The following is a 101,760-nucleotide window of genomic DNA, read 5'->3' as shown; positions in this document are numbered from 1 at the left end:
ATCATCTAATAGGCACCCTGGAGCAGAAGTGGTTGTATTAGATGTTCTAACAACTTAACAAGGAGTCTAATATGCCCCAGAGGTTTAGAAATACAGCTTTTAAAAACAATGTGTTCCTATTACTCCTGGCAGTTTTAATCAGGTAATCTTACTGGTGATTTTTAAGAACATTAAACATTAGCACTGCTCATGAAATGGCATAAAAACATACAAAACTCCATTCAAACTCCCTTATAATATGGCTTTAAAATACATTTAGAAAATATTGCCATTACCCATACAAAACCTGCAGAGCAAGCCTATTCTCACTTGGTCCTTGCTGGGTAAGGTGCCATACTTGGATGATCAAGATTGCAACCAGGGATAGTCTTTTTCAATGTCTTTTAATCAAGGGGGAAAAACATCTGTCTTCTTTTTGTTGAATTGTAGACCCGAAATACTACCAGTGGCTCCTTTAGGGCTGGTCAAGGCATCTTCAGCCTTTGGCCTCTCTTTGGACCAGCCATGATTCACAGCCTCTTCCTGATAAACTCGTCGGGAGACATCTTTCTGGAGAAGCACTGGAAAAGCGTCGTCAGCCGCTCAGTTTGCGACTACTTTTTCGAGGCTCAAGAGCTGGCTTCGGAGGCGGAAAACGTGCCCCCCGTGATCCCTACCCCACACCACTATCTCTTAAGCGTTTACCGACACAAGATCTTCTTTGTGGCTGTGATCCAAACAGAGGTGCCCCCTCTTTTTGTCATCGAATTTCTCCACCGGGTTGTGGATACGTTTCAGGTGGGTAAATGGTGGGGCCGTTATGGATCCGTTCATTCAGTTTATTCTTTAAGAAATGAACTGCTGGCTTCCACACCTTCTATGGTCTGACAACATGGTCCCATTTGAAGGAAAGGGGCGAATAAACATTTAAAGCTTACAGATTATGCTGGTTCACGTATTGAAACAATGATAGGCAACTGTTAAGAGCAGCACTGGCTGGGAAACATGAGAGCCATTTTAGGCTGATCCGTTCGACTACTCCACAAGGCACTTACTTCTTATACTGCTTGGGACTGATGGTAAGGAGAATCCAGATTTTCCACCCAATGCACTAAAAGGTTTTTGGTTAGCACAGGGAGGAGACAGTGAGGGGGGAATACCAGTTTGTGCGACAGTCTTCAAAGGGCTGGGCTGATCATGGGACTGAGAGTTTCCCTTCTGGCGATGGGTCAGACTCCATGTGATGCTCAATGTGTCTTTGAATCCTATGGTTGGAATTCTCCCCTCTTTTTCTCCTTATCTTAAAAAACCCACAAAGCAAAATAAAAAAGAATAAGAGCCAAGGCTGGGGAGGACAATCCACTTTGGTCGGCCGGAGAATGTTGTTATGTATTTTTAAAAACAGCCCATTTTCCAGGCGCTGTCCAAGAGGCCCCCCAGACTCCCCTTGGAGCAAAACTTTCTAGCTCCAGTCCAGCTGGAGTTGTAAGAAACAATGCTGGAATTTGAGCCGGTAACCTGAGGAGCGGCAAAACGTCAGAGTTGCTTACCTGGGAGTTCTTTATTCTAGATGTGTCCAGTTCCCTCCTTCAGTTCCCTCTGCAGCTTCTTGACAGCTAGAAGTCCAAGACTGTTCTTTTTGTTCTTTGGCAGGTGAGGGGGGAGGGAACCCAACTTAACATGGCACATAATTCACGGCCAAACGGAAATGAAATAAAAAGGTTCAGGTACTCTTTTGTTTTCTAACATTTATCACCCCGCCTTTATTTCCAAACATAATATTCTTCTCTCATCTTCATCCTCAAAACAACTCTGTCAGGCAAGTTAGGGTGAAAGAGAGTGGCTGGTCTTAGATTACCTAAGCGGGATTCATGGCTACATGTGTGGATCTGAATTTGGATCTCCCTGATGTTTATCCAACCAAGCATAGCCAAAGCTGGTGCACTCCAGATGTGTTGAACTGTGACCTCCCAAATCTTGGGAATTCTGGCAGTCCAACACACCTGGAAGGCAGCAGATCGGGGCAGGCTGCAGTGACCACTACTCCACAACAAACCTGTCTGTTTCCAGGTGACATGTGCCAGTGGCCACAGTGGTCATTCACCAGCTTCCTAGTCATTTTGTCTGAGCTTGTGTAGAGGAATGCCCACTCGAATTGGCTCAGGACTGTCTGTTTCTCACCACTTCAGTGGTGTCTCAGACCCACTACCTGATAAAGCCACCTCAGGCTTTTATTTCCCCATATTTCTGGGAGCATGTTTCAACTCACTCTGTGACTAGGCTGGTTCATCTTGCTGTCCCTCTCCCAGGATTATTTTGGCGTCTGCTCAGAGGTGGTCATCAAGGACAATGTGGTGGTGGTCTATGAAGTGCTGGAAGAGATGCTGGACAATGGATTCCCACTGGCTACTGAATCCAACATCCTGAAGGAGCTGATCAAGCCACCTACTATCCTAAGGACAGTTGTCAACACCATTACAGGTCAGAGAGAGACTGTGTGCGTGTGTATGTGTTTGCAATAGAGTTAGCTTTTTCAGCTATAGCACTCACTCTTAGCTCAGATTTGCATGTTAAATTCTTACTGCTCACTTTTATCACACTTTGAATATATATATATATATATATATATATATATGGACTACTGTGGGAGTCTGAGAGTTCTAGTCAGAAAAGGATATATATGTGGCAATGCTGCTGTTCTGAGCTCCTAAGTAAAATAGGAGCAAAAGGTATTCCCAGCATCTGGTATTCAGTGGTAGAATGGCTCTCTTTGTGGAAGTTCCACTTAGCAACTGTTGCTGATAACCATTGTTCTATTTCCGATATCAATTTGTCAAATTTGACGCAGGCAAACTGGAGATGTAAGCTTCCACTGCCCCTTGGCCTCATTTGAAAAACCCTCTGTACATGATCAGAGCAGACAGTCAGTGAGGGTGAGCATTTTCTCCCCAGGCAACCTTCTAAGTGAGAAAGGATTGAGAAGAAAGAGAGAGAAAGAAGGGAATGGGCCTGGGCATTTTTTGCCCTGACCCTGCCTGCCTCTGACCTCGGGCCCCTGAAGATAATCCCCAAGGGAATGCAGGTCTCAACAGAAAAGAACATTTTCCTGTCCCTGGTTTAATCCCTTTTTTGAAAGCTATCTAAATCGTTGGCCATTTTTAATTACTTGACATAGACTTTGAATTGAATGTGCAGGATATACATTCATCTGCTCACAACTCTTTGTTTATGGTGCTTTTAAATTCCGCACTAACAAAAAGTTATCTGGGTGATGTATGAAACATCAGAAATACAAACTATATAGTTTCCAGAGGGTAGTCATTCCTGTCTGTTGCAGCAGAAATTATTTATCTGTTGCCGCAAGAACCCTGAGGCACCTTAACATCTAACTGGTTTCTATTTTTCACAAGCTTTACATTAGTGATGAGCAGACTGTGCCCTGCAGGCGACATGCAACCCCCGAACCCCACTTTTGTGACTCTTGAAGCCTCCTACCAGTCTCCCAAAGACCCCCAGCCCCCCAAATTTAAATAAATTGCTGTGAGTTTTGCACAGTTTTTGCCTCAAACCAAGCAGAAAGTCCCCCATGTGTGCAAACATTCTGGACTCACATCTCCACAAACACCCCAGAGCCCCATACTGCTCTCAGATACCTCCACCTTCCATTGTAGTCCCTCTAAAAATGGCAACTAGTAGTGATGGGATGTCATTCCCTACCACCATTTTGAGATGAACTGCAGAGGGAAATGGAGGGATTTGGAATTGCTGTGACAGTTATGGCTGGTGGAAGGAAGGCTGTCTGGAAGTAAATTTGGCACCAGGCCTCTGCCCAGTTGCCCACTTTTGCTTTACATGGATGGATTGCAGCCTAGTTCAGAGGCATCCAGGTGGCGGTCCGTGAACATGTAGATCAACTAAATTTGTTATCCTTTAAGGTACTATAACATTTGAAGTAAACAGAGACGGCACACAATAAAACTAGCAGCAAAATGAAAAATGCTGAACCATGGAAAACCAGAGTAAAACCAGCTCGAAAGTAGAAGAGTGCTACGATTAAAAACATTTCTTAGAATGCCTGGGGGAGTCTAAGCTGGCAATGAAAAGTCAGTTTTCTATCTTCAAGGTTTTCATCTCTTCTTCTCTGAGAAAAGAAGATTTCTCAGACACCCAAGATGCCATCTCCATGACTCTGTGGCCACAAGCGATCTTGCTAGACTTGCCGCATCAGGCCCCCACACGGCTGCACCCAAATCCAAACTTGGAAGACTGCTGGAGCCTGAAACAGCAAAGATTGCTGTGTTAACACAACAGAGGCCTAGAGCCCGGTGGGCAGCTGTAGCCCTCTGGGATGTTTTTGTACTGCAGACTCCCATAATCCCTCAATATCGGCTGTACTGTCAAGGGCTGATGCAAGTTGTCAGCCAAGCAAAACACCCAGAAGGCTGAGTTGCTCATTTTAGAAGCTCCCTGTTTCCTGGCTGTCAAAAGGGCTGGCAGTGCCCATCTCTCTTCCCTTTTGTGCCCAAGGAGGGCTCTGGGGCAAGATCAGACAGAGTCCCTTGTACCTCACTAAATAGGGCTCCTCGCCTCAGCCCTTGCAGCTCCTAACTTTAAACCCCAGGCTTTCTGGCCCATATTTCTTTAATATTGTATTCCAGAGATGGAGTTAAGGGCTGAACTGAGTGGAAATTGGTGTAAGAGGCTAATTTCACTTAAGCTGCAATCCCATGCATGCTTGCTCTGACCTCAGTGGGATTTAACAACTCAGGATAGAGAAAGTTCAGAATGTCCATGCTGCTGAGGGATTCTGGAAGTTATAGTCCACAAAAATAATTTCCACCAAACTTTGTACTGAATGCAGCCTGTAAATCCCACAGTATGTAGTACTATACTGTTGTAGTTAAGGGGGCTAGGTTTGTGGGGCTTGGCCTGGCTTCCCCCTTGTCTTACTCACTGCCCCCTTCATCTTTCAGGGAGCACCAACGTGGGAGAACAGCTTCCCACAGGGCAACTCTCCGTAGTCCCTTGGCGGCGAACGGGGGTCAAGTACACCAACAACGAGGCCTATTTTGATGTGATTGAGGAGATAGATGCCATCATCGAGAAATCAGGTACAAGGTGCTGTGTTCTCAGGGCACCTCCTCTAGGAGACGGCACTCTTGGATAAATGGAATAGAAGCCTTAATGTTTTAGCTCCCTTCCCATCAAATCTCATTATATTTTCCTTTTTGTGCACCTTCTTTAGCATACCCTTCAACTGTTACGGTTTGACATAAAGAGCCCTGCTTGGTCTTCTGCTGTTCCACTTTCTTAGCTGCCTTTAAAATGTCCCAGTTTCCTTTTCCTTCTTCCACTTTCCCCCCTTCATCCTCGTCTTACTTCACTTGATGCAAAAGTAATTTGCACTCAGTTAAGTCACCAGGAGGAACAGGAGAGGAGGGGACAGTGTCTTGTTTTTTTAAAATCAATATATAAATTCTAGGGCTTCCTTGTTTAAAATAGTATTGTGTGTTCTTCCTCATTGACAATTTTACCTCTTGCTGTGTGGTCACACCCTTTTCACCACTCTCTGAAGTGGCTCAGCCACATCTGTCCTGGTTTTCATCTATGAAATGTTGAAAGGCATGTAGTAGTCCCCTCCCAACTTCTCTTTGTCATTTTGTTTAGTCATTCAGTGGCAGCATTTGAATATCACTCTTCAAACATCACTGATAAAGCAGTTTCTAGATTTAAAAACAACAGCCACAATTAAGAGACGCTCAGCCAAGGCTAGCCTTGATTTCCTTTGTAACCCAAATGGCTTTTGTTTGCTGTGTTGCAGGTTCTACAATTACTGCTGAAATTCAAGGGGTGATCGATGCCTGTGTGAAACTAACCGGGATGCCAGACCTTACCCTCTCTTTCATGGTAAAGATAGGAAGGAGAACTTGGGGAGATTCCTTGTTTGGATTATAGTTCTCAGAATCTTTGGCCATTCTGTAGTCTTTAAAAAAAAGCAATGTCTCTAACTCTGGGAAGGACTGCATGTTTGTTTGGAAGTTTTGAAAACGTCTATACTGTTCATGAGTTTAAAGTTCTCAGAGTGTCATATAACAAATGATAAAATAATTAACATATCAAAAATTAATGGAGCCTGGTGATGGTAGAAGTAGAGTAGTGACATTCAGGATATATGTGCAATGTGCTGGAATCAATGAGCTGATTTTTAAAAAGTCTTGGCCTGATATAAATATGGCCTCAGATGTGGATTTATCTGGGGGCAGGGAGCATGCCATAGATAGGATGCCACCACCAAGAAATCTTTTCCTACTTAAAGTCAGGAGTTAACAGGGAAGATCTGAGAGACATGGCAGATGATCTCATTGTCCTTGCAAATCAAAAAGTTCCAGCTCTTTAGCCTTGCAAGCCCTGGTCCCACTATAGCACTGGAAACAGAAGAGAGGGTTTAAAGCTTTGAAATGGGGATTAGGACCCGTGAAGAGGAGGCAACAATGAAAAAAGATTCAGTAGCATCAGAGCCACCTGCTTAGCTGCAGGGGTGCCAGACACCAAAAAGGTGCTGTCTACTAAGAGCTCTCCTTTGTCTTTCTCCTGTTTATTCCAGAACCCCAGATTGCTGGATGATGTCAGCTTCCACCCCTGTGTGCGCTTCAAGCGCTGGGAGTCCGAACGCATCCTCTCCTTCATTCCTCCAGATGGGAACTTCCGCTTGCTCTCTTATCACGTCAGTGCTCAGAAGTAAGGATAAGGGTTAGGAATTGCTGCTCCTGAGATCTTTGATCTGTTCTATTAATTAAAAACTAGGAGTCTGTCAACGTGACATCCTTCTTGTAGTCCTATGTCAGCTCCATTCTTTCCTTGTGTTCCCTTTGCTAGAATAGTGCAACACAAAATCTTCCCAGACCTAGTGCCCCTGCAGAGGGGCTGAGCTCCATCATTCCCTGCCAGTATGACCCTACAGGTTATCATTGGAGTCATAACCCAACAGCAGAGATGTTCTAATGTAACTTGTCTCACCCTAGCCAGCACTAGGCTAAGGAAAGGACATAAGGGTGTGTATGGCTGTTCTTGAGTATAGGGACAACAATGAAGTATAGGGCCTCTCCTAGTCTGGTGCCCTCCAGAGGGTCAGATAGTGAGTTCTGTCACTGGGATGAGAGAGAATTAACCAGACCTGTCCCTGCTGAAGAGGTACAGTTGGAGTTGGTGGTATGGCTGTGCTGGCTGGCGATGGTGGGAGTCATAGTTCCACACCAGAGGTGTTTTAATGCAACTCCCATCACCTTCAGCCAGCAATAGTTTGGGGGAAAGCATCAGATTGAGGAAGGCTGCTGTTAATAGTTTGCGTCACATGTGTTTATCTGCTTTTCTGTGCCCAGCTGAACAAGAAGAGACAGAATAGGTTGTACTTTACTCCTCTTGCAATAATTTGTCTTCCATTCCAGCTTGGTGGCCATCCCTGTCTACGTGAAGCACAACATCAGTTTCCGAGACAGCAGCTCACTGGGCCGCTTCGAGATCACAGTGGGGCCGAAGCAAACCATGGGGAAGACTGTAGAGGGAGTGATGGTTACCAGCCAGATGCCAAAAGGCGTCCTGAACATGACCCTCACACCTTCTCAGGGGACGCACACCTTTGATCCTGTCACAAAGGTGAGAGGAAAGTGGGGGATGGACCACAAAGGTGGGTGCTCCTGCCTAGTTTCAAGAGTCACAGCAATGGTTGGGTGTTTCTTCAAGAAGCATTGGCTACTTTCAAGGATAAGGGATCTGTAATTGTCAGCTAAGAAGAGGAGATAGGATAGCCACTTCTGAAAAAGAGTGGAAGAAGTAGGAGCAGCCTGGGAGCTGATATCACAGAATAGCCCCCAACGACTTTGCTTTGAAATGGAGAGCCTGCAAGGAGCTATAGGGCAAAGAGCACTTGCTAGCCAGCCTCCTTCCTCCATCAGAAGAGACAAGGGAGATGCCATAAGGACTGAGAAGGAGATGGTGACTGTGATTGAATGGCAAAGCAAGCCAAGGAACCATGGCTCATTAGTTATGAGAAGCATACTGGTATGTACAGCCAAACAGTCCCTGGCATTTTGTTGGTTTATTGAGTTATCCAAAAACAGCACTCTCTTCTTTCTGGTTTCTTTTTATCTCAGCAAGCCAGAGAGCGAATTCCAAGCATGTTCTGCTGGTTTGTTCCTCTGGTTCGTTGAGCGAGAAGCAAACTCAGGAGGAAAACACCCACATTTAAACACCAACACAGCCAACAACAGAGCAAAACTCCAGTGATTTGTTTAGCTGCTCCTGCCTCGATCCCCAAAAAGGAAGAGGCAGGATATAAATAAACATTTTATTATTATTAGCATTATTATTATTATTATTATTATTATTATTATTATTATTATTAGGACTGTGGGGTGTGCTGCACATACATCACAAGCCAGAGTTCCCATGAGTCCCTTCCTTGTCACATCTTCTGACCTCACCCAGTGGCTAAGGGCTCTTTACCCCCCTTCTCTATCCCTCCTTGCAGTGTGGTTATGAAGCTTGATGTCTTGCTTGTCAAGGCATCATCTGATAATTTTAATTCCTGGGCTTTGGGGAGAGAAGGCCCTGTGATTCCAGGCCTCAAACTTCACAGCATCCAGTTGTACTGATTTGCTCCTGGCTGTTGCACAACGTCTAGATTACTCTGATCTGTCCTTGTTGTCTCCTCCGCCCGCCTCCCCATCTCTTGCTCTCTCCCTCCTCCACGTTGAAGATGCTGACTTGGGATGTGGGGAAGATCAACCCTCAAAAGCTGCCAAGTTTAAAGGGGACGATGAGCCTCCAAGCAGGAGCCTCCAAGCCGGACGAGAACCCCACCATCAACCTGCAGTTCAAAATCCAGCAGCTGGCCATTTCAGGTTTGTGGGATATTTCTTTTTCCCTTACGTGTTTATAATGTTCTCTACCAAAGGAGAAAGCAGAGCAGATACCAGCACATCATGACAGAATCACAAGACAATGAATACGTGAATGGTTATCCTGATCAAAGCTGGGAAATAATGTGTCACAAGTAGCAGTGTTACATGTACTGTAACATGTTACTTTGGGAGGTAATGAAGGGGCAACATTATCATTCTGAAAAGTAATATAATAAGTAGTTACATTGTTAGTACTATAATGTTTATACTAATTACTTCAAAATGTTTGGGGAGGTTCATTCTAGGGCATTTGGGGGAATTCTTTGTTTTTTAAAGTTACATTTAAAACTAAAAAATATATAACACATTAGTAACTTGTCACCGACAAGTAATGTTTCTGGTACAGGTTGAGTCCAAAACACCAGACGTGTTTGGGATTTGGGGGAATTTGGGGTTTTGTTCTTTGTATTATTTTGGAATATCTGTGTTTGCATATATGTGCATAATGTGAGATCTTGGAGATGGGTAATCCCTGGGGAATCTGAGTGCTGCGGGAAAACACCTAGGAATAAGAGTTGCAATGCTTGAGGGCAGGAATTCAGATACATCGAATTCTTTGTTCCATCTCAGACCTCCCATATCCAGATTACTTGTGATGCAAATGAAGCTAATATGCCTAGGCTGGGCTGGGGCAGCTCTGGTTCTGAAGCTCCCAGTATGCCAGGGCCTGTGCCTTGGCAGTAATGGACTGCGTCTCCCATAGTGGTACACCTCCAGCTTCTCTCCTTGCCTTTTTTGTCCTCCTAGGTCTGAAAGTGAATCGCCTCGACATGTATGGAGAGAAATACAAACCTTTCAAGGGAATCAAGTACATGACCAAGGCTGGGAAGTTCCAAGTCCGGACCTAAGGGTTCCTCTGCCCAAGGGAAGACTTGCGTATGCCCTCACTGTCTGACCTGTCTCTGCTCTTGTCATTTTCTGGGGCATCTCCCTGCTGTAGCTCACCTGGATTTGGCCCGGGCAGGTATCTCTTTTCTGCACTGGGCGAGCCACCACCTTTTGTTACATTTTGAGGCTCTTGGACAGAATGGAAGAGTGCATGAGAGAGTATAGTGAGAGGTTCACCAATCAGTTCTTCAGCAAATGCAGATGCTGTGCCCTCCTTCCTTTTGTGATTGGCATTTCCTTGTATCTTGGCCAACTGGAGTCCAATGCCCTGAGTGACAGGACCAGAGGAGGAGATGTGTGGGGGCCAGGGACAGTGATACATTGAGTCTTGGACAGTCTTCATATACATATGTTTTTGTTAGTTTCAAAGACTGACTGGAAGAGAGCTCCATCCAACTCCTGTGCATCTTCAAAAACCTTAGATGGAGGAAGCATTGTCTTGGCATCTGTATTCATTCAGTCGCTCAGCCAGATTTATGGGTCCAGGAAAAGGCTGAATAAAGGTAGTAATTTGCTTAGAGAGATGAAGGTGGTATGAAAGAGGCTTTAGCCCATTGCAAATTAGATCATTTCAGATGTTGTCTAGGCTGAACAGGTTTTGCAGCGTTGCGGGTAATGCTTTGAAAACCTGCCAGGCCTGTTTGCCCAAGGATGGCAATGGAGCAAAAGACTGGAGCATGTACACCTCTGGCAACACCATCCTCTATGATGCCATCTTCAGCTCTCTGAAAAACTCTTGTCTGCCAAGGTTTCTTTGGGAGGGAGGTGTGGTAAGAAGCTTATGTACAAATCTGTGTTTCATGTTTGTAAAAAGAACCATCTGGCTAAAAGAAGGGAGTGGCAAAATTTGGGGTTTTTAGAGGCTTGTAATTTTTATTACTGTACTACAGCTCCTCCTTCTGCATGTATGTTGCACTGTTGGTTCTCCTTTCTTGCATGTGTTGCTTCGGTATAAATAGAATGTAGCTCTATCCAGGCACATGCGTGTGTAGTAGTAGTAGTGTGTACATGCATTCTGATCTGAGTTTGTACCAATTTTGCATGGCCATAGTTTGTTTTGGTTCTGAATTTTTGCCTCCCATCAACATGGTAGATCCAACTTAATTTCTTTGGCATGGGAACTGTCTTTAGAATGCCCTGGAATAGTGCTGAGACGCAGCAAGTTGTGTCAGAGAATCCACAAAACATATTACTGGGCCAAAATAGCCCATGTACATGAGACATTGCTACCTTTACAATGGCAGTGTAAATGTGTTTGCTTTTGCAAGACGGCAGGGAGTGAAAGCAGCTATTATGACACACCCAGTCAAATGAAATATATTTTTGTTACTTCACTGTAGCTATAAAGACAGGCATAATCGTCTCAACAATAATTGTGTTGAACTGTTCACCTTTAAAACTTGACTTCTAAATGTGTGCATCTTACAAGTCAATCCTCTAGCTCTGCTCTGACCTAGCTGTCCTTCTATGCTTTCTGTTTTTTAAGACTTCTGTCTTTTAATGACTTATAGCATATATAAAAGTACAGTTGTCCATTGTAACAAACTAAGTCTAGTCACAAAGACGTTTAAAACTGCTCTGAGAAGGAGTACATTGGCAATATCATAATTGCTGGCCAATAGCCCACTGACCATACCTAACTTTTCATGGTTATTGGGAGATGCTTTTCTCCAGAAGAGAAAAACATTGTTGTTGTTTTTCAGGACACAAAGGTCCATTCATATCACCACCACCAAAACCAAGATTTTATGTTTACATCTTACTTCGCCCAGACGGACCTGAGAAGTTAACAGTATCTCATAACCGTAATGCACTGTGACAGTAAAAGGTATTATTGAACTGTAGGAAGAAGTTGCAGGGGTAAGCACTTGTAACCCTATGGACGTTGTTGGGCTCCAGATCCCATTACCCCAGCCATTGGCTAGATAATGGGAGTGGTAGTCCATTGACTTCTGGGGGCCCCAAAGCCACCCATGCCTGTGTTGATACTACCTCCTTTCGGGGCTTTGGGTTGGTCTCCCACCTGGTTAAACGGTGCCCTACTAGTAAAAACATTCATGCAGTTGCTGCAAGGCCTAGATAACAATGTCTGATTTGTTGACTATTCATTTGGCACACAGTCCTATCACAACAGATAGTGGGGAAGGGAGTTGTACCTGCGGCTTATGCGCAGTAGGTGGGGTTGCAGCCTAAAGAATGGCCATTTTTTCCTCCTGGTTTAACCAGAAGCCAGACACTTCTCAGGTGGTAAGGTTCAGTGTGACAGTGTTTGGAACAGTGGTGTTTTCCTCTCTCTTTCATCCTGAAATATCTTGCCTTCCAGTTGGTCCTGGATTATGTTATCTGTGTTTTTATGAGTTACATTAATATCTCATCTTTCCTCCAGTGAGCTCCAGGCAGCTCCTTTGCCCCATTTTTATCTTCACAACAATCCTGTGCAAGAAAGAGATCAGGGTGGAACAGAGTGGCCCAAAAACACTGGGTGAGTTTTACGGCTCATTGTGGACAGGAATGTGGTTGTTCTAAGTCTCAGTCCAGCACCCCAATAAATGCAGTCCAACACACCAACAACATGGTGTGTAGAGGTCATTTTAAAAAGGTGTGCACAACCCTTTCTGTTGTGTTGTATGAAAATTAATGATGGGAGTGGAAGAGGTCCCTTTTTGGGAGCTTCAAGAGAGGATGGCACTTTTTCTTGTGCTCCTGTAATTTGTTGGGAGCAGTTGGAAATAGGATGCTGGACAAAATAGGCCTTTGGTCTGAACCAGCAGAGCTACTCTTAGTCCAGTTAGGTTTCCACCTGAGGTCTTCAACTATCTTCTAAGAGTTTATTCTGCAAGCATTCTAAACCTTTTGCTTGGCCTTTCTCCTCTCTTTCCATTTCTGTTTGTTGTTTATCCATACATCCGATCTTAAAATATTTATATACAACCTTTTGTCAATGGATGGTCTGAATCCAAATCTTCTAATATATAGTATTCCTGGAGACCAAAAGGTGTACATGTACAAAAACAGTGTTTCATTAACTTAAGCTGAACATAGCAAAGGATTATTTATTTAATACCTTTAGAACACAACTCACACACTCTCCCATATTCTTGCAGGGACCAGTAGTGGCTGTCTCTCCCAGGTTACAAGAGCTAGCAATCTGGCACCCTTCACAGCCACATAAAAAGCATATCACATCCTGGCCCTTCTTCCCATGTTAGTTACCTGTGGCCCATGGAAAGTGTGAACAGAGTTGTTTGTGGCAGATTGAGATTGTAAAAAATAAAAATGAAACTACTTATTTATTAAAGGTTTCTGAGCCTGTGTTCTTTATCATTTTATTTATTAAAATATCTCCATCCCACTCTCTCTTGTGAGATCTCAGAGCATCAGACAGTCAAAACAATGCTAACAAGTTAAAACAATGTGAGTAGGATAAAAGCATATTAAACAAATTCAGCATCAGAAAAGACTACAAAACCATGTACAGATACGCTACGGACAAGAATATAAGGATGGTGGTGATGGTGAAGATGGAGGTGATGATGTCCCAAAGGCTTTAATAGAAAGCCGTGTCTTTCTATTCTTGGCACCTAAGAGAAACCAACATTGGCATCAACTTCTCCAAGAGAAGCCATTCTATGATTTCCATTGCCAGTTGGACCAGTGTTATTCAGCCACAAACACACATAGGACAACATTAAACCAGACTATTCAAGCAGCATCAGAAGATGCCTGTCGTTCACACACACATCAGAAAATGTTAACGTCCTTGTTTTTATTTCTAGAGAAAATGTTGACTAGTCAGACAGTATAAAAATAATCTCTCTAAATAGAGGGAACTGTCAAAAATGGTCCCTTTGGGGGGGAAAAAGGTTTAAACAGCAGCTTGGCTGGGTGAAACTTTGGACTCAAGCGTGGTCCCCAATTAAAAAATAAAAAATAACATTTCTTAGCGATGCAATTTATTTCACATAACCTTGCAAGAAATCTCTTCAGTGCCCGCAAACTTTTTCTGCAGGGGGGGATCCTGGGAGGTGTAGTCCAAAAAAGAACACATCCAAGCTCTGACCCTCTCTATCAATGTACCCAGTGTCTTCTGGCAATGCATTTGCAGCACAATCCTATACATATCTACTCAGAAGTAAGTTCCACTCCGTCCACTAGGCTGTTCTTCCTGGTACATGTATACAACGCTTTTAACCTAAGCCATGCCTGGTCTTCTTCCAACCACTTTCTTGAATGCCTTGGTGAGGAGAGATTGTAGGACTGTTGAAGTGGCACAGAAAGCAAACCAACAACCCCAACGGTAGCTGAAGGAGGGGAGAGGATGGTCCTGTGTGAAATACAGAGCTGGGAAAGGTTACCTATTGGATCGTATCATCCAGAATCCCCCAGCCAGCAGGACTACAACTTTTGTGATCATGGCCACTTGCGATGTTGGCTTGGTGATTCTGGGAGACGTAGTCCATAAAACAAACTTCTCTAAACTTTGGCCAGGTGTGTTCCCTTTCCGACAAATGCCATGGGTCAGTCCATTCCCATGAGACCAGCTTTTCACACTGGCGTCCCCTCCATTGCCTCTCCCTGATGCAAGGAGATCCTGGAGTACGTGAAACACAACAAGGCTCAGACCTTCATGTTCTCCTCAATCCAGTCCAGGTAGCGAACCACGTTGGTGTAGACGCCTGGCGTATCTTTCTTCCCGCAGCCCACACCCCAGCTGACTATCCCGAGGAGGGTCATCCGGCCATCTTTCGGACAAACCAGGGGTCCTCCAGAATCGCCCTGCGGCAGAGGAAAAACCAAACCAAGTCAGCAACAACAGCTCATCATTTGTATAATTCACTGAGGTCATGTCCTTAACGTCTGAAGTGAGGCCAGACAGATCGTTTCTGGTTCCAAAATGTGTCAAAAACACCTAACTGCCAAAGCAGATGTGTGATGATGACACCATTGCTATAAGTGCATGCGTTAGCAATAATAACCTGCACAAGGCTGTGATCCGGAGCAAGCCCCAGGAGGTTTTAACTCTTTGCTGCAGTACTGATTTGGATTAGGAACCCCACCCCTGCTTAGTTGGTTTTTGGAAGGAGGAATGGGAACTTTCTTCCCGGTGCAAAAAGTTGATGCCGAGGCTTGGACTGAGACTAGCGCTGCAGCCAGGGGCCAAAGAGTAATGCGCTCACATTCCCTGTCAAGATCCCAATCTAAATTCCCCAATTCCTGCAGGGCTGGATTTAAACTGCAAAATAATAGCAGTTCATCCAAACTGCTGACTGCATGGATCATGGTATGCCTTAGGGCAGGGGGAGCTCTTGGGATCCCAAAGTGAGGTACCAGAAGCATCCCAAAGCTTAAATATACACACAGATTTTTTTGGGCAATCTTTTCACTTGAAAATCTTCCAAGGACACAAACCTCCAAGGAATATGCTCAACCCTAAAAATTAACAGCTTCCCAAAGGGATGTGAGCGGATGCTGATGGCAAGAGGACACTGAGCCTGAGGTGCAGTCCTCAAAGGTGGGGACTAAAACACACAACTAAAACTAAAATCTTTTCTCCACCTTTTTTTAAAAAAACAAATAGTGTCCCATAATCATGCTCATTTTTTTTAATTTTGGGGGAATGGGAATTGGTGGGGTGACAAAGGGTGTGTCTAAATGCCGCACATAGCCCACAGGCCACTCTGTCCACCTGAGTCCTTAAGGGGACCCTTAATGTTGCTGGATGTGGGGTTACCTTGCAAGCGTCATCCAGCTGCCTGGTGTCTCCTGCACACAACATGTTCTCAGTGACGGTCCTGTTTTCGAGGCGTTGGGGTTTGCACAGGCTGTCTGGATACAGCCTCACGTGTCCTTCTTTCAGACGCTCCGAGTAGAAAGGAGAAACTGTCGGAAGAAATTCAAAAGATACAGCCATGTTAGTCTGTAGAATTAGTATGTAGAGAGATTTTGTAGCACCTTTGAGACTAACTGAAAGAAAGAAGTTGGCAGCAGAAGATTTCATAAACTTAAGTCTCCTTCCTCAAATGCATTACGCTTATGTTGCCAACTTCTTCAGGTGTATTATGCTTAGCTGCCAGCATAAGTCTGATCTCACTGTTCAGGACTAAAACAGTGGGACCTTGGTATCCGCTGGGGTTTGGTTTGCCTTTTTGAACTTATATTTTTAAAAATATTTTCAAGCCATGGATGCTTGAATCCATGGACAGAGAGAACCGATTGAACTATGTTAACATTAACCCTAGTTTATCAATGTGCAGAGAGATCTTGTAGCCCCTTTGAGACTCACTGAAAGAAAGAGGTTGGCAGCATGAGCTTTCGTAGACTTAAATCTACTTCCTCAGAAGTAGAGAGAAAGGGAAGGGCACAGATCTGTCCTTCTTAGAAACATGTATTGAAGGAACTCAGGACAAAAGGGGTGAGTTATTGAGGAATGCTTTGGCTCAGAGGTGACTTTCTGAAGTCTGAGGACCCTTCTCTCTCTTCATTGCACTTTATATTAAAAAAAAACCCACTGGATGACCTTTAGCAAGTCATACTGTCTCAGCTTTAAAGCAAGGCAAGGGTGCAAACCCACTCTGAACAAAACTCTGTGATAGGTTTGCCTTATGTATGAGTATATATAGAGTAGTCCTATGAGCCACCCATCGCCACTCTCCTTAGTTGCTGTTTTCAGCTTGGCAGGATTTCTTTGTTTAGTTTTGAAAACTGTGGCGCAGATGTTTGAAAAAGAGAAGGGGAATTTTCAGAATACTTAAGATGAGAATGGAAGAGGGGGAAAGTGTCATGACTTTGGGGGAATCTTAACTTGCTCCAATGGAAGCCAGATGCTCTTCTGGTGTAAACACAGCTTAGTTACATTCGCCAATTAATAACCAGATAGGAATCTAGCTCACAGACGTTTTCTTTTGCATTAAATCCAGGCCTGGAGAGATGTTTATTTAAGGAGCTGCTATCACCAAGGCCATTTTTTCAGAAGCAAATTCTAATCCAAGGAACTTTAAAGCCAAGAAGTACGAAAGCCATACTAAAACTGCCCTCGTCCCAAAGCCTTGCTGTTGTGTGCCTTCAAGTCATTTCCAACTTATGGCGACACTGAGGTGATCCCATTATGGGGTTTTCTTGGCAGGTTTCTTCAAAGGGGGGTTGCCATTGCCATTGGGGTGAGATAGTGTGACTTGCCCAAGGTCACTCAGTGCAAGCCATACCCTTCAATTTTCAAAACCATACATCATATCCTGTTTTGAGGCTACTTCAGGTCCCCAAAGGTATGCAGAGGAAGCCTGAAATGGCTTAAAAGGAAGAATCATGCCTATGTACCAATGTAATTCAGACTAAAATCTGGAACAGATTTACTGCCCTGCTGAAATGGAAGCCACCAATGAACAGATATTTTAGGTGGGAGGACCACTGTGCTTACATTCCTCATGCTTGCCATAGCCAGAGACCTCACATTCTGTCCAGTCGGGCAGCTTGACCCCAGGTTCGGGGAGGCAGGCTGGACGGACAGAGTCGGTTTCTTCGGCACACTCATCGGAAACGGACTTCAGCTTCAGCAGTGCTGACAAAAGCAAGAGAAAGGGAAAGAAGAAAAGACACACAGGATTATAAAGTGGGAAAAGACCACCAGGGCGATCCAGTCCAGCCCCATTCTACCATGTGCCAACACCTATCAAAGCACCCTTAACAGATGGCCATCCAGCCTCTGCTTAAAAACCTCCAAAGAAAGAGACTCCATCAAACTCTGAGGCAGCATCTTCCTGGGGCTGTCAGGAAGTTCCTCCTGAGATTAAGGTGGAATCTCTTTTCCTGTACTTTGAATCCATTGCTCCTTGTCCTAGTCTCTGAAGCCATCAAAAACAAGCCAATTCCTTCTTTGATATGACATCCCTTCAAATGTTTAAACATGATTATCATGTTCCCCTCTTAACTTTCTTTTCATCAGGCTAAACATTCCCAGCTCCCTAAGTCTTTCCTCATAAGGCATGCTTTCCAGACCATTTTGGTTGCACTCCTTTGGACACGCTCCAGTTTCTCAACATCTTTTCTGAACTGAGGTGTCCAGAACTGGACACACTATTCTAGGTGAGACCTGACCAAAGCAGAATAGAGTGGTACTATTACCTCCCTTGATCTAGACACTATACTCCTGTTGATGCAACCCAGAATCATGTTGGTTTCCTTGGCATTCACATCCCACTCCAGACTCATGTTCAGCCTGTGATCTACTTAGACTTCTAGATCCCTTGCACTCGAAGACCAAGAAGCTGCAGCTGGTTGCCCCAAGCCTCCAAGCAGACAAGGTGGAAAAGCCTTACCAATATCATTGTCAAAGGTTGAGTGGACAAACTCTTTATGCAGGATGTATTTCTCTACTTGGAACACCTGTTCGGTCCTTTCAGGATTCACCCGGGATGTCCTGCCCAAAACAACTTTGAGGCGCCTGAGTACAGGACTGTATAAAGGGAGAGAAACTTTGGTGACTGCCTCTGAAACAAGAATCCCAGCTATCACAATTCACATAAGGCTGTGAGGGGGATCCTATGGGGAAAAATGATATTACCTAGAGGCTAGTCTCTGATAGGTTCACCTTTTGTCGTTGCTGTGTGCCTTCAAGTCATTTCCTACTTATGGCAACCCATGGGGTTTTCTTGGCAATAATTGTTCAGAGGTTTGCCATTATCATTCTCTGAGGCTGAGAAAGTGTGACATGCCCAAAGTCACCCAGTAGGTTTCATGGCCAAGCTGGGATCCAAACCCTGGTCTTCAGAGTCGTAGTCCAACACTTAAACCATTACACCACTCTGGGTCTCAGATTCTCTTTAGGGTCACCATATGTTATCTTTATTTATACTCTATCTTTCCTCCAAAGCTGCTTACAGATTAAAACAAATACAACATTTAAACTCATGTCTAAATCTAGACATTTTAGTTAAAAAATTGAATCCCAAAAACTTGAGTCGATTTATTAACAGGTCAGTGTAAGTATTGAACTTTAACTCTTATCAAAAATGGAAGAATCCCCTGGTGACAGGCAAGAGCATAACCTGTCCTGGAAGTACTGACTCACCTCTGCTCTCTCATCCTATTTCTGGGACCTATACTCCAAAAAAGTAATCTTTCCAAAGTCTGATCCAAATCAGGTAGTTGCCAATGCTGCTGTCAAAGGTGATACGTCACGTTTAACTCTCAATGACCAGAAGAACAGGTTGCCTTTGCTTTCCAAGGACTTTCATGGCTAGCAAGAAGTCCAAAAAACAAAGCAGATAGACAGACAGGGCAGTCTCTTACCTGTCTGCCAAGCAGTGGGCGGCTGAGAGGACCCAACAGGAACTGATCAGAATCCCACCACAGACAAAACTATCGGCTCGTGGGTACCTGGCGAAAATGGCTGCCTGCCACGGGTGGGACTGGATATGGGAATAGAGGCCTCCTTTGATCCGGAACTGGGCCACCCTTTGTCTCCGCAATCCACAGGAGGCTGCAGGTTGCAAAGAGAGAAGAGGCAGAAGAGGAAAGAATACAGAGATAAGACGGTGATCTGGTGGCCATTGCTGGCATCCTGTTAGTGAGCTATACAAACTTAATTTTTGCTGGTGCACATGTGGACTATTGTGTTTGCATCAGAACATTAAAGCAATACTACTCAAAGGGACAGTCCTTGGACCAGTCCTGGCCTCTGCAAGTGGTTGCTATACATGGCAAGAAAAAGAAAGCATCACTTACAACAGATTGGTACGTCACAGTATTCCCATTTGAGCTTCCTGCCCTTGAGAACGTGGCACCATGGCTGGGTATCATTGTCAGGATTCCTGCAAGACATAAGAGAAACTGGTCAATGTAAATACTGTATTTTGGAAGCTGATTCTTGACTATGCGGGCTATTATTTTTGATTCTGGAAAAGATCTTGTGGGGCCTTCCAAAGGGACGAGCATCGCATAGCATGAGGCGCTGGGAGATTTTATTACAGCAGAGTGGTGTCGGCGACCACCAAGCCTCTTTTTAAAAAACAAAAAGATCTCCAAGGAGAAAGAAGGGAATCTCCTTACCGGCAGAAGTTGTGGCTGCCAAGACCTAGCTGTTGAGCATTAACCTTCGAGGCAGTGTAGACTTTGCTGGCAATGATCTGGGAGTCCCATCTTAGGCAAGTGGCACCGGCGCGTGTCTGGCTATAGCTGCCTCTGTAGTCTGTGCCCCTTCCGGAGTAACAACTGTGCTTTTCTGTGGCAAGGTTGAGAAAAAAATACAATTGTCAGGTTTGCTTCTGAGTCATCGAGTCCCATATCAGTTCTATGAGGCATTTGTACTGGTGCATCTGTTCCAGATTTTAGTCTAAACTTTATAGGAATTATCTAAGATGCCGAAGTTTATCCCCCAAATAGGTTCAAGTCTCTTGGATAGCACCTTTGGAGTTCAGATTCATGCTCGAAATGGATTCACTCTCCCGCTGATATGGGAGCAAGTAGACACTCCTGTTAAAATAAATTCAGGAACAGCTCTGAAATGAACACTGTTCCCTCATCTTCCTTCCCAGCTGACAAATTAAAACATAAAATTAAAAATTGGTGGCAGGACACAAGCCCATTTACCTGTTGAACCCCATTACATCCAAGGACAAACCTACATAAGAGAAAAGATTTTAACAGGAGTGGCTACTTGCTGTCAGTAAATCCATTTCAAGTGTGAATCTGAACTCCAAAAGTGCTATACAAGGGGTTTTAACCTATTTGGGGGATAAAGTCTTGATGGACTTGATAGCCCTTGAGGTCTTTTCCAGCTCTGTGATTCAATTAAATTCTATCCATTTTACAGTTTGGCAACACTGAGGCTCAAATTTTGTATGACAGTAATAGGGGCAAGAGGCTGAATTTCACTTCAACATGAACACTGGATTTACAGAAATCTGCCCCAACCCACGCTTTTCATAATGCAAGCTGGTCTTTGAACTTACTGTTAGAGCAGGAAGGAATGCTGCAGTGCTCCCAGGTATATTTTCCCTCTTTGTAAATGTGGCACCAGGGTTTGTAGTCCATATCTGGGTTTCTAGAGAGGATGAGAAAGAAAAAGACAATGGTGATCATTCTTGTATCATTATTCTTTTGGCAGACTCACCTATTTAAAAACAAAAGAAGAAACTCAGCATCAGGAATGCCCAAATAAATGTATTATGCTATAAAATAATTCACAGACATACTGTAGGTCCAAAACACACCGTTGAAACAATCCAGTTTGAGACCGCTTTAACTGCCCTGGCTCAATGCTAAGTAATCCTGGGGATTGCAGTTTATTATGGCACCAGAGCTCTCCGACAGAGAAGGCTAAATGTCTCACAAAACTAGATTTTCCAGAACTTCCTTAGCATTGAGCCAAGGCAGTTAAAGTGGTCTCAAACTGGATTGTTTCTGCAGTGTGTTTGGGACCATAGTTAGACAAAGCATTTCAAATCTTCTTGAAATGGAAAAGCTGAGCGGAAGAACTCTCTTGGCCTTTTTTCTAGGTATGTAAGCCATGCCGAGAGCCTTCCCGTTTGTACAGTAAGGTATAAATGCTATGAATTAAACAAATAAAGGTAAATAGGGATACAAGGAAATATTCTGGGACAAGAAAGTGGGTCAGGACAGTCTAAGCAGTCCGTTTTCTCACCGGCAATAGTTGTGGTTGCCAATCCCCAGCAACATGGCATTAGACCGACGTGCGTTGTGCCGCTTATTTACTAAGGCACTGTTGTTCCAGTTTAAGCATTCAGCTCCAGTCTCAGTGATGTTCCATGTCCCTCTGTATGTTTCTCCCATGTCCTGGTAACACATTGCTTTAATATCTGAATAGAAGGAAGCAAACAAGTTAATTCAGTCCTCTTCTCTCAACCTTACAGTGGCATTAATCTTTACCTTAATTTTTGTTTAAATAACCTTCTGAAACAATGGAGTTTATCACACAAGAAGGATCTCATGCAGAAACTTGAATTAAAGTGAAAAAAACTCGCAAAAGTGGGTTGCTTTTCACACAGCGTTCGGGGTGAACAGAAATTAGAAATTACCTGCAAAAGCAGGTACTTTTTCAGACGACGTTTGCATCAATGAGACATAATGCGACATTATGCAAAAGTCAACAAAACCCATTCCTTTTTACTTTCAGGAACTTCCCAAAATTGAAAAGGAGGGTGTTTTGTCAACTTTGCGTTCAGATCAATATTGCGTCTGAAAAACAACCCGCAAAAGTGGATTTTTAAAATCCCGTTTTTGCATGGGATTTGAACAATTTGCCTTCGATTTGCCTCCATGTGATAAAGTCCAATAAGAAAGTGGCCTAAATTGGGAGGAAATCAAAATATGCACCAGACTTTTTGTATCTACAAAAGTAATAAGTAAAACAGATATGCAAACAGAGAGCTCTGCGATTCTCACTCCTGCTGTAAACCAAAGACACACTTTCTCCCGGTGTTGCACCCATTACTAAGTCTTGACAGTGTTGCATGCCAACAACTCACCGATCTCACAGTGTTTCCCAGCAAAGCCTGGGGGGCACAAACAGATGAAGAGGCTGGGTGAGTACAACGGCTGTTGGCAGCGGCCTCCATTGAAGCACCGCGGCCTCATGCAGGCTGTGAGAGAAAGAATGAGATTATTTATGGGGTGTTTTCCCCACTTCCCATGTTCTTTAGCATCCTTTTCCCCATATCCCCCAACCTCTTGGACCCACCTTCCACAGGCACCGCATGGCAGAAGATGCCACTGTTCTCACAGCGACAATATTCGATGCGCCTGTTCGCTTGCCGTAGCCAACTCTCCCTCTGCGGGTATATCTGCTGGGTTGTCTGGTCTTTGCATATGACTGTGATTGAAGGCAAGAGATAATAAAATAATAGAATAATAGGATAATAAAAATAGTAAAAAAAAAAGGAAGCTCTTCTTAGAACACAGACCTTACAGCATCACTTTCCATCCCCTAAGTACCAGAGTGATTAAAGCGCTTTGAAAGCAAAAATGGTGAGCAATTGCACAAATGATTATCACACGCCATTGAGCAAATAAAGCGATATTGGGAATGCATTGTCGCTGAAATCACGACAGTAAAAAGGTGCGCATTAATGCTTCTCTGTGATCATTTTAATGGCGGGTTTTGTGAGACGTTGTGTGAAACTGTTTCACGTAATTATGCCATTTTTTCCGGGACATTTATGGGATAAACTCCCAATCTCCTTCAGGTTATAAACTCCTCAGCTTCTTACCTCTTTGTACTCGCGATGTTCCTCGTGTCCCCCGTTTACTGCGAGGAGAAAGTTCCTGCCAAGAGTAAACATTTTTTAAAAATTAAAAGAAATGTCCCATCAGAGAAAAGCAAGAGGTGTGGCAACCTCATGGATTTACTGCCATTGCAAAATCAACGATGGGGGCTTTGGCTTCTCAAACGTAATCCACTTGTAGTTTTTCTGTGCCTCCAAGTTGACTCTGGTTTATGGTGACCCTGTCCTAAGGTTGTCCTAGCAAGATCTGCTCAATGGGGATTTGCCATGACTTTTCTCTAAGGCCGAGAGACTGTGGCTCACCCAGTGAATTTCCATGGCTGAGTGAGGATCCAAGCCCTGTCCTTCCACAGTCCCATGTCCAACACTCAAACCACACTCTTTAATCTACTTGTTTGTTACTTAAAACTAAAAGAGAGAGCATAGATTTACAGTACTGTACATCTACTCAAGCATTGCAAACGCGTGAATTCTCACGTGGCGAACAGACACAGCCCTGAAAAAACAAGGGTCCCTGAGAGTTTAAGGGTAAAACAGAAACATCAGTGCAAACATAGAGCTAACCTAGAGCTTAAGGGGCCTAAATACTCTAAAGGCACCGGATCCTGTCTGATCTTGGAAGCTAAGCAGGGTCAGCCCAGGTTGGTATGAGGCGCTGCAAGGTATAGTTCAGAGGAAGGAACTGGCCAAACCGCCCCTGAGTATTCCTCGCCCAAGAAAACCCTATGAAACCCATGGGATTGCCATAAATCAACCAACAACTTGAAGAGACATATACACTGCTCAGAGCTTGGAAATTTTACAACATTCACTAGTGGAGTCTCCTTCCTTAGAGGTCTTTAAACAGAGGCTAGATGGCCATCTGTTGGGGATGCTTTGATGGTGAGTTCCTGCATGGCAGGGCTGGACTAGGTGACCCTTGGGGTCTCTTCCAACTCTAGGATTCTATGACTCTTGAGCACAGAATTTGAAGTCCCTCTCCAGACTCCAAAGAGCCCATAAGATGAAGGCATGACATTTAAAATGGGATCATACTGGTATAAATTTGTAGTGGCAATATACTGAAAGACTCTAGTGGCTAGGTTTGCTTTTGTCCCCCCTGCTCTTAATCTCTTTTTGCTTTCTCTTGTGTCTTTTAGTCTCCTAGGAGTCTCAGGCTGTCTCTCCGTCCCTTGTGTCTTAGGAACGTGGCAAAAAGTACTGTAAGTAATTAGATTTAATAGATTCGGATCTAGATAGCAAATGGCATCTTCCTTCTGAGATGCCAGTGGCTAATAGGAAAAGTCAAGGTAAACACACAAATATACACACACCACTGATCTCTTACCTTGCATTGAAGTATGGCAATTGCTCCCAAAAGCAAAACCAGGAGGAACTGCTGCCCCATTCTCATCTTAATGTCTTCCTTTTTAAACTTATTCCTTTAAGGCTGAATGACGGATGTCTTCGAGCAACGGAGAACCTTAAAAGAAAAACAGAGGAGAGACTTGGGAAATGGAAGAAGACTGCTAATGGAAATCTGCTACAATATCCTAAGTCCTCCCTTTGGAGGAGCTGGGCACTAGCACAAATGCTTGCCTGCAAATTGACCCGGCTTCTTCAAGGAGCTTTGCAAGCTTTGGCAGACGGGTGAAGCACAACAGATGGCAGAGGAGGACAGATCTGTCCCTTTGTGTGAGCTGAATGCAGAGCAGCAGCTGCTACAGCCCAGCAATGTTTACTGGTGGATTTAAAGCTAAGTTTCAGTCTGCTCAAGTAGTTTAACCCCGTCTCCGAGTGTCGCCCCTGGCTTGCCGTTTCCATCCCGGTCCCTCCCTCTGGCTGGCTGCTGAAAGTAGGTTAGTTGGCCTGGGAATGGGGCTTGTGGTCTTTGGCTCCTTCTGCTTGTCTCGGTCACTGATGCTTTCACCTCCTTGACTCACTTCCCCAGAGCCACAACAGCCTCCCTTGGCCTCTAAGTCAACCCTAAAGGGCAGACCCATTCCAGATCCTTTGGCTCAGCGGCTCCCAAACTCTGCTCCTCCAGGTGTTTTGGATTTCAACTCCTGAAGCCCCAGCCAGCTTGGCCAATAGTCTGGAATCCTGGGAGCTGAAGACCCAAGCATCTGAAAGACCAAATGCTTTGGGTGCTTACTCTTGGGTATCTACTTCTTGTTGTGTGCCTTCAAGTCGTTTCCAACTTATGGTAACTTATGGGGTTTTCTTGGCAAGATTTGTTCAGGAAAGGTTGCCATTGCCATCCTTTGAGGCTGAGAGAGTGTGGTTTTCCCAAGGTCACCCAGTGGGTTTCAAGCTTGGATTCGAAGCCTGGTCTCCAGAGTCATAGTTTGATGCTCAAACTGCCACACCACATTGGCTCTGGTGGTATCTACCACCCTGCCATATATTATTTCCCATCCCTTGCCTCCAAAACAGAGGAAGCATGGATGTGGTTGCCAGAGGATCCTATGCCTTTCTGCCTAGGACAGATTTTTAGGTTTGCACCCTTATCGTCAGCATAAATATTAAGAATATTAAGAAGCACTTATAAATTGTAAAAAAACAGTTTGACAGTGGAGTGGACTGCCTTGAAAGTTGGTGAGTTCTCCCTCTCTGAAGGTCTTTAAACAGAGGATGGATGCCCATCTCCAAAGCATGCTTTCGCTGTGCATTTCTACATGGCATGGGGTTCAACTAGATTTCCCTTGTGGTCCTTTCTGCCTCCATGGTTCTATGATTGCATCCTAAGTGAGATCACTGACATCTTTTATAAATAGATAGCTCTTTTTGGCTCCAGGTTCTGCACCAGCAGCTGAATATGAATGTTAGATAAGGCACACTGCTGCTTATATAATCTCTGCCAGGGATCCTTGACAGACCACAGCTGAAAAGATTTGTTATTTTAAAAAAAAGATCTTTCATCCAGAGACAGGAATTTAGTCACTGCAATTTAATGGAAAGCTGATGAGAGCAGCAAAGATAATGCTGTTGCGATGGGAGCATGGCAAAAACGGATGAGTCAGCTGCTCAGAAACAAAAGCAGGATTGAGACTGGAAGAAACATCAACCAAGGTACATTCTGAACAAAAGTTTAAGATTCAGGCTGCGTCCACACTGGAGGAATAACCCGGTTTGGCACCACTTTAATTGCCTTGGCTCAAGGCTATGGAATTCTGGGAGTTGGAGTATGTTGTGGGTCCAGAGCGGAGCAGATCAAGCTATGGTATATGATGATGGTTGTCCCCTTTTTAAAAATCCTCACTACAACCCTATAAAGTGGATTAGGTACTAACTGGCCCAAAGTGACCCTGCAGAGCCATCTCCAAAACCGATAATGCAAGGCTATCTCATTCGTCTGCCATTGGCCCATTTGACTCACTGAACATTGTGGCCGGATTTCAAGTAGTGTTGTCCACATGGACCTGACCCATCTTTTAACTTCCCACAGTGACCCAGAATGATGCTAGGTCAGGGGCATTGTGAAGAAAAAAACAGTGTGGCATAGTGGTTTGAGTGTTGAACTACAACTCTAGAGACCAGGGTTCAATTCCCAGTTTGATCATGGAAACCCACTGGGTGACCTTAGGCATGTTGCATGCTCTCAACCTCAGAGGAAAGCAATGATGGCAAAGTGCCTTTGAACAAATCTTGCCAAGAAAACCCCATGGCAGGTTTGCTTTAGGGTCACCATAAGTCGGAAATGACTTGAAGGCACACAACAACAACAATGGAGTAATGTCACAGTATTAGACAGTTTCCTTCTGACGCAGGAGCCAGTTGTGCAGGAGACAGAGAGTCAACAGCTTTTAGTGTTACTGAACTGAAAAGTGTTTGCTTCCCATGGTGTGCGTTTGTCCCAGCATTGCCTCTGGGCAAACAAATTTTGGAACCCATCCGAAAATCTTTTTTGGGCACAACAGCTGTCAGATCCCTTGTCTCCCATCAAAGCTGTTCCCTGCTTCTATATAGGTCAAGTTTTGTTTAAGTTTGAAAGAAGCCAATCTCTTGGGATGCTTCTTGGAATTTTAGAAGTGAGTTCAAGGACTTTGTAGGACTACAATTTTAAAAGACTTTTGTTGCTTTGTTCCACTGTCTCCATCTCACTGTCTACAAAGGAACTGTGGTTACTGGTTAATCAGATTATCCAAAACCTCATAGCTTTGGGGGCATTTTATTTTAAAGAGAGATCTTATTGTGTCCTCTTTGGCTGTAAGCATTGGATAAATGTATAGACATATATACACACAACCATCACTTAAGGATGCCATTTTCACTTTTATATTCACCTGGCTTCTTTTTGTTTTGCAGGGAAGAAGCAGAGGAAGTAAAATGCCAAATTCATTCCCAGTTAGGGGTACGTTTGACCAGATCCCTCAGCTGAAGGCATTTATTATGCTGACGAATTAAAATCAATAATATATTGTAATATACATGAAATTTACTTGATAGAGATACAACAATGGCCTGTTACAGACTGCCAAAATAAAGCTGCTTCGGGTCTCTTTGGAGGTATGCTGTTTAAATGATGCATGCACCCTAAGAATCTGGAAGCTGCACCAAAGCTGCACTCCAGTGCTTAGGAATGGAGTGTGGCTTTGGCGCGACCTCCGGACTCTTAGGACCCATGCATCATTTATATAGCATACCTCCAAAGAGACCCGAAGCAGCTTTATTTTGGCAGTCTGTAACAGGCCAATATTAAAATATATCAGCAGTAACATTATTCACTAAGAATTCAAAGATATAGCCATGTCAGTCTGGGAAACCAGTACGCAATCAGATCTTGTAGCACCCTTGAGACTAACTGAAAGAAAGAAGTGGGAAGCATGAGGTTTCCTAGACAAGTCTACTTCCTCAGATGCACCTGGCAGATACTCCAATTCAGTCTCAAAGGTGCTACAAGATCTCTCTATGTAATTATTCACTAAGAAAACTCACCCACTTTTACCTGGGCATTTCACTCAGGTGGCATTGCAACTCCACCACATCCCTGATAGGTTGTTTAACTATGGAAACAGCTTTTTCATAGTTATGAGGACTGTTTGGCTTTGAATAGCGGAGGCCCAGCATCTCGCAGGAATGCTGCCTCCTACACAACCTTTTGTCTCCTTTAGGTTTTGCTTTAAAATGCTGTGCCATGGATTTCTCCTCTGGAATGTCCCCCTGGAAGTCTGCATCACCTCCTCCTCCCCGGCCTTCAAGGGCATTTCAAAGACTTATTCTATTCCAGACTGCATTTTGATTAATTTGGAATACACTCTCATGCTTTCAACTGCTGCCATCTCATTTGCTATTGTAATGATTCATTCGGTGAACATGGTCGGTTTTTGCGGTCTGACTCGAATGTAAATGTAAATGAAAATAAAGCATCTTGCGGCTAATTTAGTGAGGGCTTGCAACTGCAAATCAGACTAAAACTCAGTTAAACAGGGCTTAGTAAGCAAAGGGCCAGTGTGCAGAGTTGGACGGGGAATCACTTCATTTCAGCAGTCTAATTCCAGTAAAGGGGGGAAATCATTTTGCTATGCAACTGTGCAAGGGTCAGTGTAGCATAGTGTTTATTTGTTCATTCAATTAACTTGTATGCTGCCCTTAGGCCAATGCTGGGTCCTCCAGCACCATCTTCTAGGTTCGCCCCTCCAGGAATGTCTGGAACCAATTCAAACTGGTGCCCCCAGTCCCATCCCAGAAAGGCAACCCACAAAGATACAATGGTCAAGACTGAAAGGTCCATCAGAACCAACAGGGACACATTCCCTCTGTCCAGTTCCCTGTGTAGTCCATCCACCAAAGGGACCAAAGCTATCTTTGTCCCATAACCAGGCTTGAATCAACAATGTAATGGATCGATCAGTTTCATCCAAGAATCTCTGGATCTGAGAAGCCAAATTATGTTCTAGGATGTTCTGGATGAACCACATGTTCTAGGATGTTCTGAATGTTCAATTCAGTCTTAGGGAGACCAGCGTTCAAATCAACTATGGAAACCCATTAGGCAGCCTTAGACAAGTCACAATCTCTCAGCTTCAGACAAAGACAATGGCAAACTTTCAATGACTGAACCTCGCCAAGAAAGCCCTAGGATGGGAACACCAGATGCCAAAGTCACCTTGAAGTCATATAACAATAGCAAAGTAGGCAGAAGAATCAGCAAAAGTGTAAATAAAATGCTGTTTTTTGCAAGGAGCGCAAAAAAGCTGTGCCAGATTTGGAATTTGCTTCCCAAGGAATTTCACCAAGATGTCAGCATTAAACAGAGAGAAAGAGAAGCTGTCCATGTTTACATGTGGATGTTGGTCTGCACTAAAATACACATATTTTAATTGTCATTGGGTTTGTGCAACTTGTTTGAAAACACTTGTACATTTCCTTGACTCCTTGAAGCATAAAGAACAGGGCAGAAGGCATGAAGCCCTCCAGCTGTTGCTGAACTACAGCACCCATCATCCCTAGACAGCAAAACTAATGGCGAACAATGCTGGGCACTGCATCTGGAGGGCCATATGATGCTCACCTTGGTGGAAGAATATCAAATATTATTCCAAGGGACTAATGTGCTATGGATCACTTCCAATATTCTTCCAGGGTGCCAACATTCACTAGTTACCAAAAAGATACTTTGCCTGGTTCCCAGCGAACAACAAGCATGTGCAAAGGAGATAAGCTATCGAATTGGATCCACATGGTGAGAAATACACAAATGTGTTTACGGGGTTAGAAACCCAGTTTGGGAGCTGCATCTCCAGTTCATAGAGGGTTGGAAGAGACCAAAGGGTTGGAAGAAGCTGATCCGAAGCCTCTGCGAAGCCCCAAAAGAAATAAACTCACTTGCAACTTCCAAAGCCGCAGCCCTAAGAGCAGGGCACACACGGCCAAGTGACTTTAAAATGTGGTCAACATGACAAAAGATTTCAATTACAGAAATCTGGCAAGCTAGGAGAGAGTGCAGCAGTTTGCTTTTAGCGGAGTCTACAGGGAAGGGAAAGACTCTTCAGTCTTCTCTCTTTCCAATGAGTTAATGGTGCAAAGTACTTGAAGTCAGCTAAGGACAATAAGGGAAAGTGGAAGGAGGAGAGAGAGCTGGGATGTTGTAAGAGTAGCTGACAAAACTGGGTTGACAAGAGGATTAATGGGAAAGTTCCTACCAAACTGGGATGGTCTGGGTCATAAAGACAAAACTATCATACGATAGGTAGATCCTAGGTAGATCCTCCATGGTCTGACTACAATCCCCATTATCCCCATGGAGTGTGGGAGGGAAGAATGGAAGGGGACTTAATTAAAATTAATTAAAAGCTTTTGTTATACACACACACACACACACACATATTGTCAATCTTATAAGTAAGCTTATTGTCCTCAGCTTACTTCAAGTACTTTGGCTTCCCCTTCCAATAAACAGAAGGCCACTTTAATTTGCTCACTTTTAAATGCTTTTTGTGTGAATGGCACTTACAAAAAACTATTGTTATCAAACGCAAAGTAACCCATGACCTGCGATGCTCCTTCTCTATGTTTTAATCTTCCTAAAACCGTTATCAGAGAAGCTGGAGGTTGGGATCTGCTGCGTCTGCGCTTTGTCTTCCACAGTTCATTAATTCTCCAAAATGCGTCAGGCGGTTAATAAGCCGGATTTTGTATCTTTGTCTTGCATTCTGGATGGCTTCTTCAAGGTTGTAAAATAGCTAGGAACAGAGCGTATTTTGTGATACGCTCAGATTTAGGAACAAGAGAGTCCTCTGGCCTCTGAAGGACTAGCAACTTGAATAAAACATGCATAGTCCACTCCATGAAAGCGCATGTTTGGAAAGCGATACAGAACCCTTGCTGTTTTTGCTGCAGCAGATTAGCCCCTTCTTTAGAAATTGTTACTGAGGTTTAGATGCTTTCCTATATTTATTTATTTATTTTTATTAAAAAAATTTGGCGACAGTAAATATATATAAACATCTTTGTCACATTTCAATTATATATCATTCATAGTTTTTTGGTGGGTTTTTCGGGCGATGTGGCCATGTTCTAGGAGAGTTTATTCCTGACGTTTCGCCAGCATCTGTGGCTGGCATCTTCAGAGAATCATTATATCATTCAACTATATATCATTCAACTGTTCTTATTTACATGAAATAAATTGTTGTCTATCCAGCTTTCAGTTTTTAGACTTAAACTTACAGTTTTCTAATGCAACGGCTCCCGGGTCTTTGGTTCTCCAGGTGTCTTGGGCTTTCCAAAGGGATTCAGGGAGTCGAAGTCAAAATGATCCAAAGGTTGAGAACCACCGTTCTATGGATGAAAGCCAAAAAGTGCAAGGTGTTATCGTATTACTTTTGGGAACGATGGCTACCTTTCCATGCTCTTCCAAGCCATTTCCAGGGAAGGTTTCCAGGAAAGGAAAGAAACAATTCTAGCTAATGCGCACAAATATTGTGCGGCTTGTGGCAACCCTTCCATGGGGTTTTCTTGGCAAGTCTCTTCAGAGGGGCTTTGCCTTTGCCATCCTCTGAGGCTGAGAGAGTATGACTTGCCCATAGTCACCCATTGGATTTCCACAGTCTAGCCAGGAATCGATTGTAAAGGGAGCTGACAGAAAATGTTCTGGGAGAAGCAAAAGGTGTGTAGATCTCCAAAATGAAATCTGACCGAACAGGAGCAAAATCTGGGACTTTCCAATCTTTTTCTATAATCCCTCTGTTCTTCCTTTTCTAGGCACCAAATTCTTGCATTTAGCACTAATCCAGATTTAGTGGGTGAGAAAATGCCAGCAGACTGATGAATAGCTCAGGTTGAAATGCCTTTGTAATCCTTCCTGCAGTCTCTGGCCACTACTGACCACTAAGGAAGGCTCTTAAAACTATACTCTTAGACCATAGTTCTTGGGTTTAGAGAATACAATGGAGCTGCCTGGAAAGAGACCCCCCCCTTTTTTTTGGCAGGGGGGATGCCATAAACTCCAAGTGTTTAAAACAGCATCAAACAATCAGAAAATTGCAAACCCCCATGCTCCAAACTACAAAAAACCCTTGCTCCAAACTGCAAATCCCACACTGCAAACCCCAGATGCTCCAAACTATAAAACCCTCATGCTTCAAACTGTAAATCCCAGACTGCAAAACCCCCATGATCCAAACTACAAGGTCCTCATGCTCCAAACTGCAAACCCCTCGTGTTCCAAACTACAAAACCCCCATGCTCCAAACTGTAAATCCCACATTGAAAAAACCCCATGCACCAACTACAAACCCCATGCTCCAAGTTGCAAATCCCACACTGCAACCCCCCATGCTCCAAAGTGCAGATCTCACACTACAAATGCCCCCCATGCCCCAGCATTGTGCACTGCTACAGAAGGAGCCCCAGTTACCTGCTTCTGAAGTGTGAGTTGTGGTTGTGATGCCCTGCAGGCAGCCTGCCTCCTTCCCTTGTGATGATGCTCCCAGCCTGGGATCCCACTTAAAGGGAGGCCTGGGAGGCGGTGCTCTGGCTTATTCTCCTCCTTGTCCTCCTCTCCTCCTCTTTCTGTGCAGGAGGAGGGATGATTGACCAGCCGTCCTCCTTTCCCCGGACGCGTCCTCCATCTCAGCCTCCTGCCCTGGAGGGCTTCCCAAAGGTCCTCCTTGGAAGCATCACTCGGAGCTGCAGGGATCTGCATCCCCAGGGATGCTTTTTTAGCCTTGGCTTATTTTTGCCTGAGTGCAGATGGGGCAAGATATAAATAATAATAATAATAATAATAATAATAATAATAATAATAATAATAATAATAATTTTATTTAAATAATTATTTATTTAAATAATTATTATTTTCAAATGCTTTTCCATTTGATTGGAAGTTGGTCCTTGTGGCTCCAGAGCTCTTCGACAGAGAAGGCTGAATAGCTCACAAAACTAGAGATCCCAGAATTGCATAGCCCTGAGCCTATGGCACTTCAAGTGGGGTCAAACTGGATCATTGCTGCAATGTGGATGCAACCCATATCTCGCTGCAGGATTGGGAAATAGGTACCAAAGTCTCTGAAGCACAACATAGCCACTTGTAACAAGCCAGTGTGGCATAGTGTGGGCACCATATAAAGCGATGCAATTGGTTTCCGATAGCAGATTTGTATTATATATGTATATATAATTTTTTACTTTTTCAGACTACATCGAGGGCTAACTCAAAGACTGCAACACCGGCCACACAAGAAGTCAAACACTGGCCTTTGCCAGCCTTGATGGGTTATTGCCATTTACTTCCATTTGCTGCACAAAGTCCTTGGCCAGTTTATAGACAGTTTATGGAGCAAGTACTTGGAAGTTATTGTTGTTACAGCCGGAAAGAGAGAGAAAGTTTCCAGGCAGCTTTCCAGTGACTGTATTTCTTTGTGGACTTGCTTCAGCCTCAAAATAGAGGAACACCAATAGTCAAAATCCCCCTCAAGGGTTTCCAAATGCTACCTTCACGGCAGTCTTTGTATTTGATGGATCCGGCAGATGGGATTTATGGGGAAAAAGCTCTCTCCAGGTTGGAAAATGTGCCTCTTGGAACTTGTTGGGTTGTTAATAAGTGTTGGAAATGAAGCACCAAAGGCATGCAACAAGTAGCTGATGTCCAGTAAAGTAGATTTTGGGGGGTAACAATAATGGCAATAGTCATGATCAAGTCTCAGTTGTGAATACAAAACAGATATGGATGAATAAACTGAATAAATGAGTAAATCTAGGTAATCATTTCGTATTCACAGTCATACTGAGTCATGCTTGAGGTTACTAGGGCTGCATCTACATTGCAGAATTAATGGCTCAATGCTGCGCAATCCTGGGATCTGTAGTTTTGTGAGATATCTTTGCCTTCTCTGTTAGAGAGTTCTGGTGCCACAACAAACTACAAATCCCAGGATTCCATAGGATGAAACCATGACAGCTAAAGCAGTGTCAAACTGCATTAATTCTGTAGCTTTTAGTTAAGTGTATTTAGTAGCCAATACAGGATTCTAGCCTGAATGTGGCAATTTACTTGTATAAAACAGGACACACAGCTACCCTTCATGTAAAGGGCCTGCTTTCTTAGGATGTGGCCAAAGACATTAATTATATGATGGCAGACAATGACAACATCAACAACAACATATTATTATAATATATATTATAATATATATTATACACACACATATACATATACACTCTCCATGTATATTGCGCAATGATCAGCTGTCCAAACATACAGATTCTTTATCCATGGATTCAACCATCCAATATTTTGACAATACTGTAGAGAGAGAGAGACTATATATTCAATATTCTATATAGCTATATCTATTTATCTATATATTATTCCAAAAACCAAACCTTGATTTTGCTATTTTATATAAGGGACACTATTTTACTCTGTCATTATATTTAATGGGACTTGAGTATCTATGGATTTTGTTATCTATGGGGGATCCTGGAACCAAACCTCAGCAGATAACAAGGGTCCACTGTGTATATGTATGTATGTGTGTGTGTGTATATATATGTCACCAAATTAGATTTGAGAGAGAGAGAGAGAATATTGAATATATATTCTCTTTCTCTCTCTACAATATTGTCAAAATATTGGATATTTAAAGCCATGGATAAAGAATCTGTGGACAGGGACAGCTGTCTGTAGTGCAATACACTTGGGCAGAGCTCAGTGTGCAATGTGAAAATACAATGCACCAGTGCACACTGCTCTCTGAATACCACATGAGCAGCAATTCCACTTGCAGACTTCCATTTTCACCACCAGCATGTGCGGTGTATCATGTATATGACCACTGTGCATTGTTCAAAAAACAAAGCAAACCCACTCCATGTGCCTAGTGCAACTTACGCCTGCATAAAAGCCCAAGAACAACATCTTCAGAAGTGGCTTAACTTGAGTTGGTTGAACTCCATATCCTCATATTATGATTTGGGTGGGACAACCAGCGCTGTATTGTGGTTGTCCCCCTCTGCCTTGGCCTCACTTGGCTTTTGAGGAGACTCATTGAAATAAAAGCCTGGGAAACTTTAGACCAACAGCGACACATGAATGCTAGGAAGTGGCAACCAGGAAACATGTGGCGCATTGACCCTTGAGCTTTGCGCCTTTCCTTAAAGGCGGGTGGAGGAGCCCTTTCACACAATGCATGGCATGGAGACACAATTCAGGCCAGATCCCTAGTAGATGCACCTGGATGTTGTGCATGTTGTAGGCATATCGTGTGGCAGGACACATTAATTATTAATGAGAAGATGCCAGCCACAGATGCTGGCAAAATGTCAGGAATAAACTCTTCTAGAACATGGCCACAGAGCCCCAAAAACCCACAAAAAACTATACAAATACAAATGCTAATTGTAAACAAATCAAACAAACAACCAAAAATGCAACCTTTCATACTTATAACTCAATTAATTTATTTTTATCGTTACCAGTTATTACCTTCCACACTCTTTCAGTTCTTTACTTCTTCACCTGTCTACTTATTCCTTCACTTCTCAGTCTTCTACCTTTCTTTTACGCTCTTCCCTTCCCTTTCTCTTCTCCTTCCTCCTCCTCTCTTCCATAAACCATCCTTATCTCTTCCATATCTACCATCCTCCCGAGTCCACTTCTATTTCTGAAATCAAAATAAATAAATAAATAAATATGCATTAATATTAAAGAATATGGAGAGAGGGAAGGTCCTAAAACCTGCTGAAAAGATTTCCGGGATTGAGGCCTGAGTGTCATACCAATCTTGGATCAGATCCTTATTGATAAAACATATCCTGGTTGTGTTGGCCATTTGGAAAAGTACTGCATCCTCCATTAACCAAATGCATCTAAGGAAGTAGAGTTTAGTCTACAAAAGCTCATGCTGCCAACTTTTCTTTCAATGAGTCCCAAAGGTGCTACAAGATCTCTCTGTGTACTGATTCTGCAAACTGACACGGCTATATCTTTGAATCCTTAACTAAGTAGCTGATATAGGATTCCAGCCCTAACTACTGGAGATAAACTTCCTGATAGCTAATCTTCTAACATGTTTTAGTTTTGTTCTTCAAACTCAAAAGATGTGGATTACTGTACCGTCCAAACACAACATTTGTAATAAACACAAATAAATAAAACGAGTACAGCCTGTTTTCGGAAATCCGGATTGACGTCAAAGTCAACCGCAGTTTACTGATGACCCGAGAGAGGCTGTTTAATATAATACATGACAAGAAACAAGATATTGTGTTTATCTTCCTCTTGTAAGTTCAGTGCATTCATTTGATATATTCCTTCCTCCGCTATTTTCCAACCTGGCGACTCCTAAATGCAACAGAGTTCACCTGGTTGCATAAAATATTGCTTCCATTTAGATAAGTCATGCAAATCAAATGTAAATTGGTTAATGCCATCACAATGATTTGTTATCTATATTAAGCGTAAGTCATATATATATATATATATATATATACACACACACACACATGTATATGCGTATATATACAAATGGATGACAATATAGTGTCATGCTGCCTTAATTTCACAATTTGTAGCAGTCGTTTCCCCAAGTTTTTTACAATAATGGTCCAAAACACATTGCAGAAATAATCCAGTTTGAGACCACTTTAACTGCCCCAGCTCAGTATTAAGAATAGGCAACAGTAATACCAGATTAAAAGACTCATGGTCTGCTGTGTTTTCATCATGACACTCCAAATGTGCAGATATCTCCCATAGATATCTCTGAGAGTAGAGCTTGGCCCTGGGCTTTTGCTCCATGCTTTGCTTTCAAAATGGATGCTCCTAGATGCATTTACACTGTAGAAACAAATGCAGTTTGACACCAATTTTAACAGACAGTGCAGCAGTTTGGTTTTGCCTGAGATTACTGGGAAGGACAGGAATCCGCTGCTTCCTCTCTTCTGAGTTTATTCAGTGCTAACTACTTTTGCATTTTTGAATTTAGTTTGCTGCAACTGAAATAAGACAAAAGGGGGAAAGTAGGAGGAGAAGAAAGAAACCGGAGTATTTTAAAAGCAACGGAAAAGTTGTGGCAAGAGAGAGGATGCCAAAATTGGGGCAGTTGGAAGATATGCTACTTTCTCCCTCCCTCCCTCTCTCTCTCTCTCTATATATATATATATACAGCTCTTAATATACAGAATACAGTATATCCTGCCCAACTGTTTACTAAGAAAGGGACCAGCTCCTACGGGATTCTGGGATTTGTTGTTTTGCAAGCTTTCTCTGCCAAAGAGTGTGGGTTCCTCCGCAAACTAAAAATCCCAGGATCCTGTAGGATGGAGCCATGGCAGATAAAGTGGCATCAAACTGCATTATTTCCACAGTGTAGATGCAACCTAAAGAAACAAATAACCGAACCCACATTGCACAGTTCTATCCGTTTTATACCACTTTAAATCTCACGACTCTGTAGTCCAAAATCCAGGGATTTGTAGTTGGAGGTGGGACTCGGCGTGTCTCGGAGGGAGTGCCAATGATGCCTTCATCTGTATTTCCATCTTCCATGGAAATGTCATCCTTAGATAACATGTGGCATGACAGATTAAAAAGGTCTTGATGTCATCCATTGGCTTCAAGGAACAGCGTCTTCTGGAAACATTACCAACAAGATTAGATTATGTGGCTCTCAGATATTTTGTCTAGATGGGGAAGAAAACAAAATTAAGTCCTGGAAACTGTATTTTGTCATGATGAAACTCATTGCTAGAAAGTGACTAATGTGCATTTGCAAAAAGGATTACTCTCTCTTGTTTTATGGAAATATTACTGCAGAAGTGCAGCCAGAAAATGCAGTAATGATGATCATGAAATGCTGAGAAAACACACCCAGGAGAGTAAATGCAAAAATACCCTAAATATTAAACAGCTCAATGTGTTTAAAGTTAGGCAATTGTTGTAAATTTACAGCCCTATATAAATAAAGCATTGTTATTATTATTATTATTATTAAGCGATTACAGTAGAATTCAAAGATATAGCCATGTTAATCTGTAAAATCTCTTGGCATACCGGCTAGGCGATTGCATTATGAATAAAAGACTATAATCCAAAGTAAAATATAATCTTTTAAAACACACACACAAATATCTACTATAACTGAGAACGCAGTTAACAAATATGTTAACCGTTCTATACTACTTAATGCTATTTTTCCCCTGATATCACATGCTATTGTATGTATATATATATGTACTGTTATGCTTAGGTTGGAGATTTGGGCTGCGAATGGTGACGAAACTATCTGGTACTTGAGATTTTATTTTGCTGTTTTATATGCTAATAAAAATAATATGTTTTAAAAAGGACTCGCGCAAGGAAATATTCTCCAGTGTCTCTTTGTATTATTGAATGAAATCCCAAAATGTGAATAACTGGGCTGAATAGGCTGTATCCTGTATATAAAGAGCTGTATATAAAGAGAGAGGTTAGCATATCTTCCAACTACCCCAATTTGGCATATTATTATTCTTAATAATAATAATAATAATGGTCAATCCTGCTTCAGCCATTTTTATTTGCATTTCTAAAAAGGTTTTACATTTTTAATCTAACGGAAAGAGTCTGTTTTAACTCTTCACTGTTTTCTAAAGCATTATTAAAAGTAAGAGGAAATGGAAATATCTCTCTCTTTCTCTGTTTGCGGCTGTCCCTTTATGTCAGCAACATTTTGGGTTTTTCCTACACAATTTCCCCTTTGCAAAAAGACTGTCCAGTTACAATTCTGGTGGACTCCAGAAGTTACATTACTCTCCATTGGATTTTCCATAGCTGGGTTCTGCAACACTGTCTGTTTCCCCAAAGCATTGCTTTATGACTCTTAAATGGCGATGTTGTGATAAGGCCTAGAAGTGACGCGGGTAACAAACTTTGGAGAGGCGCACATGAAAGGAAAACTCTATTGGCTTTGGAGGTCCTCCAAGGTTTCTTCCTGGCCAAAGCCAAATGGCTGGCATTCTCATCTCTGGACATTACAGCTTTTTCCTGATGACAAGGGTTTCTCTTTCCCTGGCTTCCTTGGATGAGCAACTGATCGGCTTTTGGGAGGTTTATTTTTGCATGAAAATTGCTGTTCAGATAATAACAAAAAAGATCTAGAATGAATCAGGTTTCCTGTCATTCCGGTGAGGCGATGGCTAGGGCAATGAGGAGGAGAGACTTGGGTTTCCATGGCTGAGGATTCGAACCCTGGTTTCCCAGAGTCCAATACCTGCCTCGATCCACAGGGAGAGGTGGGCTAATAATAATAATAATAATAATAATAATAATAAATACTCAAACCAATACATCAAGCTGGCCCCAGTATTGTGAACCTAGTGTCTTCTTGGCAAGATTTCTTCAGAGGAAGTTTGCCATTGCCTCTCTCTAAGTCCCAGGAATGGTTTGATGCTGGAGCATTCCTGGATCTTCATGGGATAAGTCCTGGATGAATGTGACATTGTCTGAAAATTTTCTGCACGATCGCGCATTTATGTCAGGATTATGCCTTTTACTCCCAGCTTTTTCGCCTTCTCTGATCATCTCCATTATTTAATAAGTCTGAGAGGGTGCATTTGGACAAGGTTCACCATTGGCTTTCCGTACCTGAACAGAGGGATTTGGAGCCCGATCTTCTGAAATACGAGTCCAATACTCAACCCACTGCACTATCCTGGCACCTGTATTTACAAATACGTATATCTTCTGGGTGATGCCAGGTGAACTGGATCTTGACTAGCTCTTGACTTCAGCTTCTTCTGGTATATTTTTGAAGGGGTCTTGGGATACTCTCCATTCGGGGCTACAGCTGAGCTCTTCATTGTTGTTGGCTCACACTGCAATAGAGATGGTTCCCACAATAAAGCGATTGCCTAATTGTTCAACACTGAAGAGAATGAACAAAAATCACAGCTGGAAACAAGGTGGGAGCCTTCCTGCTCTTGTGAAAGCAAAGACTGCTCTGGAGCGATAAGACCGCAGACACTTGTGCTTTCCCACTGACTGCTGCTTGTTCAAGCCATCAAAGAGAAAAACCTTCTCATGGTTAATGCAAGCCTTTTGACACAATATAGGTCCGCAAGGACCAAACAACATGCGTCGCAAGTGTTGTGTAGTCAGGTCTCCCGACATTTTGTTCTTATCTGAAAGCAGGTAGATGGGACTCCAACTGTGATTGGAAAAGGGCAACTAGGGGAGAGAACTTGATGTCTTGATCCATTTTTCCAACCTAAGTTGGCCTCTAAGCTGTTATTACACACTCAGTGGAAATATTTAATTTATATCCTGCCTTTCTCCCAATATGGGTCTCAAGGCAACTTAGGATATGTCAAAACAAACTACATTAATCCCTTGGGATCTGCTGGGGTTTGGTTCCAGGACCTCTCCAATGGATACCAGAATCCATGGATACTCAAGTCCCTTTAGATACAGATCCAACCATCCATGGCTTGGACATATTCACACACAATAAATTCCAAAAAGCATACCTTGATTTTGCCATAAGGGACACCAGTTTATTATCCCACTGCCTATAATGGGACTTAGCATCCACGGATTTTGGTATCTACAGTGGATCCTGAAAACAAACCCTATCAGGTATCAAGGGTTCACTGTATAGACAGCCAGCCCTCCACATTTGCGGCTTTGACTTCTGTGGATCACGTATTTGATTAATATGTTCTTGCTAGGAATCTCTAGGTCCTCCAGCATGACTCTGTGGTCAACTGCCACCAAAAGTCACACTGAAGGGCCTTGAGATTCCTAGAGAGAACACTTGCCTAGGCATTTGTAGGTCCTCCAGTGCAATTCTATGGTCAGCTTCTGGCAGATGCTGACCACAGAGTTGCCCTGGAAGACCTAGAGTTTTCTAGAGTCTCTCAAGTAATAAATAATTAAATAAATAATGTTGTATTATTTGTAGTTTTTCCACTTTCATGGGGGTTCTGTGTCCCTAACCCCAGCGAGCGTGAAGAGTCCATTGTAGTCTGGTCTGTAGATTCATCCACCAGCAATTCAGAAATTCTTATCCATGTCGTGTGTTATAGTCCTAAACTATTCTAGTTTTATGATGAGCTCAGACAAAGCATTGTGATTTCACCTAGAGGAAGATAAAACCTTGTACAGGCAAGTGACATTCCTACAGCAGAACATTTGGAGACAGGGGCCATGAGTTGCCATGCGTTGTCGAAGTATCACAAAGTCAGTGCAATCATTTGAACTGGGTTAGGAGGGAAGGAACTAGGGATGGCGGCGGAGTTTCCTGAGGGCACAGCTGTTGGCGTAACCTTTGTGCCATCTCAGCGAACGCAGCTCTGGACATCCTAAAATACTGATGCAATTGGATGGGTCATCTTTCTTATCGGCAGGCTTCTTGTCCCACCCTGCTTGCAGATGGCCTTCCGCCCCAATTAAGTTACTACTCACCCATAACCAAAGAGACGCCCATGACGTACGGGGTTACTAACCACAGAAATATGCCACTCTTTTCATTCTGCATCTCACATTCCTTCCTTCTTAGGGAGGTATCGAAAATATGCTGGGTATGGTGGAAGTGATTTCCCAGGAAGACACCTTTCCCCTTCTTCGCTTCATGCTTCTGCCAGGTTTCAGAGGCATTTCAGTATCACCCTTGTGGAGATCTTGCCAACACCTGCTGGAGCCAAAGGTCATATTTTTTCTTTTCAGGTTGTCATCAACTCAGCTCTTTAGAGAAATTCCTGAGATTCCTGGGGGAGAGAGGTGGAAGTCAAGCCGTGTTCGTTGACCTGCCTGGACATGCCTATTGGATGATGTAACAGAGGCATCTGTGGTTTTGTAACCCCTTCCCAAGAATGTAGATATGCTAGGAAGATGGACAGAGAACAAGACCAAAAGGATACCAAAGGGATAGCAGCCCATCCATTTGGGAGAAGGGCTACAGTGGGGCTCAGGGACCTTCTCCCAGGATGACCATGAAGGACCACATTATTTCAGGGGTAACTGGATGAAAGGCTGTATGCCACGAGCGGAGGATCTGGAGCCAAAAGTGGAATGGATGGGAGCCATCTCACACTTTCATCCATCCATCCATCCATCCATCCATCCATCCACACATATATGCATGCATGCATACATACACAGAATCATAGAATTCTACAGTGCTATATAAATCTACAGCACTATATAAATAAAGCATAATAACAACAACAACAACAACAACAACAATAATAATAATAATTGGAAGAGACCCCAAGGGCTTGTTTTCTGCTGCTCCAGAGGCTAGGACCCAGAACAATGGATGCAAGCTACAGGAAAAGAGATTCCACCTCAGCATTAGGAGGAACTTCCTGACAGTAAAGGCTGTTTGACAGTGGAACATACCCTTTTGGAGATTTTGGTGGGGTCTCCTTCCTTGGAGGTCTTTAAGCAGAGGCTGGATGGCCATTGTCAGGTATGCTTTGAGAGTTCCTGCATGGCAGAATGGGGTTGGACAAGATGGCCTTTGTGTTCTCTTCCAGCTCTATGATTCTGTTTATTGGGTTTATAAGGGAGCATCACAAATCCCTTTAGGAATAACTGATGTGCGGAGCTGTGTGATTGTAGTTAACTACTGTCAAGTCGGCTTCAACTTATAGCAAACCTATGAATGAGAGACTTCCAAGGCACCTTGTCATCGACTGCCCTGCTCAAGTCTTGCAAACTGAGGGCAGCCATGGCTTCCTTGATGTAATTGATCCATCTGGAATGAGGTCTTCTTCTTTTCCTACTGCCTTCTTCTTTTCATCAAGCATTATTGTCTTTTCTAGGAAGCCCTTTCTTCTCATGATCTGTCCAAAGTATGACCATCTCAGCTTAGTCATCTTGGCTTCTAGGGAGAGCTCAGGCTTGGTTTGCTCTAGGACCCACTGGCTTGTCTTTCCTAAAGAAAAAGATAGGAAAATAAATTCTTCAAAGACATTTCTGAGAAAGAAATTCTGAAGAAAATAGGGAATGCACATGGCCAACTTATTATGTCTCCCAAGAGTTAGAGGCTGGATTTCCAGGGAAGTTTAATAGCCCATGAGTCACATGCCATCTCTGGCAAACATTGCCAAATATGATTTAATTAAGTTATTATTATTGCAAGATCCGTGCCCCAGTATCTAGAAAAGAGACAATAGACCTACAGCATGGAATGGCATATAAAGCCATGCGACGGTTGATTTATTAGGCTTTGGAAATGGCAAAACTCACTGACGGTTGCTCTGGGTTTCAGTAGCCTTCTTGAGTCTAATTCCTGGGGAAAAGTGATTTATAGGTTTTGTAGGCAATGCCAATGCAACAACCAGACTCTTTGTCTGCCTAGCACATTATTAGGGCATGGAAAGGGATATTTTACCAAGTGTGAAGGAGTGGGTGAGGCTGAAGAAAGCTGTGATTCCCCCTCTGGACATCTGTTTGGTTTTACATTGGAAAATCCAGAACACAGGATAGCCATGCGAAGGCATCTGCTTTCCAGAGGATGTTTTATGCATCTGTGTAGTGAATTTGGAAACGTTGAGACGTCCAGCTGTGTTTAATCCATTACAGCAAAAAACACCCAAAGGCTCAATGTTTTGAAGTCAGAATGGGCAACAGGCAGCGCAAAGGCAGCCTCTGGTCCATTTTGGCATCCTATACCTGGCCAATGATGGATCTTTGGTTCTTCGGTCTCGTTTTCGGTTCTGTAAAGATGGAAGGAAGAATAGGAGAAAGGAAGAGGAGGAGAAGGAGAAGAAATATTATTTTTTGGTCTCAAGCCAAAGGATTTTAAAACAAATCCCAAACAGCCAGTCTACGCATCTATAAAATGGAGAGAGAAGATGCTGCCCTCGCATGGCTAGATCATGCCATGGTTATCATGCGATTCATTGAGAAGCATTGAGAACAACAATAAAATATAAACAAATAAATAATAAAATCTAAATAAATAATATAATATAAATACTATAATATAATATAAATTTAATAAATTATAAATATAATAAATATTAATATTAATATTATAATATAAATATAATAAATTATAAATATAATAAATATTAATACTATAATATAAATATAATAGATACAAATATAATAAATATTAATGTAAATACTATAATATAAATATAATAAATATTAATACTATAATATAAATATAATAAATGTAACACAATATAATATATTAAATATTAATAAGATAATAGAAATATTAATATGATAATAGAAATATAATATATAAATATTAATATTAATAATCTAAATATAATATATATATATATATATATATATATATGATATAAATATAACAAATAGAAATATAATATAATATAAATAATAATGCTCTAATATAAATAAATAATATATAAATAATAAAATATAAACCTCAAAAGGGCTGGTCTCGACTTGTGAAAAACGTGTATGCTTTTAATGACACCTGGATGTATACATTTTAATATCTATATCTATATCTATATATAGATATAGATATAGATATAGTAGAATAATAGATAGATAGATGATAGATAGATAGATAGATAGATAGATAGATTACCCATATATAATAATTTTTGTATAGTTTTAAGCGAAAATAAACGTCTCAGGAGGACGAACAACCACTTTAAAAAGAAACCAGTTTTAATCCTTTTTGTAATTCCGACCATTTATTGTCTGTGATGAAGAGGCTCCTCCTTTAAGGGCCTCCTCCGCCATTTCCCTCCCTCAGGCCCTCCTTCTTCTCTCTCGAAACACGGAAGTAGCCTGGCCTATAACCCTGAGGAGAAAGAAACTACCATTTATAAGTATTACTCCTACTAGTAGTAACAGTGGCAGTAGCTGGCGTTCTCCTGAGGAGAAGCGCGGGAGGGACGGCGGTGGCCGCGGCCTAGTTCCCTCCGCGAAGCCGGGGCCTGGCGTAGTCAGGGATGCCGCCTCCGCCTCCTCCTCCGCCAGCGCCGGCGCCACTCCAGTCCCAGGGCTGCTGCGGGCCTTGGGAGATGAAGGAGCGCCTCGGGACCGGGGGCTTCGGCAATGTCATCCGCTGGCAGCACCGGGTGAGAAGAGGAGGAGGAGGCCCCGCCGCGTTTGGATTTGCATTTTTATGTTTATTCCTTTTATTTATTTATTTTGCCCTCATTTTACTCGTAAATCATAAATCCCCATAGAGCACTGAAAGCAAGGCTGATAGTTGTGAGTGAGATAAGTTTTGTAGTTTAGTTTCAGGCTCTTCCTCTGGCCTTCCATAAACTTTCAGGGGCCACTAGTCTCCACTTCATTAAAAATGCATCAAATATAATAATAATAATGATAGCAACAACAACAATAGTAATAATATATTTATTTCCCACTCCTCCGAACGATCGAAGCGGCTTACGTTAAAACGAATCAATAAAATACAATGTCAGTACAATACAATATAATTACATTATAACCCTGTCCTTCCATAACTCTCCTATCAGTAATAATATACAATTAAATTATCGATTATTAAAACAACCATTAATAATTAAATAATTAATAATTAACATCTGGATATGTGTGTGTATTTTATATATATATGTGTGTGTGTGTGTGTGTATAATATGTTTGTGTGTATATATATATATATATATATAATATTATGTCATAATATATTTTATATTAACAATTGTTAACAATTATCCTTTTTTTTGGAGGGGGGATTTTTATTCTACAAAATAATAATAATAAATACAACAAAGGATGTCTTTAAACCCGCCAAAACGTTACTATTATAAAATAAAATTGAAGAAGCATCATATGTATATATATATATATATATATATATAGAGAGAGAGAGAGAGAGAGAGAGTCCTAAACAGTTTAAGTCATTTGAAATGGATCGGACCGTAGCGACCGCTGGCAAATTGGAGGGTGGACAAATGATTGAATTTGTATTCACCAAAACAATAAAAGGAAGCCATTTATTTTTCATGGAAGGGTTCTTGGTTTTTATTGTTTGAATAGTTTAGGTTTCATTTTGCCTAATAGCTTCTCCGTTCGCCGTTGGTCCCAGACTCTTTTGCACCAGTTATTTAGGGACACAAGCCCTGTCTTTCCAGGATTTGGTCGCTTGCAAGTCTAGCTGCCGTCAAAAGAAAAACAATCAGCGTTCTGCGTCTTAAAATTTTATTGCCCTTGGTGTAACTGGAAAGTAACAAAAGAGCTGGGCAGAAGTTGATTATTACGATTATTATTGTAACTGGAACAATCTGATCAAGCACTTTATGCCCAAAGTAATTAATTTGGGGGCAGTCGATCCTCATACGGATATTTGTCCCTGGAACTGGGCATCCTCTCCAGCATAAAGGTGACATGGACTTTATCATCCGTGATCGTCTAATAGGGTTCATGTACCATTTGTGGACCAGCTTTAAAATGTCTGGTCAGGGTTGATCTTGATTTCAGCAAGGGAGATGGCCAGATAGAAGCCCAAATATGATCCTTCGTTACATCAGACTCTGATACAATGGACACAAGAAGCAATAAGGCCAGAAAAGTAGGGTTGATCTCAAACACGGCTTTCCCTTTGCCAGCATGGTTTTCTTCTTAAAGCCCTGTAAGAACCGCAAAATCTGTGGCTACACTTAAGGCACTTGTCAAGTTATGTGCAGAGTTTGAGAACCAATGTTCATATTGCCGGAATCTCTTTTTCAAACAGGAAACCGGGGAGCAGATTGCTATCAAACAATGCCGTCAGGAGCTCAGCCCACGCAACAGAGAAAGATGGTGTTTGGAAATACAGATCATGAAACGGTGAGCAAGACTGGGAAACCTGGGGCTTTTGAAAGTGGCCTTTGGTGTTGAGCAAACGCATTTACAGTAAGGATTTTGACTTGGGTATCCAGGTTATACAGATAGCTATCTCAGGTCCAAGGTAATATTGGTGACACTGCTCCGAAGCCTTTTAAACATGGCCATTGCCTGCAGCTAGTTAAGAAGCGGCTTGTCTGTATACTAAAATATCTTACTTTGATACCTCTTAGCTGTTACAGCCATGAATAGCTGAACCATTCACCCAAGCTAAATAGTTACACATCTACTATGTAACAAGCCTACTAGCATTTAAATTTCCTGCAATGTGAAGAGAACACACTCCTGTTTTGCAATTCAAGATATAGCTGTGTTAGTCTGTAAAATCAGTATGTGGAAAGACCTTGTAGCACCTTACAGACTAACTAAAGAAAGAAGTTGGCAGCGTGAGGTTTTGTAGACTTCAGTCTCCTTCCTCAGATGCATTTGGATGTAGACTGAAGTCTTCGAAAGCTCATGCTGCCAACATCTTTCTTTAGTTCATCTCAAAGGTGCTACAAGGTCTCTCTGCATACCTGTTTTACAATGTTTAATGTTTCCATGACAGGGGAACTTGCATAGCAAGATGCGGTCAGCGTAGGAAGTATTCCCCCGAACCTGAAAGTGTGAAAAGCATTTCTTGAAACTAAAGTGCCTCCTGAAATCTTAACATGCTTTCTTTTCCCTGTTTCTTTTTTTCTCAGTCTAAATCATCCCAACGTAGTGGCTGCCCGGGACGTCCCAGATGGCATGCAAAGTCTGGCACAGAATGACTTGCCCCTGTTGTCCATGGAATTTTGCCAGGGAGGAGATCTCAGAAGAGTGAGTATTTGGGGTGTACTGCAAATGTTAAGGTATACTATACATCAGAGATATATACACTGGCATGGTATAGTCGTTTCAGTGTTGGAGTAGGACACTTGGTGGGCAGGGTTCAGATCCCCACCCAGCAATGAAAACCCACTGGGTCACCTTGAGCAAGTCACACTCTGTCATCCTAAGAGGAAGTGAATAGCAAACCTCCCCTGAATAATAATCTTTGCCCAGGGATACTCCAGAATACAGTCACTATAAGTCAGAGTCTTCTTGAAGGCACAGAAGAACCACAACAGCTCTATAGAAGTGGAAAGACTAAAGAATCTGATGAAGCATAATCAGATGGCTGCTGTGCATTCCTGCAGAGTCCTTAGTTCTAGTAAAGGTTTTGCCTTAAGTCCTGGCCTGAGCTTACGTGGTTTCCTCCTCTGAAATGGTGCAGTGTTCTTTATATAGTGGTTGTTAAGAAACACTCGTTGAGTTGGACCTAGACTTATCACTCTCAGACTAGAACCACTGAAATGAGTGTCTCAATTTAGTCATTTTCCAAAGACTATTTCATCTTTCGTGGATTTCAATCTAGTATTTCACATATATTGATGGAGGATAGTATTAGAGCTGCAGGTATTTAAGCACAGTTACATAGTTGTGGGGATGGCATCAGAGTTATGTGGGTGTAACCGAACTATAAGCCTTGGTAATTAAATGGAGATTCTAAGTTTGGTGTATCTGTCTAAATAACTATATGGGGGCATGAACAGTTGAGGAGAGTAGTTTCCTTCCAACTTGCTTGTAGTATCCTGGAGGTATGCAAAAACCATTGTGAGAAAAGGGATGCTGGGTTAGATGGTGGTAGAAGTGTTTTACTGTTCTGATGGAGGGAAGGGGAAGACAGAGGACATGTTTCTGATGTGTTTTGTTTCTGAATGGCTAATATGCTATTTCTTGTAAACTGTACCACTTCATAATGCAAGTGTGGTCAATGTGACTCAGTGCTGTACTACCTCAAAATCTCTCTGCCTTTGAAAAGCTGCCTTGAAAACCTATTCACCCTGATATGTGTGTTTTCTGTATTAAAGACAGAGCTTTTCTTTAAATGGAGAAGAGAGTTCAAATACAGGACTATACAATACAGTCAAATGTATAGATTGGTTCTGAATTTAGCTGAAGACTTTCTCCCCTTTGAGATTAAATTAAGATGAAGAATAAAAATTGCTAACTACGTACCAGATATAGAACACTTACAGAGAGCTGATGTTCTCTGATATCCTCTTTTGAAACCCTGCAGCACCTGAACCAGCTTGAGAACTGTTGTGGCCTGCGCGAAAGAGCCATCCTCATCCTGTTGGCAGACATTGGTAAGTGAGCTCAGGTAGCCCAGTCTTAGAGTAAGAAATCCCAGCTGGTCGATCATCAGATTACATTGGGGATCAAACCTCTGTCTCAGGGAACACATTCAGTGGGAAAGCTGTGCTGAACAAATTTATTGAAACAAGCAGGAGTGTGTAAATGCACTGTAGCACTTATGTACAGCTGCTCATTTCAATGAAAGGGTATGTCTATGAGATGGAGTAAGGTAGACATACTGTCCCCTCTTACTGGAAAAATTAACATTCTAATCCATGCAAGTGTCTTGTTTTATTCTTTGGTAAGAGGACGAGTTGCAAACTGCTGTAGACAAAAGTATCCATAGAAGAGAAGGCAAAATGTGCCCTGATATCTCAGAGGCAAGCTGTCTGTCTAATGCCCCAGCAAATGAATTTGTCCTTTGAGAGCCATAGTACTTGCACATTCTTGCTGCTGTTGACCCCACTGTTCTGTTTCTGAAGACAGACTCTGCCAAGTAACTCTGTTTGTCAGGTGACTCTTTTTAAGGTCATTTCTCCCCACTTCTGGATCTTAATGATGGAGCAACCTGAACTTTCTGCACTCCCATCTTCTCTGATATTATCAACAGAGCACACAGATTTATTTTAAATGTGTACAGGTTTTGCTAATGAATGTGCCTTTTCTCCATGTTAGCCTCTGCTCTCCGATATCTTCATGAGAATAGGATCATCCACAGAGACTTGAAACCAGAGAACATTGTCCTACAACAAGGAGAAGAGCGGGTGAGTGGACATCTTCTCCAATTGTCTTTATCAGGAATTATCACTATGAGGTGCAGGATCCTGCTGGATCTTGAACTCAGTGCAGTGGAGCTGTCAGCCAAAGTTATTAAATGCTGGCCATCCAACACCATACCTATGCATTTAGCATCTGTTTTGCCTTGTGTGTTGCCAATGTGCTATCATGTTTCTTCTCCCTTCACATGTTCCTATAAGTGTCATCTCTGTGCTTTTCTGTCAGCTAATACACAAGATCATTGACTTGGGGTATGCCAAAGAACTGGACCAAGGCAGCCTTTGTACTTCCTTTGTTGGAACACTGCAGTATCTGGTAAGGATTCTTTCAAATGGGTATAGGAAAATGTAACTGGATGGGGAAAACAGGAGAAGCACATCAGAGTAGCCATCAATAAACAGGACATTGAATTGTTGGGTACCAGAAAATCTTAAGCCAGTGTCTGGAGGAAATGTTTTGATTTTCTTACTGGGGGCTCTGGGCAGGGCATGAAAGTGATAGCCTTCCAGTATCTGGCATTTATAATATACTTTGTGTATATCTAACAGTTCCATTTAGTTCTTATAGTTAATACCCTATGAATTTGCCTACCAAACTGATTTTTTAAAAATCAGCCTAAGCTAGTATACATTGCCACATCCCCAGATGAAATGTGCTGTCTGTGAGGTAATGCATCATTTCCATTCGTAACCCTCTCACATAAAAATCTGTTTTGAAGATATGGTGGCTTCATGTGGTGAAGATGGAGGGAACATCTCAAGGAGTCTGCTTGGATTCTCCTGAGCTTTTAAAGAAGCTTGGAGCTTGACCTAAGCGCATACAGGGTTTTACCCTACCTGAGTATGAGTCCCATTGAACTGATGGTGCTTACTTCCGTCTAGATGTATGTAGCATTGCATTGTTAGTCTTTTTCTGGTTTTCAACATTTTAGGCCCCAGAGTTGCTGGAGCAACAGAAGTACACTGTGACAGTAGATTATTGGAGTTTTGGCACCTTGGCGTTTGAATGTATCACAGGCTTCCGGCCTTTTCTGCCCAACTGGCAGCCAGTGCAATGGTGAGTAAAGAGCAGAATTCAGGTGTGTCTCCTATCACTTGAATTCTGATAAGAAGTTGATTAATATTTATCTTGACAGAATGACAAAAGAAACAGCTGTTGGATACTCCATAGATTGGGGGGTGCTTTATAAGAATCTTTAGTGTGCCTGACTGTGTACTTTTAAAAACATGATGCATTAGAACATGATATTTTATGTTTCTTCATATGTGATCATCTTGCTGATTTTCCTTCTTCCCTTGGCTTCTGGCTAGTTTAAATTCTCAATTTTGTGGTTAGCATAATTTTTCATTTACACGAGGATATGGCAGCTAATTAATGTTCTTCAAAAAGATAAAACAGCACTATAGGGACAGTTGTTTGAAGCTGCAAAACTCCTCTTGGAAGTTGGTTCCAGGTTGCAGGAGCGGGTTTTCAGTCTTAGTGAACATGTGAAGCCGGTCAGCATTCTGCATACCTTTTGCTTCAAACTGGTAATACTTGTTTCCCTAGAGTTTAATTTTTAACCAAAGATTGTTATGTCTAACTATGGTGGCATTCAGGCATAATGCTAAACCATAGTTTAGTATTATGAGAATCACCATAAGATTTGTGTGGTCCCTACTCCTTTATGCTGTGGATACCTACGAGGAGGGGATTGAACGTTTCTGATTCTGTTTTAGGTTTGTTGCACTTTATCATGTTGTTCAAATCCTAAGCTATGGCTAACTCTAACAATATTTTAAAGGGGGTTTCCACTATCTGGAAAGTTAGGGAAATGGTAGATTGCCAGGAGAATTCAGTGATACTGTAATTTAAAATAGACATATGCAGTAGGCTTTTTGAGATAAAGCTTGGTGTTGAGAAGTAGCAGAATACAAGTGACAAAAGAGGCTGACGTCTCTGAACCCTGTCTTGATTCTCTTTGTTAGGCATGCAAAAGTTCGGCAGAAGAGTGAGCTGGATATTGTCGTCTATGATGACTTGAATGGAGAGGTGAAATTTTCTAGCAAATTGCCACACCCCAATAATTTGAACAGGTGAGCAACATACATCAGGAAAGATCTGTTTGCTTGTTTTTGTCTCTGGGGTTCAGGGACAGCTGGATTTGAAATTTGACTGCGCATGACTCCCAGATATGCAGTTCTGAGAAAAGGGTTTTAGAGAAGATGTTCGATCCTCTCTCTCTTTCACACATACAGTATTTTGTTCCTTTCATGCTTGTGTTCACAGTGTTTTGGCTGATAGGCTGGAGAAATGGCTGCAGCTTATGCTCAAATGGCATCCGCGGCAAAGAGGCACTGACCCCAACTATGGTGCCAATGGCTGTTTCAAGGCTTTGGATGATATCTTGAATTTAAAGGTATATTCTGTTAAGAAGAAAGAAACACAAAAGTTCTGCATATGGTAACATGTGAGATGTATACTTTGGCCAGATTAGTAACCTAGATGGTTTAATTTAAAACCTTTATACCAACAATAGGTCGCTTGTTCTGCAAAAGAAGCTGGTGCCTATTAACTTCATTTCTTTCTGCTTTATTTTTTTTTCTTGCCAGCTTGTTCATATCCTGAACATGGTAACAGGCATTGTGCATGTGTACCCTCTGGCAGAGGAAGAGACCTTGCAGAGCATAAAAGCCAAGATCGAGGCAGATACTGGCATCCCAGAGCAGGACCAGGAGCTGCTGCAGGAAGGCGGATTAGCACTGTTTCCTGAGAAACCAGACATTCAGTATCAAGCTGACATAAAAGTGAGTCCAGTAACATTTTTCACCCAGTGGTACTAAGTCAGCTCTTGTTGTTATTTAAATACTTTCTCTTAATATGGTGGTCATTAGCTGCCCTGGAGTTGACCTGGACTCATGGCAACTCTGTGGATGAGACAGCCCCAAGCCCCCCTGTCCTCCACTGCTTTGCTTAGGTCTTGTAAATTCAGGCCTGTGACCTCCATGATTGAATCTAGCCATCTGGCATGCAGCCTTCCTCCCTTTCTGCTGCCTTCTACCTTTCCTAGCATTAGTGTCTTTTCCAGCGATTCATGTCTTCTCATGATGTGGCCACACACTACCTTTTCTTGCAGTTGAACGATGCCACAGCTGCAGACACAGGCCTCTTTTTCCTATTTGACAACCGGAAAGTCACCTACGAGTCTCAGATTTCCCCACGGCCTCATCCTGAAAGCATCAACTGCATCCGTAAGAACCTTCTCTGTGTTTAATGTTGATGGGCTGGGAAAGGACAGTGGACTTTAGGCAGGAGAAACTGCAGTACGAGGAGTGTTTGCTGCTGAAACTGTAATTTTCTTTCTGGGTTTTAAGGTATTTCCAGTTATTTTCAAGACAGACTGTAGATAAGACAACTTCTGTTCTTCATGCAAGTGGGAGGTGGAATAGAGAGTAGTTTGGGACTGCTGGCTGCAGAGATATTTAGGACTGAAGATTTGAGTTGACCCCAGAAGATTTTGTGTAATATGTAACTAGGAAGGATCCAGCAGAGCCTACTATAAGATAATTCTAATTCTGGCGGCATTTGACATATTAGGCTTTAGAAGCTTTGGCTGGGACTGGACTTCTCTAGTTCTGTCCATCTCCTTTGTTGTTCTCAGTGATAGCATTTCTCCTCTTTCTTCTGCAGTTCAGGATCCCAAAAAACCCCTTGCCTTTTCCCAGCTGCGCAAAGTGTGGGGTCAGGTCTGGCACTCAATCCGAGCTCTCAATGAGGACTTTAACCAGCTTCAAAATGGTCAGCGAGCAGCCATGTATGTGGTATGATGGTTTTACTTGTGGAGGGGAGTCAGATGTTATGTCTGTCTGCCTATGTGTATCATGTACATCAGCTTTGCATCACCACCAGTCCCCAAACTCCATATCCACACCCAGTTAGGGTATCATTCTGCATCATTAAAAATATAACCAGACTTGCATTATATATATCGTCGACATTAGGAGAGCCCCAAACGTCACCTGCTGAGTTGTATTCTGAAATTTCAGAACAGCCACCTATATTGTTTGTGCTCATGCTTGTACTCATTGAAGCTAGACATGCAGGTGTTGGATTATGGATCTGTGCAGGCAGAGTGTTACCTCTCCGCCTGCTTTTATAGCCCTGGGCCATAGTGCATTGGCTTTCTGCAGTAGGGGTGACTTTCTCCCTCCTTGGCTCAATAGGAGGAACCTTCTGCGGCATAACAGCACCCTTTCCAAGATGAAGAACACCATGGCCTCCCTGTCCCAGCAGCTGAAGGCAAAGCTGGACTTCTTCAAAGCCAGCATCCAGATTGACTTGGAGAAGTACAACGAGCAAATCGAAATTGGAATCAGTGAGTGTTCCTCTTCTGAGTGGGATGCGAGTGGTTGCTACTGGGAGAACCTCATGTTTTCTTCCCTGGTGTTTGCTTTTGTACACTGCAGGCAGTGGGCTTGACAATAATAATAATAATAATAATAATAATAATAATAATAATAATAATAATTGTTTGTATCACACCTCTCCCTGCATTGATCATATGGGGCTGACAGGAAAGGATTCCTCATTTGAATATTTTGCTTTTAGCACCTGTCAGGAAAAAGGAAGACAAAGTTCTCTTCCATGACCTGCTCATTTTTTCTCTGCCACTGTGAAAGGCGTAAGGGAAGATTCAAACCTGCAACATTTTTTGAATTGTGTTTATTGACTTGCTGTAGTTAAATAAATCTATTTTTATCCTGGATCACTGGATGCCTGGCCCTGTGTCCCAGCCTACCCTCACCGTGGGCTTAGATTTGAAATCCAGTCGCATCACTTCCTATCTTTCATAGCCTTTTCTTTCTCTCTGGTGGTTCATGCACAGCAAAACAAAGAAAATTTCTTAACTTCTGCTGTCCCAATGTAAACAACCCATAAAAGGCCCACCAGACTTTGCCTCAGTTCATGATATAACCCATGAATTGTTTTTTGAATTAGTTGCTGGTTTGTGTCTGCTTACTGCAAATCCTGGTATTTTCTCATCAGACAGTTATCTGCCACAGCATGTGACATTTTATTGCATCCCCTTAAAAGCCTCAAGTGGACTTTTTTTAGGATTTCAGAAGGGCCTCCTCATTTTTAGTTTTATTTTTAATTATTCTTAGTTTGAAACCCTTTGCTCTGCTCTCTTGACAGCCTCTGAGAAACTGTTGCTTGCCTGGAAGGAAATGGAGCAGGCTGTAGAACTCCGTGGAAGGGTAAGCTTTGACTTTTTAAAGTCTTAATTACTCCAAGTCAGTGTTTTCCTTCATTCCTTTATAAAACAGCCAGCGTTACCCAGCCCTGCCTGGTGAGAAGGCAAGGGGGACAGGGAGGGAGAAGTTTGGTCTGCGGCTGAAAGGAGCTAGTTGCCTGCAGTGTATGCTTACCATATGATGAACCATCTCCGAGATTGTCCTTGTGCTTTTGTGTCCCTTTCCTTCAAAGGAAGAAGAGGTTGATCAGCTGGTCAAGAAAACAATGGCCCTGCAGACAGACATTGTGGACCTACAAAGAATTCCTCAGGGCCGGAAACAAGGGAGCTCCTTGGATGACTTGTAAGTAGCTGCTCCTTTTTTAGCTTTCTTATGAAGAGATAATTATCTTTACTACCTGCCAGTATGGCACAGCAGGAATGGGCATTGCCTAAGACTTATTAAAATCAAGGGTATCAAACTGAAAATCCACTTAATTTCAATTGCATCTTATGCTTCCTTCATAGACTGCCAGGATTTCATAGGCCCATCTGGTCATCTGATCTGCCTTCCTAGACATTAAGAGAGAGTATAAGGCCTTGTCTGCTTTGTACTATTTGAAGTTGAGGAAATTTGGATTGTACAGAACAGTCTTCTTGGTCAGGGATGCCCTACCTATCTCCTATCACTCAGATTCTTGAGATGCAGAAGTATTAAGAAGGGTAGCCAGAAGGGATTTGGGAAGGGATTAGCAAACCATAAGAAGAATGCTGAAATGTCTAATTGCAGGGCTGCTTTATAGTCTGTATTGATTTATCTTGTGAAATTAGTTAACCTCATATTCTCATTTGCATTACTGCTTCAGTTTCTAAAATGCTGGAAAACTAGTCTGCTTCTCTTTCCTTCAGATTGCTATTGTGTTTTCCTGTTTCTTTTCTACAGAGAGGAACAAGCAAGGGACTTGTACCGGAAACTGAGGGAAAAACCAAGAGGTAAAAGGTTTCATAGCACTGGACTTTTGCTGCAGTGATCCCTGTCCCAAAGCAGGGACCTTCTGCTCAGCATGGGAAGACAATGAGTGTTATTTAGATGAGTGTAGCCTTAGCTGGACATCCCTCTTGCTCTGTGTTAACTCCAGAGCAACTCTGAAGTGTAACTTCAAAGTAACTCTACTCAAGTGACTTCAGTATTACTTGATGTTGCATGTGCGCACACACACCTTCCCTCCGCCTCTTTCTCTAGACCAGAGGACTAATGGAGACTGCCAAGAGGTTGTGCGGCTGCTCCTACAAGCAATCCAGACCTTCGAAAAGAAAGTCCGCCTCCTTTATGTCCAGCTCAGGTAGGACCCTGAGGAGCTGGTTCCAATGATGAAGTCCTACTCACCTGGAGTTATGGGGAGCTTCATGAGGGAACAGTGAGATTGTGCCATAGTAAAGGATAGCTGCTGATATAATAATAATTAATAATAATTTGTTTTATTTATATACCGCTATTCCAAAGATCATAGCGGTGAACAGCAAGTAAGCTAATTAGCAAGTAAGCTAATTTGCCCCCAACAGTCTGGGTACTCATTTTAGCTCCCTCCTCGGAAGGATGCAAGCCTGAGTCGAGCTTGGGCCCTTTTGCTGGTCTTGAACTCGCAACCTTGTGGCTTTGAGTGAATGGCTGCAGTACAGGCATTTAACCACTGCGCCACCAGTAAAGACTATCATTCTTTACACAGCAATACAGTTGTCTGCAAGCAAAAGGCACTGGAATTGTTTCCTAAAGTGGATGAGGTGATGAGCCTCATGAAAGAAGATGAGAAAACGGTTGTTGGGCTTCAGGAGAAACGGCAGAAAGAATTGTGGAACCTGCTGAAAATTGCCTGTGTGGGTGAAGTACAAGACATTTCTTTGTGTGCACATTTGGAACATCAGATTTCTTTTTCTCCAGCTAGCAGAGATGAAGCAGCATTAACTGCCCATTTGCAGACACTTTCCCTATCATCTTACCTCCTAGATTTGCTTCAGAGTTCCAGTGTGATGTGATAGGAATCACTTTTAACCATAGTTTGTCAAAATTATTTTATTGGGGCTATTAAGCTTGGAATTCTGGAAACTGTAGTCCAAATAGTTTTTTCCTCAACCACTCCTTGAATAAGGGACAGTAGTCAGGTTTGCAGCCATTACATTAACAGGTGTGCAGTGGAGCATGCCTACTCCTGCTGGTACATTACACTGCTCTATGGGATAAATGTGGTAGGAAACCGTCTTCAAGAGAAACTTGACTACTGTTACTGATCTTCTCTTGGAAAAGGCCATGCATGCTGGAAAATTCTGGGAATTGCAATCCCCAATAACTTTTCAGAGCCCGCTTGCAAACACATTCTCCCCCATTGCTTCTCCTCTTCTAGAAGAGAAGAGGCAGTGTCTTTGTACTGAGACTAGTTTGTCTCCATTTTGCATGCAAAACACTCACTCTATCCGTTCTTTTCCTTCCAGAGCAAAGTGAGGGGCCCTGTCAGTGGGAGTCCAGACAGCATAAATGCTTCCCGCCTCAGTAGCCCTGGTCAGCTTCTAGCGCAAGTCACAGTGCCACAGAAGAATGTGACGGATGGTGGGATTAAAAGGTAATGCAGAAAGTGACAGATTGGTGCATTAGCCATAGGTTATCTCTCCACTGATATTCTGCTCATTGCATTCCCACTGGATCATGCAGATGTTATTGATTGCACTAGTAGGTCAGAAACCTCCTCTCATAGCTTTGCTCAAATGGGTGCCTACTTCAGTGTGCCATGTCTACCTCTCAGAGAAGGAAAACCCACACCAGTCCTCAGGAATGACAGTGTTCCTGCACTTGCACTTCTGGGTCTCTAAACATGCAGTGAGCAAAGACAAATGGGAAGGTCAAGAATTCCGAACAGGATTACAGAGTGTATTTCAACAATACATTTGCACCTCCTATATTGATTTTTTTATATATCTTTCTTTGGTTGTGGGTTATGGGTGATTTTTGTCAAAGGCTATCTTTTGACACTAGTATTTGAAATTTCCATCAAGGGTGGAATGAGGAGAAAGCAAGTAAACTAATGCAGATAGTAACTTGTGGCTGCGGTTACATGCTTCAGAAAGACACTGCTTTGGCTCAGAATACATATGCCCAAGGAAGCCTGCCTCCTCTTCACTCTTTACAATATACCTGGGTTGATACTGTTTTCCCCAAAAAGCAAGCAATGATTTCTGTGGTGGTGTCTGGAAAATATGCAGTCCCCTTTACTTATTCTTGCATCAGAAACAGTGGCTAGGATCCAAAATATTCCCAGTAATTCTGTGGGCCCAGCTTTTCCTCTTGAAAAGTGTTTCCTCAGCAACAGGACAAACTGCTCCTGAAACTCAGAGGCCTTAGAAAAGCAGCTGGTGATCAGTATTGATGAAGGAGAATGAAAAGTGGTAACACTTGCCTCAGGATTGTGGGAATCAAAAGCCCAAACCCTGCTGGGACGCTATAGCAGCACAACTCAAGAGACCCCAGGGTCGATTCCATTCTCTCCGAGTCCAGTACTGGCAGAACCTTTACTATGTCAAAAACAACTCTTCAATCCTAGCAAGTGGCACTTAATTCTCTTATCTATTTTAAAATAAGCCTTCTGTATTTTTTTCTCTTAGTGAGGAGCTGCTGATGGAGTCTCAAAGTCTCTGCAGTCAGCTGGAGAATGTGATGTTGGACACAATGAAAGATCAAGAATACAGTTTTACGGTAAGATATTTTTATGGGGTGAAGCATGGTGAAGAAAGTGTGGCTCATGAGTTGCACAGGGACCCCCCAAGAGCTCCCACATCCCAAATAATTTTTTAAAATCTGAGGATGATTCCTCTTAAAGGGCCATCCCCAGCCAACAAAAAACAGCCTTCCTGGAAAACAAGATAGAGAATGGTAATCTTTGGCCAGTTTGGCTTGCTGAAAGGGCAAAAAGGTGGCATCCTTTGTAACTGCCCACATCTGCTGTAAACAGGTAGTGATATTGTCATTACATTACTAATTTCTAACCAGCGATGGTTACTGTTTTGCCTTTAGGATCTGGACTGGAGTTGGCTAAAACTTCATGCAGAAGAAAAAGAGAGCCTAGAACAAACCCAGATGTGAAATAGGTTTACAAGTAACTTTTTTCTATGCTGATGGATAGGTGATTTTCTTGATGAGAAACATAAACTTGCTGATCACACAAAACAATGTTCACTGTATGTACATAAACTTTATTTTTCCCTATCTAGTTTCCACTGTATCTTTTGGGGGTAGACTGTTTATCCCAAGGCTGATGGTTAACACCTTTGTATGCATTTTAGTTCTTAACTGCAGACTTCGGAGGGACTAACTAGTACTAGGAAACAAGATGTAGGTCAGCATAATCTAATTCTTCAGAAGATGAGACCACCATTATTCCCTCGCATTTTCTTTGTTAACTGGACTCTGCAAATAGCCCAAGATTATAGACTACAATATGTTGTCGTTCTAGTCATACTGGCTTTAAAAGAATAGTTTTCTATTCACAGAGTTTGATTTTTGCAACGTGTTGATCAGAACATGTTTCTTTCTTTTGACCCTGGACCAACTAGCTATAATGGGAAGAAAGTTGGAACCTTTTTTATCAGTAGCTCTACGCAGTGTTGCTTGCAATGCACCAGTTGTGCTTCCTGCAGAGCATAAGAAGACCCAATAAGAGATGCAAGTAGTTGAGGACAGGGTATGCATTTTGCCATGAGATATTAAGGGTATTCTTAACTGCCACAAGCAAGGAATCTTTGTAACAGGTAAAGGAGGAATTTCCCCATTTACCTTACCCCAGTGAACGTTAGCTGCTTCTTGGAAGACTGACAAAGGGCCCATGGAGAACTGAATCATCAGAATCAAGTGTTCAATGGCTGTGAAATAGAAACAGCTATTTACACAACCGTCCTCCCAAAATACAGTTGAAAAGAATGAGTAAGTCACCTGGCTTACTCCCTTCCACTGGAGAAAGTGAAACGTTCATAGTTTCATTTGCTCATGGATTGATGGTTTTAAAACTTTTAGTAGCATCTGTGCAACAAACCACGATGCTCCACATACTTTAAAGGACACATGTAACGCTGTTGCGATGGTTCTTTGAGGACTTGGTCCCAAACCCATACATTAATGCTACAGAGGCAATACAAGGGAATTGGTTCCAAATGTGATTTGATTTATTTCCACTTTGATGCAAAACCAAAGCTTTTCACTACAGCACAGAGACCAGTTTTACAAAAGGTCGTGAGGTGTAGGACATGCAGGATGTGATGTAGTAACAGATGGATTTGGGGTGGGGGGTTCTTTTCCTTTAACCAGATGCTATGCTGTCTTCTGAGGAACACATTTTAAAGAAACTGAGGAACTGAACTGAAATGTAGACAACCATTACAACTTCCATGCATGCCTTCAAGTATTGCCTTTCCTGGTGGGTTTGCACTCTCCAGACTTCAGTGGTTGGGGTTACAACAATTCTTTGGAAGAATATCAAGTTCACGCTTTTTGAAGTTTCACAGAAGAGTTTTAAGGCCAGAACATGTGGGAGGGGTTTTCGTTCTCCTTCATCTTCCAAATAAAGATCTAATACTTCATCAATACTTATGTTAAGCTTCGAGCTCAAATCCCAGCCCAATTTTATGGCTGCCAGTACTGAAATTCTTGCCATCAATCAGAGCTGAGAGACTCAACTTCACACCTGGCAAAAAGAGAACAGAGCAGATCACCATCAAAAGGATCAGGGAGCAACTCCAGACAGGGCTGGGAGACAGCTCTGGAACATTAGTGCAAACATTAGTGTTAGGTGGCCAAAAAAAGAATTTGTTGTTCATTGCACCTTTTGTACTTTGGTAACACACTGCCCCAGTTCCTGTTCTATGCAAGTGGTTTCGTAGCCTAGAGCAATGATTCCGAAACTTTGGTCCTCCAGATGTTTTGGATTTCAACTCCCAGAAGTCCCAGCCAGGAATTCTGGGAGCTGAAGTTCAAAACATCCGGAGGACCAAAGTTTGGGAAGCACCACTGCTCTAGGCATAGATTTGCTTTCCTTTCTTTGCTTTTGGGGCAGGACTTTCTTTAGGCCTGATCACTGACCAACTGTGGCAGTGTGCACCATTCTCCACAATGGCCAGGCAACCTACTCACTGGAAATCCCATTGATCCATTTGAGAACTTAGCAGACAATGCACACACAGTTGCAGCCCTGAGAATTACAAACCTGCTGTTAAAACAAGCCCTCGAAATTCTGTACTTAAATCAGTTTCACAATTCCATTTCTCCCAAATCTGCTTACAGTTCGCCTTTTCTGTTGCATACAGCCATTCTGCACTACGCCAAGATACAATGAAAGTAAGGAAATGTAATGCTGAAAACATCCAAGAGTCTACATACCAGGCCGTAGGGTATGAGTGTAGCCGAGTCCAATGAGGCTGGCGTTGTTAACTTTGGCCTGGAAAGAAATAAGAGGAGCATGCGATGGAAGAAGAGATTTCATTTTTTCCCCTGGGAAAAGGATCAGTCTATACTTCTTGGCCATCATAATGATGAAGCAAAGCTGTAGTGGCTGGGCAGATGCTTATGTGGAAGTGTTTTTAATAAAACTTTAAAACACAGTAAGACCCCTCCCAACGTATTGGGTGAAATGTTATTGCCCCTAAGTACAAAGTATAATGAGTGTAGGATATCGCACTTATATTACCCTACATGGGCAAATAATTTCCACAACATGCAATGTGGCCTAGCTTCACTTGATGGAAATAAAGATGGGGCAGAATTCTGTTAGTGGCTGACATACACATATGTCTCTCTGGACAGGTTACAGAGAACTGTTCTCTTGTCCTTTGCATCCTGTCCAAAACCTCTTGCCATAAGTCAGAAACGACTGAAGTCACACAGCAACAAATATGGGAAGAGGGTAGGCTTATTATTATTATCCTCATCTTGCTAAACCATAATTTACTGTGACACCCCAACAAAACCATTTCAAGCACAACTTCTAATGTACCAGAAGAAGGCAAAAAATTCTTACCGAGACAGAAGCGTTATCATCCAGCTGGTACTTGGTGGCAATACCAAACCGAGTGTTATTACTGCCAGCAGTCCAAGCAAGACTTACACCTGTTTCAACTTTGTCACTCACTTTTTGATAGATCGAGCCACCAAACTCAGTTCCATCGTTCCTGTTTGTAACAGATGACAAGAAGATTCAGTTCCACCTGCCTTGCTTGCCCTGCTCTGCCCTTCCAGGTCTTCTTCTATGGGTTTGCCTCTTGTTCTATTCCTCACTGAAAGCCATTTGGAATATTTTGCTATGCTCTACAAATTCTCTCCCCCTCAAACTCTTTCACTGCGGTACAAGCACTACAGCCATAAAATCTACATATAAGTGACAGTGTGTCCTTGCAGATATTAATCTGCATACAGGATTAAGAGAAGGGTAAAAAGAACTTCCCTAAGGGACTTGAATTTATTACATTTACACTGCCCATTTCCTAACACTAAGTGTGGTGCACAAGAGCTTCATAGATAAACCTCCCACTCAAATGCTGCCAAACCCAGACCTGTCGCTTTAGCCCAGTGGCTAAATGATGTTCTGTCCTTCACTAACATTAAACCTTTCCCAATAATACTCTTAAGACAGTAACAGAAGTAGCACAACTGCAGACATCTCTCCCTTTTAATAAAGCTGCTGAATCCTGCAAAATTGCCCCAGCATCCCAAAAGGCTAAGACCCAAGTTTCTTCAGGATGGAAAGAGCCTCATCTACTCAGCCATTACTGCACTTTGCAACTACTTGAAACACTCTCATTTCTTCATGTTTAAGCCCTTCTCCAATTTGCAAAGTATAGTTTTCCAGTAGAAAACATAGCTGCATCGTTAAAAATAGCCTTAAGCAGTGAGGAAGGAGAAAGGAAACCACTGCTGGAGGGCAATTTATAGGGTTAGACATTATCCATCCTTCAGCCTGACGTCAGCTCCCATCAAGAATAAGAGGCCAGTTAACCTATGCAGTGTGGGCCCAAACCAATACTTACACATTCGTGTGCAGTTGGAAGTCGGCTGCCTTGTATCCCAGTGCAAAATTATTCTGTGACAGCTTGGACTTGGCTGTGTCAAAAGCCATCTGATAGCCAGCAAGCCAGCCTTCATAGCCCAATACAGCCCAGCCATGGATGGTTGGTCCTGAGAGGTCAATGTCAACATTACAACCTAGATTTATATACTCTCGTTTGTAGGATGTCTTCAACTTTCCACTCTTCTTCCTGGCAAAGGGTGGGATGTGGGGGAAAAGGAAGAGGTTTTACTTTATTCTAATCGGCAATAGATAGGCCTCTGACACTGCTAATTTTCTACTAAATGTTCTGAGTAGGCAACCAGATGATATTAATAAAATCATGAACTATCATCATTTTAAGCCATTCGTTTAAAGTCAGCCTTACTCCTATATCTAGTGGCTCTAGAAGAGTTGGTAACATGTGATAGTATTTCTGATAGGAAATTTATATAAGGCAAAACAAACACAAAGGCCTCTTAGAAGGGATGAATACTTACCCTGTGTTTGGTACAAACATGGTTTCAAAGCCCAACTTCAGACCTTCAGCCAACTGAAGTGGAAGAAAGAAAATACTGTTTAGGTTATCTTTCAAAAAACCCAAAATACAAGAAATATGTGCTAATGAAACTAATTCTACGCAATGCTTCTTGTTCTCCATCTTTCTTTCTATGAGAACCATGGCAGGAATAACACATACTAATGAATCCCAGTTAATATATATGTTTTCAAGCGTTACAATCTTTAAAGATTCTAGTCCCTGTTAGCACCTATCTCCAGGATCAGCTATGAAATGAAATTTCATAGATGGCATGAAAATGCAAGGGCTGTCATAACCATGGGCTCAAATACGGTAATCCAACTGATTCTGCCCCTAGGAAATACTTGGTTTAAACTTGAAATGACATTTTAAAAATGCAGTCTTAGTCAGTTGCCTTATTTTCAGTGGGTCAGAAAGTAGTTTCAACATCTGATAAAGGTTCAGAATTATCCAGAATACTCATACTCCCTACTTTCAATTGTATTAGATGGAGGATAAGTGAGTAAAAGACATTGCCAGTAGTAGTAACCCATCTATGGTCAATTTCCCCCCAGCAAATCTACAAAATGTCAAATTTCATTTGTGAGACTTAAGAAACCTTCCAAATATTTTCTTCAGATAAACTGTGCTTTTGCTGTCTGATGTTACAGGGCTGCTGTTGTTTTTTGCCCCTAGCTCTTTTTGCTTTTTTTGGTATATTTTATGTTGTATATTTAAAGAGAACTTCAATTTATAAATATTTCAAATAAATTAATACCAGTACTGAGCTTAATTGCTAGGAAAGAAAGTGAGTGCCCAAACTGGCTTGTATAACAACATGGCCCATACCATTTACTGCCAACTACTAAATTCAGATAACTGACTGATTCTTGCCCAAGACACAGGACCCATATTTTGATCCAATGCAAACCAGCCTCCTTTTGCATTCTTCCTATTTCCGCGGTGTGCGGGAGCCATGAATCAACCCTTCTTACCTTATCCTCCATAGTAATCTCTGTCCCCAAAGTGTTGTCAGTGTTCCATTTCTGAGCAAACGTAAGGCCATAGTCCTTGAATTTATATTTGGTCTCTAGGCTGCCTGAAGCTTTGCCTGTGTCTGTGTTTGAGGAACCACTGGTGGTAAATTCCTGTAAAGGCAGGATAATTTGAATTTTTAAAAAACCCTTTCACAATTTTAATATAATTCAAGCAAACCATGCATAGCTCCACCCATATACAACATGGCTTACAATCACCATGCAATAGTTAGTCAAGTAATCTTGCAGTGCTAACTATCCAAACTAGGGATTGGTGTCTCCATTTTGCACCAGAGATTGCTCACAAGAGGGGCTGAGATCATCAACCAGCTGCTTCCCAATCTTCATGGGAACAGACCCTCATTGATCGCAGCAGCTTCTGCTCCATGAGTGTGCAAGAGCTTCACTTCCCCTTCAGTGGAAGACTGGCTCCTTGTAAACATCCTTTTGCATAAACGTTGCTCACTACCTCCTTCACACATGAACAGGGAAATTAGTTCAACTAAGGGCTCATGGGCACAGAGGCTGGCGAAGGAGTAAAGCATAATACACCTCAGCTACTGATACTCCTGCAAGTCGGTCTTACTAGCCTACAACAATATCTACTCTCCTAGTATGTTAAGTGTAAGAGAAACGGACTCTCTCAGCTTTTATGGCCACTACAGGCAAGTCATGTTTGCCAAGGGCTATTAGACAAGCATCTATTTATAAACTGACTGTTGACTGACTGACTTTGTAATCTATATTATGAGGCTGTGAGTATGGTCACCTTTCCAAGTTATTATTGTGCCGTGATTAGCCTCTAGATGTAATATTGCCTTAGGCACTGTACAATTTAACACACACAATTGCTTGGCAACCCCTTACAATTGAACAACAAACAGAAGGAACAGGGAACAGAAAGAAGGAATTAAGTTCTTGTTCCGAAAACCAATTCAAGGTGAAAGAAGCTTTCTCCCAGCCAAAAGATATAGCATGCCTGATAATTCTGTAATATTTAAAACACACAAAGATTAAATAACGACCAGTTATTTAGAAATAATCCCAAGCTCATCTTTGAAAGGTTAAATTGGTGCCAAGAGACATAAAATAGATTATCTTTCTCTCCTCCTTTGCCAGGCATAGAGAAGAGAGAGGGGGGGAAATCTTAATTTTGATACAATCAGATTATAAGAAAGGAAGGTTTTTTTCTGGACAGCTGGAATTAGAGCTCCTCCTTTGAGAGTAAAGTGAGAGTTGAGGTATGTGCTACTATCCATCTTACAACTGCCATGTGCCGCTGGATTGCACTTGAAGCCCATATACCCAAGTGCCAAACTCCTTTTAGCTTTGCTAGTCCAAATCAGTCCCCAAATCTGATCTGATATTTGAGCTTACCACATACAGCTGGGAGGACACTCTATCTCCAAACCTTCATGACATCTGACAGATCAAAAGGAAAAGCTAAAACAGCTTAAAGAACTTCAGCCTTGGCAGAAAGAGGGGAAAACCCTCGGGGGGAATTCCACCTTGGCAGGGATAGCAAAGGGGGGGGGGGCAACTATATTCTGAAGTGTGGATAAATGAAATGGCAGCACATTCCCAGAAATAACATTCTAGGGGAGATATGAGGGGTTAAAATGAGCAATAAAGGGTCAGTGCCCTCATTAAACAACCTCTACAAGGGCATATATTTTGATGGTCCTCAAGAGCCATGGAAGCCAAACATCTTTAAAAAAGAAGCTAACATCCCCATATAGACATATTCTGAAGAAGCCGGATTCCAAACCAGAGATTCCTCACCGTGTAGTATGGATTCATGCAAAAAGCCTTGCTGCACTTCCCCTACAATGCCAAATACAACATTTGTGGAAATATCTGTCCACAAGGGTGGAAATTACATGGCTGCCCAGATGTTGTTGGACTGCAACTTCCAGCATTCCAATGGCAAGCCTGGTTAGGGCTGCTGGGACTTGTAGTCCAACAACATAATTCCCACCCCCACTTTATAAATTAAGAACCAAGATTCACTTGATGCTATCACAAATTTCACCTTTGAAAGCTGGTACTACTGAAAATGGCATGTGCTTGTTTGTACTTCTTCCTCCAGACATTTGAAGTGCAAATGCAGTTGGGTGGTGGGATTATATGCAACACAACATTTAGCACCTAGTAACCAATTCTAAACTACAAAATGGATGAAGAATGGGAAGAGACCATGTGAAGCGAACAGACTCTAAAAACACAAAGTGAAAGGTATACTGCATTCTTACCAGCTGAATAAACATCCCAAAAAACGGAGTTGCATGGAAAGGGAGAAGACACGTTAGAAGTTAGCTCCATCCATTCATCACTAAGGACTGACCAGTCCAAAGAACCATTCTCCTGCTTCCACTGATAGTTAGATTTATGCCATAAGTATTTAACATTTTGTTACTGATGCTGTGTGTCTTCAAGTAATTCCTGAGCTAAGGTGAGGGTTTCATTGGCAAGTTTTGTTCAGAGAGGAAATTGTCTTCCTTTTCCTCTGAGACTGAGAGAGTGTGACTTACGGAAGGTCACCCAGGAGGTATCCATGGTTAAGTGGGGATTTGAACCTTGGTCTTTGGATCTATAGTCCAACACTCAAATCACTGCACCATGCTGGTCATCTACACTTCTGCAAATATATCTTGCCTCTTCCACTCTAATTACCTTGACTGTGGCAGACAAGTGGACAGTTCTCTTGTCACTGGCTAAAAGCGTTTGTTGCCAAATATAATATCTGCTCAGTGCTATATCAAGCCCTAGAGGAGCACAGCTTCAAAAATATCAGTCAGTGCTGCATAGAGGGATGAACAGATGCCTCCTTTGGGGCTCTCCATTCCAAATTTTTAGGGAAGCAGAAATTATGAAAGGTCAAGTGTTCACAGCAGCTACTTCAGCACTATGGAGTTACTACAATCTCACCCAAGCATTCCCTTATAACTATTTAAAGCGCTCATTACTTACCACTCCACTGGAAGACTTGGTCTTCAACTCTAACTTGACCATTCCAAACCCTAAAATGGCCAGAACAAAGGTTTGTTATTTACACTGGACTATTTGGCTTGTATGTATAGTATGCCTAATTAGAAAAGAGAGAGGAAAGCTGGAGAAGCTTTAAGGATAGCTCAAGGAACCTTTTATAACAGAGAGCCTCAGATTTTGGCTGGCTTTTGGCAGGATTTGTGGTTGCCACAACCCTGTCTCTCATCTGATACAGGGAATGAATGGGTGCTCACATCTGGCACACTGTTTACATTCAGAGGCATCTGAAGAACTATTAAAGTACAGTGCAGGGAAAGGAATGGTCCCACAGCCACAAATGATGAACAGAAAAACAAGACGTGAGTTTTTATCTGTGTCAGGCTGCGCTTCAGAAGCACCTGGGATCCTGCAAAGTACAACACAGCTGCAGGAACAATCCCTAGAACTTATCATATTCACTAATGGGGGATGTCTGTTTGTGGACAGCTCTTGATAAAACCTGAGAAACAACACAACATTTCAAGCTAGTCTCTGTTGTGTTCATCTGAGAATTTAAGGTACAGTCTTTCTTTAATTTTTAAAGTTAGTCTTAGCTCATTTTGCTGTCGTACAAACAGCATGCCTCCAACATGGCCGGAAGCCACTTTTTTTGGCCCGTGTCTTTCAGGCCAATGTGACTGATGCTCTATGGAAGAAAAATCAGTAAAATGAATAAGGATGTAAAAGCTGTAATAAGCAGCAGGAAAACTTTATATCTTGAATGGCTGGCCCCAGTCAGTGGGAGTGGGAGCCAATCCAAGGTTATCGGAGAGCAGCTGTTGATAAACACACCTGCCACAAGTTTATTTCAGCCTATCCAAAAGCCATGTTTAAAACAGCTAAGAATTGAGGATGCTGATTTATAAATCTTTATCACAGTGAAGGCTCATAAAAATAAGGAAACTGGATTGGCTGTAATTATGAAGCTTTCCTAAAAACCCTGAGCTCTTGAAATAACATTGTTTTTTCTGCCTCTGATGCAGCTTTTTCTGGACAGTCAACCCAAAACTAAAGGGGAAGATTGTGCAGTTGGGTTTCTGGCCCTTACGCTACTTACCATATCCTTTGTTGAATATGTCCCTGGCAGACTTCCCCAGGTCACAGTAAGGAGGTGGGACAGCCATGGGGTCTGCGAGAAGCAAAGCAAAGCAGGACAGATTTGGAAATAGTTCAAGCATGCCTTGCAGAGATGTACATCATTTGAGCAACTTACTTGCAACCACAGTATGTCACAGAGGATGAAGAACTGAGAGTTTGTTCATTGATATTCCTTTACAATTTCGAAGTGTTTTTGAGGGGCAAAAAGCCTCCAAAAAGACCCCCAACAGTGAAAAGGGACTTCAATATACTGCTTGCAAAACAAAATCCAATATACCAAAGGCCTCTTTCACTTGTGTATGGTTCCAGCAAGAGCAGAATGGATCCTTTGTGTCAGGAAATTCCCCCATTAACCATAGAAAGGCTTTGATCCCAATTATTTTGGCTTTTTCCTCATGGGCCATTTCCAGGAAACAAGTGTTCCTTTAGCAAAGCCAAACGCAGTTGCCCTGTGTGTGTTTGTTTTCTTGAGAAGTAGCATTATTGCAAGAGTCCTAACTCTACACATTGAAAGTGTTTTTAATTTTAAAACAGAATTTCTTTAGTAACAAATTCAGTGGCAAAACTAAACTAGCTGCACTGAGAAATTCTTAAAGCTCTTTGAAGCTCTAGAGAAAGAAATCCATCTTGCCACCACTGAGCTTTCTTTCTCTCTTCTCCCCAAAAGCTTAGCAGGGACTCTTCTGAGCTTTGCCTGCAAGAAATCTGTTCTTGCCACATGCAGCTTCCAACGTCGCACCTTGGAAGACAGGTCAATGCAAAAGCAGCTTTGCAAATCTCTCATTCAGGATACAGAAAAACAGTTGGCTGCTGCTAGATAATGAAGACTTAGCTTCTAACAATTTACCTTTAACATCTGAACTTCCATAAGAATACATATGTACCTGGGGCTCTAGGAGTACAGCTGAACATGGTTGCAGACTTCTTATTTCACAATTTAGCTCCTAAACCATTTACTTCTGAACGTGAACCTACAGAAGGGCTCTCCTCTAGCTCTTATGTACACCTGTCAAATATGGGGGGCAAATGCATGCATCATTAGATAGAGAAGGTATCACGATATCATACTTAACAAAAGATAGTTGTCCGCTCAAAATATAGACTGAAACGACTAATATCTCTTCAATAGACATGTTTAATTTTCTCAAAGATGTGTTCCATGGATCCCAGCTTGGATTCTTAGAAATATGATAAAACCATGGTCTAAATGAAAGGGGATTATACATCTGTGCCAGTATGATGTATACACCACTGTGTTGATGACTTAAGACCAGAGAGACCGAGGCTGAAGTCCTCACTCAACCTCAAAGGTCCTGAGCAATTCTGGGTCTATCACCATTTCTCAATACAACCCTTCCTTAGATCTAAATCAGTGGTTCACTACCTTCCTAATGCCGCGACCCTCTAATACAGTTTCTCATGTTGTGGTGACCCCCAACCATAAAATTGTGGTGTCTCGGTTCCTAAGACCATTGGAAATATGTGTTTTCCGACGGTCTTAGGCGACCCCTGTGAAAGGGTGGTCTCACCCCCAAAGGGGTCACGTCCCACAGGTTGAGAACCACTGGTCTAAATCCTGGTGTTAATGGCAACTAGAGCAGACTTATCCAACAGCTGACTGAACAGATCTACCCTCAACAGACTGTCAGCCAAACTCCTCCACTCAACCTGATTCTTTCCCATCACCTTAGAAGTTCAAATTAGTTTAACTGGACACACTTACTCCTGAGTAATATTGCATAGATTCTCAGATGTAGGCTCATAATATGCTTGTGGAAGAAAGCAACAGTCATATCCAAATTATTTCTGTCTGAAACAAGAGCTTCCTTGGAGTTTCAAAAGCAGCGCACTGCCAGGTTCTAAACCTGGATTCTTACAGCCTGCCATTGTTTGCTAATAATGTACTTGGAAATCTCTAGGGAGCACTCACCCCACGGCCTCTGCATTTAAGATCTCTATCCTGCCCTGTCTTGACAGCACAAGGTGGGTAGTTTTTGTTAACACACGCAGTCAGTGGAATACACCACCTTTTAATTTAACTATTATATTAAATTAAATTTAAACTACTCATTCAATCTGCAATTTGATTCTGAATTTTAAAAATGCCACGTGGGTGAAGGCATCCTATGGCAGCAATGTGTGCCTACGGATGGTGATGTGCTCATGTATGACTTTACCATGAGCACCGACTCCAGGGAATCTATCTTCAAGAGCAGTTCCCCAAATAAGTCACGTCAAGACAGATATATGCAAAGAGATCCTTATTCTAGTATCATCAGAACAGCCTTTAAAGAGACCCTTATTTATTGCAAAGTGCCATGTCCCTCTGGCTTTCTAGTAACAGACTCTGGCAATCTTTGTGCTGGGGCGATGGCACATGTGCCCAGAAAGAGGTCTGAGAGCCACCTCTGGCACATGTGCCATAGGTTCGCCATCACTGTTCTAATATCATCAGAACAGCATTTCTCTTTGAAGACAAGTGTAATAATATACAGTATGTAGATCTGTCTACATTCGGGAACAGTCAGAAGTCGTCTTTGTTCAGAACCTTACGAGTGAAATGAAGTTTTGCACGAAGAACAGCAGGAACAGCTCTTACAGCTACAGTGGGCCCTTGGCATCCGCTGGGGTTTTGTTTTATGACCCTCCATGGATACCAAAACCCATGGACACTCAAGTCCCATTAAATACAACAGTGTAGTAAAATGGCGTCCCTTATATCAAATGGCAAAATCAAGCTTTGCTATTTGGAGAAAATATATATATATATATATCGGCTTATCCATGGGTCAAGGGAAGTACTGTACTTTAATACTAATTAAAAAAGGGGCCATCGTCTGTTGAAAGGCAAGAATATATCCTCTGTCCTGGAAGCACTGACCTCCCTCTACTCTCTCATCCATCCAGCCTTTAGTCTAAATACAAACAGTTATACCTGCTGGGATTTTGTATGTCCTTTGGCGTTGTTTTCCTTTGATTCATCCTTCAACCTATCCATGGGTTTTGGCCCCCAAACCTGCCCTGGACTTATACATGAGGCTGACTTATAGTTGAGTATATACAGTATATTCAAGCCACGGGTGTTTGAATCCATAGGTAAAGAATCGATGGATAAGGAGGGCTGACTATACCTCCCTCCAGAAAAAGACAGGTCAAAGAGGCCTGTTTGCTTGGGACGGAAGGGAAGGGATCCGTCTGCATGCAGCCAGCCTTTCCAATTCCTGGCACCAAGGCAGTTTGAGTCCAGCCGCTCCACTTCTAGCCCAGCGTTGCCACTCATTTGTGGCCATTCAGTTCTTTCCAGAGACCCACTGAGAAGGGCAGATCCAAGTTAAGCCTGGCCATTCATTCTCTCATCCTCTGCCTCTAATTCTTCGGACAATAAACGATTGTCCCAAGAGCATTTCCATCTTTGTGATCGGCGGGTAAAAAGGCCTTTCAGACGCCACCATGGCATTCAATGGGGCCTTGGCTCCAGTGTCTGGTTCATGGGCCACTTGTCCATCTCTGAAACTTAACTGTCATCTGGACTAAGTGATGATGATGTGTGTCCATAGGTATCATATCAGCTTTTCATGATGGAGATACTGTTGTTTGATGTTTTTAACCTGTCGTTTGCTTATTTTGTTCTAGCTTGTATTACTATCTACTGTTATTTGCATCTGTTATTTTTTAGATTGTACGCCGCTGGGAGGTTTTATTATTCTTATCAGTTTTATCCATTCTATCTACAGCGCTTTATAAATAAAATGTAATACTGTAATAATAATAATAATAGTAATTTGAAAACACGAGGACAAACAGTGGTCACAGAGAAGACCTCTGGCTTCTCCAAACCATTCCTGAATCCTGTCCTCCAGAGTCATAGTCCAAGGCAAGTCCTGTTTTCATACAGAGCCAAACAAACAAACAAACATACATCCATACACTGAACCTTTTGGTCATGTCTTTTTAGACTGTAAGCCTGTATACAGATACTTTGTATAGACACTCATCCCCCATATTTGCAGCTTTGATATTTGTGGATCTGATGATTCACGGATTTGATCCATACTTTCTCTCTAGGAAGATCTAGGTCCTCCTCCGGAGCAACTCTATGGTCAACTTTAACTAAACATGAAAGCACTGGAAGACGTAGAGATCCCTAGAGAGAAGGCTCTGCTAGGCCTCTGTAGCCCCTCCATTGCAACTCTATGGTCAGTGTCTGTCGGACGTTGGCCACAGAGTTGCCCTGGAGGACCCAGAGGTCCCTAGAGAGGCCTCCTCTCTGGTTAAATGTGCTGTTTTTGTTGTTTGTGGTTTTCCCACATCCACGGGGGTCCTGTCCCCTCACCCTCGGCAAGAGGGAGGGACAAGGGCAGATGTGTATATGGGTATATGTGTGTGTGTGTGTGTGTGTATATATGTATATATATATATAGTTATGTTTTAGAGATCTTGTAGCACCGTTGAGACTAACTGAAAGGATCCAGCAGCAGGAGCTTTTCCTAGACTTGAGTCCACTTCCTCAGATGCATACTATTATTATTATTATTATTATTATTATTCTTACTCAGAGACACAGCCCTGTTAGTCTCCACATCCAGAGTCCGCAGAGAGACCTTGTGGCACCTTCTAAAGTCCCTGAAAGAAAGAACTTGGCAGCATGAGCCTCCCTAGACCTCGGCCCACTTCCTCAGATGCACTTAGGCGCAACAATAACAATAAGGATATGTAAAGAGACCTTGCAGCACCGTTGAGACTCAATGACAGGGACTGGCAGCATGGGCCTCCCTGGCCTCCAGCCTCCTCCTCCTCCTCCTCCTTCACAACAGCCCTGCCAGGCAGGACAAGGGGAGGAGCCACCCAAACGGACCAGCTCTGCTGTTTAGCCTTAGAAAGCGGGGCCCCTGCCGGCCGGCCTCCTGGGAGCCTCCCGGGGCCTCAGGGCGAGGAGGCTGAGGGGAGCCAGGGGAGGCTGTGCTTCGGCTCCTCGGAGGCGGGGGCCGTTTATTTCCCTCAAGGGCCGCCTGGCTTTACCTCAGGAAGAGCGCCTCTCTGCCTCCGTCCGTCCCTCCTTGTCAAGCTGAAGGTCTCCTCGCCTCCGTTTCGGCGCACTGCGCAGGCGCAACGCCTCGAGGACGCCGCGCCTGCGCAGTGCGCCGAAACGGAGGCGAGCCCCCTCTCGCGCCACCGCGCATGCGCAGCAACACAGCCTCCCTCCTCTTCTCCGCTCCCGGCCTTTCCATCAGCGCGCATGCGCACTGGCCACCAGTTGTTCATGTGGCCTCTTCAGTGCTTTAGTCCTCCTGCTCAAAATGGAGGACGCTTCACTGTTTTAAGAAATAGTGGCTCTTCATTTATTTATTTAGCTGTTATCTGTTTTAGTCTGTGTTTTTGGGTTTGCAGCTGCTTTATTTTATTATTTTTGGCATTGTACTGGACAAATACATTTCTTAGGATTGTAGCCTTGTGTTTTGTTAGTATATATATATATATATATATATATATAGTAGTTTTGTTTTGTATTTTAGTATATACATATATATATGTGTTGTAGTCTAGTACTTTATTTTTATTGTAGTGTGTGTGTGTATATATACATATATATATTGTATTACAATACTTTATTGTATTTATAGTATGTATACATGTGTGTGTGTGTATTGTAGTCTAGTGTTTTGCCATATTTATTTAGCATAATATATAGTATTGCTTTATATTTAATATAGTATGTATATAAGTATTTTATTAATTTATTATAGTATAATATATATCTATATTCCCAAAGGCCAACTTTGCTTTTGCCATTGTACATAAGGCACACCATTTCACTATGCAATTGCATCCAAGGGTCCTTGAGCATCCATGGTTTTTAGTATCTCCAGGGAGTCCTGGGACCAAACCAAGGGCCCACTCTATAACCAAACAATGATGATACTCAGTGGAATTCCCAGAGGTTCCTACACTTAGCCATTATGTATAATAAAGTCCAGCAAGTGACAATGACAAGCGCCAGTTATGTGGCCATAACAGAGAAAGTATCCCAAGGGCCCTGTCCTCGCAGGACAAAGACTGCTTTGGGGAAAGCTGCTTAAAAGCTTTAAGTGGATGAACTGGAGGCACAGACTGTAGCACAGTAGGGCAGCAGGTTGGGTTCAGCCGTCAGTCTTGTCCCCAGAGAACGAGGTCCATTTGTTGTTGTTAACCATCCTCTTGATCTGGACTCATGGCTGCCCTATGGCCGTCTCCAAGACCCCCTGCCCTCCACTACCCTTCCCAGTTTCTGCAGGCTCACAAAGTCCACATCCACTCCCAAAATTGAGCTTTTCCATAAGTAGCACCATCTGAATCCAAGATGTCTGAACATGTGCTCCCATACTTTCAAGTGGCCTTATGGTGATCCCATAAGGTTTGCCATTGCCTTCCCCCAAGGACTCAAACCCTGGTCTTCAGAGTTGTAGTCCCACACTCAAAACTGGGGCCTCTAGGCCAGTATTTAAGGGATGTAGTCCTCTGCAATGCTGAATGCTCAGTTACTCTAAATATTGGAATAGCACTTGTAATAAAAGCTAAAATTGCAAAGGGGTGCTAGTAAACATAGCTGAAGGGCGAAAGCCTACACAAAAACTCACTCCTTTCCCAAAGTTTGCATTATTGGGCTCTAAGAGACCAGACTGGTGGAGTGTTGTTCCTAGGTCTATTACACCAGTGACATTCCCCAGTGCTCAATACTATCCCTAATTCCAGTGGTCTACCACACATAGACTGGCTTTTTCTGATGTGCCTATTGACTACAAGTTCTTTTCCAGAAACACATCAGACCATGAATTGGCTTTTCAGTATTCACAATTTACATTCACTGGAGGTGGTCGTCTGGCTGAAGCCAGGTGTAACGAAGGCCAAGGAAGCTGTGGAAGTCCTGAACTGCCGGCTGAATGCGGTTATCAAGGGCCAGATGTAGGGGAGGGAATGTTTGGGCTCAATTCAAGGCAGCCTGGTAATGTGGGATTGTGATTAGAACCCATTCTAGATGGAATTGCTCCCAGAAAGACCAGGTTTGTAGCTTGGATGTGTACTGTAAGGCCCAGTGGATACTGGGACCAAAGTGCCTTTTCCCAGCATTGACTGGGACACCAGTAGTGCCCCTTACTGGTAACATTCAGGGGTAGCTGTGTTGGCCATTTAACAAATACAAAAATCCATCAGTGATACCTTTATCGGCCAACTGAAATGCACAATACTTGCAACAAGCATACTGTGCATTTTGGTTGACCAATATAGATACCACTGATGGATTTTCCTTACTGATAAGGTACAGATCAGGCCACAATGATTCACCTTAATGTGCTTTACATGGGGCTGTATATGGAGAGTCTGAAGGTACAAGATGTGGTAGCCAGGCAGCTGTTGGATGCAGATGTTGAAGAACACTCACCACCTGATTCAAATCAATTCCATTGGCTTCTACAGTTTAAGGTTCATGTTAGGGGCCAGATGGATAGTGGTCCTGACCTAATGTAGGGATTAGTGCCATAGTAGGATGTGGAGATTCTAGTTCACTTCTGTGCAACAACCTTGGACCATCCTCACCTCACAGCCTGGTTGAAAATAAGGTGGCACCTATGTCCCCTTGAATGATTTGAAGACTAGGATATAAAAACCGAGTAGCATACCTACCTTTCCCCAAGCCATGAAATCCACTGTAACCAGAGAAGACACACAACTTTTAAGATAGAACCTAGCACTTTTATTAAGGTTTGTTTTTTGTAAAGATCAAGTTGGAATTGCAAGAATCAAGAGACACACGTGGTAAACGCCCAGAAAAAAATTGGAACGCAAAAGGCACTTCTTGCCCAGGAGGCTGGCACTGGGGTGGACAGGTAAACAAGCTGGCTTCTCTGTACCACACCAACCAAGTTCGCCCTCCCCAGGGCCAGCCCCCTGCAGCACTGCCCTCCCCTGTTTTACACAAGCCAGACCCCTGGCAGGTTGTGGCCCAAGGCTTTTCTGTAGGACACCTTGGCCTGCCAGGGAATGCTGGGAACTGTCAAGGAATTTATGGTGTCAAAATGAACTTTAAAAGCTGCCATTTGGGACAAGGGCTTCTCTGTACTCACACCCTGCCCCAAACACACAATAAATAAGCAATTATTAAAAAATTTCAAGTATGTAGGGTTTTTCCCCCCATGTCCGCTCCAAACGCGTTAGTATTCTGAAGGGACCTGGCTTCTCTGTAGCTACACCAGGACTTCAGAATGCAGTCTGGACCTGGCTTTGGAAATAAACCCCTCAGAGTTTTGTGCAACATGAAGTTCTTGGCTCTAAAGAAAAAACTAGTAACAATTCCAGGTGCCAAAAGTGTGCAGCCTACAGACCTTGGATATGGCCTTGCGACTTCTCTGTAGTACGCCACAAGGTTGACCAAGTGCCCATCTGATAAGAGTTGGTGAGGTTTGGCTAGTGCTAAAACTGCATAGGATTGAAGTTCATTAATATTCCCACCCGCACCCAAGGAAGGTAAGAATAGGCAATGATTAAAATATGGTGCCGATTAAGTTTAAGAGTCTAATAGCATGGGTTGTCAGACTAACCGCCTTCAATTAAAAACTGCATTAGGCTGTCATTCCCATGGGACTTGCGTTGCATGCAAGACTGTCTGCTACGGTGGCGGTAGCTCACATGAGACCAACAGGGAGGAAGGGAAGTGTGGGCTTTACATTCTCATTAGAGCCAAGTCATTGCACCATGCTACTCTAGATCTGGACCTAGTATGTGGAACCACAGACTGTGTGCACATCACAAGGGAAGCCTTTTTTTGTTTGCTTGTTCACCATTTGAAGGGGGAAATTGTTAGCCTTTGGGCAACACAAAAGGATTAGACCAAAGCACTGTCTTGATTATAGTCTATTCTTTTCTATGGATTACGTGTAGCGCCTATGATCAACTGGCTTTACTTATACGTCAAGCACACCAGGAAGAGGAGAAAGCACAGTGCAATTTGCGGTCCCCAGAGGACTAATATTCATGGCAATGGACAAAGTGTGCCAAGTTAAGAGCAAAGAAGGATAGGACCAGTTAGGGAACCAGGTTCTTTCCCACAGTATAACCTGAAGGTTTCTCTGTAATGTACACCAACAGGTCTGGGGAAAGAAGCCCCACATGTTCAGTATTTAAGCTTTTTGGGCACTTCCCATGGGAAGTTGTTTCTACCAAAGTGACCATAGGCTGCAGTCTTCTGATAAATAGCCTTCTTCAGATCCAGATCCCTGGAATATATAAGTCCGTAACTCAATACAGTGCATTTATTAAGCAAAGCAAAAGCAGCTACACCTTAAGTGGTCACTCATTAGCAGGGATGATCACTGCTGAAAGCCCAAATCAGAGATCGATGGAGGGCATGTAAAAATCAGATTTCCCCAGATAAGCTCCATTCGGAGTTTCAGAGGATGTGGACACATCCAAGTTAATCTAAGCCCCTGGGTTCCACCTGACATTATAGAATACTTACCCTCAATTATGAATGGCTACATCCAATTGCAGATCGTCATATCGTTTCCCAATCAGGATGTTATTCCCTGTCTGAATAATTCGCTCTTATTCTAACCAAACTACTTAGAACTTCTTTCCAGAGGTTCTGAACTGCTGTGTGTACAGATCAAAGCACCCTGAACATCACACTCGACCCTCTAGATATTCAGTACCCAGTAAAGAAAGGTAGCCAAGTCTTAGACCTGGTCACGCTACATAACTGGCTATCAATAAGGAATGCCAAACATATCTCTATGTTTTTAACACTACGGGTAGCTGGCTTAAGTACCTGCAGCAATCAGTAGTAACTCAATAATGTGAAATCTTGGCAGGCTCCTATGTTTAATCTTTTCAAGGGCCAAAAGAACCACATCCTTTCCTGTTAGTCCATTTAAAATTACAATAATTGCTCAGGAAGTCTTTAGATGTGCTTAGAATTAGGGATGATCTGCCAGCAGTTATGCCTCAAGGCCGGTTATCCTTTGAAAAGGCTGAAAATGTGGAGTGGCTTAGATCACTTTATGTGATAGGGTTCCTTGGTCCCAGAAGCCACTAACCTTTCCCCTTTAATACCCCAAGTATGTTACACCATGAACTGATATGTATGAGGAAAAGATACTGAACCATCCCCTTCAGATTCCATGTGGTTCTCAACCTACATAAATTTTCCCCAGTTGTGATCTTCACAATCCAAACCACTTGGTGCTTAGAAGGCTGCTTTCCTTTCCCACTTCATAGTTGATCAGGTGCATAGATTCAGAGCTGTTTTGCCCAAGGGCCACACCTTGTTTACACATAATAAACCCACCCTTATTACCTCTGAAGTATCCACCTTTACATGTGCATGCACCACCATATTTTACCTGACAATAACACCTGGGCGAAGGTCAAAATTCTTCTTCACAATCTCTAGCAGCTCATGCTCACTCTTTTGGGATGTGCCATAATGGAAAATGGAGACTGACAATGGGTGGGCCACTCCAATAGCATAGGAAACCTGACAGCAAAGTTAATATAAAGTACAAGACATTAAAGCATGCAGCCATTTCACTCTAGGAAGCTATTTCCGTCCCTCTTATTACCAGTATTCCTCTAAACTCCTTCTATCCTAATCTCCCCAGTCAGTACAGTTTCACTTTACACAAGGAGCTATAGTAGTATTTTGAAACATTGTCCTTTCTCCCTATGCTTCTTTTATCATTTCTAGCTTCCTCTTGTGTTATGTATTTGGGATCCAATTCTTTATTGAGGTTTTAGGATACCTCATGTTGTATATAGTATCTGCTGGGGTTTGGTTCCAGGACCTCCACAGATACACTTGCTATTACTTGCTATTCAAAGCCAAGACGATTTAAAATATTAAAACATACCTGAACAAGCACTCTCCGACAAAGACCAGACTTCACCAGGGATTTTGCAACCCAGCGAGCAGCGTAAGAGGCTGAACGGTCAACTTTCGTGTAGTCTTTACCAGAGAAAGCACCACCTCCATGAGCTCCCCAACCACCATAGGTGTCAACAATGATCTTCCGGCCAGTCAAGCCAGCATCGCCCTGCAATCACCAATTAAGTCTGTCACCTGCTTGGCTTACTCTCACAGAATACACATCACATCTCTGGATGAACACAGCTGCCATCCTCTATGGCACGCTACAGCCTTGTGGGGCAGAAGAAAGCCTAACTGGCAGGAGTGCCATTCTGCATTACCTGCTCCAACATATTTCTGTAACCTTACATGACATGGCTTCTTGTATAAGGCAACAATGTTCCTGAACTGTACAACTGTAGCTGTGATGTTCCAGAAACTAGTGGCATCAACCCAAATAATGACCACCTCCACACACACAAAGATGAACACTCTTCATACCTGAGGGCCACCAATCACAAAGCGTCCACTGGGCTGCAGGTGGTAGACAGTATCGTCATCCAGGAACTTTGCAGGTACAACAGCTCTGACCACTTTTTCTTTCAAGGTATCCCTCATTTCATCCAGCCCAATTTTCTCATCATGTTGCACAGAAATCACAATGGTATGGACTCGAATTGGGATAACAGCACCACGGTCCTGTTTGTACTGCACAGTGACCTGAAAGCGAATCGAGGGAAACATCAGCATTTTGCACCATTTCTTCTGTACCTCCTTGTATACATTTGGAACCTACTTTGAAGATTTATACAGGAAAAATATTTATAGAAAAGATCTACAGCACTTTGTCGTATCATATGGAATCTCGATTTCTTTCTTGACTTCTCTGAAGATTTATTAAGAGACGCAAGCCAAGGTAATTCTTACCTGAGTCTTTGAATCTGGGCGCAGCCAGGGCAAGGTATGGTTGCGACGGAGTTCTGCCAGCTTTGCATTCAGCTGATGCGCCAGGAGAAGGGTCAGCGGCATGCACTCTTCAGTCTCATCAGTAGCATAGCCAAACATCAAACCCTAATATAAAAATAAGAGTATCAGTTGTGAACGTCAGCTTCCAAAAGGTGACATTTTAGGCCTGCATACTGTGCATCAAATAAGATTAATCTATAGCACATTAATACCAACCTGATCACCAGCACCAATGTCTTCTTCCTTTCTGTCAAGGTGGACTCCCTGGGCTATATCAGGGGACTGCTGTTCCAGGGCAACCAAGACATTGCATGTCTTGTAGTCAAAGCCTAGAATACAAACAATTTAAACTTAGGCCAACAAGCAATAGAAGTCATGTATCTCTGTCTAAAACGAAAAAACAAAGAGGTTATCGCACACACAACCAATCTACCTACCCTTTGAGGAATCATCATAGCCAATATGCTTGATTGTATCACGAACAATTTTCTGATAGTCAACCGCAGCTGAAGATGTGATCTCTCCAGCCAGAAGGATCATCCCAGTCTTGGCAGCAGTTTCTACATGATAAAATGGAATAGACACTGTCAGTTCTAAGGGCAGAAGAAGTACATCTCTCCTCCACCACAGCCCCCAACAGATGCCATTTCTTCACAACAATCAAGAATACTCACCGCATGCTACTTTGGCATTTGGATCTTGTTTAAGGTGGGCATCGAGGACCGCATCACTGATCTGATCGCAAATCTTATCTGAAAGCAGAAAGACGCCATTATTTTCTAGGCTCAAGTCACAATTATCTTTTAATACTTCAAACAATACCAAGAAAAAACAGTATCAGCTGTTATGCAACAGAAAGTTTAAGTGCAGTTTTTAATTGGTTTCTACAACTGTCAATTAAAAATGTACTTTATCAGCCAATCAAAATACAGCACTCCTTTCGTAAGAAGGTGTGTTTTGCCTGTGTTTCAAGCAATGGACAGCAGGGGCTTTGACAAAGAAGACGGCGAGGGAACTGGAGCTCTTGCCTTCATTTCTGGCTGAAGACTGCACTGAGTTATATGTGTGTGTGTGTGTGTGTGTGTGTGTGTGTGTATAAATATAAATTCCATCATTGTGACTTTTATAATTGAGCTTTTCTGCCCAGTACAAGTACGGTAATAGAGAATGTAGATAAAATGAAGACAAATTACTTAAAACAAAAGCTACTACTGGTTGTTACTAAGACCAGGTTTCCCTCATTCCCTATTAGCCAAAATGTCCTTCAAATGACAAATGGGTTCCTCAGAGGCTTAGCTGAAGGCTCTGATTAAGCCTGACAGTCTCATTTCCCACTAGTTTCTACCTCAACAGTATATTACTCAGGTAGGAAGAAAGTAATGCAGCCCTTCCAAGTTCAATTAATACCTTCAGGGCGTACACTTTTCCTTTTTATATGACGTCTCTGACACCTAAAAGTTATGATGCATCGCTAGTCATCAGATCTAAATGCCTCTATTACTGCTGCTGCGATTCAAATGCTGCAATACTGTTATTACGTCTTCCACTTTTATAAAAGTACCTAGTTACAGAACCCCTATTAAATTATCTAGGATGTTACATAACCAGAAAACAAATTCAAGCTATGGCCTCCCTGAAACTAGGACTGATTTAAGCAAAGAACAGATCACAAAGTCACAATGATCCAGACTTGATCAAATGGCACTGAAATCTGTGAAGCCCCAATGCTTTGACCTGGGCTGACACATGCCCTTGACAATAGCCCTTCAGATCCAATATCTTGGTTACCAAGGATGAACATAGAAGAAGCAGCTCCAAATGTGGCAAAGTCTGAGACAGAAGACATAAGCTGTTGTGTCAATACATGAACCATGAGCACTATCTATTCTAAAGGAGCAAATCTTTAATTTGAAGACCTCCAAGCTAGGCAAAGTTAACAGCTTGGTGATGCCTGTGGCATTTAAGGTAACCTGCCACGTCGAGGTACCTATAACTTATGAAATCTAAAGCAGTGATTCCCAAACTCTGGTCCTCCAGGTGTTTTGGACTGTGGTTGGCCTCAGGCAGTTTGGTCAATGGTCTGGGAGCCAAAGTCCGAAATACCTGGAAGGCCAGAGTTTGGGAACCATTAAGACGTCCGGCACTCTCAGGACAGTGGCTAATCAAATGCCTCCAAGGAGCCCTTTTGTGAATGTTCATGAATGCAGCAGCACCTTCACATTTGTTGTTCCCTAGCTACCGATACTGAAGGATACTGTTGTTGGGTGCCTTCCAGTTGGTTCCAATTGATGGTGCCCCTGTAATAGGTTTTTCTTGGCAAATTTGCTCAGAGGGAGTTTGCCTTTGTCCTCCTCTGAGGCTGAGACAATGTGACTTGCTCAAGATCATCCAGTTCTTCTCCGTGGCTGAGCAGGGCTTCAAACTCTCCTCTCTATAGAGTTCAATGCTCAAACCACTACACCATGTTAGCTCTTTACTGTGGAGGTAACTGGAAACACTATACAGTCATCATGAATAGTAACCACTGATAGCCTTACTACCCCTTTTTAAGATGTCAAAAATGATGCCATCCTTACATGTCATGAATGCAAAAACTTAAAACACTAAAACTTTTCAGTACAGGGGAATGTCTACAATGTCTTGAGGCCAGAAAGCCCTGTGCAATGACAACAGAATGGCATTAAAATTAGCTGCAAATCCCAAGTGACCTGTTTGAAAATACTGATTTAGAAGGACATAGAGTTTCTGCCCCTATATTATCAAGAAGAGGCTGGTTGGGCGCTTATCTAAGAAGCAGCTGCAGTACCAGTAAGTTTGCAGCACTGTCAAAGGTTTGAACTGGATGGTGGCCTTTAAGGTTCCTTCTGATCTTAAGGTTCTATGAACAAATATTTGGAGGGGTTCTTAGGTAGATGAGGGAGAGATAAACAAGCAGTGTAAGTGTGAAGGAAGGAATGGGGACCTTAACATGGTTCATTTCATAAAGCAAGAAATAGAAATGCACATTGGAAAAGAGTGAAGCCCCAAACTGAGCTTCTTTTCTGCCTCATCCTGTTGAGGGGAGAGAACTTGAAGCTATGCAGTGAAGACCTATTTTCTCAGTGGAGCCACATGGCTCTCGATCCTCCATGTCCATGGCGGAAAAAAGAGGCGCAATCCCTTCTCCTTGGCTTTCCTGCAGCACAGCCGAATGGCCGGTGCTTAATCCCCATCCACCCCAGCTTCAGCATCTGAGTCTCCTTGTGTCTACTACACCTCTTCTCCTGGAACAAGACTATATTTAGAGCTGCATTCCCTGTAACAGAACACAAAGCGCACATTCCCAGCCATCATAAGGCGGTGCAGCCCTCCTCTTGACTCCAGCCCTCCCTTTTCTCTTCGCACTAGAGAAGGCTGCTGCTCAGGCATCATGGCGGAGGAAAGTGAGGACACAAGCCTCCCTTCTCACTGAGCCCCAGTCATCCCCCTCACTCCTTTTTGAGCTCAAATTTGTCATGAGCTTTTCATTGCTCTGCTGTGAATCGACTACACAATAGATACCCAGTTATTTTATGTTATAAAAGGCTCCGGTTCAGAAGGGAAGACAGACCGGCATTCCTTGCTACCTTCTCCCTACTCAAAGCACCAATTTATTTATATTAGGGCTTAGTTGCTTTGAGCGTCCCCTTCTATCCCACTTCTTTTCTTACTTAAAACCCCCTACTCAAAACTACAATCGATCCATTTATTTATATTGGGGCTCAGTTGCTTTGAGCACCAACCTTCTATTCCATTGCCCCTTTTTAATTAAAAAACCTATTCAAAGGTACAACCCATCTATTTATCTGCGTTAGGGCTCTGTTGCCCTTTGTTTTAATTGGGGGGGACCTACTCAAAGCACCTATCCACCTATTTATATCCGGGCTCAGTTGCCTTGAGCACCCCCTTCTATCCCATTTCCCCTTTTTAATTTTGAAACAAACAAACGTAAAACATCTCTCAGTTTATTTATATCAGGGCAGCCCCCTTTCCTAATTAAAAAAGAAAGACCTCTACTCAAAGCTGCCTTGGGGCTGAGTGGCTTTAAGCCTAACCCTTTTTATTTCATTTAAAAAGCACATACTCAAAACACCTATCCCCCGATTTCTATCAGGGCTGGAGCCCCTCTTTTCCTCTGCCTTGGGGCTGAGTGGCTTTGAGCCCGTCCTAACATGGATGCCAGGCTCTCTCTCTCTCTGGCTCCATGCGGGAACCACGTGGGGATGGCCTGCAATGCGGGGCGCGCCCCCGAGGCCAAGCAAAGCGCGCCCCCGACTCCTCCTTCCTCCTTCCTAGTCTCAATGGGACCCAGCCTCCTGGTAAAAACAGGGCCAGAAAAGCCAAGAGAGAGAGAGAAGTAAGGGTCATTCTTAGCCCCCCTGTGTGCCTCTCCAAGGCATTTCTGACTCATGGTGACTCTACCCCTGGGGTTTTCTTGTCAAGGTTTATTCACAGAGACCGCAAGGGCCCTGATCCAGTCCAACCCCATTCTGCCATGCAGGAACTCTCCATCGAAGCATCCCAACAGATGGCCATCCAGCCTCTGTTTAAAGACCCCCAAGGAAGGAGACTCCACCATCCTCCATTGAGGAAGTGTGTTCCACTGTCCAACAGCCCTTACTCTCAGGAAGCTCCTCCTAATGTTGAGCTGGAACCTCCTTCCCTGCAGTCAGAGAGGGTTTGACATTTGGTCATCCTCCCTGAGGCTGAGAGAGTGTGACTGGTTTAGAGTCACACTCAGTGGGTTTCCGTGGCTGAGCTGGAAACTGAACCCTGGTCTCCCGAACTATTATTATCATCATTATACTGGTATAGTGCTTTGAATGTATTCTGGGAGACTCAGCCATGGAAACCCACTGGAGGTGAGCTTAGGAAAGTCACACTCTCTCAGCCTCAGAGGATGGCCAGGGCAAGGAAACCCAATCATCGTTCGCCCTATGTCCAAAACAAAACCAAATAATAGGTTTGCTTTCAATGATGATTTAGTCATTGAATATTATATCATACTCTATGTGTATACACACACATTGGACAACGTCCAAACCAAATCATCATTTAAAAAACCCAAATTATTGTAATATATATATATGTATATATGCTATGCTATAACATATATATTTATATATATTGGACTACAACGCCCACAATCCTCTATAGCGCTGCTGGCTAGGAGAGGATCTTGGGAGCTGTAGTCCAGAAAAAGAGGCGGGGAAGAGGGGAAAAAGAAGAAGGCGGGGCGCTCGGGGTTTCCCAGCCGTCACTCCAAGCGCGGCGGCCAATCAGAGGCCTCGCCTGACCCGCTGCTCCCGCCCCTTCTCCCTTCCCGCGGCGCAGTCGGGTCTTTTCCGCGTCCCTTTCCGAACATCCGGGTATTTTTGAGCCCTCTCTGCTCAGTCCCTCCATTCCTCTTTTCCATTGACTCACCTGGGTGCCCTTCTCCCACAGACTCAGAGGTGAAAAGGAAGGTGCCTTCCTCGAGGCGGCTGTCGCGGAACCCGTTCATGGCTGAAGCGGAATAGAGAAAGAGCCGGAGGCAAAGAGAAGGTCACGCTGCACAGAGAAGCTACGACAGCTCTTCACTTCTTTTAAGCCCGACACTGGAGCGGGAATGAGAGCGCCTTCGCTTCACGGCTGATATTTATAGCACAAGCCACGCCCATATTGCCTCTAGGTTCCGCCTCCTTTGGGGGAGGCGGAAGCGACAAAAAAAGGACGAATGGCTGAGGCAATGTTGGGCAAGCCACGCCCGTATTGCCTCCAGGCTCCGCCTCTTTTTTGTGCAGGGAGGGAGAAGAGAAAATGATTGATTGAGGTGATGCTGAGCGCTACCATTCTCGCTCGTCGGAGGGGTTATTACCATCAGGTTCCTTTTAGTCATTTTTATACCATCTTGATGGAAGTTTTCCCCCCCAAAAATTAAATTAAGCCACATCTCGACGACTTTTGTTAGCATGATCACTAATTAAGACCAAGACCAAGGAGGGTTGAATTAATATGCTTAATAATCTCTCTGCTCCCCCCCGAGACGCAGATTTGGTTTCGCCCAGTGTGTGGCTTCTTTCATCCAAGATGGCCGACCTCGAAGCGCCTCAGTGAGGCGCGAGGTACCCGGATGGAAAATTTCCCGCCTTGTTGCTGTGAGGGGAAAAAAGAAAGTGGCTGTTGTTTCCTTTTTGTAGGGGCTTTCTTCACCCTTCCAGATAAAGAAAGGCCGAGCCCAACTTTGTTATAAACCCGCTTCCCCCCGTTTGACTCTTAACTGCAACCACACTGCACAAATAACCCGGTTTGATCCCGCTTTAACCGCCATGTTCTCCTTGCAATGGAATTCTGGGAACTGCAGCTTGTTCAGGCACTATGGATAACTATGAGTGCATCTACACGATAGGAATAATGCAGTTTGACACCGCTTTAAGTGCTGAAGTGCCATTCTGTAGCATCCTGGGATTTGTAGTTTTTTTAGGGCCTTGAGCCTTCTCCGCCAAAGAAAGATGGTGCCTCAGAAAACTACAAATCCAAGGGTTCTGTAAAACAAGAGGCTGCATCCGCACTGGAGAAATGATCCGGTTTAAGTGGCACAGCTCCATGCTGTGGAATTCTGGCCGGAATTGTAGTTTATTTTGGACTGAATGGCCCTTGGGGTCTCTTCCAACTCTAGGATGTTAATCTTATGCATAAGATTATTGCAATATTCGGTACGGTTTAGAGCGATCCATGAGGAACATGGCAACTATTTCTAAACAAATGTACAGCACCTTGATCACACTAAAAGCCTAAAACACACCTTGGCTACACCCGATTGTGCTATTTTATGAACAAATACTCGGGGCTTTATCAAGTTGTCATCAATTCCAACTCCCAGTTTGGAAGGGAAGATCCCAATTAATTCTTATATCACCCCACTTTATCAGCTGCTTTTAAAATGCCTAGCTCTTCTTCCCCTTTTTTGCCTGTTACAAGAAATCAAAACTGAAACTGGAAGAGCATTCCATCCAACAAACAAAGACCATTTCAAAGAAGGGGCTTTCTCTTCCAGTAAAAGGCCTCATTCGAAAACAAAATGTAAAATGCAAAACAAATGACCTGGCCGCTCCTAATACAAGATTAAAAGGTTGGCTTGGTACATTGTGAAATGATGGGCATGGCTGGGCATTGGGCCTGAAATAGATGGAATAGCCCAGGAAACAACTCTCCCAGTCTAAATAAGGAAGATATCAAGACGCACTGGTTGTTCTTGGTGTATTCTTATCCATATGTTATTATTATTAACCTTTGTGTTTGCATTGATTTAGTGAACCCTTTCCAGAAGGGGCTGGAATTAAAAATCCTACCATGGGTTGAACACATCCATAGGTAGCCATATTGGCCATATAGCAAACCCAATAGCATCAAAATATCCACCAAACAGTGATATTTTTTATTGGGCCGACCAAAATGCACAATATAGATGTCGCAAGCCTTTGAAGCTCCACTGGCTTCTTCGTCAGAAAAAGGTGTTAAAAACCAGACAGGAGGGAAAAATATTGACGACGTTAGTCATGCATTTTGCTGGTTTCGTTCTCGGTTCAGATGATACGGACGGGTATTTCTTGAAGGGTGGCAAGGGGCCATGTCAGTGCTACTGGGAGATTCTCAAAATCTAGGAGATTTAACATCCATTTGCAACACACACAAAAAGATGCTCCCTTTGCAATCCAGGATGTCTCCATTGAGACCTGGCATCCAGAGGGCATTGAAAGGCATGGCATCCAGAGGGGATTGAGGGTTGGAGTTTAAAGAAGGCAACCCAAAAGGGGTAATTGGGGGTTGAGATGGATGACCAGCAATGTCCACCAGTGGTCACCTCCCCTTGAGATGTCATCCAATGCGGTCAGAACTCCCCGCACTCCCTTAATGACACTCCGGCCATTGCCCTTCCTTATTGCAGGCGCAAGCAATTCATGCCTTCTGGATTGCAAGTCTTTTAAACAGAAAGTGAAAATGCATTTTAAAAACCTTGACACTCATAGCCAGAGCTGGCAGCTCAGAGATGTTGTATCTTCAGTGTAAAACTAAACATATCAGAGGAAACAGGGATTGTGCAAGGGAATGGAGAATAAAGATTAACAAACCACAGGACGAGAGAGTCCATTTTTGTGCCTCGGGCGAATGCGCCGATAGAGGGAAGTGCAATCTTTATTTTATTTGTACACAGCCAAATTACCGTATGCTTTTCATCAAACCCATCCTTGAATTTCAAAGGGGAAAATGCTTGCCAGTTTTTTCCTTCTGTGTTGCACTCCCTGACTCTACCTGATAAGGCAACCATTGGATTTATTAGCCACACTGTGATAAACCATGGAAGCGAAAACCGTTCCAATGTAATACATGATAATCTCTTCTGGGGAAAGTGTTATTAGTGAGCAAGCCTTTGAGGCGTAGAGATGCTCAAAAAGAGATAAGATCAGGTCAAGGGAAGTGATGAAGAGACTTGCAGAAGGGGAAAAAATCCTGTTATGAGGAACAGGAGCAGCCTAGGGGAAGCATTGATAAAAAGCAGAGGCCATGATGCATCCTGAATTTAGGAAAGGACAAATCTCTTCCTTTTTCCTCAAAGGACCTGGCTAATTTTAAACAGCTCTGCTTCGCATGAAAGCGAGCATCAGGATTTTCTTGCAAGGGTTTGTTCCATCTGGGTAGGATAACATCCGATGTGAATTGAGCAACTCACTGGGTAACCATCAGCAAGTCACACTCTCTCAGCCTCAGAACGGCAATGGCAAACCCCCTCCGAAGAACCTTGCCAAGAAAACCCTATGATATGTGAAGTCAAAGGCTTTCACAGCTGGCATCCATAGCTTTTGTGTGGGTTTTTCATTCTATGTGACCATGTTCTGGAAGAGTTTACCCCTGATGTTTTGCCAGCATCTGTGGCTGGCACCTTCCACTTTAACTTTGCCATAAGGTCGCCATAAATCAGAAACAATGTGAAGGCCCACAACAACAACAACAACAACATAATAATAATAATAATAATAATAATGATTTGTTTCTATTCCGCCTTTTCCCCACGGAATCAAAGCGGATTACAACAAGAACATTAGATACAAAAAATAATCCTACAGTAAACATAAGCCAGAATACAATACAACAACAACAAAAGGGTAGAAGGCAGGATTTCAACAGGTGTAGCATATGATGCAAGGAACAAAATAAATTGCACCGAATGCACACCTTTCTTCTGCACTATTATTTATCAAGGTGATGTTGGCAGCAGTTCTCTCTGGCAATGCAGCTCTGCTCTTTGATGATATGGGAAGAATAGCCCCAGAGGTGCACTATCTTCCTTGTTTAAATAAATAGCAACCCACTAATGACGGCCAGCGCATGGCGTGTGACGGGAAGGGCAACGGATCAGAGGCAGGAGGGCGCATTTGCTTGTTTGGTTAGGTGTGTCCATAGCGTAACCTCAGGGACAGGTCAGGCTGCCCCGAATGATGAAAGAGAGCCCAAAGGTTACCCCAGCAGAGTCACAAACTATGATGCAGGAGATAGTGCCAAAACATGAGTAGCCTACTCCAAAATATGAATAGACAGAACGCTTCTCTGATAGCAGTCCAACATGGGATTTGCGGGAATGACCATAACACCCTTTCACCCCTGACAGCAAACTCCGTCATGATTTGCAGAAAAGACGGAAGGCCTTCTTCTTACAATATTTGCCTAGTTGACTTTTTCTGGGGGTAAGGAGTTTCAAAAATATCTTTTTGTGACATCAGTACAGGACTTCCATCCCAATCTGCAAATGCTTCAACACAATAACAGATGTTTCCATGCAACTTCATCCAAGGGCCTCTGCACCCTCATGTCTTGAACTATAGATTATTATTAGTAGTAGTAGTAGTAGTAGTAGTAGTAGTCTAAGCATAAAATATCATATGAACAGCTCACACAAAAGAAAAATAAACATCAATACCGTAACATATCGTCAGTTGTCAAGTATATCACTCTATACATGGCTGGGACACAGATTATTGATGTTGTGCTGGAGACAAAACGGTGACAGAAAGAAGGAAATCATGCCTCTGAAAATCTACTTATTTTGGACTGTGAGTCCTAGAATATTTTGGGACTTGTAGTTCAAAAAAACAACCTTTCTCAAAAATGAGAAAGCTGTAGCTGTAGGAGTCGATGATGCACCTTTCAATGGCAATAGCAAGGAAGCACAGAAACATCTGGAAGGGGCACACAGAGGCCTTCTCTTGCCCATCCCTGTGTCATTGCAAGATTCTGCATTTTCAGTGTCTGGACTAGATATTTCTCTTACAACCCTAAAATTCTGCAGTGAAACATTTGGGGAAGAGTGCTTTACTGGCACTTTCTGTTCCATATGTTATGATTGTGTGCCCTTGTCATTTCTGGCTTAAGGCGACCCAAAGGTGACATTATCACAGGGTTTTCTTGGCAAGATTTGTTCAGAGGAGGTTCGCCTTTGACTTCCTCTGAGAGTGGGACTTGCAAAAGGTCAGACAGTGGGTTTCCCACTGGTCTCCAGAATCTTAGTCCAATGCGCAAAGCACTATGCTGACCCTCAGCTCTGTAGGGTTGTTGTTGTGTGCCTTCAAGTCATTTCCAATTTATGGAAACTCTAAGGTGAACCTATTATGGGGGGGGGGGGGAGTTTGTTCAGAGGGGATTTGCCATCGCCATGCTCTGAGGCTGAGAGAGTGTGGCTTGCCCAGGGTCACACAGTGGGTTTCATGGACGATCAGGGATTCAAATTCAGAACAGTATAATGGTTTGAGCAGTAGATGATGACTCTGGAGAACATCTGCTGCTCAAAACACTACACCATGCTGGCTCCTACTCTATATGTACACAAACCAAAATATAGGTCAGGGCAACTCACTTATCCCAATGAACAAATTGCTTTTGCATTTCAAGCAGTGATTGTGGTTTTTTAAAGAAGCAGAAAGACCAGCTTTGGTGTAAACAGGCAGGTGAGGCTCCTGAGTACCTTTAGGAAATGTAGGCAGTCTGTCTGCTAAACTGGCTGATGTAAGGCAGAGGAGCCATTGCCATATGAAGGCAATGCAGGAAAAGTGATAGGAGGGCAGTGGAGGAGCTGGGAGATTTCAATCCCTCAGTATGGGATGCTACATGCAAGGTTGGCAGCTCTTTCCTTTTTACATCTTTTACTGGCTCTATGCTTTTAATGACAGAAATGTAGATCAAGGCACTTGGGGAAGAGTATGAAATTAAAGCGATGGGGAAAGTTCCACTTGCAAAATGTCCGTATTGTAAAGGCCATAGGAGAAGGACATGAAAAAGGATCGCAACCCTGGCTGCTATGGTTTGCAGCAGAATGATGGTTTGCTGCAGCAAAATTGTGTTTTGTATTTTAGCATGCTTTATCCTGCCTTGAGCCTTAAGGAGAGGTGAGAAAAATATTATGATGATGATTATTACCATCATCATCATCATTTGCTGTATCATAACACCAATAAAGCAATAATAACATGTGCCAGTGTCCAGCACCAAATAAACTCTGGAACTGTACCAGAAAAGTAGGGGTTTCTAATTTTCACTCTCAGATCATAGAAATATCTCACTCCTGATGTTTCACGATGGGCTTATCAGCTTTACCCGTTTGTACCGTGATAAACATGGTTCTCTAAAAACATGCTAGAACTTTCGACAACTGCTCTTTTATACGCATCTTTCTGTGGCATCTTGTGGCAGGTGCACTTCTATGTCCTGACCAAACTGGACAGAACACATCAGATGCTTAAACAAAATCAAAACCCTCCAAAAAAGGAACCATCCAGTACCTGGCAGGACCCAATTCCCAGCAGTTAGCAAGTGTTTCACTGGTGGGTTAAATATTTGCAGGCCTGGTCTTGCAAGATCAGCTGTATGAATCTCAGAGCTTCTAACGTTTTCAAGTGACGCACGTTTTCACGAAGGCAGCCTAGCTCCGTATTAGCAGCTGTCGCAATTAAACTGGGGGAGTCCATCACTTCCATTGTCTCGCTTGCGAGCGTCTAGAGATATCCGTCTGTCTGCTGTACCTTACTGAATACCAGATTAGATGGGTCTCTTGCTCCGTCCGTCAAGATAATTCTTATCTTCTAATGTTATTAAGTTTGCTTTATTGAAACGGGAGTCTGATCAGAGAGAGTGGCACCAGGTCACCAGAGATGGCCTTGCGAGGGCTTCATTCACGTGTACCTTGTCATCATAGACACATGGATGGGGTGAATCAGCACCATAAACATGAAGCCAAAAAGAAGAACCAAGAACAGGACCTACATTTCCCCCCAAACTAGAATGGTGAAACAACATGGCTGAATGCTTAGACTGTTATACAAGAACTGAACAACCTAAGTTCAAATCTCCACTTAACCATGAAGCTGGGGCTGCATTCGCACCGCAGAATTAACACAGCTTGACACTGCTTTAACTGCCATGGCTCAATGGTATCACAAGACACTACAAATCTCAAGTTTCCATAGCACTGAGCCATGGCAGTTAAAGGGGTATCAAACTCATTTATTTCTGCAGTGCAGACACAGCCATAAACTGCTTTTTGTGTTAAGAGTTCCTTTTCCTGCCCTTTTGCCTTTCAGAAAGGACATTCTGAACATTTAAAAGAAATCCACCAGATAAAGAAAGGGAGAAATGTGAGGATAGGGACATCCTTAATATGATGATGATCTTCCCAAGGAAGGAGCAGCAGGTCAATTTGGAGAATAAAAGGCACCATGGCAGCCGAATGATGTTGGCATTGCAATTGAGACGCTTGTTGCGACCGAAACTCTTCAGCATGCAGAAAAAGATGGTTTCATCTTGTAAAAAACAGAATATTAGTGTTGTGTGCCACCCCATCAGAAGTATGCTTGCCACTCCTTTATGCTGGTGGCAATGCAAGGCATGTAAACCCTGTTTTCCAGCTTCAGCAAAAAGTCTAGGTCCCTGTCACACTACAATGTCATAGTGCTATATTCCACCTTGACTGCCTCCTTTGGCATTCTGGGGTTTGTACTTTAGTGAGGGCTGAGAATTGCAAATCCTAGGATTTCTTCCTACCAGTTTTCTTCTGGCCTCCTACAACAAATAGCCCGAGAAGCGCTGGACTAGGGCAGAATTCCTCCCTTTCTTAGCCCAAGATTTATTGCATTGTTTACGACTGACAAGTTGCTGCAAACTGACATTTAAAACCTGTGTTTCTCCAGCCCTCTTTCACCATCCTCTCAATGCTGGTGCTGCTAAAAAAAAACACTTCCAGCTAGATGGAGGGCAAGGAGGACAAGGCTGGCAGATGTAAAAAGCCTTTGCAAAAACCAATGGCACTGCCAATTTCACTGAGGTTTGTCTATAATGTAATTGGGACTGATGAAGTGAGAGTTTTTTTAATGGGGGGGGGGGCTATTTGCAAAATAAAAATAGAATTATAGAAGAAGAAAAATGGGACAAGGGTCAGCAATGTATGACTGCCCAACCTTTGTGTGCGTGCGCATGTGTGTGTCATCTGTCAACGTATGGAAACCCCAACAATTTGTGATAGGGTTTTCTTAGGCAAGGAATAATCAGAAGGTGGGTTTTGCCAATGGTTTTTCCAGTTCCTTCCTCTGAAATATCACACACAGTGGCTACTATTCCTTGGCAGTCTCCCATCCAAGCACTAACCAGGGCTGACACTGCTTAGCTTCCAAAATCATATGGGATCCAGTGTCTTTAGCGCACTGTATGTCTCTTCGAGTCACCTGTCAACTTATGGTGACCTCATTGATTTCAAGGAATCCTCAGATGTAGTTTTGCTTTGTTCCGGTGTAAATGTCAGATTTCTCTTGTTTTTGCTGACCTTCTTGGGTCCATATGTGTGTTTCTCCCAGTCCTCTCCCCTTCCAGCCTTGCCTTTTGGTCACACAATGCATGCAATCTCCTTTTCTGACGCAAATAGATTTTTAGATCAGCCAGTGATCATGTTTTTCTATGCGGCCAAGATCAGGCCACTTCCCCAGAACTGATCTTTCAGTTTCTGTTTTACATAATGTTCCGACCGGAGCATCATTTCACAATACAGATCTGATCTGTAAACATGTTATATCACCATGACTGCTGGAAGCAGGAGCAGCTGAATAAATCTTGGAACTCCTGTATGTGATCTGCTTAAGATCTGATTTCTTGTGGGAGAGTCAAGCCAGAGATGTGGACATCAGGATAAACACACTGTAGAGAGGGCATGTTGCTGTTGGGCGTCTCCAAGCAATTTTTGACTTGTGGTGACCGTAAGGTGAACCTATCATAAGGTTTTCTTGGCCAATTTCTTCAGAAGGGGTTTGCCGTTGCCATCCTCTCCGGCTGAGAGAGTGTGACTTGACCAGGGCAATCCAGTGGGTTTTTTATGCTTGGATGGAGAATCAAACCCTGATTTCCAGAGTCATAATCCAACACTCAAACCACTAAACCATGTTGGCTACACTAAGGAGGAAAGGAAATATCCAGAACTTGCAAAGTCTACTTTTTTGGACACCAGTACCCAGAATCCCCCAGCCAGCATGGCCAAGACTTTGGAGACCGGGGTTCGATTCCCTGCTCAGCCATGGAAACCCACTTGGGAGGCACAGAAATGACTTGAAGGCACAGAACAACAAGGACAGAAATAACACAGTTTGACTCCATTTTAACTTCCAGAGCTCCATCCTACAAAATCCCGAGATTCACCGTTTCATGAGGCACCAGCACTTTTGGGCAGAGAAGGCTCAAGACCTTGCCAAACTAGAAATCTCAGGATTCCCGTAGGAACCAAACCCCAGCGGATACCAAGGGCCCACTGTCAGCAGTTTGAAATGCTGGTTAAAGAATTTCTATATCAGGCCACAGTTATACTTTCTTGGTAAAAGACAAGTGGCCACTTCACAGAAATCAGTGTTTCATTTTCTCTTTCCCATCAGTGTTCCGGCAAGGTTATTTCACAATGCTTCCTCAATCTGCAAACAGCATTCACAAACAAAGGAAAGTCCCAATTTTGCTGCTGTTAGAGGTTGGTGTATATCATTGGATTTACAGTTGCCTGATCTCAGAGCCTTGCCCCGAGTTTCCAGTTTCATGGGACAATCCCAGGCCAGAAACAGGGGTGCAAACTGTTCCAGTTTTGTGGGGCTCAGATCTAAACAAAAGGAAAATACTCTTTGCAAATCTCCAACTCAGCTACACTTTCAAGGCTTGATCTATTTGTTGCTGCAACTTGCAAAGGCTCTCTTTATGTGTGTGTATATATTTACTTTGCACCTTATCACACAGGGACCTATGTGCTTCCATCCCAAAAATGGTTAAAGTGTTAGCATCCCGGAAAAGCAAGCAAATTCGCTAATGATTATCATACACAGAGCACAACAACAAGTTAAAAACACATTACTTTTGCCCACTCCTTTTGGTACCAGAGCTCACCCTCTGCTCTGCTTTGCACCACTTTCTGGCTGGAATTAGACTAGATTAAATGTCCTTATCCCATCTTCCTAAATGGGAAGGAGTAAACCCCTCATTTCAACCCTTAACTACGATTTCCGTCTTAATTTCTAAACAAGAAAATTTAGTCGATTCCTTAATTGAATACGCAACCTTCAATTTGAAGTTGACCTGCGATTTGTGGCTTCTTGTTTCACTTTCTTGACTTCTTGATCTGCTGAATCTTCATACATTTTGACTTAGTTCTCTGTCAATAATTCACTCCACCGTCCTTGGTCTAATTTTAACTCCAGGAATGGACTTCAGCTGTGAAATCAGTAATTTCCTGCCTTTCTTCTAAGGCAAGCCGGGGGGAAAATAGTCATTTAATAAATGTTTAATCCAGTCCTTTGTAGCATGTTATCTATCTCTCTGTGTTTGTAGGTTTTGTGAGCAAATGGGATCAGGTGCTTGAGTTATTACTTCTGCACATGTTTTATTCTTATTTTGTGCTTATGATTAATTAAATGCATCTGGATTATGCCAAACTAATAACACACAGCGGCTTCATATCTAGTTCCGCGGGGACCAGGTTGCCTGGAGCTTTCCTTGTTCTTGAATTAAAATTCCACCTGGATTGAGTCCTGATTTCAAAATGCACTTGTGAACAGACATCTATGATAATTTGTCTGCTCTTCCTCCTTTAGGCCAAAACCCTCTCTGCTTCCTTTCATAAGGCCAAAATTTCCTTTCCGGCACTCTACTCTATATACTAATGTATAAGTCTAGAAATGTTAGTCAAAAAATTGACCCCCAAAACCTAGGTTGACATATCCATGGGTCAATGTAAATACTATACTTTAATGCTTATTTAAAAGGGAACCATCCCCTGGAAAAAAGGCAAGAGTGCAATAGGTCTTAGAAGCACCGACTTCCTCTACTCAATCTTCCATTTAGCCTTTATTGTGAGCCAAAACAGTTATGCCTGCCATAATTTTGTAGGGTTTTTTGGCATTGTCTTCCTTTGTTTCATCATTTACATCCTTTGTTTGCATGTCCCTAAGTTTTACCCTAGACTTATCCAAGGGTCATATCAAAATCCATAATTTTGCCCCCAAAACCTGCCCTCGACTTATTCATGAGGTCGACTTATACTCAAGTATATAGGTTAATTTAAAAGCATCCTAGGGCCACAGAACAGGGTTTGTTTGGTGCAACTGGGTGAATACAAGGGCTCCTTCCATCTTCGTTGAGGAACAGCCGGTCACTTCAACAAAATGGGTATACGTCCACATCTTGGCAATTTGACCTTTCCATTTTTCGGTGTTCCGTGTGACAACTATACAGCTGAATATGAAAATAATAATAATAATAATAATAATAATAATAATAATAATTTATATTTCCCCGCCTCTTCCTGTGGATCAAGGCGGGGTTACAGCCAATAAAATACTGCTTACTGGGTAAAATATCAGCCAATAATTGCTAGGGCTGCCAATCATTAATACTCTCATGGGTCTACAAGCCTTACTCTGTAGATGCCAGCCACAGATGCTGGTTAAACGTCAGGAATAAACTCTTCTAGAACATGGTCACAGAACCCGAAAAACCCACCAAAAAAAAAAAACCTTACTTGAGTGTTACACATCAATGGGGCATAGGAATACATGTGCACACCAGTTCCCATGCTAGTGTTTCATCCTAACAAAAAAGCCAGGGAAGGCTAAGGGTTTGTATTGGCACCTAGGAGACCTTGGGGGGCATACCCCATCATCATAATCCCCACCAAAAAACATTTTTTGTCTCTAAATGCCCCCCCAAAACCATCTGTGGGGCATATTATTACTATGTTTTAGGTCCTTCTGACCATTTTAGGCCCTGAAGAGGCTTTATTTTTCCAAGCAGGTAGTGACCAGAGGTTACGTCTGGTTTTTAAAGAGTTAAGAGTGAGGGCCAGCATAGTGGCATAGTGGTTTGAGCGTGGTTTAAGCTGGATTATGACTCTGGAGACCAGGGTTCGATTTCCAGCTTGGGACCTATCATGGGATTGCCTTGGCAAGATTTGTTCAGAGGAAGTTTGCATTGCCTTCCCTTGAGTCTGAGAGTATGACTTGGCCAAGTGGGTTTATGGCCAAGCCGGAAATTGAACCCTGGACTCCAGAGTCGTAATCCAACGCTCAGACCACTATGCTGGCTCTCCCTCCTAACTAAATAGTGTAAAACAAATACAGGGGGTTTCTTTGCAAAAGCCTTCTGTGTCTCGCCTTTAAAAAGTGCTCAAAGTGGTTGCGCATGGCTTGGTGCTGATCTATGAGCAGTCACCTGCAGGTCCCTACAAACAATTTCATACAACGGGTGTAAATATGGTGCCAGTCCCAATGGCACATGGATGGGAGAAGAATTGCTGGTCTCCCCACAAAACCTTGCAAAACTGAACCTTGTTTGTACTCCGCAGGTGACCTCTTAAAACTGTGGACTCAGGGTAGGGCCCTGAGATCTGGCAGTCCTAGATATTTTGGAATTAATTGTTAAAGGACTTTAAAATAAAACAAGTCAATGGACACTCCTGCTTTCTTGGCAAAGAAGAACAGGCCGTTTTGCAGAAATCAGTGTTTCGCTTTCTCTTTCACTTCCATGTTCCAGCAAAAGAGCGTGCCCTTTGATTCGTAAACATAGCAGTACAATAGGCATGTGTCCATAGGCGCAAGGGCTTATTTCCCAGTTTTCAATTAGCCATTGTACAACTCCAGCATTTTTTCCCCTCCCAGCGGCTATTTTTAAAGATCAGTTTCGGTACTGAAAAGGCCACGGAGAGGGTGGGAAACGCTGGAGTTGTTATCTTACATCCAGCGCTCAATGTGCTTTTGGCAAGTGCTTGGAAATTTCAGCGGGTGCAAAAAACCGTACTGCAAATGTTACCAAGGCTGTCGTGTTTGCAAAATGCATTGCACCAGGGATGGCAAGACATTTCGCTGCCTGAAGCAGGGCTAAAATAGTGTTTGCCAATGTCCTCCGCTGAAGCATGAATTTTCATTTATATTAGTGTTTTTAACTTTTATTTGATAGTGTTGTACATTTCCCTCCCGAATGTCCTACATTTTGCGGTGCCTTATCTTCCTTCGCAGTTAGAAACAACAAATTGCAGGCATCTGATTAACATCTTCAGTTGTTTTCCTCCTGTTTTTGTTTGTAACACCTTGCCTGATGAAGAAGCCAGTGGAGCTCCGAAAGCTTGCAACAAGTATATTGTGCAGTTTGGTCGGCCAATAAAGGTATCACTGTTTGGTGGAGTTTTGTTTGAATTCATTGCAGTTGTTGCACTTTTATTGATTTGCTTTGCCGTAGGCTCAGCCCAGCGCTGGCACTACATATGTTTGTATGCAGGTCCGAAGATGCACATTTTCCATGCTAAGCTGGAGCATCCCAGCCTCTTTTTTACACTTAGGGATCCCATCTCCAAAGTATCTCATGAGACCCGATGGGTGGAAGGCAGTTATGATCTTCCCCACATAAGGTTACTACAGTTCTCCTCAATCAGGACTGGAACATTGCCACCTTATCTCAAGGGCAGGGTGTAAATGGTATTTGGCAGCCACTGCCTCTTACACAAGCACCATTAAAACATAATAACCAGAAACAAAGACGGGGGGGGGGGGGATTCCAAAATCCACAGTCGGAGGAGGCCATTGTTAGGACCTGCCAAAATGCCACAGAAGAGCGCAAGCTTTTGGATTGTCCGAAAAGCTTCTTCAGGCTTTTGTTGTTATGAATGCCTTCAAGTCATTTCTGACTTATGGCAACCTTAAGGCGAACCTATAATAGGGTTTTCTTGGAAAGTTTCTTCAGAGGAGAGTTGGCATTGCCATCCTCTGAGGCTGAGAGAGTGCGACTTGCCCAGAGTCAACCAGTGAGTTTATATGGGAGTTTATCACATGAAGGAGATCGGGAGTTTATCCCGTGAATATCCCAGATGAAACGCGTAATTACGCGAAATGATTTCACACGACGTCGCACAAAACCCGCCATTAACGTGGTCACAAAGAAGCATTAACGCACATCTTTTTGCTTTCGGGATTTCAGCGACAATGCATTTCCGATATCACTTTATGTGCGCAATGGCGTGCAATAACCATCTGTGCGATTACTTGTCGTTTTCTTCAATTAAAATTTGTAGATGAAGCAAAAATCAGCAGAGATATAGTTATGTTCCTGGCACTTTCTCAGATCACAAATAAATGGCCCCTGGACTTTGCAGTGATCAGGTGAAGCAGGAAGCTTGTAATATTACAGAAGCAAAACATAACTTAGGTAATATAGGAGCTTGTTGAACAGGTCACTTTTGTTTGAGGACTGCCCTAATGTACCTTGTTGTCATTGCAGCAACTGATAACACTCTTATGTAACGTTTACTCATGACACTTAGATGTGTAACCTCAGGCACCAACATTTTTGGGTAGATTTTATAGTGGTATCTAAACTTCCACAGTTCTCCTTGTTTTTCCCTAAAATGCACTTGGGCTGCAGCCACACTGGAGAAATAATCCAGTTTGACACCACTTTAACTGCCGTGGCTCAGTGCTATGGGATTCTGGGAACTGTTGTTTCATAAGATATTTAGCCTTCTCTGTCAGAGAGCAATGGTGCCACAACAAGCGACAAATCCCATGATTCCATAGAATGGAGCCATGGCAGTTAAAACAGTGTCAAACTGGATTATTTCTCCAGCCGCTCTCTTTAAAAACTCCCTTCCTTTGAAAGGGTGAGTATACCAAAGAGTTGAAGTGGGGGGATATATATATATATAATTTATTAAAGTGGATTATCATATCAAACTGCATTCAAAAACTCCCTTCCCTTGAAAGCAACAGAGACAGGGCGACTATATCTTCCAAAGAGTTAAAGTGGATTTTTACTATATAGTTATTAATTTATTATATATAATATATTATATTATTATTATTATTATTATTATTATTATTATTATTATTATATAAAACTGGATTCAAAAACTCCTTGCCCTTGAAAGCAACGGAGGCAGGATGAGTATATATTCCAAAGAGTTAAAGTTTTTATATATATATATATATATATATATATATATATATATTCATTAAAGTGGATTATTATATCAAACTGGATTATTACTGCAATGCGGATGCAGCCTTATTTTCTGAAACCACATCCATCATAGTAATGTCCTCTAATTCTAGGGTTACCAAGTGAAATCAGGGTACAGTGTTCCTGTCCTTTTAACGGTTGTGTAAAAGCGCAAATTTCAGCATGTGAAACCTGTATGAGACGCAATTCCTTCTTCGAAACAACCCTTTAGAAGGAGAGGGGCCTTTTATCTTATTCCAGTTTGCAGCCTTACTTGAACCTTATATTTCTTAGAATCTCAGTCCTCAGCCCTGAATCCCAGCTAGAGCAAAAAAGCATCAAAAACCTGCAGGCAAATAAATACACAATAAAGCATATGTCAAAGTAATGTGCAGCATATCAAAGCCACATTGGATGAGAAATCCAATTGCAGAATGAACCGGTGCACCGATTTAACTGCAAGGCAGAGGCCACATGGAGGAGACTCATGCCACCCTGCGCTGCAAGGAACCAATGTGCCCCTTTCTATCCCAGTGATTCCTTTCCTCCCATTGACGTCAAAGCCAAGCCTCCCAGGAACCCTTCTTTCCTTCTTCTCTTCTCAGCAGAATCTGATAGGGAGGCTTTCCTGGTCCAAGGCCACTGTAAAGGGACTCTTCTGGGCCGGCA

General features: G+C 42.8%; 5 protein-coding genes and 1 long non-coding RNA gene across 11 annotated transcripts; 2 read left to right on the top strand and 4 right to left on the bottom strand.

The window, feature by feature from the left end:
- The first annotated feature begins 434 nt into the window (after nucleotides 1-434).
- On the top strand, nucleotides 435-13,125 carry AP3M2 (adaptor related protein complex 3 subunit mu 2). The gene is made up of 8 exons (XM_089538852.1): nucleotides 435-777; nucleotides 2,289-2,460; nucleotides 4,953-5,090; nucleotides 5,801-5,886; nucleotides 6,584-6,717; nucleotides 7,425-7,632; nucleotides 8,735-8,879; nucleotides 9,687-13,125. Exons 1-8 carry the CDS (start codon nucleotides 505-507, stop codon nucleotides 9,785-9,787), a joined length of 1,257 nt encoding a protein of 418 aa, XP_089394978.1. The 5' UTR covers nucleotides 435-504; the 3' UTR covers nucleotides 9,788-13,125.
- Nucleotides 13,126-13,141: 16 nt separating this feature from the next.
- On the bottom strand, nucleotides 13,142-32,705 carry PLAT (plasminogen activator, tissue type). 2 transcript variants are annotated; one of them, XM_089538850.1, is made up of 15 exons: nucleotides 32,406-32,705; nucleotides 31,217-31,327; nucleotides 24,393-24,527; nucleotides 23,051-23,105; nucleotides 22,522-22,653; nucleotides 22,310-22,423; nucleotides 21,466-21,640; nucleotides 20,774-20,865; nucleotides 19,872-20,043; nucleotides 19,548-19,633; nucleotides 19,113-19,302; nucleotides 18,140-18,276; nucleotides 17,242-17,382; nucleotides 15,559-15,707; nucleotides 13,142-14,603 (listed from the first exon to the last, which is right to left on the bottom strand). In XM_089538850.1, exons 3-15 carry the CDS (start codon nucleotides 24,456-24,458, stop codon nucleotides 14,445-14,447), a joined length of 1,668 nt encoding a protein of 555 aa, XP_089394976.1. In that variant the 5' UTR covers nucleotides 24,459-24,527; nucleotides 31,217-31,327; nucleotides 32,406-32,705; the 3' UTR covers nucleotides 13,142-14,444. The 2 variants fall into 2 exon arrangements, with proteins under 2 accessions (XP_089394976.1, XP_089394977.1); XM_089538851.1 differs by lacking the exons at nucleotides 31,217-31,327; nucleotides 32,406-32,705 and adding an exon at nucleotides 27,331-27,420.
- A 4,487-nt stretch (nucleotides 32,706-37,192) lies between these two features.
- On the bottom strand, nucleotides 37,193-43,487 carry LOC149306730 (uncharacterized). Of its 2 annotated transcripts, XR_016282297.1 has the most exons (4): nucleotides 43,366-43,487; nucleotides 42,369-42,906; nucleotides 41,474-41,734; nucleotides 37,193-37,672 (listed from the first exon to the last, which is right to left on the bottom strand). It is a non-coding gene; the product is annotated as an uncharacterized LOC149306730 (long non-coding RNA). The 2 variants fall into 2 exon arrangements; XR_016282296.1 differs by lacking the exon at nucleotides 37,193-37,672 and having other exon boundaries at nucleotides 40,862-41,734.
- Nucleotides 43,488-44,599: 1,112 nt separating this feature from the next.
- On the top strand, nucleotides 44,600-60,573 carry LOC149306729 (inhibitor of nuclear factor kappa-B kinase subunit beta-like). Of its 2 annotated transcripts, none has more exons than XM_089537805.1 (21): nucleotides 44,600-45,040; nucleotides 46,666-46,760; nucleotides 47,501-47,618; nucleotides 48,901-48,970; nucleotides 49,635-49,723; nucleotides 49,962-50,051; nucleotides 50,668-50,792; nucleotides 51,704-51,811; nucleotides 52,005-52,134; nucleotides 52,328-52,522; nucleotides 52,852-52,966; nucleotides 53,406-53,529; nucleotides 53,939-54,090; nucleotides 54,912-54,973; nucleotides 55,203-55,312; nucleotides 55,892-55,941; nucleotides 56,192-56,291; nucleotides 56,676-56,823; nucleotides 57,436-57,563; nucleotides 58,600-58,690; nucleotides 59,009-60,573. In XM_089537805.1, exons 1-21 carry the CDS (start codon nucleotides 44,912-44,914, stop codon nucleotides 59,075-59,077), a joined length of 2,298 nt encoding a protein of 765 aa, XP_089393931.1. In that variant the 5' UTR covers nucleotides 44,600-44,911; the 3' UTR covers nucleotides 59,078-60,573. The 2 variants fall into 2 exon arrangements, with proteins under 2 accessions (XP_089393931.1, XP_089393932.1); XM_089537806.1 differs by lacking the exon at nucleotides 44,600-45,040 and adding an exon at nucleotides 45,149-45,176.
- On the bottom strand, nucleotides 60,132-73,822 carry LOC149306728 (non-selective voltage-gated ion channel VDAC3-like). 3 transcript variants are annotated; one of them, XM_089537807.1, is made up of 10 exons: nucleotides 73,725-73,822; nucleotides 69,590-69,711; nucleotides 68,665-68,736; nucleotides 67,551-67,600; nucleotides 64,539-64,691; nucleotides 63,524-63,576; nucleotides 63,007-63,234; nucleotides 62,001-62,151; nucleotides 61,364-61,421; nucleotides 60,132-60,671 (listed from the first exon to the last, which is right to left on the bottom strand). In XM_089537807.1, the coding sequence occupies exons 2-10, from the start codon at nucleotides 69,615-69,617 to the stop codon at nucleotides 60,580-60,582; spliced, it is 885 nt and encodes a 294-aa protein (XP_089393933.1). In that variant the 5' UTR covers nucleotides 69,618-69,711; nucleotides 73,725-73,822; the 3' UTR covers nucleotides 60,132-60,579. The 3 variants fall into 3 exon arrangements, with proteins under 3 accessions (XP_089393933.1, XP_089393934.1, XP_089393935.1); XM_089537808.1 differs by lacking the exon at nucleotides 73,725-73,822 and adding an exon at nucleotides 73,429-73,444; XM_089537809.1 differs by lacking the exon at nucleotides 69,590-69,711.
- A 2,589-nt stretch (nucleotides 73,823-76,411) lies between these two features.
- Nucleotides 76,412-86,160, bottom strand: LOC149306727 (S-adenosylmethionine synthase-like). Its single transcript, XM_089537479.1, has 9 exons — nucleotides 85,990-86,160; nucleotides 81,222-81,299; nucleotides 80,985-81,107; nucleotides 80,764-80,876; nucleotides 80,509-80,652; nucleotides 80,083-80,301; nucleotides 79,586-79,768; nucleotides 79,079-79,212; nucleotides 76,412-77,953 (listed from the first exon to the last, which is right to left on the bottom strand). The coding sequence occupies exons 1-9, from the start codon at nucleotides 86,066-86,068 to the stop codon at nucleotides 77,851-77,853; spliced, it is 1,176 nt and encodes a 391-aa protein (XP_089393605.1). The 5' UTR covers nucleotides 86,069-86,160; the 3' UTR covers nucleotides 76,412-77,850.
- Nucleotides 86,161-101,760: the final 15,600 nt, after the last annotated feature.

Source organism: Sceloporus occidentalis, unplaced genomic scaffold, assembly GCF_023333645.1.
Source record: "Sceloporus occidentalis isolate IW3139 unplaced genomic scaffold, rSceOcc1.0.p SCAF_9, whole genome shotgun sequence".
NCBI classification, from domain to species: Eukaryota; Metazoa; Chordata; class Lepidosauria; order Squamata; family Phrynosomatidae; genus Sceloporus; species Sceloporus occidentalis.
The sequence above is the reverse complement of the archived record's forward strand: the minus strand, read 5'-3'. Positions and strand labels throughout refer to the sequence as shown.

What these genes read in the sequence shown, in the direction of transcription:
- LOC149306727 (XM_089537479.1), bottom strand. Translation starts at nt 86,068, where the DNA reads ATGAACGGGTTCCGCGACAGCCGCCTCGAGGAAGGCACCTTCCTTTTC. An exon ending in GTCGGAGAGTGCTTGTTCAG is followed by an intron (nt 79,213 to 79,585) that starts GTATGTTTTAAT and finishes CTTTGCTGTCAG; the next exon opens with GTTTCCTATGCTATTGGAGT. An exon ending in CGCCCAGGTGTTATTGTCAG is followed by an intron (nt 77,954 to 79,078) that starts GTAAAATATGGT and finishes TATATATTCCAG; the next exon opens with GGATCTGGATCTGAAGAAGG.
- LOC149306729 (XM_089537805.1), top strand. Translation starts at nt 44,912, where the DNA reads ATGCCGCCTCCGCCTCCTCCTCCGCCAGCGCCGGCGCCACTCCAGTCC. An exon ending in GGGAGCTCCTTGGATGACTT is followed by an intron (nt 55,313 to 55,891) that starts GTAAGTAGCTGC and finishes TCTTTTCTACAG; the next exon opens with AGAGGAACAAGCAAGGGACT. An exon ending in ATCAAGAATACAGTTTTACG is followed by an intron (nt 58,691 to 59,008) that starts GTAAGATATTTT and finishes TTTTGCCTTTAG; the next exon opens with GATCTGGACTGGAGTTGGCT.
- AP3M2 (XM_089538852.1), top strand. Translation starts at nt 505, where the DNA reads ATGATTCACAGCCTCTTCCTGATAAACTCGTCGGGAGACATCTTTCTG. An exon ending in TATCACGTCAGTGCTCAGAA is followed by an intron (nt 6,718 to 7,424) that starts GTAAGGATAAGG and finishes CTTCCATTCCAG; the next exon opens with CTTGGTGGCCATCCCTGTCT. An exon ending in CCAGCAGCTGGCCATTTCAG is followed by an intron (nt 8,880 to 9,686) that starts GTTTGTGGGATA and finishes TTGTCCTCCTAG; the next exon opens with GTCTGAAAGTGAATCGCCTC.
- LOC149306728 (XM_089537807.1), bottom strand. Translation starts at nt 69,617, where the DNA reads ATGTTCAGCTGTACTCCTAGAGCCCCAG. An exon ending in CTGTACTCCTAGAGCCCCAG is followed by an intron (nt 68,737 to 69,589) that starts GTACATATGTAT and finishes TGCTTCTCGCAG; the next exon opens with ACCCCATGGCTGTCCCACCT. An exon ending in AGATTACTATGGAGGATAAG is followed by an intron (nt 63,577 to 64,538) that starts GTAAGAAGGGTT and finishes CTTCCACTTCAG; the next exon opens with TTGGCTGAAGGTCTGAAGTT.
- PLAT (XM_089538850.1), bottom strand. Translation starts at nt 24,458, where the DNA reads ATGAGAATGGGGCAGCAGTTCCTCCTGGTTTTGCTTTTGGGAGCAATT. An exon ending in AACATCGCGAGTACAAAGAG is followed by an intron (nt 22,654 to 23,050) that starts GTAAGAAGCTGA and finishes CTTCAATCACAG; the next exon opens with TCATATGCAAAGACCAGACA. An exon ending in CCATGCGGTGCCTGTGGAAG is followed by an intron (nt 22,424 to 22,521) that starts GTGGGTCCAAGA and finishes TTTCTCTCACAG; the next exon opens with CCTGCATGAGGCCGCGGTGC.